We start from the raw sequence: 135,164 nt of genomic DNA on the forward strand, positions 1-135,164 counted from the left end.
GGCTGCCTCCCACTCCACCTTGAATAACAATGTCCAAAGTGATGGTCTCTCATGAAGCCTCAGGGCTCTGTATCCATGCCTGGCCTGTGTTGTATAGCTGTCTGTGACTCAGATGAGGAACTGAGGATGCACAGAGGACAGGAAGCTGAAGGATCCAGAAAGAACACAGCATGATGCTTCATGGAGCCTAGCCACTCTGGGGACGAGTAGTCATGCTAAAACCAAACTCTAACTCTCCTTCCAAAACTGCTGCAAGTCCAGGCTGAGGGTGACGGAATTGCCTCTGCCACTGAGGGAAAAGGACCTGGGGGCTGAGTGAGCTGCAGGATGATCTGCCATCAGGCTCCAGGCTAAGGCTGATGTCTTTACAGGAATATGTTGACCAAAGAAAGGAGAAGAGGACGTGAAAAGGAGGGAGGGAGGCAGCAAGCAAAAAGCCTTCTCCAGGGCCTTCAGTATAACTGGATCTTTGGGGTTTTATCCCAGAAGAATACAAAGTTTATAAACTGAGTACAATGCACTTTCCAAACTGTAAATGACTTTTGGGACTGAAAGTGAAGTGAAGTGGCTCAGTCATGTCCGACTCTTTGAGACCCCATGGACAGTAGCCTGCACCAGGCTCCTGCGTCCATGGGATTTTCCAGGCAAGACTACTGGAGTGGGTTGCCATTTCCTTCTCCAGGGGATCTTCCGAACCCAGGGATCAAACCCGGGTCTTTACAGACAGTAAAGCGTCTGCCTCCAATGCGGGAGACCCAGGTTCGATCCCTGGGTCGGGAAGATCCCCTGGAGAAGGAAATGGCAACCCACTCCAGTAGTCTTGCCTGGAAAATCCCATGGATGCAGGAGCATGGGGCAGGCTACTGTCCATGGGGTCTCAAAGAGTCAGACACAACTGAGCCACTTCACTTTCACTTTCTTCCAGCAACTGCTCCCTGACAAATAAGCCTGGACACAGTGAAATAATGTTATCTGGATTCTGTAGTCATCCCCCTGGGGCACACATTTGCATTTGAAATGAGTCCTTTAATTCTCAGATCCAAAAGAGAGGAGGTGGTAGTGGAGTGGTTGGGAGTTTCAAGTCCTCAGAAACCTTGTCCTGGGATAAACTAGAAAGTTCAGTTCAGTGGCTCAGTCATGTCAGACTCTTTGCCGCCCCATGGACTGCAGCACCCCAGGCTTCCTGTCCTTCACCAACTCCCAGAGCTCGCTCAAATTCATGTCCGTTGAGTCGGTAATGCCATCCAACCATTTCATCCTCTGTTGTCCCCTTCTCCTCCTGCCTTCGGGACTAAACTGGTTCCCAAAAGGAAACTGAGACTCAATTTCCTTTCTATAGGCAATGGCCAGTTCTTTGGAGATTGTTCCTGGAGCACCAAGGCAGGAAGAGTGGGGAAGCCTGGACCTTCACCAACTGCAGGGCCTGACACACCCCCACTCTTCCTGCACTGGGTGCCTTAGATCCAGTGTGGCTATTTCTGACAACTGGCCTGTCCCCAGCCCTTAGGAGAAAGATCACTCTTTCACTCCACATTTCTGATAAAGGTAAGTGAAGGTTTTGATAAAAGGACTCTGAGATTCTCATTAGCACAAGCTCATTTCTAAGAACAGATTTGTTTTTAAAAAAACTTTAGGGATTGTTTTTTCTCCTTGTACCTTTAAAAAATATTTTATGTATAATTTTTTTTCTGTCCTGGGTCTTCGTTGCTGCATGGGCTTTTCTCTAGTCGCAGCAAGTAGGGGCTACTCTCTAGGCGCAGTGCACAGACTTCTCGTTGTTGTGGCCTCTCTTGTTGCGGAACATGGGCTCTAGGGAGAGCGGGCTTAAGTAACTGCAGCGTGTAGTAGGCTCAGCAGTTGTGGCTCCCAAGCCCTAGATCACAGGCTCGATAGTTGTGGAGCATGAGATTAGTTGCTTCGTGGCATGTGGGATCTTCCCAGATCAACCTGTGTGTCCTGCATTGGCAGGCGGATTCTTTATCACTGAGCTACTAGGGAAACCCTAAGAACAGATTTGATTGTTCAGTGGAATAGGTCTCAAAATGGGGGGGGGGGGGGGGGGATGATTTCAGTAGTATGGCAGGTGCTGGATCCTGCACAATCCATCCTGGTGGGACATAATATCCAGAAAGATATCTCACAATTATACAGGAACTGGGGACAATTCCTCTAAAACTATTTGACATTTTTTTTGGATGCTATAAGAGTAACAGGGTTGATTCTCTATCATCTTATTGCCAAAACCAACTTATTTCTAAATATTTGGAGGGCATGGGGAAAGAACCAACTTTGTTTGAAGGCTGCAAAAGGTAGAGCAGGATGGAATTTGTAGGGAGGCAGAATTGTCTGTCTATGGGAACTACTTTAAAATGAAATAAGCCTCAGCAAGCGGAGAGCCTGCTTCACTCAAGTATTCCAGCTGAGGCCAGAGTGCCATAATCAAGGGAGTAGTGGACCTGCATTCTTTGAGAGCAGGATGGGGAGTTTGGTCTAGTCAGACCCTTAGGACCCTGCCACACCTGGGTCTACAGTTGTCTGTCAGAATAATGAAAGCCAGAATTGAAGGATGGCCAGTATGGTATGTTTTAGGAAGCCCTGAATAAGCAGGTAGCTTCCACCCCATAGCTGTTTCTATGACTATTTTTGTGCATCTATTTAAAAGACGTTTACCCCTTGGAAGAAAAGTTATGACCAACCTAGACAGCATATTAAAAACCAGAGACATTACTTTGCCAACAAAGATCCATCTAGTCAAAGCTATGGTTTTTCCAGTAGTTGTGTATGGATTTGAGAGTTGAACTATAAAGAAAGCTGAGCGCCGAAGAATTGATGCTTTTGAATTGTGGTGTTGGAGAAGACTCCTGTAAGTCCCTTGGACTGCAAGGAGATCCAACCAGTCCATCCTGAAGGAAATCAGTCCTGGATATTCATTGGAAGGACTGATGTTGAAGCTGAAACTTCAATACTCTGGCCACCTGATGCGAAAAACTGACTCATTTGAAAAGACCCTGATGCTGGGAAAGATTGAAGGCAGGAGGAGAAAGGGACAACAGAGGATGAGATGGTTGGATGCCATCACCGACTCAATGGACATGAATTTGAGTAAACTCTGGGAGTTGGTGATGGGCAGGGAGGCCTGACGTGCTGCAGTCCATGGGGTCACAAAGAGTCAGACACGACTGAGCAACTGAACTGAACTGAACTGAACTGGAAGAAAGTATTTTGGAAAAATCTTTCCAAACATGAATTACTTCCAAATCAAATTCATCGGGCTTAAGTGATGCCAAAGGGAAACATTCCTCAGTTTTATTCTTATGACAGGAAGGAGGAGGTTGGAACCATGATTCCACTCATGAATAAGCCATGTCTTCCTTCCTCCAGTGGAAGAGGAGCTGTTCAAGGGGATTCATAACATCTAACCCCTGGGTCAGAGAGGGACTCTGACCTCAGAGGTACGGGACCCTGACAGAGTTCCTACAGACCCCACCTGTGTGGAGAAGAGGTCAGGGGAGACAGGCAGTCAGTCATTTACGTCATTTAAGTCATTCTGACCTTTGCATTTAGGGGCAGAGGGTATAATATGACTGGTAATAGGGCCTCAGAAAAGCCCAAGGAAGGTGAAGATGGCTTGCCTTCAAAACCTGTCACTAGATATTGCTTATTCCAGGAAAGTCTTTTGATCAAGCACATGTCTAGGAAGAAATCACAGAAGTCTCTAAAGACTTTGATTTGCTTGTTTGTTGGTGTCTGTTTGTTTTTAAAAAGTCCTAACCGCAGAATGGAATACCTGGGATACAAAGTTAGGATAGTGTTCTCAACTTTGGCTGAACATTGAAGCCATCTGGGGAGCTTTAACAAGACCTGATGCCTGGATTCTATCATAGACATTTGGATTTGCCTGGCGCAGGGTGTGACACAGGAAGAGAGGAGAATTAAGAGAATCATCTTTATCTTTAGATCTCTGATGAGCTATTATGGGGCAGAAAGGGGTGACATGCTATATGTGTCCCCAGAGAGCAGAACTAGAACTAGGAAGATATTAAGAGATTTGACCCAAGAGACAAACTTTTCAGATGATACAAGATTTATAAAGCTAGAATGGGCTTCCTAAAAAGGTAATAAGATCTTCATTGGTGGACAGGAATATTGCTTAATAATCCTGTTGGATTATTGGATGTAGCTTGGAAGTACAAAGAAAAATTCAGTTAGACTAAATGTTTGGAATTCCCTTTTCTAAGATTGAGGTCTTCGGAGTCAGGGAAGAGGCATTAGCCTGACTTCAGTGGCAATGGAATGAGAAATCAATCAGGAAACCGGGGCTCTCCAGAGGCTGAGATGGTGGCTGTTAAATGCAGCCTGGTTTCCCGGAGCATCAGTTCAAACTGGCCAGGATGGCACTGCAGCCAGGGGGATGATTAACACCTTAGAATGCAACCCTACTCCACAACACAGCTGCCCAAGTCCAGCCTCACCCTCTCCGTACCCTCCCCAGGTGGCCTTCCTGTCCAGCCTGCCCTTTCAAAGTGACCCATTAGTACCCTCTCCCTGGAACTGCTGTCTCTTTTGGAGCCAGGGCATCATTCCTGAAAGGCTGTGGGATTTCAGAGTCATGTGTGAGTGAGTCATGTTGGCTGATGAATGGAGACAGGAAGACAGGATAGGGTGATGGGACAGATGAGAGGATGGCCTGGGGCCTGGTTGTCTATTACAGGAGGAAAGGGGAAGGTAAAAAGATGTTTCTATGAGGATACCATGAAGCAAAGAAAGCCTGCCAAGAGCTGTGGCTTCAGGGCTCATCATTTCACCAGCCCTGGACACCAAGGGAGAAAAGCATGAAGTGAACCTGGTGTCACTTTTCTAACAACAATTTTTATTTATTTATTTATTTTTAACTGGAGAATAATTGCTTTACAATGTAGTGTTGGTTTCTGCCATACATCAACATGAGTCAGCCATAGGTATACATATGTCCCCTTCCTCTTGAAACTCCCCTCCAACTCCCACCTCCCACCCATCCTACCCCTCTAGGTTGTCACAGAGCACCAGACTGAGCTCCCTGCATCATACAGCAGATTCCCACTGGCTGTCTATTTTACATGTGGTAATGTACACGTGGAAACAAACTGTGGAAAGCTCTTAAAGAGGTGGAAATACAGACCATCTTACCTGTCTCCTGAGAAACCTGTATGTGGGTCAAGAAGCCACAGTTAGAACCCTGTATGGAACAACTGATTGGTTCGGGTATGACAGGGCTGTCTGTTGTCACCCTGTTTATTTAAACTATATGCTGAGCATCTCATGAGAAATGTCAGCCTGGATGAGTTAAAAGCTGGAATCAAGATAGGTGGGAGAAACGTCCACAACCTCAGATATGCGGATGATACCACCTTAATGGCAGAAAGCAAAGAGGAACTAAAGAACCTCTTGATGAGAGTGAACGAAGAGAGTGAAAAAGCCAGCTTAAAACTAAACATTAAAAAAAAAAACTAAGATCATGGCATCCAGCCCCATTACTTCATAGCAAATAGAAGGGGGAAATATGGAAGTAGTGACAGATTTCCTTTTCTTGGGTTCTATTGCTACTGCTAAGTCACTTTAGTCGTGTCCGACTCTGTGCGACCCCATCCCTGGGATTCTCCAGGCAAGAACACTGGAGTGGGTTGCCATTTCCTTCTCCAATGCAAAAAAGTGAAAAGTGAAAGGGAAGTCGCTCAGTCATGTCCGACTCTTCACGACCCCATGGACTACAGCCTACCAGGCTCCTCCATCCATGGGATTTTCCAGGCAAGGGTACTGGAGTGGGGTGCCATTGCCTTCCCCGTTTTGAGCTCTAAAATCACTTCAAATGATGACTGCAGCCATGAAGTCAGAAGACGATTGCTTTTTGGCAGGAAAGCTATGGCAAACCTAGACAGTGTGTTGAAAAGCAGAGACATTACTCTGCCAACAAAGGTCCATATACTCAAGGCTATGGTCTTCCCAGTGGTCACATATGGTTGTGAGAGTTGGTAGAGCACCAAAGAATTGATGCCCCTTTGAACTGTGGTGCTGGAGAAGACTCTTGACAGTCCCTTGGACAGCAAGGAAATCAAGCCAGTCAATCTTTAGGGAAATCAATCCTGAATACTCATTGGAAGGACTGATGCTGAAACTGAAGTTCCAGTATTTTGGTCTCCTAATATGACTCATTGCAAAAGTCCCCGATTCTGGGAATGATGGAGGGCAGAAGGAGAAGAAGGTATCAGAGCATGAGATGGCTGGATGGCATCACCACTGCAATGAACATGAACTTGGGCAAACTTCAGGAGATGGTGAGGGATAGGGAGGCCTATCATACTGCAGTCCATGGGGTCGCAAAGAGTCAGACTCGACTGGGCGACTGAACAACAACAATGTATGTTTCAATGCCACTCTCTCTGACCAAGATTTAACAAGAGAAGTCCACCATCTAGGATATTTCAGTAGAAATGAGTATGTCTGGTCAGGTAAATTAAATCACCACAGGGGCATCTCAGGTGTCTCTTGCATATAGGGTGGCGTAAGATGACAAACTAGATTCTTTTCTAGTCCCCAGAATCTTACCGAGAACCACAGAGAAACCATCATTGTTAAAGTTGTTTTCCCCTTGCTCAGCAGAGAGGGCATTCCTCACTAGCAAGCCAGCACTTCAGTCAGAGAGTGCTGAGGTTGAGCTTCTGAGTTCTTGCAGGTGATGGAGCATAGGCACTATGGACAGGTCCAATCAGGCCTCCCCCGTGGTGGGGTTCATTCTCCTGGGCCTCTCAGCCCACCCAAAGCTGGAGAAAACACTCTTTGTACTCATCTTGCTCACGTACCTGGTGATCCTGCTGGGCAACAGGCTCCTCATCCTGGTGAGCATCCTGACTCCCGCCTGCACACGCCCATGTACTTCTTCCTGGGGAACCTCTCCTTCCTGGACATCTGCTACACAAGCTCCTCAGTACCCCTCATCCATGACAGCTTCCTTACCCCCCCAGGAAAACCGTCTCCTTCTCAGCCTGTGCTGTGCAGATGTTCCTTTCCTTCACCATGGCAGGAACAGTGTAAGTGCTCCTGAGCATGATGGCACTTTACCGCTATGTAGCCATCTGCCCCTCCCTAAGGTACTCCGTCGTCTTGAGTAAGGCTGCCTACGTGCCCATGGCTGTTGGCTCCTGAGCAGCTGGTATCACCAACTCTGTAGTTCAGACAACCCAGGCTGTGAGGCTGCCCTTCTGCGGGGACGACGTCATCAACCACTTCCCCTGTGAGATCCTGGCTGTGCTGAAGTGCCATGGCCTGTGCTGACATCTCCGTCAATGTGATCAGCATGGGGATAAAAACTGTTATTTTCATGAGCATCTCAGTTCTGTTCATCTTTTTCTGCCATGTGTTCATCACTGCTACTGTCCTGAGGACCCCTTCAGCAGTAGGGAAGAAAAAGGTCTTCTCCACCTGCTCTGCCCACCTCACAGTGGTGTTCGTCTTCTACAGGACCATCCTCTTCACGTATGGGAAGCCCAAATCCAAGGACCCCCTGGGGGCAGACAAACAGGACTTTGCAGACAAGCTCACCCCCCTCTTCTATGGGGTGGTGACCCCCATGCTCAACCCCACCATCTGCAGCCTGAGGAACAAGGACGTGAAGGCTGCTGTGAGGAACCTGGTGAGTCAGAAACACCTAACTGAGCGACTGTCATAGAATTTCAGCCTCCAGAACACACGGTCTCCAAACTCCCCATTGTCCTGGTCGAGAAGTGAGAACCCAGCAAACAGAAGGGAGTCTCCCAAGATTCACATTGTGGACCACGTGACTAAAACTAAAAAGTATACTGACCATCACGCCTTTGTTTCATAGGCAATGGAAGCTTCTATCTAAGAACCTAGAAGAAAAGAGCTTCGAATTTCTAGAAGTGCTGGCTAGAAATTGTTGACTTTGTGGATAACCACGGTGACATCACAGCAGAGCTGCTTTATGCCAATGAACCTGGGTGTCCAGTGGTGTCTCTGGATACCTGTGCCTGCTGCAAACCTGCCCTCTGGTGGACATTTCTGCAAGCTCCTGAGGTCAGTGCTTGTGAAGCCTGACAAGGTTCCTGAGTCACCTGGGGAGGTTGTGAAAATACCGATTCAGATTCACTGAGTCGCAAGTGAAGCTGGTGATTCTGGATCTCTGCCAAGTTCCTAGGTGCCGCTACACCTCTGAGTAGTAGGTCCTGCAAGACTTGGGACGAGGGACAAGGGACAGAGCAGAGAGGCAAGGAAGCAACTCCTGCAAGGTACCAAGTCCTCCAGCATCAGCAACCCAGGCTGTTCTCTCCAATTTGGGGGTAGCAGTCTGCCCTGTGACCTCGCTTCTCTTACAGGTCTAAGAAGAATTGTTGGTTTATCAATAAGTCTGTTCAGATTTTTGCTTGTTAGTATAAGCTACTAACTTGTTAGCTTGTTAGTACAAGCTACTTGGGAGTTGGCATCTCCCAAGCTTCTTCCATGCTAGACCAGAAACCAGTCATTTCCATTTCAAACAGCACTAAAGTGCAGTCAAGTGCTGCTGCTGCTAAGTCACTTCAGTCATGTCTGACTCTGTGTGACCCCATAGACGGCAGCCCACCAGGCTCCCCCGTCCCTGGGATTCTCCAGGCAAGAACGCTGGAGTGGGTTGCCATTTCCTTCTCCAATGTGTGAAAGTGAAAAGTGAAAGTGAAGTCGCTCAGTCGTGTCTAACTCTTAGCGACTCCATGGACCGCAGCCTACCAGGCTCCTGCATCCATGGGGTTTTCCAGGCAAAAGTACTGGAGTGGGGTGCCATTGCCTTCTCCAGTCAAGTGCAGATAGATATAAAAACGTTGTCAAGTACAAAATAAGAAGCATTAACATAGCAGAGGAAGAAGCATGCCAATTTCTACAGAAAACATAATGATTGTATTTCTAAGTATTAACTAGAAAAATATTACCAGTACTAAGAGTTCAGGAAAGTTAAGGATATAGAAATAAGTTCTCAAATGTCAATTGTATTCCTACATTCCATCAATATAGAGCAAAAATAAAAACAGAGATAATATCTTATTTACAGTAGTAAAAGTACCAAATAATTGAGAACAAACATAATTCTAGACATGACAGGCTGTGTCAAGGAAAAAATGATGAGTGTTTTGGGAGTGTAAAGGAAGGCAGAGTGATGGACCAGGGGCTTGAGAGTATAAATATAAGACAATAACCTTAATTTTTAAGGTGGAAGCTCTCAAATTGTAGCAATTGGAGGAATTTCTTTAACATTCATATTCCTGGTCTCTAACCTACAACAATTCAAATTTCACTGTGTCTGTGGTAAGGCCAATAGGAAAACTGGGCTTAGAAACAAAGTTGTTTAGTATTTTTAATTCCCCAGAAGACTCTACTGAGCTTGTAAAGTATAATTGAACAAGGATCTTTTGAAGGTAATGATGTTGGAGTCTTCCTGCCAGATTTGAACTTACTAAAATGTAACAATTACTGAACAACAGACCATTGGCTTTTTTTTTTTTAAGTGTTGATATTTTTTGTGTGTGTAAAATCAATGTTTATGAGATACCAGAAAATTAATTCCAACTATAAGAATTTAATACATATACACATCAGGTCAAAATTAATAGCATGAAAAGGAACCAGTTTTTAATAAACAGTGGGACAACAGTGACATTCAGCTGAGGGAAGGTTTGCCTTTGATCCGTACATCACACCACATGCTGCCAGAAACAGGATGGGTTAGAATTAAACGTAAACACCATCGTGATTACACAAAGCAAAAAAGACAACAGAATGACATATTTATTCCAGCTGTGGAAGAGAGCATGATTCATTATTTTGGAAGAGAAAGAGGGTATCAGAATTAAAACAGACATGTTCCAACATACAAAACTCTTGCACAAAACTCTTGAATAATATAGTCTAATCAAGCAAGAATCAAGCTGCTCCCAAATGGAAGTTTGTTGGGCTCTACAAATATTTGATTTGAGTTTCTTTAATGTATAAACTAAATAACTAAATAACTTTTAAGTAAGACCATGGACACACACAAACTTGAATTTTAATTTTTGACACACAAGAAACCACTATCACAATAGTATGTGTGTGGTGAGTTGATTCCTTTTCATAGACCTCAGAATAAATCTTTTCCTACCATCTCTGCATATTTCTTTCTTTTTTTTTTTTTTTTTGCATATTTCTTTTTGTCTTCTTTGAATGTGTCCTTGATTAGAAAAAGTGTAAATCTGCACTGATCATTTCTCGAATCCAAGCCTACGCTCAACTGCTTGCGTATAATAGTACCAAGGAATACAAATGTGCACTGTTTCCAATTAAGTGTTGGGCAAAGCTCAGAATCATCTGCCTGGTGCATGTTCTCATCACAGTGTCATAGCCAATTGCACAATGACAAAGGAACATGTAAGTGGTCACACAGTAATAATGTCACATTATATATAGTATTGGAGTTAACCAGACATTTGGGGGTGTTACTTCTCTGACTACATTTATGATCAGGAATTTGAGCAATTATCCAAACTTTATTAGTGAATCAATATTTTTTTTATTTTTAATGTCGAACTGGCATTTAAAAAATCAATACAGTTTGTTTTTTAGAGCAATTTTAGGTTCACAGCAAAACTGGGCAGGAAGTACTGAGACTTCTCATATGCCAGGTGCCCCTCTGCCCACATCGTCTCCTACTGTCAACACCCATCAGCAGAACAGTATCTTTGCTACAGTCAGTGAATCTACATTGACACATCATCATCACCCAGAGTTCATAGTTTGGAGTTCACTCCTAGTGTGTAGGTTTGGACAAATGTTTAATAACATGTATCCAGCTTTATAGTTTCAAACAGAACACTTTAACTGACCTGAAAATCCTCTGTGCTCTGCCTCTTCACCCATCCCTCCCCCTTAGCCCCAGGCAATCCCTAATCTTTTTATTGTCTCCACAATTTTGCCTTTTCCAGAATGTTATCGAGTTGGAATCTGAAGGTATGTAAACTTTTCACATTGGCTTCTTTCACTCAGAAATATGCCTTTTAAGTTTCATCCCTTTTTGTGGGTGTTTTTATTTTTTTTGCTGTTGGTATTGGTTTTCTTTCTTTTTTTTTATTTCTAACATCGTGATTATTATTCTGTTTTGTTCAGTTGCTAGGTCGTGCCTGACTTTTTGCGACCCCATGGACTGCAACATGCCAAGCTTCCCTGTCCTTCACTGTCTCCCGGAGTTTGCTCAGACTCATGTCCGTTGAGTTGGTGATGCCATCCAACCATCTCATCCTCTGCCGCCACCAGCGCCTTTTAAAAATAGTGGTTAGATGCCACAAAGTAGGTATCAATGCCTTAACCGTCTGTGTGTTGTCAGGCAAAAGGGCCTCTTCCATCCTTGTCAAGGTGGGTGCTAACCTTCTCTCCTTCCATACAACACTCTTTGTGGTTTGATTAGCTCATTTCTTCTTATCGCTCAACAATCTTCCATTGTATGGAGGTACAACAGTTAATTTAACCACTTACCTACTAAAAGACATCCTGGTTGCTTCCAAGTTTTAGCAGTTATGAACAAAGCTGCTACAAATATCCATGTGCAGGTTTTGGTATGGACATAAGTGTTCCTGAGTCAGTACTGAAATAAAAATCTCTCAATATTTCTTTTTCAAAGTACCATGTTAATTTGAACAAAGAGTAGTCAGAGAATGCAAGGTGGGCTAATTCAAAAACCAAGATCCTTTGCAAACTACTCATCTGTATGAAGCAGGATTTTCTCTACAACAGGCAACCAAAACAAAGTACAGAAATGGAAGCCAAAACTGGTGTGACTACAATTATCATGCTGCGCTGTGCTTAGTCATTCAGTCGTGTCCAGCTCTTTGGGACCCCATGGACTATAATAGAGCCCGCCAGGCTCCTCTGTCCATGGGGATTCTCCAGGCAAGAATACTGGAGTGGGTTGCCATGCCCTCCTCCAGGGGATCTTCCCAACCCAGGGATTTAACCCAGGTGGCCCACATCACAGGCGGATTCTTTACAATTTGAGCCACTAGGGAAGCCCAAGAATACTGGAGTGGGTGGCCTATTCCTTCTCCAGGAAATCTTCCTGACCCAGGACTTGAACCAGGGTCTCCTGCACTGCAGGCAGATTCTTTACCAGCTGAGCTACCAGGGAAGCCCACATTATCAAACATAATTCCCAATTGTAAGTTTTTGTGTTTATCGAAATTTCATTTATTATCTGAATTCTCATTTATTGTCTTTGAACCAATTAATTATTATTAATTATATATTTGAACTGAGAAAATAAATGTAGCACTGAAATGCAGCTTTTTTAATTCTATTTTATATGGTAGGACTCTGTAAGATTTTGTTGGGAAAAGGGTTCCATTGCTAAAAAATAAAAATAATATTTTTTAAGTTTGAAAATTGCTGAAGTAAGCAGGAAAGTAGAGAATGGGGACAATTTCATACTCACAGGCTCATATGTTTAGAGGGCTTACTGGACGTTGGCAGGATATTGTACCAGCATCACAGGCTGAGGTCACAATGTTAAGTTTTATAATGTGTTCTTATTGAATGACTTGGCGTTAGGGCTTCTCTCTGTCCCGTGAGATCTCAATATAGGGGCAATGGGACTGTCAAATACACCGATTCTGCTCCAAGGCATGGGATCCTTTGTTCTCCAAGGTTATAGTCACAGTCAGTAAACGAACAGAGAACGTGATAACACTCAGAAAATGTTTGCTCTGGCTGGGCAGTTGCTTCTAAGTGACAGTTTCTAGCAGGGCTGCACAAATCTCTGATGGACAGTTACTTGTCTCTGCAAGTCCCCTTCCTGCCAAACGACTGCAACTTAATCTTAGTCAATTCAGTAGGATCTCAGCTGAGTCAAGGCCTCTCCCCAACCCCCTCCATAGTTTTGAGAGGAAAATATATAGAGTCAAACCCACCAGCTGGGACTGGGGAAGAAGGCAGGACATCTGGTCCTCGGTTGTCATAATCAATCCCCATTGATACCTGCATTCTCATCTGGCATCCAGTTGTACAGACCATGCAGACACCAGTTACAGCCTCCTTGTTCTGATCTTGAGGCCTCTTTGGGCTCTCAGCTCTCTCAGCTCCTGGGTTAGTCACTCAGTCGTGTCCAGCTCTTTGCAACCCTATGGACTGTAGCCCGCCAGGCTCCTCTGACCATGGAATTCTCCAGGCAAGGATACTGGAGTGGGTTGCCGTTCTCTTCTCCAGGGGGTCTTCCTGGCCCAGGTATTGAATGTGAGTCTCCTGCCTTGCTGGGCAGATTTTTCACCATCTGAGCCAGCAGAGACAGAAAACCCTAAGCTCCTCTTCTGTGGCATTCTCGGCGGGGGGCGGGGAACAGGACACATTTGCAGCCATATCTCCTCTACATGCCCATCATGCTAAGTGCAGGGGAACTTTATGAGATGTGTCACTTCTCTGAGCTCCACGGGAGACAAGGCTCAGATCCCCTCTTATCTCATATTTTCAAGCCCCTCTTTGGTTCCGTGTCCCAGCCCACTACAGCCTCCCTTTTCCAGGGGCTTGCCTCCTTCCCCATCCCAGTGAGTCACGTTGCTGGGGACTGATGCGAGTGGAGGGACTGTCTCTGATCGACAAGAAAATGTGTTTAAGCTAAATAAAGCGAGAAAAATCATTTCCATTAAAAATTAACTTCAGGAATGTATTAATAGTATGCATAAACTCCCAAAACCAATGTATGGGGTCCTAGTTAATTGAAATCAGCAAAACCTGCCATGTTCTTAATCAAAATATTTCCCTTCCTCTAGATACCAAAAAGAAATCTGGAGTTACATAAAGGAATGAAGAGCATCAGAAATGCTTGACATATGGGTAAACATAAAACACAGTTTCTCGTTTTATAAGCTCTTGAATAATTGACTATTTAAAGCAAAATAATAACAGTGCATGGAAGCAAAATGTATGATAACGTTAGCACAAAAGATGGGAGGAGAAAATGGAAGTATACTGGCGTCACGTCTTACATTTGACATGAAGTGATGATTATTATTTGAAGGTCGACTGTAATAAGTTAAACTGTATATGATAAACTGTAGCGCATCTACTAAAAAGTAAAACAAAGAAGTAGAGCTGATAAGCCAATAGAAGAGATATAATGAAATAATAAAAACAGCCCTCCAAACACTTTATTATTCTGAGAGAAGGTAAGAAAAGTAGGAAAAAGGAAAAAAGAACTGGAGTAAATAGAAAACAAATTGCAAGACAGATTTAAACTCAACCATATATCAATAATTACATTAAATCCAAACACTCGCATTAAAAGGCAAATATTATCATATTAAATTTTTTTTAAAAGCAACCACCTATTTGATTTCTACAGGAAGATTACTTGAAATACTTTACAAAGAAACAAAAGTAAAGTGATGGGGAAATTATAGTGCACCAAGATGAATCAAAAGATTTGATGGGTTTTATTCATCTGAAATGTAGAAAGATGTTTTCAGCTCAGGACAAAATCATTGATGAGTAACATTTTTTAAAAGTGCCACTTTAAAGATGATCTCTGAACATTAATCTTTGTTTAGAATGAAAAGTAATTACACCAGCACTGTACAATAGAACTATATGAACCCCAAAGTGAACCATATACATAATTTTAAGTTTTCTAATAGTCACATTAAAAAAAGTAAAAAGAATAACGGTGGCTACATGTCATTTATTTGTCAAAACCCACAGAATGTGTAAAGCCAAGAATGAACTCTAAGGTAAACTGGGGACTTTGGGTGATAATGATGTGTCAGTGCAGCTTCATCAGTTGTAACAAATGCACCAATGTGGTGTGGGATGTTGATAGCGGAGGGGTCTGTGAGTATATTGTATGTTGAAGCAGGGGGTATATGGGAAATCTCTGTAACTTCTGCTTAGTTTTTCTGTGAGCCTAAAACCACTCTAAAAAATAAAGTCATTTTAAACAAAAACAAATTTTTTTAAAAAGGTGAAATTAGTTTTAATAACATTTTCAGTTCAGTCGCTCAGTCGTGTCTGACTCTTTGCGACCCCATGGAGTGCAACACGCCAGGCCTCCCTGTCCATCACCAACTCCCAGAGCTTGCTCAAACTCATGTCCATCGAGTCGGTGATGCCATCCAACCATCTCATCCTCTGTCGTCCCTTTCTCCTCCTGCCTTCAATCTTTTCCAGCATCAGGGTCTTTTCCAGTGAGTCAGTTCTTCGCATCAGGTGGCCAAAGTGTTGGAGTTTCAGCATCAGCATCAGTCCTTCCAATGAATATTCAGGACTGATTTCCTTTAGGATGGACTGGTTGGATCTCCTTGCAGTCAAAAGGAACTCTCAAGAGTCTTCTTCAACACCACAGCTTAAAAGCATCAATTCTTCGGCACTCAGCTTTCTTTATGGTCCAACTCTAATATCCATACATGACTACTGGAAAAACCATAGCTTTGACTAGATGGACCTTTGTCAGTAAAGTAATATCTCTGCTTTTTAATATGCTAGGTTTGTCATAGCTTTTCTTCCAAGGAGCAAGCATCTTTTAATTTCATTGCTGCAGTCACCATCTGCAGTGATTTTTTTTTTTTTTTTCCAGTGGGTTTTGTCATACATTGATATGAATCAGCAGTGATTTTGGAACCCAAGAAAATAATCTGTCACTGTTTCCATTGTTTCCCCATCTATTTGCCATGAATTGATGGGATCAGATGCCATGATCTTTGTTTTTTGAATGTTGAGTTTTAAGTCAGCTTTTTCACTCTCCTCTTTCACTTTCATCAAGAGGCTCTTTAATTCCTCTTCGCTTTCTGCCATAAGGGTGATGTCATGTGCATATCTGAGGTTATTGATATTTCTCCATGCAATCTTGATTCCAGCTTGTGCTTTGTACAGTCAGGCATTTCGCATGATGTACTCTGCATATAAGTTAAATAAGCAAGGTTCTTGTTTTCATATTAAGTCTTCCAAATCCGGTTCCAGCATATTTCAGTTTGGAATTGCTATGTTTCAAGTACTCAACAGCCACATGTGGCTAGTGGCTACCATATCAGCGCAACTCTAGGTTTTTTGACTCTTCTCTCCTAGGGAGGAATGGGATATAAGGTGAGAGGAAACTGGTAAAGGTGATTTGGTCTAAATGCTGAAAGCCTCTGATACCATGTTGAATAACCATACATCATTCCATCCTGTAAGTAAAGAGGTGGTCTCTCAGAGAAGCAAGAGGGTTGTTGCCAGAACAAACGTTTTAGAAAGATTCTTATTCACATTTTCCTAAAGGAGACAATAGATAGAGACCTAAAGGACATACAAACGAACTTCTATATGTGGACTTTGGTTTGGCGCTGGAAAACTGTAAAAGGAAATTATGAGACAATAAGGAAAATGTAAAAACACTGGATATTTAATGATATTCCATATTTTAAAACGCAACTGTGGTTATGTTTGTTTTTTGTCTTTTTAAGGAAGAGGAAAGGAAAAAAGGTATTACATAATTGACAAAAGGAAAAGAGGGGGAGAAGAGAGACATAGGAACGGGGTGGAGGTTGGAGAACGCTTTGATAATAAGCGGACACACCTCCAAATCGTTTCTTAAAGTCTAAACCCAGCCTGGCCTTCAAGGCTCTCCATATTTAGATACATAAGCATTCCCCTCTCCACATTCTCCTGATGGGAACATCAGGTGTCCTTAGAACATCAAAGACACAGTGAGGCTACACGTGCAGAAGAGATTTGGTGGCGAACTCCTGCCTGGGCTCTTGTCAGGAGACTGTCAGAGGCAGAGCCCCTCCGATTTCAGGGGAGGGGGAGTTGTCCCGGATGACACTCCCTCTTGGGGTGTGAGACAGCGTCCGGCAAAAAGGATATTAAGATGACTGAAGTACGTGAAAGGGACAATTCCCTTTGGTTCAGCCTTGGCCTGTGCCCCAGTTCTCAGAACTTGCGGTGACCTTGGGCTGATGGTCTCTTCGCTGAGCCTCAGTGACCGCATCCGCAAACCTCGGGAGGTCGAGGCGTTCTTAGGACCCTGGCAACCCTGACATCCTCTGACTCGCCTCTTGGAGAACGCCGGCTGCCAGATTCCGCCGCAGAAGCGGACAGATAGCTCGCTGGGCCTTAACAAAGAGCGGGGTCTCGGGCAGGTTCCCGCCCCCAGCAGGTTTTGGAAAATCCTTGCGGCCGAGGGGCGGGGTTTCGCGCCGCAGCCAATCACCGGGGGTCCGGGCCACCAGGGCGGGGCCTCCGCGAGTTGCCGCGGCGGGCAGGCTGGGTCCGAGCATCTAGCGGCCCTGGAGCCCCAGGCCTGGACATGGCGACCGTCAGGGCCTCCCCGCGAGGCGCGCTGCTGCTTCTCCTGACGGTGGCTGGGGTCGCGGAGGTGGCAGGGGGCCTGGCCCCGGGCAGTGCGGGTGAGTAACTGCTGGAGCAGCGGTTCGGGGAGGTCCAGAGCGGTCTCCTCAGCGCTCCAAGATGGCGCGGAGCAGGGGGCGGGGGTGCCGGCGACCCCCAGACCCGGTCCAAGTCTGCTGACCCAGGGTCGGGAGGTCCCAGCAGGCGGCGGGAGGGACTGAGGCGGGGCGAGCAGGACCCCTCTCCACCCTCCCTCTTTCCGCCCAGATCCCCTGAACTGGAAGCGGTGACCTGGGTTCGAGGCCTTCCTCTGTCACCCACCGAGCAGGAACCCTCAGCTCAGCCCGTATCCCCTCATCCGGCTCGTGTCTCTGTCCGGAGAGCGTGGAGTGCCTTCGCCCAGGACCGTCGCGAGGGTGGGACGCGATTTTGGAGGGGCCGCCGCCTTACCGCCACCCTGGCCAGTTACTGTTGCTTGTTACTTGACCCTCGGTTCAGAAAGGCCAACCTCGGGCAGCGAGCACTTATGTGCCTTACAGCCTGACTGACTTCTGAAGTCTCAGGCAGAGACTAGGTCCAAGTCTTCTAAATCCGATTCTGCTGCTCTTCGCTGTAGGTACGCAGTGTTTCCAAGACAGCGCTGGACTCTGGCAGGAGAGAGATTAGATTTCAGGGAACTCTCTTTGTGGGGGCTGACTTGAGGAGAGTTTTGTTCTTGCTCTGGAGGAATTAGACCACGAGTGAATAGGAAGCTGTTCAGTGCTTACTGAGTGTCTCCCACGTGCAGGGTTTTAGGAGTTGTTGCCAAGTCTGCTCTCCAGGAGCTTTAGCGAGCGGGTGGGGTGCCACAAGACAGGAGCGGCCCCGATTCCAAGCAGAAGTATCCAGATGAAGCGATGAGGGCTGTGGCTGCACACAGGAGAGAGAGGATGATAATCCACTCAGGTTGGGAAGAAAATTGAGTGATGCCCCAGCTTCACTCGATATTAAAAGATGGCTGGGATTTATACATGCCAAAGTGGAGGAGAAGTGCATTGCTCACAAGGAGACACACCTGGAAAGAGCAAAATCAGCCTCAACAGGTTTCGAGATAGCTTACAGAGTTAAAGGATTTTGTTTAAGTGAAGCATATTTAAAGAAGGGAGAGAATTGTCAGGAGCCTGGGGTTAATTATAATTGAGTTCTAACAAAGCTGTCAATTAGACAACTCAAAGGAGAAAGAAAGAATGCTGTATATTTGGGGCTAAATCAGCTTACTTTCCTGGACCCTATATTTCTCTTTAAGTTAAAGAAATTGAATTAAAGCACTTTCAAAGTTTTGAGTCATTAGAAAACTAGTTGCCTGTTATCCCACAGCTGGTCAGTTCTGTGGGAAATAGTAGAGTAGAATATGGTTAAGAGTATTTGAACAAATTTAGTTAGCTTTATTCTTTGTGCTTTAATATCTACATTTATTGTATATAAAGATTCTCATAGATTTTTATTGTGATAATTGAGATAATACATGCATATTAGCTATTAAATAAGTTTGGGAAACACTGTACACTGTACCCCTCTCTTATAAATTCACAAACAGGTTAGGTTCACAATAATTTGCAAAGATTCCTGTGGTTAAACTTGGTGCTGGGAGAATGGAGAAATGGGGAAATGACTGCTAATGAGCATGAGGTTTCTTTTCAGGGTGATGAAAATGTTTGAAATTGAAAAATAGTGAGCACAAGTCTGTGAATATACTAAAAACAACTGAATGGTACACTTTAAAAGGATGAATTTTATAATGTGTTACTGTTAAAAGATAGACAGGGTCATATTAAAATTGCAAGTTTATTTGAGCAAAAATCTATTTGAATTTGGACAGTGCCAAATGGGAAGTAACAGGAGCTCAGGAAGGACTTTTATAGAAAAGGTGGAGATGAAGCAAGGAAATATTTGATTGGCTATGGTTTGAGCAGGTGTCTTATTTGGGAAAGCCCAGGTGACTGTTCCTGATTGATTGTCCTTAGGATTCTGATCTCTTAACCTTGGGGCATTATAGGCTTAAGTTTTGGTTTACTTAGGTAGGCTACTAAGGAATTGACCACCTCAGTCTAGTGGTATCCTTGTTTGATTAATTTAACGTGACTTTTTTCTCAGTAAAATTGTTATGCAAAGAAAGAAACTTGTTTGCTTAAAGAACTGTTTTTTTCTTCATAGCACCTCAATCCCAATTTAGGAAATTCTGGGCTAGCAGATTTCTAAAGGCCCTACCAGTTCAAAACGTCCATGACAACACAGAATTTGCATTGTTTGGTAAAAAAGGAAAACCCCCAAGTTTGATGTAAAAGTGAGAATTGTCTCTTGTACTAAATTCTTAGGCATATGTTGCCTGCTTCCTTACATAAAGGACACTGAGTAATATAATGAACAAAGGCTTCCACTGTGGATTTGTATAAAGTGTGGAAAATGTTCCTCAATCCTAGACAAAAAATTAAGAAAACAATATTAAATTGTGTTTCAATGAAGGCCTGACTTGTATTCCCACTCAGTCTTCGTTCTCATCTCCTTACCCAATCCAAGGTTGGGTAATCCTGTCTCCTCTGGTATAAAACATTTTACAAGTCTTATTTGTTCTGACTTGGAGATTTCATTCCTGTTGGAGGAGAGGGAAGGAATGATTTGACTTGCTAGTTATTATCTCTTGTGAAGTTTGGCCACACCCTGTACGTTGGAGTAATGCCACACTTCCACAGTGTACTTTCTGGTCTCCTTGACCCCCAACTCTCCTCCCCAGCACCTCTAGTGTTTCCTTTGAAGGATGGGCTGGAACCCTGTGTTACAGTCTGAGAATCTGTGTGTCATGGCACCTGATAGTAGCTCTGTTTCTATCTAAGATATTTTCTAATAGTACTAAAGAGAGAAAAATGTAACATTAAGGTCTAGGTTTCAATAAGTTGACATTTAAGAAATTATGTAATAGCCTAGGATCCTGAAAAAGAGTGTAATGAATTTTAAGTTAGAAAAAGTGACCGCCTATCTGGAGGAATGTAATAAGAAACAGATCCTCTTTCCTTTCAAACAGAACTATCTTGGCCCACACTGTAAAAGGAGCTAAAATTGGTGAGAAACCAGATATAACAGTTTATTCTGGTATGCTACTAAAAGTTCCTGTCTTATAGTCATAGATTTAAAGTCTTTCATTAATCATACCTTTCACCCTTTGCCACTTTTTGAAGAAAGTGGAATGATGTCAAACAGGTGGTTTTTATATATTATAAATGTGGTTTTTTAAAAGAGCAAAATAGATACTGCAACAGTTTATTCAAAAAAATGTGCATGCTTACTATATGTCAGGCACTGTTTTAGGTTCAGGGTTACTGCTTTCAAGGGGCTTAGATTTCTAGTAGAGGGGGAATAGACTGTTGTTCAGTAACTAAGTCATGTCCAACTCTTTTCGACCCCTTGGACTGGAGCTTCCCTGTCTTTCACTGTCTCCTGGAGATTGCTCAGATTCATGTTGATTGAGTTGGCGATAGACAATAAACAGATAAATAAAATTATTTCTAGTAGTTATAAATATGCTGTGAAGGAAGCTAGAGGGTAGCATAAAGAATTGTGTGAGTAGTGAGGAGTGGTTCTTTACATAATGATGTCAAAAAAAGTTTCTTTGAGAGGGTACAGTTCTGAACTGAAATCTAAAGACCAAAGGTGCTGTCCTTAGGGAAAGATCAGGGTGGGGACCAGAAAGTGCACAGGCCCTGAAGCAAGAAGAAATTGAAGGTCAGTATGGTTTCATCATAGTGAGCAGGTGAATCAGCCAGGGCTAGGAGAGTCAGAAAACAACAGAATGGGAAAGACCAGAGATCTCTTCAAGAAAATTAGAGATGCCAAGGGAACATTTCATGCAAAGATGGGCACAATAAAGGACAGAAGTGGTATGGACCTAACAGAAGCAGAAGATATTAAGAAGAGGTAGCAAGAATACACAGAATAACTATACAGAAAGATCTTCATGACCCAGATAACCATGATGGTGTGATCACTGGATTAGAGCCAGACATCCTGGAATGTGAAGTCAAGTGGGCCTTAGGAAGCATTACTTCAAAAAAAAAACTAGTAGAGGTGACGGAATTCTAGTTGAGCTATTTCAAATCCTAAAAGATGATGCTGTGAAAGTGCTGCACTCAATATGCCAGCAAATTTGGAAAACTCAGCAGTGGCCACAGGACTGGAAAAGGTCAATTTTCATTCCAACCCCAAAGAAAGGCAATGCCAAAGAATGTTCAAACTACCGCACAATTGAACTCATCTCACACGCTTGCAAAGTAATGTTCAAAATTCTCCAAGCCAGCCTTCAATAGTACAAAAACCATGAACTTCCAGATGTTCAAGCTGGTTTTAGAAAAGGCAGAGGAACCAGAGATCAAATTGCCAACATCCATTGAATCATCGAAAAAGTGAGAGAGTTCCAGAAAAACATCTACTTCTACTTTATTGACCATGCCAAAGACTTTGGCTGTGTGGATCACAACAAACTGTGGAAAATTCTTAAAGAGATGGGAATACCAGACCAACTGACCTGCCTCCTGAGAAATCTGTATGCAGGTCAAGAAGAAACAGGTAGAACTGGACATGGAACAGCAGACTGATTCCAAATCAGGAAAGGAGTACGTCAAGGCTGTATACTGTCACCCTGTTTATTTAACTTATATGCAGAGTACATCATGCAAAATGCTGGGCTGGATGAAGTACAAGCTGGAATCAAGATTACTGGGAAAAATCTCAATAATCTTAGATATGCAGATGACACCACCCTTATGGCAGAAAGCAAAGAAGAACTAAATAGCCTCTTGATGAAAGTGAAAGAGGAGAGTGAAAAAGTTGGCTTAAAACTCAACATTCAGAAAACTAAGATCATGGCATCTGATCCCATCAATTCATGGCAAATAGATGGGGAAACAATGGAAACAGTGACAGACTTTATTTTGGGGGGCTCCAAAATCACTGCAATGGTGACTGCAGCCATGAAATTAAAAGATGCTTGCTCCTTGGCAGAAAAGCTATGACCCACCTAGACAGCACATTAAAAAGCAGAGATGTTACTTTGCTGACAAAGGTCCGTCTAGTCAAAGCTATGGTTCTTCCAGTAGTCATGTGTGGATTTGAGAATTGGACTATAAAGAAAGCTGAGCACTGAAGAATTGATGCTTTTGAACTGTGGTGTTGGAGAAGACTCTTGAGAGTCCCTTGGACTGCAAGGAGATCCAACCAGTCCGTCCTAAAGGAAATCAGTCCTTAATATTCATTGGAAGGACTGATGCTGAAGCTGAAACTCCAGTACTTTGGCCACCTGATGGAAAGAACTGACTCATTTGAAAAGACCCTGATGCTGGAAAAGATTGAAGGCAGGAGGAGAAGGGGACGACAGAGTATGAGATGGTTAGATGGCATCACTGACTTGATGGACATAAGTCTGAGCAAGCTCTGGGAGTTGGTGATGGACAGGGAGGCCTGGCGTGCTGCATTCCATGGGGTCGCAAAGAGTCGGACACAACTGAGCAGCAACAGAACTGAACTGAACTCAGGAGAGTCGGACACAGCTGAAGCGATTTAGCACACACGCATGCAGGTAGTACTGAGCCTTGCAAAAAGCCACATAAGGACTGTGGATATTATTGTTGTGCAAATAGAAACCAGTGGACCTTTAAGAGATGTATGCTTTCATTTCTGTTTTAGATCACACGGACTGCTGAATAAAAAAAGTTATTTTAAGAGGGTAGGAATAAAAGCAGAGCTATTAGGCCACTGTAGTAGTCGAAGCAGGAGATAATAATTAGAGTGATGGTGGAGATTAAAGAGGACAAATTCAGAATATATTACTAATAGATTGGATGTGGAAAGTGAGGGAAGCAGGAATTAAAGATTATTTCTAGATTTTCACCTTGAGCAACTTAGTGGAAAGTGTTGCTATTTACTGAGGTCAAGATGATGGGGAGAAGTAAGTTGGAGGTTTGGCAGGTGAGTCAGGAAGAGAATCAAAATTTCTGTTTTCTTACATGTTTAAGGTGGATATTAGGAATAATTCCACTTGGTCCATTGCTTACTAAATTAAATGTCATACCTGTAAGTATTCCATTGAGCAAATATTCGTTGAGGGGTTAATAGTGCCAGACACCGTGACAAGCATTAGGTACATAGTGTGGTAAACGAAAACAGATGTGGTCTCTGCTTTTATGGGGTTTATGGTTTAGTGAGAATATCAGACATTAAATATCACCAAAAAGTGTGTAATATCTGCATTACTAGTATTGTGTAGTTATATTAGTACATTTCCATTTATATTCTAAATCTGAATATATTTGAGGAAAAATCATACGATTTAGTCAAATAGGTAGTACATGATGTAGAGCACATAACTTACATGAAGAAGACTTAAAGAAAAGTGTAACAAGTATTAGGAGAAACATTTTGACCATGGAATATATTATTGGGAGCCAGACAGAAATACTTTGAGATCCCTCGTTTTATTGGTGGGAATAGATGGCATAGAATGGAGAAAATTATCCAAGAATACTGGCTATTAGCGTCTGTGGGGTAGGGGTGGATCTGAGGAGTCATTTGCTTAGTTGTTTCATAATGATGTATGATAATGTTTTTAGGGTCTTTTGGCCCCCAAAAGAACAGAAACCAAGGTAGCTCAGGAGTAGGGAGCTAGCTAGATAGCATCTGACAGGGAACATGGAAATCCAAGGATAGGAAATTGAGCACAACCTCAGGGACTGCTGTGGGAACTGGAAAGCTGCCAGGAGCCAAGACTACTTTTAGAGACAGTCTCCCTCTGTCTCTCATAGCTTGTCTCTGTACATCTCTTGCCTTTCCCATTCTCCACCACCAGCTTCCTCTTCTTACTCATGGTTTCTCTACACCATAAAACTTCCTTAGCTCCAGCTCATCTTGACCTGGTGTCTGTAAAGCCCACCACCCTCTGGGTACATACCTCTGTGCCTGTGCATATGTTTGGGTCCAGCCTATCTTTTGACCTGGGTCAATGACTCTTACGATGTGTGCTAAATTATGGCTTGGTCACCATGGGAAATGTGGTATGACAGTGGTACAGTGGGAGAAATAAACTTCTCATACATTTTTTTCTGATTAAAAATACTTTGCATAAGTAGGAAATTATTACTTATTAACCAGTGATTAAGAAAATTTTTTGAGCTGAGCACTGTGCTAAATTGTGTACAAGAAGTTCCCATTCAGTCTGGAAATACCGTTAGTACACACATGAAATTATTAGAGTTAAGTGTTAAAGTTTTCAGTTTTGACTGGAATAGTAGGACATTAACCAAAAAAACAACATGGCCCGGAGTTGTTAGAGAAGAAAGGCTTACTTAGAGTTGAGATGGGGCTTAATTTTAAGCCTTGAAAGATGTTTGGGATTTATGTCAGCTGGAAAGCGGGCACTAAGCATTACAAGCAGAAGGCTGTGTTCAAGGTATTATTATATAAATAATAGGCTTTCCTTGTTAAAAAATAATAGAAGATCAGGGGAGGGGAGGTAAGAAGAAGACTTAAGAAAATTTAGAACTGAAATAGCAGGAAGCCATTGTGGACCCTTGATTAAAAGAGTGACATCATGAAAAGTAATTTAAAAAATTAATCTGGCAGTCATATTGATAACAGAAGAGAATGAACCTAATTGGCAGTTGTAGCATTATAGTTTGAGGCAAGCAGTGGAGGATATCTGTAACTTGTAAATGAGTCAAGAAAAAGGTACAGTGTTTATATATATATACACAGGCACATATCCATCTTCCAAGGGATAAATGTGACAATTGTAAGAATGCATTTATAAGTTAAAGTGGCAGTTGTCATTTCAATGTTTTTAAGGGATGGTCAATTTCCAGGCTGTTTTGGAAATACAGATTTTAAAATAAGATAAGATTTTTAAAATTAACATACTTTTTTTATTTGGAATGACCTTTTTGCAGTATCAGCTCAGATTTAGTTCATTCCCTTTCAGTAGTGCAGGATATATATATTCTGTTTTAGTAATTCTCTAAAAATACATTAATTAGAAGGAATCTTTATTTTCTTTAGAAAAGAAAACAATACTGGCTTTTCATTAACCAAATTGAGGTTTGGGGAGGCTTCTGTAGCAAAATCTCTTTTAACTTCAAATATCCTATAATTCTATGAATATTTTAGTTTTAGATGAGGGTGTGTAATTGTTTTTTTTAAATGCTAGTTGGTCTCAGAAGTTGCATTTTTCCCTTGTGGCTGGAGCATGTGCTTCCCGCTTACTTGCCTGTCTTTAGTAGGCGCGTGGCCCAAACCAGCAGCCAACCCTTGATGTTTCTAATTAATCCTGGGTAATTCTGGGTAATTCTGCTAGAATATTTCTAGGTTACACTAATACCCTCTTAAACCCCAAATACGTGGCTTTTAGTAATCACTTTTGGGTTTTTATTAATTTTATATTTTCAGAGTTTTGAAATAAGAATGCAAAATATGACACTCATCCTTACGTCTTTAATAAGGATGATATCTGTGCTATTTATTTTCATCCTGTCAATATCAATTGTTATTTTGAACTAATTTACCTTTATCTGTTCAATTCCATTTTTTTAAAAATAACCAGAGTTTTAAACTATTCTTGAAGAACCAGAAATTAGGTTAGAATCAAATTATAAAAACAAAGCATTTCTAGAATTCACTGTCTTTTTTTGTATAAAAATTAGGCCTTCGAGAGTTTTTTGTACTATAATAGTTGAATGACCCAATTAATCCATTTTAAAAGCTCTGAAAAGACAAAGACCTTTAATTGCCACATTAATTGCATTTGAATCCTTTGCCCTCATTCTTAATGAAGGCATATGAGTTAACGTCTGTTTATAGACATTTCTTTAAAAGTATACAGTGTTTAAGAGTCTAGTAAGTTTTTGTTGTTTCAAAGAAAGAAAAATGTGTACAAATATAATGATGACTGTGGTTAAAAATAAAATGTGGAAAACGTGATGTAGTATAGGTCCCCTAGCCTGTTCTAGGAGAGTGGCAGTTCCTCTCAAGAGAGGAAATGTATTATTACAGAGGAATGCTTGGTTAGGAGGGGGAAGGGCATTACTACTAGAAGAATTCAGGCTGCTCTCTAATCTCATTCTGTCAGAAATTTCAGAAGGCTTTTGGAAAGACTAGAAAGAAATATGTAAATACACGTTCTGACAGGACAGTGGGAATATTAGATCATTTTTCTTCTTTTCCAGATTTTGGGATTTCTTAATGAAAAAGTGAATCATTTTAAAAATTTAACTTTGGGGGTCACCCCACTATAAATTTGACTTTCACCATTAAATAGGAAAAAATAAACCTTTATATTTTTAACAAATCTTTCATTGTTATTGGAGTTTTAATTGTGACATATTTCATACTTCTGCTCTAAATAGACCTTTGCTCCAAGAAACTTTTTTTCCAAAAATTCCTAGGCCCAAGTCAGACTCTTGCCTGCCTGTTTACTTTTTGCTAAGCCTGTGCTTATGGGGATCGTGTATTATTCTGAGTTATCTTTGCTCTCCTTCAGCTGGATTTTCTGCCCTCATGTGACCTTTGTGTTGGAAGATAGTAAAAAGTGGCAACAACTTGAGCACTTCAAAAGATCCCATGATATCACACAGAAGATCCCCCGCCCCCACCTTTCAATTCTTGCCTGTCTTCATTCTAATGAGGCTGGGGACATAACAGAATCTTAGAAGGGAGGGGATTCAGCATGGTGTGGCATGGCAGAGAAGAGAGGGGTGTTGTGAGAAAGTCTTATTGGGCCCATCCTTGAATTCAACGCTTCTAAGAAGGTAGCTACAGCCTATAAACAAGGAATTTTTTTAATTTCTGAAACTTAATGGAATTTCTATATGCTGAAAATGGCAACTCACTCCAGTATTCTTGCCTGGAAAATCCCATGGATGGAGGAGCCTGATGGGCTATAGTCCATAGGGTTGCAAAGAGTCAGATACGACTGAGCGACTTCACTTTCACTTTTTCAGAATTTTTTTTTCCCCATTTATTTTTATTAGTTGGAGGCTAATTACTTTACAATATTGTAGTGGGTTTTGCCATACATTGACATGAATCAGCCATGGATTTACATGTGCTCCCCTTCCTGATCTCCCCTCCCGCCTCCCTCTCCATCCCATCCCTCTGGGTCTTCCCAGTGCACCAGCCCTGAGCACTTGTCTCATGCATCCAACCTGGGCTGGTGATCTGTTTCACTCTTGATAGTATACTTGTTTCAATGCTATTTTTCAGAATTTTTAAGTAAAATGTTAAAACTTTAAGACACCCTTTTCCATATAGCATTAGAAAGCCTGCCCCACGATAGTGTTTTATGAAACTAAACTGTAGCAATATGTTAGTAATATCATATGCCCTGTTACTGTTTTATGGATTAACAATATCAGTTTTGAGCTTAAAAGGATGTTGGTAAGAGCTAAAGACAACCTTTTTTATTCATTCATTTCTTCCCAATACCAATCTTACCTTCAATCAAAAAAGCTCTGCTGTCATCTATTTTATATACTGAAATTATATAGATTTCATTTAAAGAGACTGATATATATGTAGGCATTGTTTCTTGGATCTAGCTGCCTGAAATGCAATCTTTTCATGTCCCTGTCACTTTTGATTTAGCACTCTCTAAACAGCGCTTGATCAATTCAGCTTTATCTTTTTTCCCAGTTAGCTTCAGTGTAGAATAATGACATGCCCCTGCTGATTATCTATATCACTAATTTATTAATTTTTCTGGGCCCATAATGCTGCTTGGCAACATTTTTCCTTTTCTGTGATGTTTCTCAAATTGGCATGCTGAGATGTAAAATAAGTGGCCTGAGAAAAATATCTTGTGCTCTGAGAAACTTAGATCCCTTTTAGGAGTTAATGATGCATATTAATATATTAAAGGTTTCATAAAGTCCAGTAAAGAATTCTCTTTAAAGGGAACCCTCTTGCTACTGTTGGTGGGAATGTAAGTTGGTACAGCCACTTGTTGTGGAGAACAGTATGGGGGTTCCTTAAAAAACTAAAACTAGAGCTATCATATCACTCTGCAATCCCACTCAGGGGCATATATCCAGAGAAAAACATGGCCTGAAAAGATACATGCACCCCAGTGTTCAAGGCAGCACTGTTTACAAGACATGGGAAGAGCTTAAATGTCCATTGACAGAGGAATGGATGAAGAAGATGTGGGGTATATATATATATATATATACATATATATATACACACACACACGCATGCATGCGCATATATGTCTACAAAGGAATTTTATTCAGCTATTAAAAAGAATGAAATAAGGCCATTTGCAGCAACACGGGTAGACCTAGAGAGTGTCGTACGAGTGAAATAAGTCAGAGAAGGAGAAATATATGACATCCCTTATATGTGGAATCTAAAAAGAAATGATACAAATGAATTTACTTACAAAACAGAGACTCACAGACTTAGAAAACGAACTTGTGGTTGGGGGTTGTGTGAAGGAATAGTTAAGGACTTGGGGAAGTTATGTACACCCTGCTATATTTAAAATGGATAACCAACAAAAACCAATTGTATAGCACATGAAAATCTGCCCAGTGTTCTGTGCCAGCGTGGATGGGAGCGGGTTTGGGAGAGAATGGATACGTGTACGTATATGACTGAGTCCCTTCACTATTCACCTGAAACTGTCACATTATTGATTGGCTGTTCAGTTCAGGTCAGTCGCTCAGTCAGGTCCAACTCTTTGTGACTCCATGGACTGCAGCACGCCAGGCTCCCCTGTCCATCACCAACTCCCAGAGCTTACTCAGACTCATGTTCATTGAGTCGGTGATGCCATCCAACCATCTCGTCCTCTGTTGTCCCCTTCTCCTCCTGCCCTCAATCTTTCCCAGCATAAGGGTCTTTTTCAGTGAGTCAGTTCTTCGCATCAGGTGGCCAGAGTATAGGAGTTTCAGCTTCAGCATCAGTCCTTCCAATGAATGTTCAGGGTTGATTTCATTTAGGATTGACTGATTTGATCTCCTTGCAGTCCAAGGGACTCTCAGTCTTTTCCAACACCACAGTTCAAAAGCATCAATTCTTTGGTGCTCAGCTTTCTTTAAAGTCCAACTGTCAAATCCATACATGACCGCTGGAAGAACCATAGCTTTGACTAGACGGACCTTTGTTGGCAAAGTAACGTCTCTGCTTTTTAATGTGCTGTCTAGGTGGGTCATAGCTTTTCTTGCAAGGAGTAAGTGTCTTAATTTCATGGCTGCAGTCACCATTGCAGTGATTTTGGAGCCCCCCAAAATAAAGTCTGTCACTGTTTCCATTGTTTCCCCATCTATTTGCCATGAATTGATGGGATCAGATGCCATGATCTTAGTTTTCTGAATGTTGAGTTTTAAGCCAACTTTTTCACTCTCCTCTTTCACTTTCATCAAGAGGCTATTTAGTTCTTCTTTGCTTTCTGCCATAAGGGTGGTGTCATCTGCATATCTAAGATTGTTGAGATTTTTCCCAGCAATCTTGATTCCAGCTTGTACTTCATCCAGCCCAGCATTTTGCACAATGTACTCTGCATATAAGTTAAATAAACAGGGTGACAATATACAGTCTTGACATACTCCTTTCCCGATTTGGAAGCAGTATGTTGTTCCATGTCCAGTTCTACCTGTTGCTTCTTGACCTGCATACAAATTTCTCAGGAGTCAGGTCAGGTATTCCCATGTCTTTAAGAATTTTCTCAGATTTGAGAAAGAAATTTCTCAAAATCTTAAGAATTTAAGATCAGCTATACCCCAATGCAAAATGTTTTTGGTGTTAAAAAAATAAATTAAAAACGATATTAAAGTGTAGTTGCTCAGTCCTCTCTGACTCTTTGTGACCCCATAGACTGTAGCCCTGCCAAGCTCCTCTGTCCGTGGGATTCTCCAGACAAGAATACTGGAGTGAGTTACCATTCCCTTCTCCAGAGGATAAAAATAAAATATAATAATTTTTAAAAAAATTCTTTTTAATCCTTTGTTTCCTAATTTATTTGAACATGAAACATTTTCTCTTGAGGAATAGATATTAACACATCATGAAACAGTGTTTCATAGAAAAAAGTTTGAGAAACATTTATAGTTGCTTCCTTTGTTCTCCACAGTGGCTATTCAGAGACATATACAACCTCACCTCAAGCCCTCAACTCTTTTTGTTTTCAAACCTAATCTCTATTTATTTCACTGAGATAATGGAGACTTACATTTAACATGTCCAAAACAAAATTCACTATCTTTTTATCATTTAACCTTCCTTTATAGGTATAATAATAGAATATAGTCCATAGGATAATTGTTGAGGGTTGAATGAGATAATCATAAAGCAAGTAGTAAAATTCTGGCACATGAAAAGTACACAGTACATAGTAGCAATTGTTATTAAATGACAGTCTTCCCTGTTAGATCACAAGCTTCTTAAAGGCAAAAACCGTGTCCTCAAATAGCACCATCTCTGACTTGAAATAGGTACACAACAAAGGTTTGTTGAGTTAAAATGGATAAGAATAGTAATAATCTGTCGAATAAGTGGTTTGTGTAACCATCTGACTTAGCTTAATCATTGTTTTAACAATAGGCAATATTAGGTGTTTATTTTTTCTCCCTAGGTGCACTGTGTTGTAATCATTCAAAGGATAACCAGATGTGCCGTGATGTTTGTGAACAGGTAAGCTTGCTTGATAATTATAGAGGATATTATTTAGTGTAATTGTTTTAGAGAAATCTGTTGGACAGCACTTAAACGGTCAGTTCACATCAGCAGTAATGGAACAAGTTAACATGAGTCTGCGAACATGGTGGAGCACAGTATCTGAAGTGGGATTCCTACCCAAAGTACATAACCTAGATCCTGAGGAAACAATATGGCAAACCCAGATTGAGGGATATTCCTCAAAACAACCACCTGTACCCTTTAGAGATATCAGTGTTATAAAAACAAAGGTCAAGAAACGTCCCAGGAATTCCTAGGTGGTGCTAGTGGTAAAGAACCCGCCTCCTAATACAGGAGACACAAGAGAGATGGGTTTGGTTTGATTCCTGGGTTGGGAAGATCCCCTGGAGTAGGAAAAGGCAGTGCACTCCAGTATTCTTGCCTGGAAAATCCCGTGGACAGAGGAGCCTGGCAGGCTGCAGTTTCTGAGGCCTCAAAGAACACACAAGAAACTTCCAGATTAAAGGAAACTAAAGAGACATGACAACTAAATGCAGTGCATAATTCTGTATTGGGTCCTGGAATTAAAAAAAAAAAAAAGACTGCTATATAGCATGTGATTGAGATAAATTGGTGACATTTAAATATGAGCTATAATAATATTATACCTACCAGTGCTGCTAACTGAATCTGATGATTGTATTGTGGTTAGTTAGAATGGTGTCCTTATTCTTAGAAGATACATGCTGGAATTTAGAAATGAATGATCATGTCTATAATGAATTCTAAATGTTTCATCAAAGTAATAAAAATAACGTGCATATGTAGAAAAAGTTAAAGCAAATGTTAATAATGGGTGAATTTAGATGAAGGCTTATGTGGGTGCTCATTGTACTCAGTTCAGTTCAATTCAGTCGCTCAGTTGTGTCCAACTCTTTGCGACCCCATGGACTGCAGCACACCAGGCCTCTCTGTCCATCACCAACTCCAGGAGTTTACTCAAAATCATGTCCATTGAGTCGGTGATGCCATCCAACCATCTCATCCTCTGTTGTCCCCTTCTCCGCCTGCCATCAGTCTTTCCCAGCATCAGGATCTTTTAGATGAGTCAGTTCTTTGCATCAGGTGGTCAAAGTATTGGGAGTTTCAGCATCAGTCCTTCCAATGAATATTCAGGACTGATTTCCTACCTTTGAAACTTTACTGTAGTTCTGCTTGAACCTTTTTAAGGCAAGTTCCACTGAGACAATAGTTCATAATGTCTTACTTTTCTTTCATCATCTTGATTGTGTAGTTGTAGCCTTACCAGTTGAGAATTAATGATCTCAATCATCTTTTGAGGAGTTTTCAAGTAATAACCTGGATTTTGTTACTTCCTAAAAATGAGAGCACTACCTAACAGGGATTGAAAAGGTTTTTCAAGATAGTCTAAGTATAACAAGATGTCTTACCTAAATAGCTGCTAGAGAATTCATGTCAAAACACTATAGTAGATTAAGTTTTCTGCAAATTTACTGCCAGAGCAATAGCCTTTTAGAAGCAAAAATGGCCTCTTGATAGTGTCACCATAAGAGAGCTTTTAAAGTAACTCTCCTACTTTTGGAAGCACTCCTTTTCTGACTTTTTGCCTTGTTTTCTCATGTTTTTTCCACTAATGTTCCATAGGGTAAATTATTTTTATGAGGTACTCGCAACAGACGAGGACTAATTTCTTAAAATCTAAAGTGATTAAAATTCTATAATGTAGCAAAGTAAGTGAATACTATAGTCATCCTAATAAAAAAAAATTCTTCCCTGACCAAGTTCTTCCCTGACCAAATTACTTTATTTCTAGTTACACAAATGCAGAATGTAGATAGCATTTATCTCCAGGTATGCATTAAACTCCAGATGGACTTACTTGCAGAGGAAGAGAGGTAAAAATAGGATTCACTTTCCCTGGTCAGACTCAGTAGTCAGGTAAGTCAGTCATCCCAATCACCAGAGGAGTGAGAGGCTAGGATGCTGAAACCGGCAGAGCTCACTGACAGTGAGAAGGGCAGGAATAAGGAATCTTTAATTCTTCAACCAGTGAGGAATGAAGAGAGGGTATTCTACTGATAGTTAGGTTTTGATTTGGAGTGAATACGAATGCACTTGATGGCTGTAGGAAGTTAGGAAGTTAGTGGGGTAAGTTGCTGAATTATCAGTGAAAACCACTGTGTGAAGGTAGTTGGAGATTTGAAATTAAAACTTTTAGAATTTGAATTTATATAAGAAGTCAGGACTGATGTTTTATAATAAAGCACATTTATGAAGGGAAATTGGAAAATATTCTAGACAACTGATAAACCTAGAGGATAAAAAAATTTACCTCTTCCATTTTCTTATTGAAAAAATGCCTTAATGGAGAAGGAAATGGCAACCCACTCCAGTATTCTTGCCTGGAAAATCCCATATCTTGTAGTAACCTATAAAGGAAAAGAAGTCTGAAAAAGAATATATATATACATATACGAAAGTATACCTGAAACTAACATAACACTGTAAATCAACTATACATCAATAAAAATTTAAAAAAATAAATAAATAAAAGCTGAAAAAAACAAAAAAACAAAAAAAAAAAAAAAAGAAAAAATGCCTTAAAACTTTTTTTTGTTTTTGTCAAGTAGATATTTTCCTCAAAAAGTGAATCGCGACTAAAACATCTGTTGCAGCGAGCCCCAGATTATTGCCCTGAAACAATGGTAGGTATTGTTTAACTTAACTATGGAAGTTTTTGTCTAATGAAGCACTCTATTGAGTTACTTTTGATTTAGCAAATTTTTCAGAGTGATTGGGGTTTGTGGTCAAAGTAAAATGTTAGATTTAACTGGATACTTTAAAAAGATCTTCATACAAATTGCTAGATGGAATATTGTCTTTTATCTTTTGTTGTTTATGATGTAGGTATAAAAACAGTATTATATAAAAGTATGTTCTAGTCTTTAAATTTCATAATAATAGTTTATCTGAAATTGAGAATTTTACTTATTATATTTTGACAATTTTATGAAAACCATAGCTAAATCTTATATTTATTTTAATGTTTAAAAAGTCAGATTTAGGGTAAGGGAAAATGTGTAATTTCTCATTACTTCTGTCTTCTCATTTCCTGGTGTACTATAGATACATTGCATGCCTGTCTGAATCATGTAACTTAAAATGTCTCTAATGCATGGACCATCCCTTGTTTGGGATGCTCATGGCTAAGCTAAGAAAGTCTGAACTGGCATGAGAAAGCCTGTTTAGATAAGGTAGGTTGGGTTAAATGGGAAAGTTTATGATCAAACAGTTCTGACTGACATATTTTACTTTAGTCACTCAACAGGCACTTTTATCTCTGTGCTTAGAAACAGTTATTCCAGTAAACATCCTGAGTAACCATACTTGTCTTTAGTATCCCAGATGGGAAGTTGAGAAAACAGCAAGCAGTATTTTTACATCTCATTTCTGTTTTTTCTTCCCCAAATAGCTGGTTGATGCTTCTAGATCATTGATTGTATAGAGACAGACATAATCAAATTAGCTGTATGTAATTTCTGTAGAAATTGTATTTTGAAACTGGGTTTCTACATAAAGGTCTTTTGATGATTACGATTTTAGGTTGACATTTGGAGTTGTATGAATTCATCTTTGCCAGGTAAGTAATAGTGTAACATTAAAACTTATTTTGTGATTGTAAAATCTGTGTCATAGTCCTGTAACCTAATATATACCCTTGGATTTCTATCCTGTCCCTCCTGGAGGCATCCAAATTTTCAAATGTATAATTTATTCTCATTCACTCAGTCATTTATGGTACTCTTGTTTCCGCTTCAGCTGTTCTGTTGAAACTGGGCTTTGAAAGATCAAGACCTCTTGGTTCCTAGATCCTACAGCTGCTTCTCAGCACTCGTTCTTTCTGACTCCCATGTGACAGTTGATACATTGACCACTACCTCCTTGTGACCTCACCTTGACCTTGTGACTTTGTCCTCTCTTATCCCCACCCCACCCCCCCCACACACACACACACCATCACCCCTGTAACTACCATGGCTGTTCCTGTGTGTGGTCCTCTTCCCTTCTTTCTCCACACTCACCCTGGTAACCACATTCCTTCCCAGAACTGTTATCTAATCAGCTCTGAGAAGATAATTTTCAAATCCAAGTTATTATTCATGACTTCTAGTCGTCTCTGCTTGGATCTCTGCATCCAGGTAGCATGACTCAAAACCAAGCTCATCTGATAATTGCTTTTTGTTATGAATGACACTAGACTGGAAACCCTCAAGTCATTATCTCTGAATGTTTTTTCTTTTTAGCTTCATTCACCCCGTTGTAAAATCTTGCATCCATCCTTGCTATTCCTAGTTCAAGCATTTATTGTTAGACTTTTGGGGTAGATTATTGCAGTAACCTCATAACTCATGTTTCAACACACCATAGCTGTCTTTCCCACCGTCTTAAAAAAAACTCCCTCAGGGGCTATCCACTTAAATCAGAATAAAGCCCAAACTCCCCATCTGGCATTCCCAATCTCCTAGGATTAGAGCTCATTTTCCAGTCCTGGTTAAACCCAGTGCCTTGAAAAAAGGGAGTATAGCTTACATTTCTCTGAATTCTAAAGGTTTTCATACTGTTGAAAGTTTTCATTTCAAACAAATTGAACTATTTCCCTCCTGGAATTGCTCACATCCTTGCTTGTTCTCCTAATTATCCCTCTACCTAGTGTCTGTAATTATATATGTGTGTACTGTTCCTACCAAACTGTAATCTCCATAAAAGGATAAATCATATATTTTTATCTATTAGCCCACAAAATACCTGATAAAGGACTTTGTATACAGTAAGGGTTCAGTGAATGTAGTTGCTTGTTGAATAATTTAATATGTTCTAAGAGGCAAGAGCTCCTTTTGTGGCTCAGTCGGTAAAGAATCTGCCTGCAATATGGGAGACCCAGGGTCGATCTCTGGATTTGGAAGATCCCCTGGAGAAGGGAATGGCAACCCACTCCAGTATCCGTGCCTGGAGAATTCCATGGACAGAGGAGCCTGGTGGACTTCAATCCATGGAATTGCAAAGAGTCAGACATAACTAAGTGACTAACACAGAAAAGGTACTGGCTATGTGAAAATAGCAGTATGTTGCATTATGGTACAAAAGTCCACAGAGTGTATGACCCACATTGATTCCATCCAAAACTCTGTATAGAATATGCAGGATTCTGAGTAGCAAGCAGCAGAGATCAAGAGGAAACTACACTAGGCAGTGGGACTAGATGGGAGTCTGCTGCCCTTTAATACCATTCAAACATATAGAGATATAGACTCTTACGATATGCGGTTTTCTTAGCCAGTTTTAACAGTTGGCATGGTTTATGATTATATTTTGAGAGCTTTGTCTGTCCATGGGCCATTTGTGTGCTTTTGTTTGTTTTTTTAGTGGAATGCTTCTGTTTTTTATATTAGGTCTTAGTTTCGTATAGAGAACTATGTTACCTATTGCCTTGAATCCCTGACATTTTTTTCGAATGGAAATAATTTAATGTACATGGGAATTTGCAGATCTGTGTATTACATGGAAGCAGCATAAAGCATTTCTCAAAAGAGATAAGGAATTTACAGCATTCCTACAAGTAAATCTTTTCTTTAATCATAATCATTACTTATATCTCCTAATTTTATCTAGGAGTTATTCATTGGCATTTATGATTGCAAAAAGGGATCTTAAAATTGCATTAGAACTCTTTTTATAATTTTACCACCTTTTGGTGTCACTGTAATTTGCTTGGAGAAATAGCTACTGTGCGTAAATTGCATCAGTATAGTCATTTTGCCCCACACTAAAGTGTACCTACCAAGATCAGTCATGGCTCCCAGGAGATGTTCCTGTCTGTTTCCTGAGTATCAGTTGTTAAACAGCATCGTAAACAGCCTCGTGGGTTTTATGCTCTTCTAGGTATTTTGATACAATAATACTCATGCCCTATTTTGTTTGCTTGCTTATTAAGTTATTAATAGGAGTCCTGCCTCTGGTTCACAGTCCAGAGGTGAAAGAAGTCATTGCTTTCCTTAACCGTATGTCTTCTAGAGATTCTGTCTACCTTAGAGTGAGAATGAGCTAAAGAGAATTCCAGGTGAGCAGGGAGAAGAGGGAAAAGACAAAGGACCTGGTAATTAGGTTGCAGAGACCCTGACAAGACTGCCAGCGTTGAGAGTCCGGCTGGGAGGAGGGGCTTCATGCTTCGGAGCCCCTGCTCTCTGAGCTAGTTTTCTTACGGAAACTTGCTTTGACTTCAGTGGTGTCCTTGAACCAGTTTGCTTTGTCACTTCTTATGACCAAAACATCTGAACATTTTGTTTTTAAGGTGTGTTTAAGAAGTCTGATGGCTGGGTTGGCTTAGGCTGCTGTGAACTGGCTATTACCTTGGAATGTCGACAGGCATGCAAGCAGGTAACACTTGGCAATGAGGCTCTTAAGCAGAGTGGAGTCTAGTTTGAGTTTTAGCTGTGTCTTGGATCTTGCCTATTACTGGAGAGGTGACCCATAGCAGCTGCAAATTTAGCATTCCTTGCGTAGACCACTTCCTTTTAGACATGCTGCTTTTTCAGTCATGTCTGCTGCATGTAAGACTCTCAGCCTTCTCTTGTGCTTTAACTTCTCCCTGCCGCACAAAGAAAAAATGTTACTGCAATCAAGGACTTTTGTACTCTGCCTATGGTCATGCTTAATCAGTGCTAAACGACTCCAAATAGTGGTGTAAATTTCAGGCATGCTTGGATGGAAGCAGTTGACACAGTTGGCTTATTTTGCTTTTATCTTCCCTCTGCCTTTCATCATGGATTTACTGTGACTGTGTTCTTTATTCCTTCTCTGCTCCTCAGGTGAGCATGACTCCTGCGGTGAGTTATGACTTCTGTCTGACTTGATGTATCTCAGGTCTGAATCAAGTTAGACCCTGAACTCTTCCTCACTGAATGCTCATAGTGATGCGTTGGAGTGCTGTGGTAAAACTGGTCTCCGGGCTCCTCTTACTCCAAGTGGTGGGAGCACTCTTAACTGGAAACTTGAGTGGCCCTGAATCTGCAGCTGCAAAGCCTTGTCTTATTTTCTCCTAGTGACTGGTCTTTGAGCAGGAGTATATGAGACACCTTCACTTTTGTACAGACCACTGAACCACACTCTTTGGGCACCACACAGCCTAACTATCGGCTGTTCTCCTGCAAGCATTGAGGTGAAACTGAGTTGTAGAGGATTAGAACTGTAGTGTACTCGTGGGACACAGAATAGTTGCCAGTCCATTCTGCTTCTTGCTTTCCCTGTCCTCGTCAGCTGATCTATTAAGAATTGAGTAAGCCTAGGTAATAGAAGAGGAGGAAATAGAAAAAGGAACCATAGAGCCCATGCCTCTGGGACTGTATTTCTAAGTGGGACTGTTATCATATGGAAGAACAGCCAACCCTCAGCAGATGTGTTTTGGCTTGTTTTTTATGGAAAGTATATACTTTAGTAAATCACGTTGTTTCTCTGTGTGTCCGTTTCCTCATCTGTAGAAGGGTTAATTTCTTCTTCATAAACTTGTTAAGAAAATTACATAAAAGTAACTTTTATTAATTAATTGCCTGGCATTGCCTTTCCCTCTTTAGTTGGCTCCTCTGCTAGGTATGGATTTTTTCTGAGAATATTGGTTAATACGGGAACTTAGAATATGAAGGGTTAAAGAAAAAGCAAACTATAAATGCCCTGGCAGAACTTCATAAGAAAATTCACTGCAGCAGAGCTTCACAAGAAAATTTGCTACAGAATGGAATTTAGATTTTTTTTAAAAAGTCCTCTGATTTACATTTCCTTCAAACTTATCTGGTTTCTGAAATAATAAAAGGACTGTGTCATTATGTGAGATTAAAGCCATAGAAGAGTGAAATTCTAGCATATCTGGAGCTAATGCTTGTTTTTAAAAATTATATAAGATTTGTTTGCATAATATTTGAGCATGAGATTTTCCTTGATGAAGTAAAGACGGCTGTGCCAGCAATTACATATACTTATGTTTGTATTCTTTTTGGTTTCATACTGAAGAGCATGTGTAATAAATTAATTGAGAAATTTGTTATCTTTTAGGCATCGTCAAAAAATGATATTTCCAGAGTTTGCAGAAAAGAATATGAGGTATGCATTTTAACAAATTTGGATAAACGAATCAGATGTTATCAGAATTGATAGAATCACTCAAATTTTAAACATAAATTCATTGTTAAATCAATTACCTTTTACTTTACAGAAAAGATAGTCTTGAGGAAAATGTCATTTACTTTGTTTAGAAATGTTATGACTTTAACTTGTTGCAGTTAAGCATTAATTTGAAAGAAATGCCTAAATCGCACATACAGAAGCTTTAACCTATGTTTTCATAATACAGCTACTGGTTGTATCCTAGGTTGTAAAATAGTTTTTCTTAGGTTCCATATCCTCTTTTGCCCCTTCTCCTATACCTTGATTCATCCAGGTATCCACCTTTATGAACTACTTCTAATTGGAAGAAACAATCACGTTGCTAGCGTGAGTAACTTCATAATTTCCTAGCATTGTACATTGGAGGGGAGAGGTACATACTAAATTTCAATTATTAAATCTCGAGGGACTCTTCCTAGCAGTGGTGTTTCAAGCACTGTAGTACTTATTGATAGATTGGGTGGGGCATGGGGACACAGGTTGAGGACGGGCAGAGGTATAGAAAGTATTTCACATCAAGTAAGGATGTACAAAAGATTGTCCCTGATGTGAAATAAAAGCTCCTCACTGATACTAAAATTTGGTCAGTTTCTAGAACTTCATTGTTAAATGTGACAGTATGTTTTTTTAATAGTACAAAGCCGTATATAATTAAGCATACAAGTCCATATTACTCATTCATCGTTTTTATTTATAAACATTGGGATTCCTATTGCTTTTAATAGTCTGTATTCTCTTGGAGAAGAAAAATAGAACAACCTCTTCACTGCTTCTAGATTATAGTTCTGATTTTTTTTTTATTTTCTCAAAGCCTATAAATAATCTCAATATTTTTGAATCAAAAAAAATCTTATTTATCTTTCATTCCTTTATACTATTGCTAAGTTTTATCTGTTTCTCTGAAGACGAATTTCCAAATTAACTGCAGTTCTTCTCTGTTCTTATTGAAAAGAGCCTTTCTACAAAGAAGTAAAAGATCTTTCTTTTTTTTTCTTTTCTCTCTGCCATTGAAGTAACTGTTTTAGTTTCTCTTGAACAAAGTGACTAACTGTGACGATTCCTTCTTTTCTCCCACATGATGTCCATGACACTGACACTGTCCATCTCCTGTAGCCTGTCCTCCACTATTTTAGTGTGCTTCCTTCTCTTGTCTGGATTTCTGCATTGACCTAGGAAGTCTGCCAGTATGTGTTGATGAAGGACGGGACAGGAAAGGTAAGAAAGAGAGATAATCACTGTCCTATGAGAGAAATACTAAGAGTAGTTTCTCTTTTTCAGTCTCTCCTCCCTTATTTGGCCTAGAATTAAGCAACTGTTAATATCTTCCAAAAATTTACATGTCAAGATGGTTCTTTCACATATATATAAAAATAAAATATATATGTAATATATATATGTAAAGTATATATATTTTATATATATATATAATATTTGTTATGTTTACATATGTAAAAAACTGTATGGATTATCAAGATAATTTGAGATTCAATTTTATATTTTATATGTTATTTAGAAATAAAAAGAGAGGCAAGAGCACTTAAACATGGAAAGAAGGTTCTGTATTATAACCCCAAATAACAGTCACTCTCATTAGATTGTTAAACTCTAGTGTAGACCTAGTGGCTATTTGTTAGAAAGTGAAGTAGGTAACTTTGGTGTAGTGCAACCTATTTTAACTGGATCAGTTGTTTATCAACATGACAATAGTTTATAAAACATAAAACTAGGTTTTTTAGTACCTTTTCCTTAACACTGGAGTGGCCCCTGGAAGTGAACTTCCAATATGTAAGCTGTTACTTTAGGTTTACAATTTTAGGGGTTAACATTTACTGTAAACAATGGAGTTGTGTAATTTGACTAGAGAGTCAGAGAATGAGTGGTCATTTTCAAAGGAGCTAATGTTTATCTTTACTGATAAACTGCTGCAGAATCCCCTTTGAGGAGATTTCCTGGGAAATTTATTAAATGATAAAGTTTAAAAATTTTAATGCCATTTAAGATTACTTTGTTCCAGCTAAGCAAAGATAAGCTAGTTAAATGTAAAGCATTTTCATATGTCATTTTGCAACATCTGGTTTCTTTTTTACACAAGTCAACAAATATAATAAATATATTAGAAAGAAAGCAAACTTTGGGGAATTCCCTGGCCATCCAGTGATTAGGACTCCACTGCTTCCCCTGCAGGGAACATGGGTTTCATCCCTGGTTGGGAAACTAAGATCCCACATAGCCACATGGCTTGGCCAAAAATAAGTAAAATTATATAAAAACTTTGGATCAGATCTAGGTTAGAATTATGGTTAAGCTATATATAGCTCAACTTCAAATACTAAAGAATTATATCTAATTGAGTCAAGATAATTAAAATATGTACTGAACACACAAGGGCTTAAGGAAATGAGAAAGCAGACTGAGCATGCTGGGAGTTATCAGGAGAAACTGCAAAAGAGAGGCCTGAAAGGATTTATATAATTTGGGTTAGGAGACTGTATCAAAAGCGTGTTAGCAAACGTGCACATGGCTTGTACAGGGGGGTAAAAAGAAAGTAGGCCTATTTAGGGCTGAGAATCTGCTTGGATAGGTAAAGTGGGGCCAAATCCTGGAAAAATTATATTTTGGGGGCTCAGTCATTATTAAGTAGAAGGAGATGATAAAGATTCTGTGATAAGAGATCAACATAACAAGTAAGTCCAATATTTTAGAAAGCTTTAAGTCTTAGATATGTGCAAGCTAAGTTTTAGATCCCCCAAATTTCTCTAACTTAGCTAAAAACAAATATGGCCCACAACTAGGATGATAGCAATAGAGTTGAATATTTGGGAATAAATCAAAGGTTTGAAGGTAAGAGTCCATCATTCAGGATTTGTTATGATGAACTGAGTATAGGAGATGATGTTCAGGGAAGTATAAAAAACAATTAATGAATTGGAAGATAGGACTAAAGAAGCTATGTGAAAAAGCAGCACAGTGGGATAGGCTAAAAGAGATTTAAGGGATATAGAGGATGTGAGTGTTCCAATTGGAATAGTAGAGGAAAGAGAAAAAACACAGGCCCAAGAAGGATCTGGCAGGATTTTTTTTTTTTTAATCCATACATTGCAGACGTATTTCATAGCCAAAGATCTTAAAAACAGTCAGAAAAAAAAAAAAAAAAAAACGACATTGTCTTCAAAGGAGTTCAGCAGCTGACTTTTCAAAGCAGCAGAGGAAGCCAGGGACAGTAGAAGGATACCTAAGATATTCTGAGAGAAAATAACTATCATACCCAGCAAAAATATTTTTCAAGAAAGAAGGCACAATTAAGGTGTTTCTAGACAACAAAGAGAATTGCTGTTACTGGACCGTTTCTAAAAGTCCTTCTCTAAAGGAAGTTCTAAAATATCTATAATTATTTGAGATGCAAAGGAAAATGAGAACAATAAAAATACAAAGGGACTAAATTAAAACACAAATTATATGAAAACAATAATAATATTGAGTTTTTAAAAAAGAGAGAAAATACACAGCAAAGATAGCATGGGAAGGGATTTTAAAGAAATTGAAGTATATTGAGTGTTAGGTCTTTTTTAAATGTAAAAATTGCATATCTTAGAGGTTAAGTTGGACTTCCCAGGTGGCTCCGTGGTAAAGAATCTGCCAGCAATGCAAGAGATGTGGGTTTGAGCCCTGAGTCGGAAAGATTCCCTGGAGAAAGAAATGGCAACCCATTCCAGTATTCTTGCCTGGGAGATCCCGTGGACAGAGGAGCCTGGTGGACTGCAGTCCATAGGGTCTCAAAGAGTTGGACACAACTTAGTGACTGAGCACGCACACACACAGAGGTGGTTAGGAATACCAGATGAAAAATGAGGAGAAATCATGCCCAAGGTCAACTGTAAAGTAACTCTTGAATCTCAAGAGTGAAGGAAAGCTCTGTGAAAGAGGAAGTGTAGAAAAAAGTGAGAGCTGATTTTGAAAATTGCGTTTTTAGGGAATAGAAAGAGGAGGAGCCATATACTGATCTATCATTTCAGTAGGAGGATCTTTCTATGTTCATTGAAAATAGTGGATTGAGATATTCCGAGAAAAAGAGAAATTCTTATTACTGTAAGTGTTCAAGCAAAGATTTACTGGATAAACATACTGTGGAGGAGATTTCTGCAACGAACAGAAAACTTGGCTAGAGAGTCTGCAGAGACTTGTCTCTGCAGTTCTTTTATTCTGAGTAATATCTGAGAAAGAATACTTCCTTCAGTATTTGAGACCACTTCTTTTAGAATCACACATATTTGGTTAGAGTTGCCAGAATCAACCAGTAACTTGATAACTCTGTCATGGACATGTTCAAGTGTTACAGGCACGCTCAGTTCTAGGTTCACCATATGTTTTCACAAACTTGGTCTTAACCACACCTAGAAGCATTGATCAGGCCACGTCTATTCATGTGTGATATTAGACGAGGGATGACATTTAAAATGTTCAAAGACTAGAATGAAGGCACCAGTAATCAGAACAGATGCTGGATATAAAGTAGAACCATACTAGTTTAGCCACACTAGGGCAAATTGGCTGATTAGAACTAAAGTGAAAACGTAGTCATATCTTCCTCGAGGTGTGAAACTTTTTGCATAGTCTTTGTCTACAAGCTGGCTGAAAACATTTTCTTCTAGCCACCAAGATGGTGATTAAAAACAAAAATTGATTGTTGGTAGTTATTTTCTTGAATGTCAGAATAAACATCAAGATGATGTGAGGCTGATATATTTCCAGAGACTTGGCAATGTCTCTAACATGATGAGACAAATTTTAGTTTTAGGTTCTTAAACCTGTGTCATGCCTTTATGTCAGACCTTACCTGCCATTCTCTTATCATAATGGCCATAAATATATATACCTTTCAATTTGCTGCATGAACCACTGAAATACAGTGTTGCAAATTTATCATCAGACTTTTATGTTTTTACTTGTTTATTCCTTCTTTCACAGATCCTTCTCTATGCTTTTCTTTATATTCTTTTCAGAAATAAAATTTTCAGTTCTCTATTTTCTTTCTAGCTTCCTTCACTCATTATTTGATGTTATTTCATTAAGGAAAGTGAGAAACTATGAAAGAAAGCCAGAAGAAGATATTTTTGTGAGGGTTTTTTTTTTAAGTTAAGCCATTTAAAGTTTTAAACTAAATTGTTGCTTAAAGAAAACTAAAAGAATGCTGTATCCTGGGACTCTGGTTCTGTGGGAATACTGAGGTAAAATTAAGACTCTGAGGATGTTAAAAAGAGGCTCTAAGAACCACTAGAACAAAGATGGTCAGCCTTGTGAGTTCCAAGCTCAGTTCTGTTAGCAATGTCCTATGAACACACAGCTAAATACATAAGAGAAGCGTGCAGGTACATGTTAAATTTTATTTTACTTTTTTAGTATGCACATGTTCAGAATTCAAAATGGTATACAATGAAGTCTCTTTCCTACCTCTTACACCACAGCCACCCAGTTCCTAAAGTCACCAGAGACACTTTCTGCACATGAAAGTAAATATGTAGACGCAGTTCTTTTCCACCCTTCTCTACACAAACGGTAGCTTACCACATACTCCGGTACCCCTGGATGCCACTGTTTGGTGCATATTTACGTGTGTCTGTATGGTATACAGTGTATCCTCAGGAAATGTCACAACAAATATTCTGCTTTAAAGATTTCTATGTTTTAATTTTATTTTGTTCCTTTTCTCTCAAATTAACTTTGATTCTAGATTTACTACCTGAAGCATAAAGGAAAAGGGATGAAAAAATAGCTCCCCAAATTAAAAGCTGGGAGGGCAGGGACCATCAGTATTCTCTGGACAGCTTGAGGCCTTCTGTGCCTCGGTGGGATTGGATCTGTGCTGCAGTTAGTTCCAAGAATACAGTGGGCCTTCTTGAATGGCAGATGACAGCCTAGGCTGTGGACCATTGTCTTTGGGGAATTTTAACAATAAGAGTCATGTGATTACTTTGCCTCAGCAGAGCCTTCAGCACCTAAATGTAAAGCTTCTTTTAGTTAGTACCAAGGAAATTCCAAGGACTGTCAGAATATAATAAATAGAAGATGGTGGATGGGAGGCTTTGTAATGGTAAAATGCTCTACAGGTATGCTGTACTGGACTAGATTTGAGCCGTTACCTGCAGCTGATGAGCTCCAAAAAGAGCGAAACCTATTAGGTCCTGCAGTACTGGCTTAAGATAGTATAAAATCTTGATTATTCTCCATTTGTATGCTTTTTGGTTTTGTCATATTTTGTATTGGGGAAGGGAATAGCTCCTACTTAGTCTGTTGAGCTTGTGTATTTCCTCTCTAGTCCATTCTTCTCAAAAGTGAACTGAATGAGATCATCCCCAGAGGGAAATCTGATCAAGTCTGATTAGATTATGACCCTGTCTAATCCAAATGGCCAGGTTTTTCTATCTAGGCAATCTCATCTACTGCTGTAAAAGTGCTGCACTCAATATGCCAGCAAATTTGGAAAACTCAGCAATGGCCACAAGACTGGGAAAAGGTCAGTTTTCATTCCAGTCCCAAAGAAAGGCAATGCCAAAGAATGCTCAAACTACTGTACAGTTGCACTCATCTCACATGCTAGTAAAGTAATGCTCAAAATTCTCCAAGCCAGACTTCAACAGTTTGTGAACCGTGGACTTCCAGGTGTTCAAGCTGTATTTAGAAAAGGCAGGGGAACCAGAGATCAAATTGCCAACATCCGCTGGATTATCAAAAGAGCAAGAGAGTTGCAGAAAAAACATCTGTTTCTGGTTTGTTGACTATGCCAAAACCTTTGACTGTGTGGATCACCACAAACTGGAAAATTCTGAAAGAGATGGGAATACCAGACCATCTTACCTGCCTCTTGAGAAATCTATATGCAGGTCAGGAAGCAACAGTTAGAACTGGACATGGAACAACAGACTGCTTCCAAATCAGGAAAGGAGTACGTCAAAGCTGTATACTGTCACCCTGCTTATTTAATTTATATGCAGAGTACATCACGAGAAATGCTGGGCTAGATGAAGCACAAGTTGGAATCAAGATTGCCGGGAGAAATATCAATAACCTCAGATATGCAGATGACACCACCCTTATGGCAGAAAGTGAAGAAGAACTAAAGAGCCTCTTGAAAGTGAAAGAGGAAAGTGAAAAAGCTGGCTTAAAACTCAACATTCAGAAAACTAAGACCATGGCATCTAGTCCCATCACTTCATGGCAAATAGATGGGGAAACAGTGGGAACAGTGCAAACTTTATTTTGGGGGGCTCCAAAATCACTGCAGATGGTGACTGCAGCCATGAAATTAAAAGAGACTCCTTGGGAGAAAAGTTATGACCAACCTAAATAGCATATTAAAAAGCAGAGACATTACTTTGCCAACAAAGGTCCGTCTGGTCAAGGCTATGGTTTTTCCAGTGGTCATGTATGGATGTGAGAGTTGGACTGTGAAGAAAGCTGAGCACCGAAAAATTGATGCTTTTGAACTGTGGTGTTGGAGAAGACTCTTGAGAGTCCCTTGGATGGCAAGGAGATCCAACCAGTCCATCCTAAAGGAGATCAGTCCTGAATATTCATTGGAAGGACTGATGCTGAAGCTGAAACTCCAGTATTTTGGCCACCTGATGTGAAGAATTGACTCATTGGAAAAGACCCTGATGCTGGGAAAGATTGAAGGCAGGAGGAGAAGGGGATGACAGAGGATGAGATGGTTGGATGGAATCACCAACTCAAAGGACACGAGTCTGAGTAAAGTCCAGGAGTTGGTGATGGACAGGGAGGCCTGGTGTGCTCCAGTCCATGGGGTTGCAAAGAGTCGGACACAACTGAACTGAACTGAATCTCATCTACCCTGATTGCTTTGATTGCTGCAATAAATCAGCCAAACTAACTTATCTTCCCTACCTCTCCTTCCCTCCACCCTACATGCTACACAACACCACACATACACTCATTCCCAGACAAAAACTTATCATCTTTCTTATATTCCTCGCTTGGTTGTTCAAGTACAGCCCTCCCAGATAGACAAACCAAAAACCTAAGAGGTATTATCTACTATTTCTTCTTTCTCACCACCTCCCACAAAAACAAAGAACAACTAGCCATAAAACCCTAAAAATTTGCCTGTGGAATATGTCTGTCTTAAATGGGCCTCCTTTCCAGACCCTCAGTCACAGCCTGTCTCAGGCCTTTATACCACTTTGGGGAACTACTACAATAGCTGCTCAGGTAGCTTCCCTGTCTCTACTTTCTCTTTTTTTTTTTTTACTATCTCCACTTCTAGGGTGACCTCTTCAAAGACCAAATATGGTCATATCACTCCCTTCCTTGAAACTCTTCGGTGGCTCACCTGTGAGATACAGTTCATGTTCCTCAGCCTGGTGTACTGAAGCTTTTCTTAGTCCTAACTCTTCCCTCCTTGACAGTTCTGCAAGTTACTGCTTATACTTCCCAGATTGGCTCTGTGTTTTGTTAGTTAGTTGTGGTTGTACCACCCATCATCCTCCTGGAATTCCTGCTCCCTGAATCCATCCTATCGTTCCCATCCATTAGTAGGCTAGAGCCAACTCCTACCTGCTAGGGAGAACTGGTCAGTTGTTAAATATTCAGGAATTTTGCAAGCCAGTTAACTTGAAAAGCAGCCGTGTTGGGGGTATTTATGCCATACATATCAGCAAATATTACAAATCAGAACTCCCTTTTACCCACACGCCTGTGAAATCCCACCCCACCGCAGCATACCACAAGCCCATCCAAATTCTGGCTTAGATGGTACCTCTTTAAAATCTTGTCTGCTCAACCCTCTTCCCTCCACACACAAAAATATTAGTTGCTATTTATAAACACTTTGCATACTTTATTGTAGCATTTTGTCACCTTATGAAGGTGTAACTCTGTGTTTGCTTGTCACTTTTTAATGCTAATCACCTGAGTTCCTATGGGCAGAGTCCATGTCTCACTTTTCTTTGCATCTGTCATTCATTCATTCCTCCAGCATTCATTGAGTTGATACACTTAATATGCACCAGACACTGTTCTCAGAGTACAAAGATGGAAGGATCTTTGTACTCTGAGAACAGTAAGAAGTCCATAGCCTAGTCCATGGGAGGAGGGAAATTCAAATAGTCCATTATAATACAAATCCAAGTACATTGCCAGAAGTCTGTATAAGACACCTTGAAGCCTGGAGGGAAAAAACCCTATTCAGGGTAATGAGGAAGTCTTCACAGCGCAGGTAAGACTTAAAGGATGAACAGAAATTTGTTGCCTGTAAATAGGTGCTACAGTTAGTATTTTTATAGATAGAATTTTTAATAGAAAATTTTCCCACTCTGGACAGTACACAAGGTTCTTTGTTTCAGAGTAAATAGCAGTTTTATGTGAAAACCCTGTGTAAATGTCTATGAATTAGTCATTCTTTGAATGAGCGGAGAAAGCACTGAATACTGTGTCTGTAATCTCAGTAATGTTGTGTGGCAAGCCATCCCTAAACCCCATAGCCTAGAGCCATAACAATTTATTATTTCTCACTCATTTAGGCAGTTCTGATTTGAGCAAGCTGGGCCCATGTATGCATCTGCAGTCGCCTGGCAAATCAGCCAGGGTCTGGCTGGTTTAGGATGCCCTTGACTAAGTCAGCTCAGCTCTCTTCCACACGTCTCTCCCAGCGCTTTCACAGCGTGGCTCAAACAAGTTCCCATGGTGGTGGCCCGAGCCCAAGAGAGAAATGAAACCTGCAAGTGTTGATGTATGTGCCGGGCTCTATTTTCCTCACACTTACTGCTGTCCCCTTAACTGAAGCAAATCACACGATCAAGTCCAGAGTTAGCATGAGAGAAATAGGCACAGGGAAGTGTGAAAAATTGAGGCCACTGCAGCAGGCAGTCTGCCGCAGACACATACTCTGTGTAAGCTCTGTTCTAGACCTTGTGTTACCCTGCAGGTGTTAATAGTACTTGCCAATGAATTTGCTTCCAGTTGGTTGGATGCTCTGTGGTAATCATGAACAAACTTCTCTGAGCAGTCTAGACCCATTCATCTTACTTCAGTTTAGGGTCTCATTTTTGTCCCACTATTGAAATGACATTTATTACTTGGGATGCTGAAGAAATCAAAGAATGTCCGTGTCGCATTAAGGGGCTTCCCTGGTGGCCCAGCAGTAGAGAGTCCACCCGCCAGTGCAGGAGAGACAGGTTCAGTCTCTGGGTCAGCAAGATCCCCTGCCGGAGGAGATGGCGCCCACTCCAGTATTGCCTGGGAAATCCCATGGACAGGAGCCTGATGGGTGACAGTCCATAAGGTCACAGAAGCGCCAGCCACGACTTAGTGACCGAACAGCAACAGTGTCATGTTAAACTCCTTTGCATGTTCTGGTCACTTAGATTTTTTTCACTACAAAGCCATGGTGTCCACAACAAGGAGAAAACATCTTGCAAAGGTTTAAAAAAACATGTGTTTCAAGTTCCATTGTTGGGGAATTCCCGCCATCCGGTGGTTAGGACTCGGTGCTTTCACTGCCGTGGCCCAGGTTCAATCCCTGGTCAGGGAACTAAGATCCCACAAGCTGTGTGACGTGACCCAAAAAAAAGGTCAACTATTAATCTCTGATTTAACATTTTAATAAGCTAGATTTTTCATGCAAAACTTCAAACTGGGAGAAATCAGTCCATCTGTGCAAAGCAAACTGATTTTATTTATTGAGGCCTTAGGAACAAAACAGCCCCTTTTTACTTTTAACTAGTAGCCTTGGGAATAGGAAACATTAACATTTCATAGAATGTGTTCTTTTGGGTCTTTCTGCAGAAGTGACTAAAACATCCAAGATTCAAACTTGATTTTGTTTGTTTTTAATAAGATTCATATGATCCTTGTTTTTTTTTTCATCATCATCATTGGTGAGAATGGGAAAGGGAGCTGGAGGGGCCAGTTATAGTAGAAGGGCAGTGGACAGAGACAGGATTGAGACAAGTGGACAAATGGAGAAATGTTAGAAGGGGTCACTGAAGTGGAAAAGCAGGTGACCAGGTCAAAAATAAACCTACAGAGCTAACTTATGGACAAGAAGTTGGAGCTGCAGAATGTGCCTCCTACTTGGACCCCAAAAGGAAGGTCAGTGTGACATGAAAGATCACATAGGGTTCTTGTTGATTTCACTCTGTATCTTAGTTTTTCTGCTAGGTTTGCACACAGGTTACCTGCTCCTAGCACTAGGTGGAAGGGCTTATTGCAGTTGTCAAAAACCACTGAAGGTAGGGCAGGGAACTGGTTAATGAAAGCAGCTGCCTGAAGAAAGACTTCATGTTCAAAATTTTTTAAAGGAAATAATAACTAAGAAAATTATTTTTTTCACAATTTAAGACGTTGATTTTAAAAACAAGAGACTGTTAAAATAGATCACTGTATGGACATAAATTCAGCTTTGCATTGGCTACTTTCAAAATAATCCAAAGTCTTCTCACAGGAGGGTGTCATAGGAGGGCAGGAGCAGAGCGCTCTGGGTTCTGGCCCCGGCTCCGCCCTTTGCTTACTGCCTACCTCTGTCTCTCCTGTGAAGAGCTGTATCGTGAAGGCTTTGGGACTTGAAGATCTTTGGGGACACTGTCAACTCCCACATGCTGGCTTGTTCTTTGGGTCTCTGAGGTTGTGGTAGGTCCTCACCTCAGTTACCCTGTTATTTTGATCTCTTCTAGAGTAAAATGAGTGGGGTGGGGGAGGTGTTTATACGGGTATAGTATTGGTGGCAGGAGGTCAAAAGAGGCTCTGTATAGACCCAAGTACAGACCTTCAGTTACTGCCTGCGTTTGCCACTAGATGGCGATCAGATATTTGATCCGAGATCGCCAGACTTAAGACTTGACTTTAGCCAAGACTCCCAAAATTGACGGTTTAAAGAAATGAAGAAACTGTAAGCCAGTGCTGTAACTCATGCGTGTCCTAAGCCCTGTCAAACTAACCAGCAGTAGTTTAAGCAGTGAAGGGCTTCCCTGGTAGCTCAGCGTTAAAGAATCCACCTGCTACTGCTGCAGACCTGAATTCAATCCCTGAGTTGGGAAGATCCCCTGGAGAAGGAAAGGCAACCCTCTCCAGTATTCTTGCCTGGGAAATCTCATGGACAAAGAAGCCTGGCAGGCTACAGTCCATGGGGTTGCAAAGAGTCAGACACGACTTAGCAACTAAACAACAATAAGCAGTAAAAAGGTAGAGTTACTGGAACTTCTCTGGCAGTCCAGTGGTTAAGACTCTATGCTTACAATGCAGGAAACAGATATGATCCCAGATCAAGGAACTAAGATCCCACATGCTGTGTGCCCCCTCACCAAAAAAAGTTACCCATCGTTTATACTTTAGGTGTAGTTACATAAGGTTAGGGATCTTACCAAGGAGAAGGATGTGATAAAATCATGATGCATATAAAGTGAGCAACAGAGAATTGATGAATTTATCAAATACCAGTATACTTGAGTGAAGGACCATTCTTTTGTTTTTTAATTTGTTTGAAATTTAATTTTATATTTTTATTGAAGTATAGTTGAATTACAGTTTTGTGTTACCGCTATACAGCAAAAGTGACTCAGTTATACATGTATCTACATTCTTTTTCCCATTATGGTTTATCACTGAATATTGAATATAGTTTCCTGTGCTATACAGTTGGACCTTGTTTATCATTTCTGTATATACCAATTTGCATCTGTCTGCTAATCTCAAACTCCCAATCCAGCCCTCTCCCACACTCTCCCTCTTGGCAGCCACCAGTCTATTCTCTACAAGGACCATTCTTTGAAACCTTAAAATTGATAAAGATAAAGAAAGAGATGTAAACATGTTATTAACACTAGAGGAGCTGCCTTGTAGAAATATGAAAGTTCATATTTCTTTAGTTCAGTAAGTTAGAGTAACTGTATGCATGAAAGGTCTTATCAGTGAACATAATGAGAAATGCTTAGGGAATATCTCTGAGCTCTGGATGTGACATCAAGAGAGACATCTGAGTCCTTCTATGTCAGGGGTTAGCAAACTTTTTGTGAAGAGTCGGCAAATATTTTAGGCTTGTAGACCATTTTAGGCTTACTGTCCATTCAACTGCCATTATTGTGTGAGGTAGCCATATACAATATGTAAATGACGGGTGTGGCTGTGTTCTAATAAAACTATTTACAAAAACAAGCAGTGATCAAGATGTGGCCCAGGTGCCATAGTTTGTGGTGAAAGCTAGGGTTCATAAGTATTTCTCCTTTCTAGACTTCAGTCGTTGGCTTCTGTCAAATAAGGAGTTGGATTAGATGATCTCTGCTGTTTTTCAGATTTTATGTCCTTTAGTACCTCTCGCTGAAGCTAAATGATTCACAAGAGTGACCCAGAGTGGTATTTCTTTTATTTTTAAGATCGAGGTTTTTAAAGATCAAGCTTGAACAAGTTTGTAAGTTTCTCGAGCAGGGTTTCTCAGCCTTGGCACAGTTGACGTCTGGGCTGGACAGTCCTTTGTCCTGGGGGAGCTGCCCTGCATGTTGTTGGATGTTCCGCAGCATCTCCAGACTCCTCTACCTGCTAGATGCCAGTTCAGTAGCACACCCCAACCCCGTGAGTTATGACAACCAAAAATGTCTCTAGACATTGCCAGATGTTCCCTGGGAAACACAGTCACCTCCACTTGAGAACTACAGCTCTAGAGAATTTAAGAATAACTGGAAAAAGAACAGAAATGGAAATCAGGCTGTGCAACCCAGGATGGCCACCAAGATAATAATCATACTTCTTTAGGAACAGGACCAAAAAAGCTAAAACCTAGAGGAACAACCAGCATATTAGAAGGAGAAAGACAATGAGAATTTTATTGACCCAATCAAGAGTGGCTGGAAAGTTGGTAACAGATAACTTTTTAATATTGATTTAGGTCATTTTCTTGAAGGTGTTCCTAAAACCATTGAACCAAAATAGAGGGCTACCTGTAATAGGTGGCTGAAAAGGTAAACTAGAACACAGAAACATGGATGAAGAGAAATATAAAAAAGACCACTACTAAGGAATACCAAGAATACTTACTTTTCACTATTTTATATTGTTTGATGAGGCCTCTCGCAGAAAGAAGTCATACTGAGTGAATTTATTGGCCCTTATCTATGGGTCCTGGTATTTTGTTTTGCTTTGGATAAGTCAAAGTGTGGTTTATTCCTACAGTAGAATATTATTTAGTAGAGAAAATGCATCACAGCTTCACACAACTGCATAGATGGATCCTTGAAGCTAAGTTTTAAATGTCAGTAAAGCTGGTCCTTTAATAAGTCCAGATCACATAGCCAGCTTGGAAGTTAGTTACAATTAAAAGCCAAAATCATCTCTATTCATTAGTAAGGGTGCCCTTGATTTCTGTCTACCTTTTGTTTATACCCATGTGTTTTTGAACTGTGGTGCTGTAGAAGACTCTTAAGAGTCTCTTGGACAGCAAAGAGATCAAACCAGTCAATCCTAAATGAAATCAACCCTGAATATTCATTGGAAGGACTGATGCAGAAGCTCCAATGCTTGGGCCACCTGATGCAAAGAGTCAAATCATTGGAAAAGACCCTGATTCTAGGAAGGATTGAGGGCAGGAAAAGGGGCAACAGAGGATGAGATGGTTGGATGGCATCACCAACTCAATGCACGTTGAGTCTGAGCAAACTTGAGGAGATAGAGAAGGACAGGGAATCCTTGTGTGCTGCAGTCCGTGGGATCACAAAGAGTCAAGACACGACTTAGGGACTGAACAATAACAATATGTTCTTTTAGGAATTCATCCTCTTCCAAGTGTGAGTGATATTAATCGTAGCCAACAAGCCCTGATCATCCAACTCACTTTGTACAAGAAATTTTTTTGTCTTGTTTCTTATATTCCTTACAATGACTTTAAGCCAGGGTGATGTTTTCTAAGCAGTGATCTAAGAGATCTAGAAATGTTAATTCTAGTCTCAGGTTCTAGTTTTGACTTGCTTTGTGACTTGGGGCTGTCTCTTCCTTGCTGAGGAAAAGTAGTAGGGAGATCACCCAACTCTAGTCCTTAGAATGGCTATACAGGAATCATCTCCGAGGGCTTGTTTAAAATTTAGATTTCTGTGCTTCATTCCTGTTACCAGTTCTGTAGTCTAGGGTAAAGCCTAGGAAGCCCAGTGAGTCTAGTGTATGGCCATGTTTGAGTACAATTAGAAGTGACCTCTACGGTCCTTTCAGCTCTTAAAATACTGTGGTTATGTGAAACATTAATATATTTCCTTAAATGCCCTTTATTATATTATTTTCTAAAAGCTTTTTTATATTCTGCAAGAAGTAATTGAGATTACTACATGGTAGCATACCCTTCATATGCTCGTTGGTACAGCTTTACATAAACTCGGTTTGCTATAATGTGGTCAACTTATGGCTTGCGTGATAATCTTGATCCACAAAATGTATTTGAAGATGGTTTCTCTTTTTCACCAGGATGCTATATCGTAGTCTCTTTGTTCTCAATCTTGGATTTTGAGAAAGATTAAGTAGTTTGATATCCTGATTTCTGTGTAACTATAAAGTGGAATAAAATTAGAAATTCTGTGTGGTTGTTAATTTTTTTGTTTTTCTTTAATTTACAGAATGCTCTTTTCAGTTGCATTAGCAGAAATGAAAGTAAGTATATTAAAAGTGGTTATACAAGCAATCCAAAGAGCAAAACACAGCTTACAGAATATGATTTAGCTATTGTAAATACTGCCAACACTTTGCTGCTATAACAGACTGTTGCTAAACCATCTGAAGGAATGTGCACACAGCAGGATTCTGATAGGCTGCTTCCTCTGGAGCATTCGAGCCATTCATGAATTCTAACAATTCCAACATGTCTTAGTTGGAGATTTACAAAGCAGATAATAGTGCTGGGTGTTTTAGAGGAAGATCATGCCCCACTTGGATAACTTTCAGAAGTTGAGCACACATAATATGATGTAAAATAATGCAGCAGTTGCTGAGGGCTACCTCAGTTCCTTCCAGATATTCACTGACTGCTTGCTTTGTGCAAGGAAGATACACATCTTGAGGGCATAATCTGTACACAAAGAACCCTGGGACGTGGTAGGTATGGGCTGGAGTTACTGAGAACGTGCTGTGGGAGTTCAGAGGAAGGAGAGATCACCTCCTGCAGGGTACTTAGAAGTAACTTTGTGGAGTTGGTACCTGAGCTGGGCCTAGAAGGACAGACATGACGTGAACAGTAGAGATTGGAAGAAGGGCATTCTAGGTGAAGGAAATAATGAGAGCAGTGGAGATGGGGAAACACATCTGAGGAGCAAAGAGTTGTTGAGATGGGCTTGGTAGTAGGTATATTAAAATATCAGAAACATTAGCTGTCTGTACTTTATTTGCTACCCTTTCTTATTGGGATTTAGTTCAAGATTTCCCAGATAGTCTTTGACACATAATTTTATGCTCTCCCACACTGCAGGGAAGCCAGCCTCATGGGGCAATCCTTCTCCCATTCTCACTTGTCTCTCTGTCCTCAGCATCCATCACCTCTACCCTCAGTTTTAGCCTCATTGAGGTTGACAGTGATACATGTAGCCGTGAATGGAAACAGGCTTGTCTTGCTGTTAGTTTGGTATTAGTTGAGTTCATTTGTATATAATTTTATCATTATTTCTGGAAGCCGCCTGAATTCTCTGTTCTATAGAAGTCGCAGAAACCTGAGTCTGGTTCCTCCGTGCTGCTGCCATAACCATCCCTAATAATTATCAGAGATTTCCCGCCTGCCTTTTTCTTAACCTTTTATGTCATGCCTCTACCTTTTTGGCTCCCTTCGGCCTCCCACAGACCCCTTAGCCTTTCCTGTGAGAGCCTCTTGCTCCTCTTCATTATAAATCCCACATCTTCACCCTTAGCCATTCATCCTGCTCTTCCCAGATAAATTAAATGGTCTACTTTGACTTTTAAAAATATGTAAATCAAGAATGACTTATTTTAAATGTGGGTTTTACTTTTCAGTACTGAAGCAGGTCATAACAGTTATGAGTTGAGAACTTTCAATTAGTCCCAGTCTTGGAGATTTTTAAATAGCATAAAACTTTTGGGATTTTGTTTCCAGATAGACACATATAATTTGCCAATTTATGAAATGATCCTGATATCTCTTAGTTTTTATTGGTCCTATTTTATAAAGGAGATATTTGGAGTTTTGTTATCTTGGTATGTTCAAATTTTTTTTTTTTCTTTGCTTTGCTTTGTTTTTGAATCTTTACTAATCTGACATGGAAAGAAGCTGTCCGATGGGTCTCACCATGGGTGCTATTAGCTTTTGGGAGACAGTTTGATTGTATGAGACTGTCCTGTATATTTCAGAGCATTTAACAGCCCAGACCCCCTTGTGTTAAATGCCAGCAGATATCCTCAAGTTATTATGAAAACCAGAAATACTTCCACATGCATTCAAGTTTTCCCATGGGCTGATACTGCTGAGGATCACTGCTTTGTAGACTATAAGTTGACAAAATATGACTTTCTCAGACCATTGACCACCTGAATATCCCCATGGCTATGCTTACAGTAGTTCTGACTTTAAGTACATGTCTTCTATGGCATGGTTTTATTTCTCAAATTCAAAAAGACACAAATTGTTTCATCATTATTAATGATGATTGAATGTTGGTGAATGGCTGATTTCATTTCACTGTCATCTTTTTTCCCTCTAGTGGGCTCAGTTTGTTGCAGTTATGCAGGCCATCACACAAACTGCCGAGAATACTGTCAAGCCATTTTTCGAACAGATTCTTCTCCCGGTCCTTCTCAGATCAAAGCAGTGGAAAATTATTGTGCCTCTATTAGTCCACGATTAATACACTGTGTGAACAATTACACCCAGTCTTATCCAATGAGGAACCCAACAGATAGTAAGTAAAAGCCATATGTATTCCTCTCATTTCAATCTTTGGTAAAATAATTTGTAAAAAGGAAATAAATTCTTGAAGATATCTATAGTCTGGGTCATTTGGGAAACACCAGACCTCCTTTGGTCTTTAGATTTGGCAGATTGGTCATGTTTGTCATAGCTAAAAGATGCCAAGAAAGACAGAACTGTTGAGGGTATGAAGAAACAGGCCGTCTCTATCCTGAGGGGGAGAATTCATTGGTGTGGGTATTTTGGGGGGGGGGGCAGAATTTGGGCTATGGCCATGAGCATTTCAAATAACCATACCTTTTAGTCTAGTTATTCCATTTCTCAGAATTTCTCCCTTAAGAAAACTTACAAATTTGTAAAAACACATCAATTCATATAAAGGATATTTGCTACAACATTGCTAGTAATAAAGAAAAACTAGAAATAACCTAACATCCACTGATAGGGTATTGATTAAAATTGATTAAATAAACTACGTATCTCTATAATAACAACATTATACAACCTGCATAAAGGGAGATGTATGTTATGTAGATCCATGAAGTTAGAATACTGCCTCCCACCATACACAAAAATAAACTCAAAATGGCTTAAAGATTTAATTATAAGACATGATGACATAAAACTAAAAGAGAGTATAGGCAAAATATTCTTTGACATAAATCATAGCAATATTTTCTTAGATAAGTTTCCCAAGGCAAAAGAAATAAAAGCAAAATAAACAAATGGGACCTAATGAAACTTATAAGCGTTTGCACAGCAAAGAAAACCATAAGCAAAATAAAAAGACAACTTACAGACTGGAAGAAAAATATTTGCAAAAGAATGTGACCAACGAGGGTTTAATTTCTAAAATATATAGACAGCTCATACAGCTCAATATCAAAAAATATAAACTAATCAAAAAATATACAGAAGGCCTAAATAGAGATATTTTTCTAAAGAAAACATACAGATGGCCAACAGGCACATGAAAAAATGCTCAACATTGCTAATTAGTAGAGAAAAAAAAAATCACAACTACAATGAGAGAAAAAAAACCTAGAGTGAGGTATCACTTCACACCAGTCAGAATAGCCATCATCAAAAAGTTTACAAATAATATAATACATGCTGAAGACGGTGTGAAAAAAGGGAACCCACCTACACTGTTGGTGGGAATTTAAATTGGTACAGCCACTATGCAGAACAGTATGGAGTTTCCTTAAAAAACTAAAAATATGATCAGCAATTCCACTCCTGGATATATATGTGGAAAAGATGAAAGCTCTAATTTGAAAAGAACCATACTAGCACTTGTGTTTGTTTTTGTTTCATTTGTAGACAAAGACTTACGTAGATAGGTACAAAAATAAATCCTCTTTTGCAACCCGGAACTCATTGTTCTGTATGAGATTTGTTACAGATAAGAAGGAACATGTTACACAGAACAGATATTATGGGTGTCTATTGGTGAATGTAAAGATTTTTTCCAGGGCTATAGAGCTGATACTTTTCTCTCATATATTAAGCTTTTAAATTATTAGCTGTATTGATCTAGTTGTTAGTTTTAATATTGACATAAAACAAGAAAAGAAAAGAAACATGCCTGCTAGTGTCCAAAGCAGCATTATTTAGAATAACCAACACATGGAAAAAACCCAGATGTTCACCAACAGATGAATGGATAAAGAAAATGTGATAACATACAATGTAATATTAGCCATAAAAAGAGAATGAAATAATGCCATTTTCAGCAACATGCACGGAGCTAGAGATTTTCATACTAAGTGAAGTAAGTCAAAGAGAAATAGTATATCACTTATATCTGGAATCTAATAAAAAATAATACAGATCAACATTTTACAAAACAGACTCACAGACAGATAACGAAATTGTGGTTATCAAAGGAAAAGTGTGTGTGTGGAAGGATAAATTAGGAGTATGAGATTAACAGATATACACTACCATATGTGAAATAGATAAGCAACAAAGATTTACTATATAGCACAGGGAGCTATATTGAATACCTTGTACTAACATGGAAGAGAATTTAATAATATATGTATAACCAAATCACTCTGCTGTATACCCAGACCTAACACAATTCTATAAATCTACTACAATACCAAAAAAAATGTATATTCATTATAGAAGTCCAAGATGTAATAAGCAAGGAAAGGAAGTTGCAGAACTAAATGTATACAGTAAGATTCATTTTTAGTTGTATACCTGATTGTTCCACCTGGTATGGATGTGTAATATTTGAATTTGTTACTTTTATAATAAAAATGTCAATATAAATGAGATTCTGATACTTTTTAAAAGTCAGGGCCTCCTGATGAACTTGCACTTTATGGGATCTTCAAAATCTCAGCTTTGTAAAGCCTATAAATCATTTTTTTTCATTTAGAGGTGATCAGACTTAAAGTAACTGACTAATTAAGCAAAACTGGCAAAAGGCTTGTAAGCCAGATGCCAGTGTTTTGACTTACCCTGGGATATTCAAAGACTTGTTTTTGTAAACTCAAAAGCAGTGCTCTGCCTCGTTTGGCCAGATTCTAACTAAGGCTTATGACATTCTGTGTTTGTGTGAGGAAAATCAGAGGGCGAAGCACTTGCTGCAAATAACATTCATTTATTTTAAAGAGAGATCTGTCTTCACTGACATTTAGGCTGTGAAGAGGTGCTGCTGAAGCAAAGTTGATAGATCGCAGCCCAAAAAAAAACAAAAAGGGCAGAAAATGTTTTAAGGGTAAAAGAACAACCATCTCAAATGTCTGTGCTAATATATAGGAAAACTGGAAAAGAAAGCTACAAACAGATATGCCTTAATAGGCTTCTTAAGAAGTCAAACTCCTAAGAAAACTACTTCAAAGAAGCCCTTTGAATTCTATAGTCTGGTTGAAAGTGTTCACTTGCTTTCTAGTTTTTTATAGAAAAGTATAACAAACTGAAACCTTGTCAGAGTTTGTTGTTGTATTGTTTAAATTACTACTTAGATTAATTTGTACAGATTTATAAATCTTTTTATCCCAGAATGTGATGAAATACAGTATTTGTGATTATTGCTATTAAAATTAGTCATATTTCTCATTATGTCAAGAACATGATCCTTTCAGGTATTTGTTTTTAACATGAAATAATTCCAATTTGATCTACTGTATCCTTTCCAGGAACATAAAATACCTTGCATGTAAGGACCTCTTCGATGTAAGAGGATCTTTCATTTATCTAGGAATGATGCTGGAGAGCCCATGAATGAGCACAGTGGAAAACCTGGTAATAGATACCTAGTCCACCTTTAGCTTTTCACTTGTTTGCTATACTGCAAAGCAATGGAAAGAGAATTTGGTAGGCTCAACATCCTGGAGATATTGACGTGACTCAGAGTAGTAATGGATTCCATATACCGCTTGATTCTTCTGCCTGAACAATGCAGGCTATATAACCAGCTAATTAATCCACTTCTGTTCTGAAACTGTAGGTTTGTATTGCTGTGACAGAGCAGAAGATCATGCTTGCCAAAGTGCCTGCAAGAGAATTCTGATGTCTAAGAAAACAGAAATGGAGATTGTCGATGGCCTCATCGAGGGTTGTAAGACCCAGCCTTTGCCTCAGGATCCACTTTGGCAGTGTTTTCTTGAAAGCTCACAGTCTGTTCACCCTGGAGTCACTCTGCATCCTCCTCCCTCCACAGGCCTTGATGGTGCTAAATTGCATTGTTGTTCTAAAGCAAACACTTCAACCTGTAGGTCAGTATCTCATTTTCCTTTATTAAAACCAGTAGAAAATAGGATTTTAATGAATGAATTTAAGGACATGTGTGTTATATTCTTGCACTCTGTAGTGTTAAGAGTTCAGAAGATATAAAATCCCTCATTCTTTCATCCAGCAGGTGTTTATTGTGCATCATGTATATGTAGAACATTGTTTTTGTACATTCAGCTAAAAGTACTGTGCTTTGGAGTGAGAGGATTAACATTGGCAGGGCATTAAATATTTAAAGATGATGCAATATGAATTCCACCCTTGAGGTTATCCTCAAGTAAGCCTACAATGTAGATGTTTTGACCTGACATCTAAGAGATATTCTTTTTGTTAAACTATAAAACTTTGAATTTAATCAACTTTTTGTGTATATTGGTGAATAACCTGAGTTGACACTTGTATCTGGAATTAGACAGCAGTGTATTAGCATTTATTTAGGTGGTACACTTAGGGATAAAAAACTAACAATACTATTTGTGTAGGCTCGAGGAAACACAATCTAGAGACAAGAATAAATGGAGATAAAGTAATGGTAGAACATAGATGAAACAGAAGTTTGCTTTATTAGAGATATTTTGGGTGAAAATGTACCACATGTTACTATAATATCCTGAAATAAATACGACATACAAAGAGTGAAGCAGTCTCTTCTTGGGGTGGGGGCGGGGGTGGTGTTTGTTTTGGCCTCACTACACAGCTTGCAAGATCTTAGTTTCCTGACCAGAGATCAAACCCAGGCCCCCTGCAGTGGAAGCGTGGAGTCCTAAACACTGGACCAACAGGAAATTCCTCTGTGTTTCCTAAATTGGATAGACTTTACCAAATAGCTCATTGAACTTTACCAACGATATGAAAAACTTTGAAAACATCCAAAGAAAATTAACAGAAGGACTAAAAGAGAAGTTAAGTTGGTCCTATAATTGGAAATTGGGTTACTGATAGGAATTATAAATGTATACATTTGGGAAGGATCCTGAATAATTCTTTGAGTGTCTGCTAAAGAGTTGTGCCCTGTAGTCAACTGGAGATTGGAATGGCTGTGTCATCCAAGAAGAATTTCAGTAAGAAACACTACATCTCTTATCTTGATGTAAGATTTTATGGTTTACTGAATGCTTTCACTTTCATCTTGTTCATCTTCATGAAATCTGACAAGGCTGGTATCATCTTATGACTGATGTCAATTTGTGCAATTCTTGTTTATATATAGAAAACTAACTTGAGATATTAAACAAGGTCCAAGGTCATACAGAAAGTTAGGACTAGAGAAAGGACTGATTTTCCAGATCAAGGTGCCTGTTGGACCTTGGTACCTCAAGGTACCTCAACTTTCTCATCCCCATGATGTGTAAGCTCCACGGAGAGTAGGGACTTTGTTTCTTTTGTTCACTGCTGCATAGCCAGTGCCTTGAACAGGACCTCACATGAAATAGGCACTCAATAACTGTTGGTAAAGTGAATGAGCAAACTTATAAAAGTAAAGATACCCTCCTCATAGACGTAATTGTGAGAGTCAAAATGTGGCAGAGGTGGAGAATTTTTACTTGTGACTTTGCACATTCTGGTAGTATTAAAATTTTATATTCTGTATTACTTTTTTTATACTTTTATTACATTTATCAATATTAAAAATTAATGAGTATAATATGTGAAATCACTTTGGAAATGATCCTGATTTTATTTCAACTATATATATAATGCACCGAAGTTGCTTTGTAATCATCGAGTACTGAAATAAGAATACATACATACTACAATAATATATGTATAGTATATATTGCTATATATAATAGTTTATAGCAGCTTTGAAATTCTTAAAGTGTTTATATATAGGCTGTCTTGGTATACCTTAAGGACTATAAGTTGCTTGGGATACTTTTTCAGGGAGAAACTAGTGAGCCCTAAGTCTATAACGCTTCTTAAAAGGAGTCTGAGGATCAGGTTACAGTTCTGCCTCATGTGACCGGAACGTGAATAGAGTGACTGTGTCTTGGTAGAAGCAGAACCATGTGCTTTACATCTGCTGCTGCTGCTGCGAAGCAGCTTCAGTCACGTCCAACTTTTTGCAACCCTATGGTCCATAGCCCGCCAGGCTCCTCTGTCCATGGGATTCTCCAGGCAAGAATACTGGAGTGGGTTGCCATGCCTTTCTCCGGGGGATCTTCCTGACCCAGGGATCAAACCTGCATCTCTTATGTCTCCTGCATTTGCAGGCAGGTTCTTTAAAGGTAAAAGAGAGATCAGAAATATAGAGGGGAATACTTGTGCCAAGAATAAGGATGTACAAATACTATGATTAAACATTAAATTGAGCACCAAGCTTTCTAGCAACCATGGCAAAGAAAAGAGATCAATGATAAAAGAAAGCTAACTTTTTCATGTAAAAGATTACTTTTGGGGGCTCTAAATTCTAGAAGATAGGTCTTAGTCTTTTGATCTTGGTATTTTTTTTTTTCATTTATGTTCTGAAGCACAGTTCATGGAGTTTAAGCTTTATGCAAATCAAATATTCATTTGGCTCATCTGTATGTTTCTGTATTGTGCTTTTGTTTCAGAGAACTATGTACTAAACTTTATAGCATGAGCTGGGGCAATACACAGAGTTGGCAAGAGTTTGATCGCTTTTGTGAATATAATCCAGTGGAAGTGTCCATGTTGACCTGTTTAGCTGATGTCCGGGAACCTTGCCAGTTGGGCTGTAGAAACCTTACTTACTGCACTAATTTTAACAACAGGTAAGAGCAAATTACTATACATGGAATGGAAGTATTTTATCATTAATTGTCTTATTTTAAATAAGTGAAAAAATATCATTTTAGCAGGAACTCTGCTAAAGTGTTCCTTAGCAGGAGTTCCTTAAGAACTCTGATTTTGTTCCTGCTAGGTTAAAAGGAAGTAGTATATCTTTATCATTTCATCTTTAAAGGCTATATTCTATCTGGTAAATCACCACTGGGAAAGGAAGCACTATAACAAAGCCACTTCTAATCTAAAGATGCTTCAAACTTCTAGAATGCAGAGTCCCTCTGCCTTCAATCTCCCATTCTTCCCCTCTCCCTTCCTCTGCACCACCAGTGAAAAAACAATTCATTGCAGAATAAAGCAGTGTGAACAATTTGCTCATCCAAATACCCTCTTATGACAACTTGCTGTGAAGGACCTTCAGATTGGTTGGCGTTCACACTGTGAGTCCCCTATGTCATACAAAAGCTTTCTTTACAGAAGCAATTGAATAGGTGTTTTCGTGAGATATCCATTATGGTAAGAAAAATAAGAGCCAAGAACTGAATTAATGGCTGAAGAAGGAATGAAGAAAACCAGGAAAGGGGCATCAGAAGCATAGGGAATGCTGTATCAGAGAAGCCACAGAGGGAGAATTCCTAAAGAAAAGGGGGCTAGTTGATTTGTGAGGCACAGCCCAGAGATCAGAGGGCAAAAAGGAAGAGAATCAGTCAGTTGATCCAGAAGGAAGTTCATAGGATGTTTACCTCAAGCTAACACACCTTTGAGGTCTGTTACCTTAGTCCCTTGAGGTAAACACATAGGATGTTTACCTCAAGCTAACACACCTTGAGGAGTTTACCTCAAGCTAGTACCTCAAGCCTCTTAAAAGTCTTCAGATTATTATTTTAAGAAAGAAAATTGAGATATCTTTACAACTAATATTAGCCAATAAGGACCCGGCTTAGAGGTTGAGCAAATTTGAAATCTATCAAATGTTTAAAGTTAAATTTGGACATATTACTAACTTGTGGTAATGTTGGAGCAGTTTGTATCAGACTAACACTCCTGTCAATACCAATTATGGCTATCATGGCAGGCTTGCTGAAGACCACTGACCTTGTGGGATTAGCTGTATGTAAGACTCCATATGAGAGGCTAAAAATATTGTATACAAGGATTCTTGATGTTCTTGGACAGATCCCTAAAAAATGCAGCATATAGAAAGTATACAGAAAGATTACCAGTGAGAAGCTGAGTATGGTTAAAGCGGAAGTGAAGTGAAGTCGCTCAGTCGTGTCCGACTCCTTGCAACACCATGGACTATAGCCTTCCAGGCTCCTCCATCCATAAGATTTTCCAGGGAAGAGTACTGGAGTGGGTTGCCATTTCCTCCTCCAGGGATCTTCCCGACCCAGGGATCAAACCCAGGTCTCCCGCATTGTAGGCAGAGGCTTTACCATCTGAGCCATCAGGGAAGCCCGGTTAAAGCGGAACCAGATGTTAAAAATCTAGGAGAGCAACTTCAGGGTGGCCAAATAGAAAAGGTGATTCTTCAAGCCGAAAAGGAACTAAGGCTGACAAGAAAACTGGTTCAGTGGAAACCATGGGATCCTTTAGTGAAAGAGCCTCCTGCCAACCAATGGAAATGGCCAGTATAAACAGCCTTCAGTGACCTGTGTGTTGATAGGAAACTGATATAATTAAATATTTTTTATATTAAAAAAATACCAATTATTAGCTCTACAACGTACAAAAACACAATTGTTTTGAAGGCCTTTGAGAGTGACCTAAAGCAGGAAGAACTACATCTCATGAAAGATAGAGACCACACTGAGTGAGGGCCACTTTTATCCAGCTTTTCCTTCATAGGCACTCTTAGTCCCCTGGCATGGCATATAGATTTCAAGCAAAAAGCAGCAGTATTGGACTGAGGAGTTAAGAGGTCAGAGTTTGGGGCTGCCAGAGTAGCTGGATGTGGAGACAGAAAATCCCAGAAAGGAGGGAACTGCAAAAGGAGATGACATAAAATCTGCATACAAACTCTCCTTAAATCCTTGAATTTGACAGAGTCATAGGGTACAAGGTTAACATAAAAAAGCAAATTGTATTTCTGTTTATTAGCAACAAACAATTAGAAAATGAAATTTATAAAAAAAATTATACAACTGCATAAAAAATATGAAATACTTAGAGATAAATTCAACAAAAGATGTACAATAACTCTACACTAGAAACCAGAAAACTTTGCAAAAAGAAATTAAAGACAGAAAATACATGGAGAGAAGTGCTATGTTATAGATTAGAACATCTTAATATTGTTAAGATGTTAATTCTCCTGAAACCAATTTGAACTCTAGTCAGTGCAATTTCAATCAAAATCCCAAATGACTTTTTAAAATAGAAAGTGGCAGTCTAATTCTAAAATTCATATGAAAATACAAAGAACCTAGAATACCTAAAACAGTATTTTTAAAGACTAAATTTGGAGACCTTACAGTACATGATTTCAAGACTTATCATAAAGCAATAGAAATTAAATCAGTATGATATTGGCATAAGTTTAGACAAACAGATCAATGACAAATTAGAGAAGCAAGAGTAGAACCACACAGTGCTGAAACTTGATTTTCAACAAAGCAAAGCAACTCAGTGCAAAAGTAACATCTTTTCCACAAATAATGCAGGAACAATTGAATATCTGTGTGAAAAGAGAAAAGAACCTAAACCTCTATCTCGCACCATAAACATTAATTCAAGATGGGTCATAGAAATAAAAACAAAAGCTAAAAATAAAAGCTTCTAGAAAAAAAAATAGGAGAATCTCTTGACAACCATGATATAGACAAAGATTTTGTAGACAGGACCCGATATATTAATTATAATAGAAAAAAAAATAATGAACTGGAGTTCAACAGCAAACATTTTTGTTATCTAAAAGACACCATTTTAAATTTGAAAAGATAAGCCACAGTCTGAGAAAAAATATTTCCTACATCACACATGCACACACACACACACACACACACACAATCACACAGGTGCATTTGACAAAGGTATTATATCTAGGATGTATAAATAATTCCTATAATGGCATAGTAAAAGTCAAACAGTCAAATTGAAAAATGGGCAAAAAAACTTCCAAGGACACTTCATCAAAAAAGACATCAAAACAAACACTTAGTATAGAAGAAGTTCATTACTATTAGTCATGCAAAAATGCAAATTAAAACCCCAATGAGATGCTTCCTGATACCAAATAGCTAAAATCAGAAGACTGCCAAGCATGTGCATGAAATGGAATTTTCATAATTTGCTACTGGGAGTATAAGATGAGTTTAAGTACTTTGGAAAGTTTTCTTGCAATTTCTTAAAAAGTTAAATCTGTGCCCTAGCAATTTCATTCTGAGGCATTTACCCAAGAGACATGAAAATATATGTTCCCCCAAAAGGCTTACATAGCAGCCTTATTCATAAGAACTCCAAAATGGGGAGCGGGAGCAGATAAATAAAACATCTATGAAGAAGAGAATGAAAGAACATATTGTGGTATTTAAACAATAGACTAGCTAGTACCTTGCCTGGAGAATCCCAGGGACGGCGGAGCCTGGTGGGCTGCCGTCTATGGGGTCGCGCAGAGTCAGACACGACTGAAGCGACTTAGCAGCAGCAGCAGGAGAGAAAAAAAAGCCAAACTACTGATAAACCCCAAAACACAAATGAATCTTATGTTGAGTGAAAGAAGCCCAACCCAAAACACATCCACATGTATGAGTTCAAGAATAGAAAAAAGTAATCATTGAGGGTTAAGATCAGAAAGTCCTTGCCTCTGGCAGAAGGGGAAATTGCCTGGAAGAATGTATAAGGGAACTTTATGGAGTGATAGAAATGTTCTATATTTTATTTGGAGGTTTGATTATATGGGTGAATATAATTTTCAAAACGTACTGAGCTCTTAAGATCTTCACATTATGTTGTATGTAAGTTAAACCCCAATAATATAGTATCTCAAATAAATTTTTAAAGTTAAAAAAATTTGTTCATTGAAAGACACCATTGAGAAAAAAATGAAAAGGCAAACCACAAGCTGACAGAAAATATTTGTAATAATGTGTATCTGACAAAGAACTTAACGTCCAGAATATATAAAGAGTTCTTACAACTCAATAGTAAAAAGACAACTTTAAAAAAAAGTCAAAAGGCGAGAAAGATGCTTCACAAATGGAGATATCAAAATGGTCAATAAGTGCATGAAAAGGTGCTCAGTGCAATTAGTCGTCAGCAAAATGCAAATTAAAACCAGTGATGTACCTCTGCACAGAAGTGAGTGACTAACTACAAAGCCTGACAAGCATGTAAATCAGCTAGAGTTTTCATACTTTGCTGGCGAGAGCAGAAGATGATATGACTGCTTTGGAAAACAGTTTGACAGTTTCTTAGGAAGTTATAGCCCAACAGTGCCATCCACAGCAGGGGAAAGAGACATGAAGACCAGAAGCTACCTGAGTGTCACTAAACCGGTGAACGCATAAACCAGCATTTCTCAAGGTGTGTTCTGTTTCCCCAAAACCCTGTGAGATTAAAACTATTTTTATAATAATACTAAGACATTGTTTGCCTTTTTCACTCACAAGAGTGAATAGTGAAGTTTACCAGCTGCTTTAGGGTGTGATAGAGCAACAGGTTGAATGCAGGGGCAGATATGAAAGTGCAGCTGTCTTCTATAAAGCCAGACATTAAAAGAGATTTTCAAAACTGGGAAGCAGACCTACCCTTCTCTTCCTTTTGTTAGTGTGTAGTGGGTTTATCATTTTAAATGGATTAATAAGTAGTTTAAAAATCTCTCAGTTTTGATTTATAATATGATGATGGGGTATTGGTATATATAGTCTACATAAACAGAAGCTTTTTGAGAACTCAGGAGTTTCAAAAGTGTAAATGGGTCCTGAGATCAAAAAGTTTGGGAACCACTGGGATAAACAAATTGTGATACATTTATTAATAAAATATGACTGAACAATAAAAAGAGCAAGCAATTTATATGCACAGCATGAGTAAATCTCAAGATTCTTTAGCTCAAGATATTAGACCCAGAAAACTACATACAGTGTGATTCCATTTGAGAATTAATCTCTGGTGATCTGAATATGAATGGTGGTGGCCTCTGGGGTACAGTAGCAGGGAAGGGCATTGACTAGATGGGGACACAAGGGAACTTTTTAACAGGATAGAAATGTTCCTCATTGATTTGGATATGCCCGTGTGAATGTATATGTTTGTCAAGTTGAACTAACCATAAGATCTATAAATTTTATTTTTATAAATTATACCTCAGTTTTTAAAACTTGAACTTACTTATTTTATGAGATGAAAGAAGTGGTATGGTCTGAGATGATAGTCTACAGTGTTTTGAGGTTTTTAACTGCCTCACAAAAACCTGTATTATAAAGAAAAATTTCAATCAGAGTCTTAGTGCTGAGGTCTACTTTGAATCTTCATACATTCAAAGCTGACATTCTTTGGTGGGTTGTATGCACTTTCTTCTTTAAAAAAAAAATTTTCCTGATATATTGGCATGTCAAGATTTTACACATGGCTTCTTTCTAGAAAATAATTGCCTCTTGATTCCTTGTGGCCTTTTTTCTCTTCAGGCCAACAGAACTTTTCAGAAGTTGCAATGCTCAGTCAGATCAAGGAGCCATGAATGACATGAAGCTGTGGGAAAAAGGAAGCATAAAGATGCCATTTATCAACATACCTGTTCTTGACATTAAAAAGTGCCAACCAGAAATGTGGAAAGCAATAGCTTGTTCGCTGCAGATTAAGCCTTGTCATAGTAAATCACGGGGCAGTATTATTTGCAAGTAAGTTTCTTTCATCATAATGACTCTCCAGTTTTGGTTTGGACCCTCTATGATCTCTACCCACAGCCTCTCTAGAGTCACCACCCCCACATGTCAAATGTTCTCCCACTTTTCCTTCTCTGCCTAAAATACCCTTCCTCCTACCCTGCATCTTTACTCGCCCACTGCCTATCCTTCTTAGCCCCTCTTAAATTCCAGTCACTGCTGTGGAATCTTCCCAGATTTCTCCAGCTGATAAGTAGTTTATCCAAACTACAAATTTCTGTAGACCTTCATTTGTACTTTTCTCATGGAACTTAGTTCAAGAAACAGTGAGTACCTTCGATGCACAATTCTATTCGTTTATTTTAATTTGTGTATTTGTCTTATATCCTGTTAGCTTTGCTCTCCTTGAGGATAAACATTCTTCTTTGAACCTTTTTTTCTTATCTTTTCTCTCTTCTTTTTCTCCTCTTCAGGAAATGAGCATAATCCTAAAGTGCAATAGGTATTCCAGAAATGTTTGATGAGTGAAAGACTTAGTAAATATAGTCAATAGGGTCTGTTCCTAATAAACATTTCTGAATGATTTACTTATTAAGATCTATTGTAGGATAAAGTTTTAAGGACCTATTGTATAGCACAGGGAACTATACTCAATATTTTGAAATAACCTATAAGGGAGAAGAATCTGAAAAAGAGTATATATATATATATATATACACATAGATATACACACACATATATATATATAACTAAACCAGTTTGTTGTACATCTGAAACCAACACAGCATTATAAATCAACTATACTTCAATTAAAAATTAAATTAAAAAATTTTTAAGTAAATAGGAAGATAAAAAGAGGGGATCTGGATAAAATAAAGATGAAAGTTGCTGTGATGTGTGAAACCAGAAGCATTAACTACATAGTAATCTCTGTCAGCTTCTTTTCAAGCATCTATTTTTTGCCAAAAACCTTTTCCAAAACCAAGTTAATATCCCGCCCCTAAGTTTCTGGGCACTTGATGACTGATTGCAGATTATTTCAATCTTGAATAGGGTCCAGATCCATTCTCTGACATGACTTGGGGGTGGCCTGAGTAGGGGAGAGTTGAGAAATAACTACTGTGTGAAAGGCAAGAGGCAACAAGTGGGAAATTTATAGACTCTTAGCACAGAAACTATAGAGTGGTCAAGTTTCTATTGAAGACAGAAAATTTTAAAGTAGTGAATTTCCCAGTTGTTATAGGCCAAACACTTTAATGTTGATATAAACAGATATTTAAAAAGAGAAAGGCAGGAAGGGGAGTGAGGGGAGAAGAAAGGAAGAAGCAAGCATGCATGGGCCCTGAGAGGAATATGATTTCACAAAGAGCACATCAGACTAGCCTAGGTTATTTTCCTTCCAATGACAGTGGAAAACCACATTGATAGTAGTGACAGTAGGTATGAGTGTAAAATTTGAGCAAGGCTTTTGATCTCAGGTCAGAGAAAGTTAGGGGTGCTTTGATAGTGTAGTACATTACTTACTCTTCAACCTAAGGTCTGCTGTCACTCCTATTCTCTTTTATCATGCACCTAACAAAGTTGTTAAAAAAAAAAAAACATTGTTGAGTTGTAAAAACTCACTTCCTGAAAAGCTTCTGAAACAGAATTGATATTGGCTAGGCAACCTGAGGAGTGAGGAGGTTCCTCAAATCCTAAATTTGTATGTATTTTCCTTTTCAAGATCAGATTGTGTAGAGATTCTGAAGAAATGTGGGGACCAGAACAAATTCCCCGAAGACCACACAGCTGAAAGTATTTGTGAGCTTCTGTCACCCACAGATGACCTGGAGAATTGCATACCTTTGGATACATACCTCAGTAAGTACTTTTTTTTTAATTTAAAGGCTTCTCCCTTCTATCTCTGCCCTGATGTTTGCTTTCATGAGCATCTATCTGTTGAGAACATGTGGTTTGATGATAATATCTCATCTGCGGACTCTTATCTTATTTGCTTGCCCTTTTCAGCCCAGGAAAGAATTGTCATCTTAAAATATGTACACAGAAGCAACTATCATTATCAGTCTGAGTGGGTAGTGAACTGTTGTCAGTCAGAAATTTTTAGTGATGAGTCATGTGTCAGCATTCTCAAATAACCAGGTCTTTATCATTGCTGTCTCCTTGCCATGATCTGATCAAGTAGAATTTCCCCTAGGGAGTCTTCAGCTTCAGCTTCTTGTCATCTAAATATCAGTGGAAGTTGAGCCAGGCATTGGCTTGGACTTACCCACCAAATAGGGAGTAAGGAATGATGGTCTGGTTTAGTACATGAAAATGGAGTTTTCCTCTGTACCAAATACTCCTACCAAGAGGTAGAAGAATAAGTTTCTATCTCCTCGAGGGATTCTGGAGCTAAGCTTCCTAGCAGAAGGTGACTGTGTGGTGGAAACCAGGGAATAAAATTCATAGACACTATGTAGTTAAGGGGCTTCTCTGGTGGCTCAGTAAAAAGTCTACCTGCAATGCTGGATACCTGGGTTCAATCCCTGGGTTGGGATGATCTCCTGGAGAAGGGCCTGGCAACCCACTCCAGTATTCTTGCCTGGAGAATCCCTGTGGGCTGGTGGGCTATACAGTCCATGGGGTCGCAGAGTCAGACATGACTGAGAGATTAAGTACATATAGTTAAGAGAAGCGTTTAGGCTACCACTAAGGGGCTTAGTGCTGTGAGCTGGCTCAAACTAGCTTTATTTCCCTGTGTTAAGATAGGATTAAGTTCAACTGCAAATAATAGAACAGATGGAAGCAAAAGAAAGCCCAGAAATAAATAGTCTAGGGCTGTTAACAGTGGAATCCCGGTTCCCTTTTCTTTCTCCACTATTCTTAGTGCTTGGCTTCTATCATCAAGGTTACTTCATGTACTTTACCATCACAACATGACTATTTTAATTCTAGCTACCTCATGTAAGGGAAAACCACCCTTCATTGTATGGGAAGCTGGGAAAGATTTTTTATCTGTGGGCCCATTGCCAACCTGGTAGTAAGTAAAAAGAAAAGAGTGGGTGCTACATTTGCAGCTCACAATATCCACTATATTTTAATCAAGACAAACAGACTGTGTCCCTTAACCTTAGTGACAAGTGTAGAAAAAAAGAGAGCATTAGACTGACTAGAATCATAGGCCTCTGTGATTTTAAGCAGATGACTTCTGTGAGCCTCAGCTTCCCTATTTATAAAATGATAGGGCTGGATGAGATAAATTCCATAAGTCCTATACTCTATTAGCCTTAGAGTCTGAGTCTGGCCTAAAATCAAGTAAGCAAAATGAATGTATTCATAATCCTGAATGCCAATAGTGTAGTCAAATATATGTGTAGACAGAGACTATTTCAGTGGGAGGAAACTTAAAGAAATGCTTTTGTTTACATTTCAGTACTCTTAAAATGTCACACAGAGTTTGCCTTCCATATCCACAGGTTCTGCATTTGCAAATTGAAAATATTCAGAAAAAAAAACTCCAGAAAGTTCCAAAAAGCAAAATTTGAATGTTGTATACCTGGAAACTACTTACATAACATTTACATTTTATTTATAACTATTTACATCATATTTACATTGTATTAGGTATTATAAATAATCTGGAGATAATTTAAAGTACGCCGGAGAGTGTGCTTAGGTTATGTGCAAATTCTACACCATTTTATATAAAGGACTTGAGCATTCTCAGAATTTGATATCCATGGGAGTGTTGGAATCAACCCCCCACAGATACTGAGGGATGACTGTATATTAAGTGAGATTTTTTCTTGGTCATTATTTAATAAGTTAACCAATATGATCATGGTATATGGTCCATCTTACCATAATAAATTATCATTATTTATGGTGAACGTGCTAAATTTTCCCTCTTAGACATAAGCATCTATTTGACCACCTTATTCAAAATATATGTTACATTCCATCCCTTTATACTGCTTATAGTTATCTGACTTTTTACTTACATTCATACACACACACATGCAGAGTCTATTTATTGTCTATTTCCTGACCAAAATGTAAACTCTATAGAGATTTGCCTTTTTTGTTCACTTCTGTGTCTCCAGAACCTAGAACCTTGCCAGGCATTATCATAGGCACCCAATAAATAAACAAATAAATGAATGTTTGTTTATGCTAAATGCACAGTTGATCAGGAAATCTATTTCAATAACTCACTTGAATCAGACCTCATGTTGTTGTTCAGTCCCTCAGTTGTGTCCAGTTCTTTGCCACCCCATGGACTGCAGCACGCCAGGCTTCCCTGTCGTTCACTATCTCCCCGAGTTTGCTTAAACTCATGTTTATTGAGTGGATGATGCAAACCAACCATCTCATCCTCTGACACCCCCTTCTGCTCCTGCCTTCAATCTTTCCCAGCATCAGGGTCTTTTCTGTTGAGTCAACTCTTCACATCAGGTGGCCAAAGTATTGGAGCTACAGCTTCAGCATCAGTCTTTCCAATGAATATTCAGGGTTGATTTCCTTTAGGATTGACTGATTGGATTTCCTTGTTGACCAAGGGACCCTCAAGAGTCTCGTCCAGCACCACAGTTTGAAAGCATCAGTTCTTTGGTGCTCAGCCTTCTTCATGGTCCAACTCTCACATCAATACATGAATACTAGAAAAACCATAGCTTTTACTATACAGACCTCATGAGCTGTCCATTAGTTCCAGATGTCATTAATTCAGACAATTTACAGACCTCTTCTACTCTTTTGGGTGTTTAAAAACTGATCTGTTTTTGTTTTCTCAGGGCCAAGTTCTTTAGGTAACATTGTTGAAGAGGTGACTCATCCTTGTAACCCAAACCCATGCCCTGCTAACGAGCTCTGTGAGGTAAACCGGAAAGGTTGTCCATCTGGTGATCCCTGCCTTCCATACTCTTGTGTTCAGGGTAAGAGGTGGGGTGGGGTGTGGGATGGGCAAGGGTATGTGCTGCTGTTGTTTCTTTATAGGAGTTATCTTCGGAATGAGATTATTTTCTAAATTATGTTTTTCAAATAAACATGTATTATTTATGTAAGCAGAGGAAGACAAAAAAATAATTTTCAGTAGTCATTTAGATTGTAAACTTATTTCACTTTCAAAACCAGATTCTCATAATGAGTCATAAGGTTCTTGACAACCAAAGGAAAAAAGAACCTTGGGCTAGTTTTTGTACTTGGTCTTCTATGTTGTAAAGTTTAAGAAAATGTACTGCACATTATTCATGTTTTTTTCTTTTCTTTTCCTTTAATACATAGAGAAATAGTGTTCTCAGTTGGGTGTGTAATTATCTTCATAAATTTAATGTTGTGCTGGAATGCAAAATGTTTTAAGGCTGAAAAATTTTTATCCCATAGAATATATATGATCTTTATCTCTGTGTGGGCCCCTTTAGAATATGTGTGCTTTCTTTTACATATTTTCCAATTGAAAATATTTCTTTGTCATGTTAGAATCAACATTTTTAAACATGTGAAGTAAAAAGGAACAAAATATTAAATAAGCATATCTCAAAGGGCCCTTTATAATATTTGTGTAATACTTAGAAGAAATGGAGTAGCCATCATAGTTAACAAAAGAGTCCAAAATGCAGTACTTGGGTGCAATCTCAAAAACGACAGAATGATCTCTGTTCGTTTTCAAGGCAAACCATTCAATATCATGGTAATCCAAGCCTATGCCCCAACCAGTAACACTGAAGAACCTGAAGTTGAATGGTTCTATGAAGACCTACAAGACCTTTTAGAACTAACACCCAAAAAAGATGTCCTTTTCATTATAGGGAACTGGAATGCAAAAGTAGGAAGTCAAGAAACACCTGGAGTAACAGGCAAATTTGGCCTTGGAGTACGGAATGAAGCAGGGCAAAGGCTAATAGAGTTTTGCCAAGAGAACACACTGGTCATAGCAAACACCTTCTTCCAACAACACAAGAGAAGACTCTACACATGGACATCACCAGATGGTCAACACCGAAATCAGATTGATTATATTCTTTGCAGCCAAAGATGGAGAAGCTCTATATAGTCAGCAAAAACAGGACCAGGAGTTGACTGTGGCTCAGATCATGAGCTCCTTATTGCAAAATTCAGACTTAAATGGAAGAAAATAGGGAAAACCACTAGACTATTCAGGTATGACCTAAATCAAATCCCTTATGACTATACAGTGGAAGTGAGAAATAGATTTAAGGGGCTAGATCTGATCCTGATGACCTATGGATGGAGGTTCATGATATTGTATAGGAGACAGGGATCAAGACCATCCCCATGGAAAAGAAATGCAAAAAGGCAAAATGGTTGTCTGAGGAGCCCTTACAAATAGCTGTGAAAAGAAGAGAAGTGAAAACCAAAGGAGAAAAGGAAAGATATTCCCATTTGAATTCAGAGTTCCAAAGAATAGCAAGAAGAGATAAGAAAGCCTTCCTCAGCGATCAATACAAAGAAATAGAGGAAAACAACAGAATGGGAAAGACTAGAGATCTCTTCAAGAAAGTTAGAGATACCAAGGGAACATTTCATGCAAAGACGGGTTCAATAAAGGACAGAAATGGTATGGACCTAACAGAAGCAGAAGATATTAAGAAGAGGTGGCAAGAATACACAGAAGAACTGTACAAAAAAGATCTTCACGAGCCAGATAATCACAATGGTGTGATCACTCACCTAGAGCCAGACATCCTGGAATGTGAAGTCAAGTGGGCCTTAGAAAGCATCGCTATGAACAAAGCTAGTGGAGGTGATGGAATTCCAATTGAGCTATTTCAAATCCTGAAAGATGATGCTGTGAAAGTGCTGCACTCAATATGTCAGCAAATTTGGAAAACTCAGCAGTGGCCACAGGACTGGAAAAGGTCAGTTTTCATTCCAATACCAAAGAAAGGCAATCCCAAAGAATGCTCAAACTACCACACAATTGCACTCATCCCACACACTAGTAAAGTAATGCTCAAAATTCTCCAAGCCAGGTTTCAGCAATATGTGAACTGTGAACTTCCAGATGTTCAAGCTGGTTTTAGAAAAGGCAGAGGAACCAGAGATCAAATTGCCAACATTCGCTGGATCATCAAAAAAGCAAGAGTTCCAGAAAAACATCTATTTCTGCTTTATTGACTATGCCAAAGCCTTTGACTGTGTGGATCACAATAAACTTTGGGAAATTCTGAAAGAGATGGGAATACCAGACCACCTGACCTGTCTCTTGAGAAACCTATATGCAGGTCAGGAAGCAAAAGTTAGAAACTGGACATGGAACAGCAGACAGGTTCCAAATAGGAAAAGGAGTACATCAAGGCTGTATATTATCACCCTGCTTATTTAACTTATATGCAGAGTACATCATGAGAAATGCTAGGCTGGAAGAAACACAAGCTGGAATCAAGATTGCCAGGAGAAATATCAATAACCTCAGATATGCAGATGACACCACTCTTATGACAGAAAGTGAAGAACTAAGAAGCCTCTTGATGAAAGTGAAAGAGGAGAGTGAAAAAGTCGGCTTAAAGCTCAACATTCAGAAAACTAAGATCATGGCATCCAGTCCTATCACTTCATGGGAAATAGATGGGGAAACAGTGGAAACAGTGTCAGACTTTATTTTTTTGGGCTCCAAAATCACTGCAGCTGGTGATTGCAGCCATGAAATTAAAAGACGCTTACTCCTTGGAAGGAAAGTTATGACCAACCTAGACAGCATATTAAAAAGCAAAGACATTACTTTGCCAACAAAAGTCAATCTAGTCAAGGCTATGGTTTTTCCAGTAGTCATGTATGGATGTGAGAGTTGGACTGTGAAGAAAGCTGAGCACTGAAAAATTGATGTTTTTGAACTGCGGTGTTGGAGAAGACTCCTGAGAGTCCCTTGGACTGCAAGGAGATCCAACCAGTCCATTGTAAAGGAGATCAGTCCTGGGTGTTCATTGGAGGGACTGATGCTGAAGCTGAAACTCCAATAATTTGGCCACCTGATGCGAAGAGTTGACTCATTGGAAAAGACCCTGATGCTGGGAGGGATTGGGGGCAGGAGGAGAAGGGGACAACAGAGGATGAGATGGTTGGATGGCATCACCAACTCAATGGACATGAGTTTGGGTAAACTCCGGGAGTTGGTGATGGACCAGGAGGTCTGGCGTGCTGCGATTCATGGGGTTGCAAAGAGTCAGACATGACTGAGCGACTGAACTGAACTGAACTGATATCAGCTATAGCATCATAATAAATCTTGTTAAAATTGAAAATAAATTGATTTTCCTTAAGTCCAATCAAGTATTCACTTTTCTTTGAATTTAAGATGTGTCTTTATTCCATCTCTAAAAGTTTTCTGACCAGATTATTCTAAAATTACTCTCAGTTGCCGTGTTACATTTTTTAAAAATCTGTGATTTTAAAATATATTTGATAAGCCTTAAAAATTTTTAAGAACTACTTATCTTACAACTTTTTTGTAAGAACTATCGCTAACTTTGGGGTATGTGTCCTTTAATCACCACCACTTCACAGACAGAACATGGAATTTTTGTTTGTGGCCAGTGAACCAAAGCAATTCCCTAGTTTAGTGAAAGTTCTATTAATATAATAATAGATAATCTTTAGTGGCCACACAATATCGACAAAACTTACGTGAAGTATATCTGATATCACAAAACAATATCAGGGAACAGTACCAGCTCTCTCAGCTCATTTTTGTCCCTACAGGCTGCAAATTGGGAGAAGCATCTGATTTTATTGTCCGTCAAGGGACACTAATCCAGGTGCCATCATCTTCAGGGGAAGTTGGTTGTTACAAAATTTGCTCATGTGGGCAAAGTGGACTCTTAGAAAACTGTATAGAGATGCACTGTATAGACCTTCAGAAGTCTTGTATTGTTGGAGGAAAAAGAAAAAGTGAGTCTTGAACTGTTTTTATTTTTTTTGTTTTATTTTGTTTTTAACACAAGATTAGTTGTATTAACTTGGTAGGGAGAACATTGGATGGCTTCCTCACCAGGGAGTAAAAGTCTACAAATCAGATATTCTAGGAAAGTATTTTTCAAACTCTATGGAACACAAGGACTTCTAAGGAACTCTCTTAGAAGCCTCATCAAGAACGGACTACTAACAGCTGATAGTAACTAACACTTACTGAACTCTTAACTGTGTGCCAATACTGTACTAAGTCTTGGCCTGTGTTATCTCATTAAATCCTCCCAGGTGTTTAATACAGGTACTATGTAAGGAAGCTGATGCTTAGAGAGGTCACCCAACTAGTAAATGATCAAAGCAGAATTCAGTCCTAGGCCTATTTGACAACAACGCCCTTACCCTCCATAGGCAAGGGCACAGGTCTGCTCCTTCCCACCCATTTCTCAACAGTCTGTCTCTGCTTTGCCCCTTTCCCAGAAGTAAAACCCAGAGGTTGACATCATGGAAAGCAAAGGGATGGGACCTGCACTGTTGGTTAGGGGTTGGGAGAGAGCACATTAAGAGTGCCTCCCCATTTGATCACCTTCTCTAAAAGTCTGAGGGTCTTGCTTTCTCATTGCTTCCTTAAACCATCTTTTGCTTATAGCCCATAGTAACTCTTCATATCAATATATAACCTCAAAAACTGTGGAAAAAAAAATACCACTTTTGAGAATGTGTTCCCCACCCCACCTGCTCATTCTGCTACCTCTACATCCATCCCCTTACCCATCAACTAGAGTAGTTCAGCTTTTATATGCCTCTTGTTCTACTCTTCTGTGTGAGATCTTACTTTAAGAAGAGTACTTTTGACTAAAAAGAGCTTTCAAATTTCTGCTTATACCAGTGAGTCAGGTATTCATTGCTTAGTCCATATTCTAATTAGCTAAAATGTAACATAGGTACCTTGAATCACAGAAAACATCAGAAGATAAACTCATTCTTTCCATAAACTTTCACTGAGTAAATACCTTTTCTGTACAAAAGAACCTGGGATGAGGAATTGAAGTCACGCTTTACATGATAAGATAGGCGAGAATTTGTAGCAGTCTAGTGAGATGAGCATATTAGGGGTTTGGAGGGGATATGGTGGGAGGTCAATATGAAAATACCAATATTACAAGTTTAATTCCCTAGTTTATATATTCAGAAGTCATCTTTCAAGAATTTCTATTTTAAAACTTTTTAAACTATGTAATTTTTTATTTGTGATATATTTATAAATTCATGACACAGATCAGCATTTTATTTCCCTTTTTCTCAGGTCATGGAACTTCCTTTAATGTCGACTGCAATATCTGTTCTTGTTTTGCTGGCAATTTGGTGTGTTCTACCCGCTTGTGTCTCAGTGAGCACAGCTCAGAAGATGACCGTCGTACCTTCACAGGTAACCGTGGTCATCTAGCAGCTTTCCTCATCCTCTGTACCCATTCTCCTTTGAAGGCAGCATCTCGTTAACTGCAAATGTGCACAGTAAAGTAAATACATAATCTGAGAGCAGGGTACTTTGCTCTCTGGATTGCTTCCTCCTCTATAAATTGAAGGCATTAAAGTAAGTGGTTTCTTAAGGTCCTTTTGAAATTCCATAAGTCAAAAAGAGCAGGGCCAGTGATTGGTATAGTTTTAGTTAAATGGAATTTTTCTACCTGCTGAAATACCCATTTCCCCTACCATTATAGTTTAAAGTATCCATGTATTTTGTAAATTTGCTTCTGTGTTTGTTTTTTTTAAACCATGTTCTTCCTTGTCCTACCTTGGCTTACTGGATTCATATAGGCAGGGACCCCTATAAACAAAGCTACTGGAAGAAAAAGTAAAGAATATTTCTCCCAATCTAGATATAAAATCTATAATTTAGATATGTCAAGTCTGGGAGTTTTCTGGAATGTTGAAGAGTGATAACAATAGCAAGACAAAGACAGAGGTTGTAAACACCTTACATAGAGTCCTTCCATTCATATCTCCTTAGAGAGGGGGAAAAACAGGGAAATAACTTGGGAAATTATTGTAATTTTGAAACTTAATTTTTATGAACAGTCAATCAAGAATACTACTTTCTTGACTTTCCTAGGCTTTATGCTGCTGGTATTACGCTCACATCAACCACAGTAAGTAACAAGGTTAGTGAGATGAGATGCTCTTTTCTTGAGAAGAAACTCCAATTGTCAACAGCAACAGCATAGTTGCCAGTATTCACTGGTATCTACTTTTTCCCCAAATCTGGTTCTGGGCAAAAAAGAGTTAGGTAGTTGCCCTTAAACCATTTCTTGCTGCTGCAGCAGCAGCTTGACTCTGAGTTGGTATTACACATGGAATAGGGTAGGAAGAGAACAGAATAGGGTTTACCAACCTTGTATCTCCAGCACATTGGAAATAAAAGGGAGATCAGAAACAAGAAGTGAACGCAGACTGATGGGGAAGTAGAGGCAGGACCAGCTCCAACCCATCCTCTATCCACCCTAATGAGCACCAGGGTTTGCTGCGTTCTTGTCTTGTTGTTGTTGTCCTTTATTTTTATCCTTTATCTGCTGTGCTGTGGTGAGGACAATTCATTCTGCCTAGAGAAACCGAAAAATGATGTGGGATGAGAAATGAACTAAAGATTTACAAGGCAGACTTTTCCTTATTGACTTACATCACAGTGTTTTTAGAAGTTGAAGTTTACGACTAGCAGGACCCTTTCTCCCTGTAGCCCCTCATGTCCTGGGATGAGTTACATTAATGACTATTTAATGGGAGTTCCCTGGTTGTCCAGTGGTTAGTACTCCACACTTTCACTGTCGAGGGCCTGGGTTCTATCCCTGGTCGAGGAACTAAAATCCCATAAAGCATGCGGCACAGACCAAAAAAAAAAAAAAAAAGACAATTTAGCTAGCAGACTCTAAGGAGATTTTACTGGCCACAAAGTATACACAACTGGGGGGACTCAGATAGGGCCCCAGTCCACACAGGACTCAGAAGGAGATGTTCATAAAAATTCTTAAGCTTTAAGTTACAATAACTTCCCAAGTTACTAACTTCTTGTTCTTCCCCCTCCCTAAGGAGGGGGAAAGAATCTATGTGAGGCATTTACAACCTTCATTCTTTGTCTTGTTTTTTGGTATTATCCTTGAACATTCTGGAAATCCCCTAAACCAGAATCAAACCTCTAAATTCCAGATTTTATATATCAGATTGGGAGAAACATTCTTTACCTTTCCTACCCGTAGTTTAGTTTGCAAGGATCTCTATCCCTGGGATCAAGATCTGGAAGCCCTCAGTTAGCAGGCAATAAATGGAACAAACAAAAGTTGTGCAAACAAATGGCTTTTCAGAACCTTGCCACCTTTAAAAACACTGAGATGGGAGGATTTCCCCCCCGCTCCATACAGCCCCTCCCCTCTCCCCACCCCCCAACCTAGTGTTAAATTCTGTGTTAACCTGAGACCTCTGGCTGCTTGTCAGTGGTTTAACCTTAATTAGGAAACAGAGGAAGGGGCCATACAAGAGCAATCGCTGAGGTGCTCTTCCCCTCCAGGTCTGCCCTGCAACTGTGCAGATCAATTTGTACCCGTTTGTGGGCAGAATGGACGCACTTACCCCAGCGCCTGCATTGCTCGCTGTGTGGGCCTCCAGGACCATCAGTTTGAGTTTGGATCATGCATCTCAAAGGATCCATGTACTCCTAATCCCTGCCCAAAAAACCAAAGGTAAGTCAAATGCCTCCTTGTCTTTTTCAACTGAAGGTCGCCACTTACTCTATACCAGACAGTAAAAATTCAAAGATGAATTAAGATTCTCTCTCCCCTGAGAAGTTAGAGTCTCGAGGGAAAGATCCAGGTAAAGCTGCTTGGTAATATGCTGTGATTGGGGGCCCAGAGGTCAAGCAGTTGACACAGCTCAGAGGAACCTGGGAAAGCCTCTGGGGCATGTGGTAGTTAGCTGGGAAAACGAGGAGACTGCCAGCAAGGTTTACGGTGGAGGAAAAGTGGTGTTCATGAAGGCGGAGTGACTAACCAGAGCAAAGCTCGTGGCAGCTAATGAGAGACCATGGTGTATGCCGGAAGCTAGACCAGTTCTGTAAGACAGAAACAAAGTGTGAGGCAAGGAGAAACAGCAGCTAAGACAAGAGAAGTGGATGCATTCTTATTATTAGCTACTGATGCCTGGTAGTAATAGAAAATAGTCTACTTAAAACCCACCTCCACTGTAGGGATCGAACGTGAGAAATCTCTGAAAGTGCACTTGCAGTATTTTATGAAGTTATTTGTTTAGGGACTCCTCTCTCTGTGGTTTCCTCAGGAGCTCAGAGTGCAGTTGACGTCACCTTAATGATGGATTTCTGCTTGTGGTGGTCGCAGGTTAAGGGTACTGCTGATTCTCTTAGGTTTCAAGCTTCTGGAATTGAAGTTTTCACGGACTGCCTCAGAGAGCTGAGTAAGACACGTCCCAGCACCACAGTCCTTGCCTTTTGAAGGTTTTGTGGAGAATAAGCAATTGCTTCTCTATCCCAAAAACCTTTGTGCAGTATGAAGGGAGGGAAGGAAAAGTTTTTTCTTGTGTTGAATTTATTTTAACAAATTTAAATTCTCTTTTAGCAAAGAGAACTGGTCCCTGTCTAGCAAAGTTTACATCATGAAAACTAAGCCCAAAGGGTTGTTCTGCAAAGAAGATAGGGTGTTATGCGTAAGAAAACATGATAAAGAAATAAGTCAAAAGGATAATACAGTTGTGTTGGGACATAGAATTGAGGGTTGTTTTGGTATCTGTTTATCTGTTTGCTTCCTTCTATTTGGTAACCTTTCTGAATAAGATTGACTTGCTTTTATAATAAAACCACAAATCTCAAAAATGGGAAGGCCTGGCTGGGTATAATACAAAATCAATATTAAAGAACAGTTTGAAAAATACGACTACATGAAAATGAAGTTTTTCTGCATGGTAACAAATGACAAACTAAGAGAAATCTTAAGAAAAAGGGGTTTCAGTACAATCTCTGATAATATAAAGAATCCCTACAAGTCAATATGAAAAAGATGAACAACTTAATATATTAATAAAAATAGGCAAAGATCTATAACCAGTGGAAAATGGACCAAGGACATAAACATAGAAAAAGAAATACAAATGCTTCTTAAACACTTAAAAAGATGCTCTTATTAGTTGGGGGGACTAACTCTAGCTACTGTATACAAACCCCCAAATATACATAGTGGAAGTTCAAATACAGTCCATTTGGGTGGTCAGCAGGTGGCCTTCCACATGTGATTCAGAAACTTAGGATCTTTCCATCTAGCAACTCAGCCAGCTCCTACAGCCTCTAGTCCTCCTCTGTCAGGCAAATAAGAGAAGGGAGATGATGGAGGTTGCTCCTGAAAAGCTTTTATAGGCCAAGTTAAAATTCATCTCTACTTCTAGCCACATTCCATTGTCTAGAACTTATTCATTTGGCCGACACTTCCAGGGAGGCTGGGAAATGTAATCTAGATTGTATGCCCAGGAAGAAAATTAAATGAATTTGATGAATGCGCTCTAGCCAATCTACCACAAAGCTTCACCTCTCTCATATTAAGAGAAATATAAATTAAAACTACAGTTGTGTACCATTTTCCATCTACCAGATTGGTAAAGATAAAAAAGTTTGATAACGAAATATAGGGAAATAGGCACTCCCATACAAGAGAGGATTGGGGCAAAGATTGGTACCTGCTCTATGGAGGGCAGTTTGGTCAAGCATATCAAAATTTTAAGTGCACATGCTTTTTGAGTCAGCATGTATAAATGCTTGTTCTTATATAAAATATCTCTGGAAGAATAAATAAGAAGTTGGTAATAAGTGATTACCTCCAGGGAAGGTGGCTGGGATACAGAGAATAGGCAGGAGACTTACTTTTCAGTATATACAATTTTGTCTTTTCATTTTCTCCATGGGCTTGTATTATCTGTTCAAACAATAGTTGTTTAAAAAATAGAAATTTGAAAATAAATGAAGTCGTATTCATTCATCAAGTATCTACTATTGTACTGATCTTTCTAAACACTAAGACAGTAGTCAACAAGACCAAGTCCCTGCCCCGATAGTGTTTATTTTAATTTGTCGCCCCCTCCCTGATTCTCAGCCTTTCCTGTTGATCCTCTTATTTCTGTGTATTCAAATTAGTAATGTTTTTCGTTCCAAAATTACCAAATTTCTCGTGATATTCTTTGTCCTCATTCCTTCATGTTAGTAGATAGTGAAGTTCTAAATAGTCTTCTTTTTCATTTTTCTTCAAATGTCTTAAATTTCTATAAAATTATGACTTAATGCATTCCAGTTTCTTTCTTCTAGTTTTTTTGAGATAGACTTGACATGTAGCCCTGTATAAGTTTAAGGTGTACAGCACAATGATTTGATTTACATGCATCATGAAATAACTACCACAGTAAGTTAGGTGAGCATCTGTCATCTTGAAGAAATTGAAAAAAAATTTCTTCTTTGTGCTAAGAGCTCTTGGGATTTAGTCTCTTAATAACTTCCATATATAACTCTCAGCAGTGTTAATCATATTTATCATGTTGTACATTACATCACTATGTTATAACTAGAAGTTTGTTATCTTTTGACTCAGTTCAGTTCAGTTCAGTCACTCAGTCGTGTCCAACCCTTTGCCACCCCATGGACTGCCAGCACACCAGGCTTCCCTGTCCATTTGTCACCAACTCCCGGAGCTTGCTCAAACTCACGTCCATTGAGTCAGTGATGCCATGCAACCGTCTCATCCTCTATTGTCCCCTTCTCCTCCTCTCTTCAATCTTTCCCAGCATCAGGGTCTTTTCCAATGAGTCATTTCATCACATCAGTTCTTTCAATGAATTTTAAGGACTGATTTCCTTTAGGATTGACTGGTTGGATCTCCTCTCAGTCCAAGGGACTCTCAAGAGTCTTCTCCAACACCACAGTTCAAAAGCATCAATTCTTCAGCACTTAGCTTTCTTTATGGTCCAAATCCCACATCCATACATGACTACTGGGAAAACCATAGCTTTGACTAGATGGACTTTTGATGGCAAAGTAATGTCTCTGCTTAATATGCTGTGGTTGGTCATAGCTTTTCTTCCAAGGAGTAAGTGTCTTTTAATTTCATGGCTGCAGTCACCATCTGCAGTAATTTTGGAGCCAAAAAATAAACTCTCTCACTGTTTCCACTGTTTCCCCATCTATTTTCCATGAAGTGATGGGGCTAGTTGCCATGATCTTTGTTTTTTGAATGTTGAGTTTTAAGCCAACTTTTTCCACTCCTCTTTCACTTTCATCAAGAGGCTCTTTAGTTCCTCTTTACTTTCTGCTCTAAGGGTGATTTCATCTGTATACCTGAGGTTATTGGTATTTCTCCCAGCTGTCTTGATTCCAGCTTGTGATTTGTACAGTCCAGCATTTCACATGATGTACTCTGCATTGACTGACTGACTGACTCTGCATTTAAGTTAAATACGCAGGGTGACAATATACAGCCTTGACGTACTCCTTTCCCAATTTGGAACCAGTCTGTTGTTCCATGTCTGGTTCTGACTACGTTCATCTAAGTCTCCCTCCCCTCACCTTTTGCCTCTGGTAACCACATATCTGATCTTTTCCTATGAGTTTGTCTGTTTTAAAGTATAATTGACCTACAACTCTGTGTTAGTTCCTGGTATAAACATAGTGATTCAATATTTCTGTACATTTTGAAGTAAGTTCAGTTACTACCTTTCACTGTAGAAGGATATTACATAATTACCAACTCTGTTCTCCATGCTGTACACTTCATACCCATGATTCATTTATTGTGCAACTGGAATTTTGTACCTCTTGGTCTTCCACAACAATTTCTCTCCTCTCCCCACTCTCCTCCCCTCTGGCAATCACCTTTTTGATCTCTGTATCTATGACTGTGTTTCTTTTACTATGTTTGTTCATTTGTTTCACTTTTTATAGTCCACATATAACTGAAATCTGTCTTTCTCTTTTTGTCTTATTTCATCTTAGCATAGCACTCTCTAGGTCCATCCATGTTGTAACCAGATTCATTCTTTTCTACAACTGAGCAATATTCCGTCCTGTGTGTGCACATGGGTGGCATACATCACATGCACACAGAAGGGTTTCCTTTTCTCCACATCTTCATCAAGACTTATTTGTTGTCTTTTGGGTAATAGTCATTCTGACAGGTGTGAGGTGATGTCTCATTGTGATTCTGATTTGCATTTCCCTGGTTACTAATAATATTGAGCATCTTTCCCTGTTCCTATTAGCCATCTGTTTGTCTTCTTTGGGAAAATGTCTCTTCACATCCTCCGCCCATTGTTTGATTGGGTTGTTTAGGGTTAGGGGTTTTTTTGTTTGTTTGTTTTGATGTTGAGTTCTTTGCATATTTAGGATATTAACCCCTTATCACATATATCTTTTGCAAATATGTTCTCCCATTCAGTAGGCAGCCTTTTCATTTTGTTGATGGTTTTCTCTGCTATGCAAAAGCTTTTTAGTTTGATGTAGTCAACAAGACTAATGTCAGGGAGCATACTGCCTGTGTTTTCTCTAGAAGTGTTATGGTTTCAGGTTTTACATTTAAGTCATCAATGCATTTTGAATTTATATTTGTGTATGGTGTGAGAAAGTGGTCCAGTGTGGTTCTTTTACATGTAGTTGTCCAGTTTTCCCAACACGATTTATTGAACAGACTATCTCTTCTCCATCATGTATTCTTGCCTCCTTTGTCATAGATTAATTGCCTGTATAAATGTGGGGTTATTTCTGGACTCTCTGTTTTGTTCATTGATCTATGTGTATGTTTTTGTGCTGGTACCATATAGTTTGATGACTATAGCTTTGTAGTATAGTTTGAAATCAGGGAGGGCTCTGTTCTTTCTCAAGATTGTTTTGGCTATTCAGGGACTTTTGTGTTTCCATACAAGTTTTATAATTACTTGTTCTAGTTCTATGAAAAATGCTATTTGTATTTGATAGGGAGTGCATTGGATCTATAGCTTACCTCGGGTAACTGTCATTTTTAACAATAGTTCTTCTAATCCATGAGCATAGTATATCCTTCCATCTGTTTGTGTTGTCTTCAGTTTATTTTATCAGTGTCTTATAGTTTTCCTTAGTTAAATTTATTCCTGGATATTTTATTCTTTGTAAATGTGCTTGTAAATTGGGATGTTTTCTTAATTTGTCTTTACATACATCCTAATTTTAAATCTCATCAAAAAAGGTAGCCATAGGTAGTAGTAGTGATGGTGGTGGTAATTTCATGTAAAAAGAAGTAATTTCCTTTGAAATTATATGATGTTAGCTAATATATTCTTCTCCTTTTATGTTATAGATGAATATTTGTGTGTCCTATTATTTTAAATACCCAGTAAAAGTTAAACATTTTCTTAGGTCCTATCTTCTTATAGAAAATTATAAATACCCTTTATAGAAATGAGAGAGGCAAAAAAGTCTAAAGAAGAAAAGAACCATCCTCCCTAACCCCTCTGCAGAAGTTCAGAGATTGAGGATGAAGCCAGGTCCGGGTATTACTAGGAAAACCCAGCTTCATGGGGTGGCATTCTCTCAGTGATTCACAACCAGCCAGCATCAGGTCCTCAGCCTTATAAACACAGAAGCTTGAAATTTTCAGCATATGCTGTGGAGTTTTCTCTTAAGATAGACTCATATTAGTCAAGCTGATAATTAAGTCCCTGAAAAATGCTTCATCTATTATTGATAGGAACGCCTCCAACACCGGACCCTGACCTGTCTGGTGGTCTCGTGTCAGGCCTCTTCCACCCCGAGCACCCTTCGCGTCTGCCCTCAGGGCCCTGCTCTCTCCCCCAGCACCACACGGTCTGGGGCATCACGCGCTTGTCTGCTACTCCCTCTGACTGGCAGGCCTTCATCCTCCTGGCTCCACCTCCTCCGTGTGCTTTCTCCAGGCTCCCCAGTCAGAATGACTCATTCTCATGAGCATTTGGCGTGTGGTTTTCCACCCGGTGGCCTGCTTTACATGCATGCTCGACTCCCCAGCCTCCATAAGCTCTCAGGCACAGGGACTGTTTCTGGTTGCTCTCTCACTTTCTCTTCAGCCTGCCGTGCCCCACCACTGCCTGCCAGCCCCACTGCAGTCTCTTACAACATGGACTCATGGTGCTGCATTTGTGTTTTTCAGATGCATACCCAAACCGCAAGTCTGCCTGACGACATTTGATAAATTTGGGTGTAGCCAATATGAGTGTTTGCCAAGACAGCTCACCTGTGACCAGGTCCGAGATCCTGTTTGTGACACAAACCACATGGAGCACAGCAATCTCTGCACTTTGTACCAGAGAGGGAAGAGCCTCTTATACAAAGGCCCGTGCCAGGTACCACTGTAGGCCTGACAAGCCCAAGTACACCGAGCATGAAATCAGCTTATGATCTTTCACATGGGAATCAGCAGTGAGACCCCCACTGAGGGTCTTCTGTGAATCCTGTCAAATCTAGAGCACTCAGTCCTCTATCAAAAATGAACATCCGAGGCTGGCTTTTCCTCCTGACACTGGAGGGCCCCCTTGCTCATGAGCCTGTGCACCTCTAGTGTACAGAGCAAAAAGAGAGGCTTCTTGACACCAACCACTAGAAAAGAATTTAAAGCCTTGCACCCCCGGCATGAGTCAGCAGCATCTTCACTTCCCCTAGTTCTGTGGGCCCAGAACTGTTTCGTTAGAAAACCGCACAAACAAAAATAATAAAAAAGAAAGAAAATAGCCCAGGAAGAATGTGAGGGAAGACAACCCAGAGAAGAGCTTTCCCCCTACTCTTTCCACTGAAGTTCCACCCAAGGTCCTGAAAACTGACTGAGAACTTCTCTAAAACTTAATGTCTTACATCAGTTTACTTTAGCCTTTGAGGGTTGTGAAATTGGTATTCATGTCAAAAAATAACCCTGAGGACAACCCCACTGAGACATTCCATACACACCAGTGATCTGTATGCTGGGCCGTCTGCCTGGAAGAAGCCCAGCTTTGGACCAGCAATCCCTGCCCACAGCCGGCTGACACCGACATGCTGGCTTCTCATTTCCTGGTTTTCACTGAAGGAAAGTCCCTTCAGCTCATCTCCCTGGGCTTGTTTTCCCTCAGAGCTTATGTTCTAAGTGCACTGATACCTTTACTCTGAATTCCCTCTTGTTGGACCCTCTTCCTGGCTGCAGGGTCTCTTACATGTTCTTCATGATGCAGAGTCCGCCTGCTCCCCTCATCTCTCCTCTCTTCCCTCTCTATCCTATTGTTGTTCAGTCGCTAAGTCATGTCTGACTCTGCAACCCCATGAACCAGTGTGAAATGATAAGGCCTCTGAATTTGCATCGAGATTGGTCTTGTTTTCTTCTAACAGGCTCTTCTGGAATAATGGAAGTCGGGAGGAAGGGAGGCTTTTTATCTCATATCAGTTCTCAGAGAATGAGCACCCAGGTCCCTGAGAGGCTGAGAAAAGTGGTCTCTTCATTCAGTCTTGGGACGGTCCTGTTGCCCCTAACCCCACGCCCTGTTTAGCAGCCTTTTCAGAGTGTCCAAGAATTTATACTGTCTTTTCTGCTTCTTAAAAGTAGGGAGACCTATTCTTGGTTAGGAAAAGTGCCCATAGAAGTTTACCGCCAAGTGTGCTTTCTTGTGCTCAGCCTTTCTGCAGGGCCCCGGAGCTCGTATGTGGGCACAATGGGGAGACCTACAGCAGCGTGTGTGCGGCCTACTCGGACCGGGTGGCAGTCGATTACCACGGGCCCTGCCAGGCTGTCGGGGTCCTCTCCGAGTACAGTTCTGTGGCTGAGTGTGCCGCCGTGAAGTGTCCTTCACTCTCAGCGGCCGAGTGCAAACCCATCATCCCACCTGGTAGGCTGGCGGTGCTGGGGGTGGGGCAGGGGCGGGGTTGGGAAGGTTTGCTTATCTGTCTTCAGAGAGTGAGTCACTAAGAATAAGGCTGACTTAAGTGTGTTTAAACTTCTCAGGAAATCTTGACTCCACCCAATGCTGATTGATGCATTTCTCTGGGCCTACCTTAAAAAGTGGTGGATCTGTCTTAGACATCATCTGGTCTCGTGGTTTTAAAACAATGTGGAAAACTTATTTCAGTCTTACCTCAAGCACCAATAGATAAACAGCAATATTTAGCTGCTGGAATTATGGTTATTAGTTCAAAGGCATGATGTTTGCCTATTATAACGTTAATGAATAAAGAATTGGACATTAATGAACAATTGAAGTATTTTTGATGAACACAAACATTTTAAATTGAGAAAAACAAGATAGTTGTTGTCTCAGACTGGCCTTCGTGTCTAATTTTTTTTTTCTTTCTTTTTTTTTTTTTTCGTGTCTAATTTAATTGTTTCAGTTGCATATAATCAAGAAGTCTTGTTTCACACAGGCTCTTATAAGCAGTTAACGGTTTTCAAACAGCTTACCTTTCAGTCTCATACTGTGGTTAAGCAGAGGTAGCAGAAGAGGCTTTATCCCAAGTCTGCACAGAACAGATCACCTGGAGTCTGACAAGTTCACTCCTCTGTCCAGGAACTCAGCAAATGTTTCTTGAGCATCCACTATGTCCTAGATAGGTGTCTAGGTGCTGGGGGCACAGCCGTGAGCGAACAAAGCCTCCTTCCTCCTGGAGACCATGGTCTGACATGTTATTATTGTTTTTTAACAGTTTCAATAACTTTTAAAATTCAGTTTGAATCAAACACCCATGGAATCTCTGAAACACTTGCTCCTGTGTTTTGCCGACAGGAGACACTTGCCTGGGATCACACAGTGAGTTCTGGGTAGGGCAGGGTCTAGGCCCCGTGTCTCTGGAAAGGCCAGCTCGCCCTGTGCTGTATAAAGCCACAGCTGCCCCACCTGAGAAGTGGTACAGGAGGAAAGCAGGAATGGAGGAAGGCTTTTGGTAAATGTATAGATCATTAGACTCTAGGTTGATCAGGGAACATACCTGAAAGCGCAGTCATCAGGAAGGACTTCGGTAACTTTCCCAGCACAAAATGAGGGGCTGGTAATTTCACCAACTATTTTGAATTTTCTTTATTTCTAATTCTGAACACAAACAGAATGGTTTCTGTTATACAGGTGCCTGTTGTCCATTGTGTGCCGGCATGTTAAGAGTTTTGTTTGACAAAGAAAAACTGGATACTATTGCTAAGGTAGGTTGCTTTCTGTGCCCTGTGCTCTTGAAAGCTTGTTAATAAACTTGTCAGTAATCATACAGACAGATGTGTCATCCCGTTCGCAGATGAAGAATCTAGTTTGCACAGGGACATCTTGCCCAAGGCCGTGCGGTAGCCCCCAACCAGGAGGACTGGGCTTTGAGCTCAGGCCGTCTGCCCCCCGCCCCGTGCCCCTTCCCTGTATAGCCTGGCTGTGCAGTGACCTTGCTCTGCCACCCGGGAGCCTGCGCTTGCTTAAAAACGGTCTCCTGCCGGCACAGTGAGCCACGTGAGGGCTGGAGCCAGAGCCAGGCAGCCAGCAGCTGGTAGACCCCTAGATAGTTTCAGGGTCGCCCACCCTCAGGTGGTCCCCATTCCTCTGGGGGTATGTCCAGAATTGACCATCTTCCCATGATGGTTTTGCCCCTTTTCCTTTTTTGTACCATTACTTTTGCTGCTCACTCTTGTGAAGACGAGATTGCAGAAGTGTAGCAACCAATACCCTACCACTACCTTAAAAAAATTGCACCCATTTCAATGAAAAACAGCTATATTTTTACAGGAAGGCTTTAATTATTTTCCCATGGCATCCAACTCAGAACTGTCCCTTAAAATGTGCTCCTGGTGAGAGTGTTCATGTCAGCCAGAAAACTCAGCAGCAGAAAAAACCTACTGGAATGGGTTCTGTGAATATTTAGAATTCATCCAGCAAGGCCCTGCCCCGCTCTTAGGATTAAAAGAGCCTTCTTGTTTTAGGCAAGGTAACAAGACAGCTTAGGCAGTAGTAGGGAATTCTTTGTTCAGGTAATAGAATAGTTTTCTCTTTCTAGGTTACAAACAAAAAGCCAATCACAGTTCTGGAAATACTTCAGAAGATCCGCATGCATGTGTCTGTCCCACAGTGTGATGTGTTTGGGTACTTCAGCATTGAGTCAGAAATTGTGATCCTCATCGTTCCTGTGGACCATTATCCAAAAGCTTTACAGGTGCGGTCAGCGCGATTGTGCAGCCATCCTGTCGCTTTGAATCGGGGAGTGGGGGAGGGCGGAAGGGAGGCGAGCACAGGCTCTGAGGACGGGGCTGCTCCCAGGGAGTGGCTTCTGACAGAATGCAGGGGCGGGGGGTGGAGATGCTGTGACTCAGAAGGCATCTGCTCATCTTCCAGATGAGGCGGTTGAGGCCCAGGGAGGGCAGGGACAGACACCAGCCACGCAGTGACAAGGCCAGGCGGACTCCTGTCTCCCAAGGGCTGTGCTCCTCCTGGGGAGGAGGAGCCCACCAGAACGGATCTGATCTGGGCCCCGAGTTTTCTTCCTCATAATCTAGAGGTGAACCTCACTTAGGAGGTGAAAGTTTCAGCATCAACCTAGGGAGGGTCCCAGTGATGGGAGTGAATACAGTGGTTTCTCAGCTGCCACAGTGAGGAAGCTCATTCTGTCTCAGTGCTTTCCTCTCCTCCTGATGTGTAGGTGGCCGTGGAGAGGCCAATCCCTGTGACTGTGTTTAAGCATGAAAAGATAATGTCTAAGCGTGAATTAAGAGGTGAACAGGATTGTGGGGAAAGAAAGGGCAGTGGCTGTGTGGGTCATGGCTTTTTATTTAATTTGGTTTCCATTGATGCTGTTATTATGTGTGTAATAAATTAAGACTTTATTAGAATACTACTTTGCTAAAAAAAGGATAAAGAGAAGACGTATTCCGTGTGTTGGGATTTATGTGGAATTTGTCTGACTTGACCTTTGTCGTGGGTTCTGTGACTTATATTAAAAGGATCTGATTATCCTCTCCCAGATTGAGGCCTGCAATAAGGAAGCGGAGAAGATCGAATCTCTTATCAACTCTGACAGCCCCACTCTGGCAGCCCACGTCCCTCTGTCTGCCCTGGTCATCTCCCAGGCACAGGTCTCCAGCAGCATGCCCTCAGCCGCCCCCAGGGCCCTGCCTCCGCATCACCCCCGCCTCTTCCTCCTCAGCCTGGGCCTCACCATCCACAGAGTCTGGAGACACAACTGACTGCCCGTGAAAACTGAAAAATATTCCTTGATCTAATTTTCTTACTTTGGCAAAAACATATAGGACTGCTGGTTTGTAGTTGAATAGTGGCCAAGGCAAAGCACTTGTCACCTCTAACCTCTGTTCACCATACAGTGTTTTCTTAATTACCAGTATTAGTAAGGGTTTTGCCTTATTTCTACAAGTGTTACAATATGTTCTTCCAAATACTAAGGAAAAGAGGATGTTTCCTTCTGGTGGATCACTGACTGCCTTACAATTTACGTTTTGCTCATTAGATGGGTCCCCCACCCCAAAACAAATTCTATATCATTGATAAATGAGATGATCACTTTTTAGAAAGACAGCTCACTTTTACTATGGACTTCGTATCACAGAAACTTCATTTCAGAGTTCTTTCAGGATTAAGGTGCCCGTAGTGCATGTGTGTTTGTTTACAGATAATTCCCTACTCTGTCTAGAAGTGAGGAGTCACAGTGAAGAGCCACTGTTATTAGAGTATGAGAAAAAGATAAGGCATCTTTGGAATTATCATGTAAGTCATCAGGCAGATTTAATTTATAGAAATCTAATTCAGAATCCATTTAATGTGTTAAGCAAAAGCAGGCTAAGTAAATGGCACTCACATGATATATTGTACCTAAGTGATAGTCTCAGTGGTTCTTAAAGTGTGTCTGTGACTTCTGTGAAAGGGAGAAGTTATATTGCATCAAAGCATCTTGTATTATGCATTTTTATATTAACAGATGTATATCCTTTGGTATCATCCAAGTTAAATGTAGAGTTTTTAAACATTAACCTTTAAACCAATTGCTGCTACTTATGTAATTGCCAAAAAGTGAAATAATTAGTAGTTCATGTAAATAGTACATGATTTTTCTATTTTATTATGAAGAAGGTGAATAGCCATATTTGTAAAATGACAATCATGTGTGTTAACCCAGTACTTTCCGTTCATGAAGACACATTTGTTTTTTGTGATATGCACAATGTAGGTAAGTGTTCTGATTTTCTCTTTTGATACAGATTTATAAAGAAGTGTGGTTTATATATTTAAAAGTGTCAATCTAAGTATTAAAATGTTTGCATGTTGTCTAAGAAAACTTTGAATGTGTTTCACAGTTTTAAATAAGCTATTCAGTGTAATACTTCTTGTTTATATGCACCTAAACTTAGGATTTACATGAAGTGTTTTTCTCAGTGTTAAATATATGTACCCTCTGAAAGATATAGGGTTATGCTTATTATACCAAAATGTTGTTTAAAAGTGGGCACTTAAAGCTTTCAGAATTTCTCAGTGTTGATGTAGCATGTTTGTTGCAATTGCTTTTTCTATATAAATCTCTTCAATGCAATGTACTGGAAAGCTTTTCTATTTTAATAAAATAATTTTATATGATTATGTGTATTTCTAAGCAAAGTGCACATTTAGAATGAAACCACTGGTCACTCTTTGGTGAGCCTTCTCCTTTGCTCTGAATAAGAAGTTATGGGAGTGTGATTACTCCAAAAGTGGGAAAACAGAGCAGCGGGGACAGAGCTGGTCAGAACAGACCCTGGCATGTTCTTGGCAGAAGGGTCAAGGACAAAGACCCCGGCTTCTTCAGGACTGAGAGCTTCAGGCACTCCAAGACCAGGAGTAGATTAGGCAGTTCTTTTCCCCACTGGTTCAGCCCCGGCTTCTTCAGGACTGAGAGCTTCAGGCACTCCAAGAGCAGGAGTAGGTTAGGCAGTTCTTCTCCCCACTGGTTCATTCCTATATTTCAGCCCTGTGGTATATCCTAGAACAGAGAGAACTGCACTGTGGAGGCAGCGGGCCCGCTGATCAGGGCCCGAGAAGTTCTCGGTCAGCTGAGGCTAAGGCCCCAAACCTCCATCTTGCTCCCATCACAGGTCTGCTGTGCTTCTTCTCACTGTTGTCTTCACTCCAGTGTCCTCACAAAGGGAAGAAGGAGATGAGGAAAACCACAACTGGTGGGTAGGTCTCTGCTCAGAAGTGACACTGTCATTTCTGCCCACGGCTAACATCCAAGCAAGTCACGTGGCCGCCCCAACTCCAAAAGGTAGGGAGGAACATACCATCCTCTTGTGTATGTGTGTGTATTTGTGTGTTGGGGGGAAGAAGGGAAGAAGCTGGGGCAGACCATGAGTATTTTGAACAATGAACAAAGGGCCTACTGCAGAGGCCCTTCCTCATCAGGATAGGGCAATAGCCAGGAAGGACTAAATTTCTTATTTAAAAAGCGGTAGAAGTTTTTGGTCTGGGAAGGAAATGAGAAATGAGAGAGGTGCTTGGTTTTGAGGGAGGGGGGAATATCAAGGGAGGAAAAGATCTAAAGGTTGGTCCTGCCCCAAGGACAGAATCACACAGTCTTGAGAACTCTGACCATAGGTAGTCACAGGCGAAACAAGCCCAGGTCCACTCAGTTTGAGAGATGGTGCTTCCCACTAGCCAGTGGCTGCGGTGAGCACAGCCAGGCTGCCTTGGGGACTGGCTGTCAGTGGCTTCCCGGCCTCAGAGCAGCACAGAGCCCCTGCTGGTTGGCTGTGCCCAAGTGTATCAGGCTAGTAGAGGCTCTGCGGGAGACAGGGGGCACAGGCAAAAGAGAGAAATGAGGGCCCTGCCCTTCTGTAATTCTGTCCGGTGCTAGAGGCAGGAGGACCTGTAAGTCTGGAGAAAGCGGTTCTACGGGACGTGGACAACTTAGCAGATGAGGTAACTGCGTGAAAAGTGGACTCCAGAGAAAGGTTCAGAGGCTCCCATAAAGCCATGAGTAGTGAAACCAAGACACTAGGAAAACAGATGAAATAACCTGCTATCTAGCCCACAGGAAGTAATTGGGCAGGAGTGGACCCTAAGAGAGTCATAGGCCTGGCTTGGGTCACATGCCCACCTCTGGCAGAGAAGGAAAGTCAGGGGAGCTTCAGCCCTACTTAAACTAGACAGAATGGATTTCTCACAGGAAATGACTCAGTTCCTAGAAGAGGCTGCTGCTAGTTGTGTCCTCTGGGGAGTATGTGTCTCTCTAACCGGCCGTTAGTCCCCAGACTGTTTCAGTCTGGGAGCACACAACAGTGCCTCACCCTCAGGCCAGGTGCACCCCTGGAGCTGTCAAACCATCAGCCTCCAGAGCCCAGGGACAGCCAACAGGGTGCTTTGTAAGAGAGACCTGTCAAACAAGGGAGTTATCCAAAGTGACTGGTAATAAAGTAAATTATCTTCAGAGCAAACATGGCAATGAAGAGGAGCGAGTGTGATGAATGTAAACATTTTTAATCAGGGCAAAAAGAAGCAGGCGAACTTGGGAAAGATTCTTCTTATCTCCTGGAATCCTCACTCCACAACCAGCTCTGTCAGGGGTCTTCCCAAGGGCTCCAGGACCGAGGACCCGGGCTCAAGGCTCGATTGTCGCTGGGCGACACTAAATTGTGGGTCTCTCTGAGTCATCATTTACTGTAAGCCAGGGACAGCAAATGTCTGTCATCATGCCACCAAATCCTCGTTGGGTGTCCCTGGTAAAGAGATCACAGTTCCATCATGGTCTCCTGCTGGTGGCGACAAGCCCAGCTTCAAGCACAGCATTCTGAGGAAGAAGAAAGGGCACTAGTCATGGTACCTTCTTTGCTGCCATCGTATCTTATGAATAAAAAATATGTTTCTCAGAAATCCCTCAACGGTTGTCCCGTGTATCTCCTTGCCCGGGACTGGGTAGTACTGGCCAACACTAGACAGTTGACCAAGGGGAGCAGGATGGCCGTAGCTGGTTGGCTAGTCAGGGGCAACACACTGCTGCCCCAACCAATTTAAGGTACAGGAGGGCAAGAGTAAGTCAGCCAAGGCCGCCAACAGCATTCACCTTAAGATAAAGTCAGTTTTTGGCAGTCTCAACTGTTAAGAGCATAGATACGAAAAGTTTTGTTTGACTACCTGCAGCTGTGATAGGGGTTTCTAACTAGCTGATTGTTCAGTTGCTAAGTCATATCTGATTTATAGTGATCCCATGAACTGCAGCTAGTTCACTAACAAGGTAGTGAAACCCAATAACAGCAACTGTCTGATTTCATAACTTCAGTGCTTTCCTCCAGTTACTCAAACAGCCCTACTTCATTCCTCAGGCCTCTGACCTGCTTATTTTAAAACTTCCCTCCCATATCCAATGCAAAGGCCTCTTCACCTACTCCAGCCTAGACTAGTTGTTTGCTCAAGAATAGGGTGGTTGGAAGGGATGGTCTTTTTGCCACAAACACATGCAAGGCTCACATCTCAGAGTCTGTGAGCTTGTCATGATGTCACTAGTGGCATTAGTCACAGACATTAGGGTGTCTTCAGTACAAACTCTGGGACATTCATTTCTAGTAAGAAAGTTTGTCAACCAAGAGGTGAGTGGTCTTGCCCTCAGCTATGGTTAGCCTGTACAAAACGGACGTAGGTCACCTCATTGTACAAGGCAGTGTACCGTGAGAAGTGTGAGGAATGGGAGAGAAAATCTAATAAGGAGCAGACAGAAGGCTGGGCAGGGCTTCATTAGCACTGGGTCTGTCCCAGTGGTAGTTCAGTGGAGATAATGACTTGGGAAGGGGTGATGAGGGGGAGCATGAGGCAATTCAGGTTTGGAGCCAGGCCGGAATGGCACCCAGAGCTGTTGGCCTTGCCCTCCCAGCTATACTGCCTGGGATAGTTCCCAGACATAGAACCGTGGCCACCCAACTTCAGTGACTGGAGAGACCGTCAAGGTCTGTGAAGACGCTGTGAACAAGTCCTGTGAACATGCTGGACTCTACTGAGGAAACATTAATCGAGCCAGGCTGGGTGCCAGACTTTCCCTGGAACTTGCCCCCTCCTGAAGGAGGGGTTCAGCCTGGGTCTGTTTCAGCTGCACCTTGGGAAGAAAGTTAAACCCGCCAGCAACACTGATGGCCTTGACACAAAATCCACAGAAGACATTTTATTTTCTTTCATTTGATTGAATAGCTTTCCTTTATCCCTGGCTGGTGGGAGTCAAACCCACACATTCCCACAGAGGGCACTGTATTTCTCAAGGGGACCAGGTCTCTCCCTTTCTCCCAGCTGCGTTGTGAGCTTTGCCGGGAGAGGGAAAGGGAAAGCTGCAGAATCATTCCTAGGGAAATTCCTTTCCCCAGTCCAGCAGACTTTCATTTTGTACATGGAGGGCAGTGGGCCCGGAAAGCAATATAAGCCCGGGGTCACACGGCAAGTGAGGTCAGAGCCAAGCCAGAGGCCAGGTCTGGGCTTCCCCTGGCACAAGGCAGCTGGGCAGGACTTGTGCTCCTCGGGGACGGAGCCAGCCATGCAGGAGCGCTCCGTGAAGGTGGACACTGTGGGTGGCCCGAGTGAACTAGGTTCAGCGTCAGATCAGACTGACAAGGCAGGCAGCTGGGTGGGGTCTGACAGGTCCAAGGAGCAACAGGGATCATAAAAGTAGTGTACACAGTCCTCCTGCCCTTTGCAGAACAGTCTGCATGGCCCTCTCCTCCTGCTTCTCTCGCTGGCCCACAGCAAAAGGGTGCTCAGAGAGGGCATATGCCGAGTCCAAGGTCAGGCTAGGTTCCCAGGAAGTGAGGCTGGTCAGGGTAAGGCAGGAGCCTTCACAGGGGGAAGCTTCCTAACACCCCTGCCCCCAGCTCCACCCACTTTTTCAGTTTTCCTACATGAAATTTATTGTTTTCTTATTGTGAAAGATAACTTTGTGCATTCCCCCCAAGCCTGGAAATATACACAGGAAAAAGTCAGCCTCAGTGCACCGTCTGCCCCCTGCCCCTACTAGTGAGGGTGGAATCTTTCTAGAGCCGTCTCTGTACCCAACTGGGTCAGGGTCCTTTCTTCCTGTGCTTGGGGGCACAGGTGGTTACCTCAAGACCTTGGTTTCATATTGGGGATGTTGCTTGCTGATGGACACTTCCCCACCTGATGGTTCACAGGTGGAAGCCTCTTCTCGGCCAGAACCTCTCCGGGTCCCCTTCCTGAGGGCTGTCTTTCCTGGACAATCTCCCGCTGACCTCGACTGGAGATGTGACCGCAGTTTTAGGGAGGAATCATGGAGGCATTCATCTTGGTCAAGACCCAGCAGGAAAACAGGTGGCCCACCCAAATCAGGATAATTTGAGGAAGGCTTCATAAAGGAACTGTTTACTAAGGTGTGAGCAGTATGTCAGAAACCACAGGAAGAGTTCAGGGCACGAGCTGTAACACAGGGCTGTTAACACCCCTTGGCAGAAAGTGGTGAGGTGGTTTCCAGAACCCAAGGGCACTGCTGCATGGAGCCAGCATTTCCTCCCCCTCCCTCGGGTGTCCGCCCATCGCTGAACCCCATCAGAAGCCAGAAGACAACAGATCCTGTCGCAACTATGCAAGTCAGCCTTCCCCGCAGGGCACAGAGTGACTTAGGGAAGGAAGTGGGGCAGAAGAGGACACCAGCACGGCAGATCAGAGCGTACCTCGTAAGAGGAGGGGAGATGTGACAGCATCTGCCCCCCCATTCCAGCACACCCCAAGATGGCAAGGCCTCTTGGTTTAAACGTTTGGAAGGGCCCCACTGAGTGCAGCCTCCACAGTTCCTCTCCATCCTCCTCTCGTGGCCGTTCTTCATGCCCCATGTCCCAGTCTCTTCCCAACTCCCCAAGAATGACCTGGAAAGATCATCTGGCTCGGGATCCAGCTCACCTTCCCTGTCAGCATGGAGCTGCCCAAGAGCAAGCACCCTCCTCAGCGTATTCATTTTCTTCCTAAAGCAGACAGCCTGTCACGTGTAAAGAAGCAATGTAATCCTCGTAATAAGATGAATTTGATCATGTGTCTAGTGAAATAAGTCCATACCTGGGTACTTTTAAAATGGGTTGATGTCAGGACTTCCTCGACAGCCCAGTGGTTAAGACTTCGCCTTCCAGCTCAGGGAGTGCAGGTTCAGTTCCTGATTAGGAAGCTAAGATCCCACATACCTCGAGGCCAAGAAACCAAAATATTAAACAGAAGCAATATGGTAACAGGGCTTCCCTGGTAGCTTGGATGGTAAAGTGTCTGCCTACAATGCGGGAGACCCGGGTTCAATCCCTGGGTCAGGAAGATCCCCTGGAGAAAGAAATGGCAACCCACTCCAGTATTCATGCCTGGAACATCCAATGGACCGAGGAACCTGGTGGACTACAGTCCGTGAAGTCGCAAAGAGTGGGACACAACTGAGCGACTTCTCTTCACTTCAGTATGGTAACAAATTCAATAAAGACTTTAAAAACTAGTCCACATCAAAAAAAAAAAAAAAATCTTTAAAAAAAGTAGGTTGCTATTACTGCTGTTAATCAAGGTTTCTCCCATGATATATTCTAGTAAGGTTACACTCAAAATCTTCAAGCTAGGCTTCAGCAGTACATGAACAAGAGAATTTCCAGATGCATAAGCTAGTTTTAGAAAAGGCAGAGAAACCAGAAATCAAATTGCCAACATTTGTTGGATCACAGAGAAAGCAAGAGAATTCCAGAAGAACATCTGCTTCTGCTTCACTGACTATGCAAAAGCCTTTGACTGTGCGGATCACAGCAAACTGTGGGAAATTCTTAAAAGGATGAGAATATCAGACCACCTTGCCTGTCTCCTGTGAAACCTGTATGTGGGTCAGAAGCAACAATTAGAACCTTGCATGGAACAACTGGTTCAGAATTGGGAAAGGAGTACAACAAGGTTGTATGTATCACCCTATTTATTTAACTTCTATGGAGAGTACATCATGTGAAATACGGCACTGGATGATTCACAAGCTGGAATCAAGATTGCCAGGAAAAATAGCAGCAGCTTCAGATATGTAGACAATACCACTCTAATGGCAGAAAGTGAAGAGGAGCTAGTAAAAAGCCTCTTAAGGGTGAAAGAGGAGAGTGAAAAAGTTGGCTTTTTTGAATTCAACATTCAAATAATGAATATCATGGCATCTGGTCCCATCACTTCATGACAAATAGATGGGGAAAGAGTGGAAGCAGTGACAGATTTTCTTTCTTCTTGGGCTCCAAAATCACTGTGAATGGTGACTGCAGCCGTAAAATTAAGAGACTCTTACTCCTTGGAAGGAAAACTATGAAAAACCTAGACAGCATATTATAAAGCAGAGACATCACATGGTCAACAAAGGTCCATCTAGTCAAAGCTATGGTTTTTCTAGTAGTCATGTATTGATGTGAGATTTGGACCATAAAGAAGGCTGAGCCCCAAAGAATTGACACTTTCAAATTGTGGTGCTGGAGAAGACTCTTGAGAGTCCTTTGGACTGCAAAGAGATCAAACCAGTCAATCCCAAAGGAAATCAACCCTGAATATTCATTGGAAGGACTGGTGCTAAAGCTGAAGCTTCAATACTTTGGCCACCTGATGCGAAGAGCCATCTCATTGAAAAAGACCCTGATGCTGGGAAAGATTGAAGGCAAAAGGAGAAGAGGGCGACAGAGGATGAGGTGGTTAGATAACATCACCAACTCAATGGACATAAATTTGAGCAACTCTGGGAGATAAAGGACGGGGAATCCTGGTGTGCCGCAGTCCATAGGGTCGCAAAGAATCGGACACAACTTAGTGACTCAGCAACAACATTCTAACTAGGTATTGATGCCATGTGATAAAGCTGATTCTTAAAAATATTACTCTTGGACCTGGCTATCATTTGAAGGTTTCTATATTAATTTAATGAATTTTCTTAGGTTTTTCTAGGGAGAAGCCATAATTAAAACTTCACTCTTCCTTTACCAGTATTTATACCTCTTACATCATTTTGTTGCCCAAGTATGGGCTAGAACTCCCCAAACAGTGTTGAATAGCAGTGGTGATAGCAAGAAACCTTATGTTCTTTATTTTAATGGCGATGCCCCATTGTTTTACTGTTAAGCATCATGTTTTAAGTATGATGTTTTACTCTTTGTTCTGGAGGTTTCTCTTGATTCTGCTAGGGAAAACAGATTTTTTAAAACTCATTAGTAGATGTTGAATTGTATCAAAGGTATTTTCTGCGTCCATTTAAATGACGTTTTTCCTTTGACTTATAAATTATGAATATATTTCTTAATATCCTTGAAATAAATTTTACTCTAATAATATGCTTCTAGATTCAGTTTGCTGACATTTGATTTAGGACATTGATATTTATATTCATAATTTTTTTTTGTATTTGCTATATTTTTCAGATTGTGGACTCAGGATCATTTTAGCTTCATTAAATGAGAGGGGAAGGTTGTCTATGCTTTAGAACATGTAAATAGTACCAGAATCATCTGTCTCTCAAAGCTTTGATAGAATTTACCTGCAGGCTTATCTGGGTCCAGCTCTTATTTAGGTAAGCAGTCATATTTTCATTTTTTTGACCATTTTTTTTACCATATTGGTTCATTTTGATTTTTTTCTCTTCTTAAATACTTATATATTTTTTTTCCCTAGAAAATTGCCCAATTCAGAAAATCTACTAGTGGAGAGTCAATACTATTTTTCTAAAAAGAGGTTACCTCCTCTTTGAATTTGAATTTTCTCTTTTTAGACTTTTTTTTATTGATTTGATTTTGTAGAAATTTATCTATTTGATATCTTCCAGCTCTGGGATATATTTTTTCACTTCTACTTTTCTGTTTTATCTATATTAATTTCTTTATTCAGTTAATTTGAACACTTTATTATGGAAAATTTCAAACTGGCAGACAATTTGAAAGTGAAAATCCATAACCACTGTCCAGATTCTATAATGAACATTTTGCTAATTGCTTTGTCACTATTTATCCATCTCTTCTTCTATCTATCCATCCATCTTATACTTTATGCATTTCAAAGTAAGTTGCAAACATTAATATATTTCACCCCTAAACACTCCAGCATTTATTCATTAATTAGAATTCAATATTTTTTTGTGATTCTTTGTTTTCTATAACTTGTCTAACTCCTTTGGCCCAGCATTATTTATTTTCTCTTTTTAAACAATTGGCAATCCCATATATTTCCTTTTTTCTAATCTTCTATTTTTTTTATGTGAACCATTTTTAAAATCTTTATTGAATTTGTTACAATATTGCTTCTGTCCTATGTTTTGGGGGTTTTCTTTTTTGACCCCAAGGCACGTGAGGTCCTAGCTCCCCAACCAGGAATCGAACCCATACCCCTTGCATTGGAAGGCAAAGTCTTGACCACTGGAGCAACAGGGGAGTCCCCCCCCATATATTTTCTATCAACAGTAATAAAGAGAGCATAACTCAATAAAATGAGACTTTCTGCCAAGGTTTTTCTTTCCTCCACTTTTCTAGTTGCCATGATCTCTACCCATCAAACTATTACAATGAATTTTTTATTCCCCAGAACTGCAGATCAAGACCCAAAGGCTGAAGGGCTTAAAACATTATATGTATCTTAAACCATAGTTTAGGGAAGAATTTATAATAATATAAGACTTTAGACACTAAGGAGGACTGAATCATGGAGTGCAGCACATTCTGGGGAAACATTTAGGGCAGAAACAAAATTTCCTTTTCTTGAAGGGAAGATAAGGCAGATAGCTTCTGGGTTCTGGCTGCTCAGCATGTGGCGAAGTCTCTGTCTGAGTGTACAAGATCCTGTATCTAACTATGGAAGCTGAAGGGGGGCAGACATTCCTCTGTTCTCTTTCTGAAAGCTTGTGGGAAGTCATGTGACCCCAGTTCAGCCAAACAGGGGCTCCGGCCCAAGAACCTGAGTCTAGAAGAGTGACCCAGAGACGTAGCGAGGGACCAAGAAAGATTCTGGATTGCTTGAATATTTATCCCCAAGAGACTAAAGTAGATGTGACAGTTTCCGTCAATTTGCAAGTTTAAGTTTTCTGCCATCAGCAAAATTTGGACTAGATCTACAGTGACCTTTTTACATATCTAAATTGTGACTGTGAAATATTACCCACACACAAATAAGTGATGTTTAAAGGATGCTTTAATTATCATCTTATTTAATTAAAAAAAAAAAAAACCCTCTGGGTTATGTATTACTGTCATTTCAAGCACCTGGATGAGAATCCCAGTCAGTGGGCAGCAGCGCTGGCACATGGACGTGGGCCACATGACTTCAAGGCCATGCCCCAGGCTTTTAACCAAGTATTCTTAATTGCCATTCATCTCTGAACACTTGTTTTGACTTCGCCTTTCAGTCCTCTGGGAGGGACTTTTTTCATTTCAAAAATTATCAGTTAATCTTTTGTTAAATTTTAGTTTTATTACATTGTGTTCAGAAAATTTAACTGAATAGTTTCTACTTTCGGGAATTTATTGTGGTTTACTTTAGGGCCTAATATTTGGTCAACCTTTGTATTTGTTCCATAGAAATTTGAAAATAATGTTATCAAATATAAATAGTCTTATTTGCCTGGCACAGGGGAGGAAGTAAAGGGGACAGTGCCCAGCCTTACTTAAAAATCTACCCTTATAATCAACAAGTCAGTCCACTGCAGTGCCCACTTATTGAAAGATCTTAAAATTAGCTTCTTTCAGTTAGGGTTTACTGAATCCTTTCCCCCATAAGGAGTTGCTCTGGGGAATCTCACCCAGGCGGCATCTTTATTTCCCTGCTTGTCTCACACAGGGGTGGGGCCATGAGTGAGACCAAGTCTCTTTAGTGCCAGATGTGTACTGACCACTGCCCCAAGGCCAGAAGTGGTCAAGACCTCTGGAAGTTGAAGGAACCCATACACCCTAAGGGAAGAGTAGGATTTGAATGGGCAGAGATGGGCCAGCAGACCAGACTGAACAAATAGCCCAAGGAAGGCAAGGAGGTGAGGAATCTCTGAACATGTTTGGGGAATATCAGAAAGTCTGTTGCTCAGCCTCCAAGTTATGTCCGACTCTTTGCGACCCCATGGACTGCAGCACGCCAGGCCTCCCTGTCCATCACCAACTCCCGGAGTTTACCCAAACTCATGTCCATTGAGTCATGAGGCCATCCAACAATCTCATCCTGTCATTCCCTTCTTCTCTCACCTTCAATCTTTCCCAGCATCAGGGTCTTTTCAAATGAGTCAGCTCTTCTCATCAGGTGGCCAAAGTATTGGAGTTTCAGCTTCAACATCAGTCCTTCCAATGAACACTCAAGACTGATTACCTTTAGGATGGACTGGTTGGATCTCCTTGCAGTCCAAGGGACTCTCAAGAGTTTTCTCCAACAGCACAGTTCAAAGGCATCAATTCTTCGGCACTCAGCTTTCTTTATAGTCCAACTCTCACATCCATACAGGACTACTAGAAAAACCATAGCTTTGGCTACACGGACCTTTGTCAGTAAAATAATGTCTCTGCTTTTTAACATGCTGTCTAGGTTTGTTATAGCTTTTCTTCCAAGGAGCAAGCGTCTTTTAATTTCATGGCTGCAGTCACCATCTGCAGTGACTTTGGAGCCCAAGAAAATAAAATCTGCCAGTATTTCCACTTTTCCCCCATCTATTTGCCATGAAGTAATAGGACCGGATGCCATGATCTTAGGTTTTTTTAGTTTGAGTAACTCCCTGGCAGTCCATTGGTTGGGAATCTGCGGTTCGGACCCTGCCATGGGCGGGGTTTGATCCCTGGTCTGGGAACCAAGACTCTGAGAATCCGCAAGCCACTCGGCGTGGGCCCCCAACCCCCCACCTCTGGAGCATGGGATGAAGTTAGGAAGCTGAGGAGGAGGTCTCCCGCCAGAATTCAGGGGTGGGGGATTTGGCTTGGTCTGACAGGGACAACGAGGGACAAGAGGACAGGGGACAGACGGGACTGCAGAAGCCTCCCTGGGACGGCCACGCGGGGAAGGGGAGCGTTGGGAAATGCCCAGCTCCAGCCCAGACCCACACCAGAGGGTGTGTGCTGCGGAGAGTACGAGACGTGCATCGGAGCCCGGAGCCCGGGGTTTGTGGGGGTCGGGCCGCTCCAGGGAGAGCACCAAGCCCTGGGCACGCGGGTTCGCGACGCGGGTCGGAGCCGTCCCTCACTCCCCGACGACGAGCCCTGCGGTCCCCTTAGCGTATCAGCCTCTGAGCATCTACCAAGAACTGTGTAGGAGGCGCGGGCTTCCCTCTGCACCCCCATTCGGGGTCCGGAGAGGGGCAGCTCCGGGGCCAGTAGCCAGGGCTCCCGTCCGCACTTGGAGAGCTCTGAGCGGCCCCAGGCGGGCAAAATTGTCCTGGGGCGCGCGCGGCGCCGGGGCGCGGTGCCTCCTCCAGGCAGTCGGCGGGATGGCCCCAGGCAGCTCCTCCTGCAGCTGCCACTGCCTTATAAGGCGGGGGCCGGGCGGCGCCGGGGGAGGGGCTGTAGCCGCCCGGCCTCCTCGGCTCTGAACCGCGCCGGGCCAGGAGGGAGCGCAGCGCAGCGGGAGCGGAGCAGCGCGCAGAGCCTGCCATGGGCAAATCAGGTGAGCCCGCCGGGCCAGCAGGACCCGGGTGCGGTGATGGCTCGGGGCTCCGAGGTCCTCGCTGTCACTCTTCCCGAAGCTGGCTGGATCCCCAGGGGGAGTGGGTCGACCACCTCCGCCTGGGCGACGCGGCTCCGGCCGCTGTGGGACCGCAGGGTGCGGGATGGAGGGGCTCGTGGAGAGGGCAGTTTCCGGGGCAGCCAGGAAGCCGAGGTGGCCGTCGGGCCACCGGGAGAGGGGGAGCGAAGGCGAGACAGAGGGAGGGTCCTCCCGTCTGCGGGCCAGAGATGGCGTCAGGGAGGGCTTCCAGGCGCTGATGGGATTAGCGCTGAGTCCGGCCAAGGCGTGGCTTTTGCTTTGTTTCAGGACAGGGTTAGAGTTGGAAAAAGCCACAGAACTGTGACACGATCTCTTGATGCAAAGCAGCTTGCCCGACCAACCCTGCGAAAGACAGCTCTGAGCATCCTTTTCTTCTATCCTTGTGCCTACTCCTCTAGGCACCCCACTCCCACCCCGTGCCAGAGTCAGGCTACACAGGAGTACACACAAAGGCTTCCCCCTTCTCTGACCTGTCTGCTGTCCATCCTCACCACAGTGGCTGCCATGGTGAACTTTCTAAAACCCAGATCTCCTCTTGTTATTCCCGAACAACTTCCATCCCATAGTACACACTTCAGCTCCACTGTGGGGCTCTCAGGGAGCTGGCCATCACCCCTTTCTTGCCTCTGCACTCAGCAATGGCCCTGGACCCTTCCCCTGGGTTCCCCTTCCCAGCGCTCACCACCACCACCACTTCACCTCTCCCACTTCGGTGAAATTGAAAATCCTCCCCATCCTTCTAGGCTCAACACCTAGACTAGTACCGCACCCCACTTCCTGACCTGGTGTCTTCTTTCTTGCAGCCCTCCCAGCTATCAGGTTGGGACTCTACCCAGCCAAAGATCTGCTTCCCACCAACTCCTCACTGACAGCCAGGACCCCTGTCTATCTCAGTATGGTTCATGCCTCACAGGAGGCTTTCGAATGAACAGATTTTGAAGAGTTCAAAAGCCCCACTTCATGGAAAGTTGAAGTTGTCAGCCTCAGATGGTTTAAAGTTGGGTCTCTTCCTGAATCCGTCCTCAAGATCTGGACTTCTGAGGTACCAGTGTTGGAGGAAGTGACTTTCTCTGGCATTGGGCCTAGCCTGCCTTATCTGCAGTGGCAGGTCTGGCTTTCAGCCTGGCTCTGCTAATCACTTGCTGTGTGATCTTGAGCGAAGTCCTTTCCTTCTCTGTGCCTGTTTCCTTGTTTATACAAAGAAGATGGCCGGTATCATCCACAGGGTCTTTTGCAGTCTGGAAAGGTGGCATAGTTATTATGCAGTTAAAGAACAGGCTAGTGGTGGGGGTGGGGGAGAGCATGGCAGATGTGAGAGGGCCCTTTGAAATCCCTATTTGGGAAATTAGCCCCTTTCTCTACAGATTAGGAGGAAGTCCACAAATTATCTAAAGCTACATTCTAATCAGTTGTTTCTGGCTTTTTTCCTAAGAAACAGTTTTCCAGAACTGCTGGGTGCCCATTTTTCTCTGCTCATCCATCCCTCTCTCCCTCCCTCCATCTTCCCTTCCCTCCCTCGTTCTTCCCTTCCATCATCTGTCAGCTCTGTATCAACCTGTGGACCTAGTGCTACAGAGGGCATGGCCCCTGCCCTTAGGAGTGTTTGTGTGGTTTATAAAATGCATCAGAAAGCTGGTTGTAGAAGAGACTGGCAGTACATGGCTCTAGCAAGAGGTGGAGAGCAATCCAAGCCACAAGACAGGTGCAGGTGAAGAGCAGTGGGAGCTTGTGGTGGTCTGGGGGTGGAGGGTGGATCTCTTTCCCAAGCATCCAGTGAAGGTTCTTGGAAGAGGTGGTCAGACTCTCGAGTGTCTTGGAACTTTGGACTTTCTCTGTGAGACCTGGGGGGCCACTGAAAGGCATTGATCTAAAAGCTTCGGGACCAGAATTGTTCCAAGGTGGATCAGCTGGAGAGGGAGTAGAGGTAGGGGTCAGGGAGAAACTGTTGCAGTTACTCAAGCAAGAGATAACAGAAACATCTAAGGGACTGGAGAAGAAGCGGGGATGGATTTTCAAGATGGTAGCCTCAAGCAGACTTGGTAACTAACTTGTGAATAAGAAGGAAAGGTCAAGTGGTGTGAGTCTAGGTGCAGGAAGGTGATGACACCTTCTAGGACTGGAGATGCAGAGTCTCCAGGATGGTGGCAGAAAGCAAGTTAGAGCCGGTTCAGGCAGTTTCCGCCCCCTTCCCATGGTTAACCTCCACAGACCTGGGGACCTTCCAGAATACTGGCCCTTAGCCACATGCATTCTACTCATCTCCCCCAAAGACTCTGAGCCCCCTGGATAGTAAACAGCTCCCCTAAGGGTCCCCAAGAGAAAATTACTTTTCTGGGTTACACAGGCCCAAACTTGACGTTCCAGGCCACCAGCCCAAGACTGTCTGTGCCCAGAGGACAGGCAACATCACAGGCGTGCATCCACAGAGGGGGGTCTCTGTGGTTCTGTAAAGACCTTCGTAAGGAGCTTGCCCCTTCTGGGCCTCAGTTTCCTCATCACTGCAAAGGGGCCCATCTCTTTTTAGTCTTTAACCTCAGATATACAGCAGAGCTACTGGGGTAGTGGGCATTGCTGGAAAAGGGTCTCATAACCAACACAGCTTAAAGTCTGGAAGCCCAGTGTTCAGAGACTCCTAGGTCCAGCCCCTGGCCCACATCTTCCTGCTGGGCTTCAGTTTGCAGCTGAGCAGAGAAAGGCAACAGCCTGGGGCTCAGTGGAAGCCTCTAATATGGTCCCTAATAATAGCGATTGCCAATCATTCAGCCCCTACTGTGTGCCAGGCTTGAAGCTGGGTGTTTCATATGTGTTACCAATTTTTGTAACAGCCTGTGAGGCCCTTATTATCAGCTGAATGGATTTACAGAGCTTGAGTACTTTGCCCAAGCTCATACAGTGGACAAACAGATTTGCATCCTGCTGTCTGACTTCCCAGCTGGGTGCTGACCTGACCTGTCTGCCTGATCATTTGTCACCCTGCTTCTCAGCCTGGTCTCCAGCCCTGAAGGACAACCACACACTCTCTATCGCTAAGAATCTTATTGTCCCTCGATCCACATCTCCTAGCCCCAGAGGTCATCAGGGCAGAAAGACCTCCAGGGACCAAATTATCCAGGAATTTTCTACAGAGCAGGGCCTCACGCCTCTGCAGGGGAAGGCCGCATGGGCCGGTTAGTCCCCACAGTTCTGTTTTCATCTGTTGATTCTAAAGAAAGGTTCAAAACAGGGTTTCCCTGCTGTAAGCTATTTTGAAAACCACAGATGTCATCCTTCCTTCTCACACAGATGAGGAAACAGGGCAGCATGCTGGCAGGCAGGCCTGGGTGGCGGCAGGCAGGGCTGGAGAGAGACCGCCTCTCGGCTGGCGAAGCAAGCACTCGCCCTGCCCCGCCTCCTTCGGTTCTTCCGTGACCATCATCCGCCCACACAGGGGCAGCCTAAGGCATACCCTGGGACATCCTTGTCATTCTTGCTTAGGGTCTGGAAGAAGCATGTAAGGTGGAAAGTGTGTGAGATACAGGGCAAGGGAGGGATGTTCTTGGATCTGACTCCAGTGTGGACTTACCGTGTGACCTCGGGCAAGTCACATGTCCTCCCAAAGACCAAAGTTTCCTTGTCTATAATGAGAAGCACCATGTCCTCAGTGCTGGTGTGAGAGTCTCATTCATCTGGTTTTTTTTTTACAATGTACTGGGATAGAATGAGCCACCTCGGTAGCATCCGAGGCTAATACATTTCTATCACCACAATTACTTTAGCAAATCATTCATCTGTTCTTGTGCTCACTTTTTCACTCAGCAAGTACATGAGCTCAGAGGTACTGAAAAAGGTCATCAAAGACCCGGTTAAATACCAGCAGCCCTGCTCCCAGTAAAATCAGGGAGGGGAGTTCCCCCCAAAGCCAGGCTAATGGGTCTCTGCCCCACAGTAATGACAAAACTTTTAGGTGACATTTAGTTGAATTATAGTTGGTTCACTTTGTTCCAGATCTGATCTAAAGCATTTACAAAGATTTATTTAATTCTCACAACAACCCTGTGAGGTAGATACTGTTATCCCCATGTTGTGTATGGAAGAAATGAGGCACAGAGTGATTTAGCAACTTTACCAAGATCACACAGCTAATAAAAGGCAGAGCTGGGATTTGCCTCTTGAATTTCCTGGAACCCAGGCTGAAAAAGCTACCCATCTGGAACTCATTCTTTTTATTTTTTTTAATCAAGTTTTTATTCTTTCCTTCCTGATAAACTAGCAAAACCAGCTTTGCCCCAAAGGTTTTCTAGCCTCTTGCCAGGGGACAGAAGGGGCCTGTTCATAATTCCTGCTCTGGCCCTGCAGGTCCTGGGCCTCTTGGATGGGGAGTCGGGAGAGGGCTGAGAAATGAGTCAGCTGGGCTCTGGGAGGCCAGAAGAGGACGAATGCTGAGGGAGGGGTCTGTTCCAGCCAACAGTTGTGAGGGAGGAGGGGCACGGCCCTCCTCAGAGTCTTTATTCCACAGTTAGGAGCTCTGCCCTAAGGACCTTTGAGAGCCCCTAGTCCAGCCCCACCCAAGACGCCTTTGTCTTCCACCTAACCCTGGCCTGCCCCCTCCCCTTGGCCGCGGGAGCCAATCTCAGGCAGCCCCTTCCAGCCGCTCTGACCTTAAGCCCCAGTTGAGGACCATGGAGCCCTTGGCTTTCCTCTGGGACGACTCGGGCAGGTCTGTCTACAAAGGGCTTAGCACAGAGGAGGTGCTTGAGAAATCTTAGTTCTTTTCTTCTCTCTTCCTTCTTCCTCCTCTTTCCCCTCAAAGATTTGAAGGCAGCTGTCAGCCTCACTGGGCCTGATCCTCCTCCTAGGTCTACTGGCCCCCTTTTCTCAGTGATTTCCTCTGTCTGGTGACCCTTGAAGTGGGCTGGGGTTCAGGCATGGTTCCCCTCCTTGGGGGCCTACCCCTAGACCATCTGTGGGAACGTGGACAGATTATCTTCTTGAGCCTGTTTCCTCATCCAAAAAATGGGTACAGTGGTGAAAGCTCCCGCAAAGGTGGTGAAAAGTAAATCAGATGATACACAGGCCTGGCACCCAGAAATGCTTGGCCAACAAGCAGAAGGAAGGCCCTCCCTCATTCCAGGCTGGTACCCTGAGGCTGTATGACCTCTCTGAGCCTCAGTCTGCCAGCCTGTGTGCAGTCACATCTGACTCTTTGTGACCGCCTGGACTGTAGCCTGCCAGGCTCTTCTGTCCATGGGATTCTCCAGGCAGGAATACTGGAGTGGCTTGCCATGCCCTCCTCCAGGGGATCTTCCCAACCCAGGAATCGAACCCACATCTCCTATGGTTCCTGCATGGGCACATGGACTTTTTTTTTTTTTACTGCTAAGCCACCTGGGAATGCTCTTTTGCCCTCCTACAAAATGAAGCCATAACCCTCCCTCCCCCATCGTGGGGTGGCTCTGAGGTCTCCCCCTGCCTAATGCAGGGATGGGTGGGTTCTGTTTTTCTTCTGTTTATCTGTCCTCAGGTCTTTTTACAGAAGTGGGTGTGTCTCTTGCTGGGTGTGGTCCCTGGGAGGTCTCTTGCCTCCCTGGGGCTGGGTTCTGCTCAGAGGAGCCACTTGGGCTGGGACTGGCTGCTGAGGTGGGAGGGAACCCCTGCATCAGCCAGGGGTGTGGTTATGGGGCCCCCAGGCTTTCCAGTCAGTGACAGGCAGAGAGGGCGACCCTGCTGACTCCTTCCTAGAAACCCTGGTGCTGGAACTTTCACTTTTTGTTTCAGTACTTCCCACATTCTGGGACTGCAGTGACCTAGTTTTCAGCAGCCTTATATGTCCCTTCTCTGGGTTGGGAAGACTCCCTGGAGAAGGAAATGGCAACCCACTCCAGTACACTTGCCTGGAAAATCCCATGGACAGAGGGGCCTGGTAGGCTACAGTCCATGGGGTCACAAAGAGTCAGACACGACTGAGAGACTTCACTTTCACTGCCCAGGAGACTTCAGGGCCTGAGCAGTCCAGGGTCCATTGTATCACACAGGGCTATCTTTAAACTGGCTTTGCCTTAGTGACCCACCCATTCCCCGTAACTCCACCTCTTTCTCTCTCACAGCACCACGTACACCAGACCCCTTCTACCCTGGCCCTTCCCGCGCCTTTGCCCCCTCATCATCTCCTCCAGGGGGCCTTCCCTGATACATCCGTGGTCACCATTGCCCACACCACTCAGACCCATGCGTCTTTCATGGTGTCCCACCGGGGCTGGAAGGGACATTAGGGTGGGCCTAGCCAGGCCTGTCACTCAGATAGAGACCCTCTACCACTTTGTGGGTGCCCACACTCGCCCATGCATGTACACACACACTGACTCCTGGAAGTCTGGGGTCAGTCGGTCATCTTGCCTCCTCTCACCCTCACCCTCAGGATTGGAAGTGACTTAAAAGTCATCTGACTGGGCCTCCATTGCCTGCATTCCTCTGAGAGGCATCATGGGAGGTAGCACTTTCAGTCTTCAGAAAGCTTTGATGGAGACGGAGATCTTTCTCAGGCTGAGCTGAAATCCGTCATCCTGCCTTTCCACCCACTGTTCCCAACTTTGCCCTGTGGGGCTCCAGAATTCAGCAGAGCCCTGTGCTGCATCTTCCAAAGTCTGATCTTCTGCAGTTCTTGCTACCATCCCTGATGAGACCACATACCCAGCCCCTTCTTCACCTCATCACCACCTCTGTACACACTTCAGACTGTCACTGACTCTAATGCAAGCTGGGGGCTGGGCTGGGTGAAGAGCTGCAGCTGGACACGGGCTTGTGTAGGGCAAGCAGCACATCGCCCAGGAGCCACGGGTTTCTGGCCACCGCGCCACCCTACTGACTCCTTAGTGTCCTATTGGTGAGGCTCCAGTGTGGGTCCCATGAGTTGCTGTGATTCCTGCCGCTTCCACCTGAGATATTCTTTAAAAGCCTCTGTGACTCCATTATCCACAGTAATATGTGAAACCCCAATTTTTTCTCTAATATTTATTACTTGGCTGTGCTGGGTCTTAGTTGTGACACGTGAGATCTTTAGCTGTGGCGTGTGGGTTCTAGTTCCCTGACCTGCACATTGGGAGTGCCAAGTCTTAGCCACTGGAGCCCTAGGGAAGTCCCCCAAAATCTTTTTTTTTTTTAATTCTGGTAAAAATCGCATGACATAGAATTCACCATCTTAACCACTTTTTAGTAAAGTGCGTTCAGAGTGCTGTAAAGCAGATCTCCAGGACTTTTTCGTCTTGCAGATCTGAAACTCTGTACTCATTCAACAGCACCTTCGCTCTCCGTGGGCCTCTCGGCCACACAGGCCTGAGGACTTCAGGTGGTAGCTCCGCCCTCTGCCATATGACCTGTTACCTTGGCCACGGTTTTCACCTCCACGCCTTTGTCATAGCGTCTCCCCATCTCTGCCTGTCAATCCAGACCTCCCACATCCTGGCGTTTGGCACCTCTTTCCCGTCCCTGTCACACTTCCCATCACTATGACTGGACCCCACCAGACTGCCCCACCAGCCCCCAGAGTGTTGGAGGTTGTGACCACTGGCCACCACTGGCCTGGCCTGCAGTTTCCTTCCCTCTCCTGGTCACTGTCTAGCCCAAAGCTCCAGAGGGCAAGCCTTCTTCCCTCAAGTCTCCTAGTGACCTGAGGGGATTCAATCTGAAGCCCCAGGAGACCTGAGGGACCTGGTTGAGGGAGGGGAAGAGGACCCCTGCTGGTTCATCTCCATGGCCTCTGGGGGAAAAGACCGCAGAGGAGGAGAAAGGTGGCTGGTGACGGTGACTCAGGCCAGTGGGTGGAGGGCTGCTTCTCTCATCCTCTGGTTTATACCCTCTGCCCACAGCAGGCTTCAGAGACAGGCTCGTGCCAGAGGACACTAGCTCGGTTCTGTGGGCCCCCTGTGGCCCTCACACGTAACTCAACCATTTCTGTGGTGATGGCAGGGGGTCCGCCCATCCTCCCAGATTCCTAAGGCTGAGGTCAGCACCTTCAGAGTCTTAGCCTGGCCAGCTCCTATTCAGACATCTGTGGGGCCTCAAATCAGGGGTCACCTTCCTGACCCCCAGACCATGGTAGGCTGCTTTGCTCCAGGTTCCTCTTGCACTGTGCTCACCCGCACCTCGAGCCTGCCACACTGCTGGCTGCTGTTCTCAAGACTCTCTCCCTCCTGGGCGTGAGCTCTTTGAGGGAAGGACGTAGGTACCTTGTCCGAACCCCTGGCATATGGTAATGGGACTTGGCACAGAGGACACACTCGGAGAGCAGATGAACAGATAGATGAGCTGGGGTTGGATGGGTGATAGATGGGTAGTTGGACCCTGCTGCTTACATCATGAGTCAGTAGGTGGGTGGATGAGTGATGGAGAGATGGATGGAGGGCGTGGGATAGATGAAGTTCCATTTCAGATCCGAATTGATATGACCTCTGTCCCCTGCTGACCTGGCCTACCTTTGACTTCAGCACTTCTCCTCTCCCAACTCCAGCCCCCTTGGCCTTGCCCCTTCTGAGGTTGGGACCCAGTTGGGCATACCTTCCTTCACCTGCTGAGGCCAGCTGGTCACACCCCCCCACCACAGCATTCTTTCCCACACTCTCCCCCTCTCGCCACTTCCTGATGCTGTCCTGCCCTGGTCGGTCCTCCTGTCTCCATCTGCCCCTCTGTCTTGGGGCAGTGCGGGTAGCCCTGCTCCCCGGCCAGGCCTGTTCTCTCTGAGCTCCCATCTGCAGCCCTTCCCAGCCCTCCCGTAGCATGTACCATAGGTCCCACCTGAGATATCCAGTCTCCTTCACACATTTTCTTTTGGATGTCCTGCTCTTCCCTGTCCAGCACCATCCAGCATCCCGCCCCGCTCCATCTGCTCTGCCCATCCTCCACTCAGCAGCCAGCAGGGTCTTCTAGAAACAGAGATCTCCTTGGCTCACCCCCCTTCCCCCAGTCAGTCACTTCCCATCGCCATGAATAAAGACCCAGATTCCTTACATGATCCATGGGGCCCTACATCGTCCTGGGGGTGTTGGTGTGCAGAGACTGGGGCAGCAAGCCTGGCCATGTGGCCTCAGGTTTGAGTTGGGCCATGCTCTGAAGCCCGCAGGGTACTTTCCTACTTCCCGTGGCTCTCTTCTCCTCACTGAGATGGTCTCCATCTTGAACTCGTTGCAGCCTCCAAGCAGTTTAACGACGAGGTCCTGAAGGCCCACAATGAGTACCGGAGGCAGCATGGTGTCCCCCCACTGAAGCTCTGCAAGAAGCTCAACCGGGAGGCTCAGCAGTGAGTGCCCCCAGCGCCCACGGCCCTTCATGGCGCTGCCGCTGCGGCAGTCACGGACGGGCTCCAGGATTCAGGAGAGATGCGGGCTTGCGGGGCAAACATGGTCATACTTGAATAGCCCCTCTGCCATTTACCCGGGCAGGTCCCATTGTTCCTCTGAGCCCGAGTTTGCTCCTCTGTAAAGTGGGACTGGAGCAGGGGCTTAGAAGTGATGCAGGTGTGATGCTCCTGATTGCCTCCCCGAGCCCAGGGCAGGGACGGAAGCTCAGCCGTACTAGGTTAGGGCTCCTACTTTGGAGGCTTCCCCAGGCTGTACACGCTCTAAGGGAGCACCGTGGACTCCTGCAGGTATTCAGAGGCCCTGGCCAGCACGAGGATCCTCAAGCACAGCCCAGAGTCCAGTCGTGGCCAGTGTGGAGAGAACCTGGCATGGGCATCCTACGATCAGACAGGTGGGTCCTTTCTCAGCTTCCCACCCACTGCCTGAGCCGGGCCTGGGACATCCAGTGTTCAGGCTCCTCCTGAAGTCCTCCTCAGGGTCCTCATAGTGTCTGCGTGATGCGCTACCTGCCCGGAAGGGAACAGAAGCCCAGAGCTCTCTGTCTGCCCCCAGGGGCTGACTGCAGTTCACTACAAGGGCTCCAGTGGCCAGCTCAGGGCCAGGCCTGTGCCGGGTGCCAGGGACACAGAGATGAGTCAGACTTCCCGCCCCCGCACCCCCTGCAGAAGAACTCCCAGCTGAGAGTGGGGGCGGGGGAGAGACCGTTTCTGTGCCGAGTCTCGGCCTGACCCTGTGGGCACTGCAGCATCCCCAGTTACAGAAGAATTTTACTTTCCTCACATTCTTCGAAAAGTCTTTTCAGTGCTTGTGTATTAACTGTTTTCATGAGAAAAGTGCAATAGAGCTTTTTTCCATGTTGGACAAAGTAATAATAATGGGAAAGGCAATTCCTCACCCAAAGTCACAACCTGGATGGTGATCCCACCACACTGACCAAACATTGTGGACTTCCTGGCTCTGACAGTGCTGGCGTGGCTTTTTAGGAAAAATGCTGGAGAGAGCCACCTCGAGCTCTGACTGCCTCCCTCCCCTGCAGGAGAATGACTGTTCCCTCCCTGGCCTCACATTCCTGGGGCTTCCCCAGGGAGGCCCTGGAGTCCTCTATGTTTCCAGGCAGAGCTCCACGAGAAGCATGGGCCTGCCCCTGAGGAAGGTAGAGCCCGAGGCCCGCAGCCCCTCCCCAGGCTCAGGCTGTGGGCCTCGATGGGGAGAAGGGAGGGGGGCGGGAAAGAGCCAGCAGGAGATGAGGCTCCCTCCCAGCCCTCTCGCTGGCTCCCTGTGGAGCCTTGAGCAAGTCTGCTGCCCTCCATGGCCCCAGTGTCCCCATCCCTACTGAGAGGGGTTGGGTGGGTGGCCTCTAGGGCAGCAGTTCCCCACCCTCGCTGCGCCCTAGGATCTTCCGTGGTGCTTTTAAAAAGTATAGTGCCTGATCTCTCCTCCAGAGACACTGATAACAGTATCAGGCATCAGTAATTTTGAAAAGCTTCCCACTGCTCTCAGAGGCCCTGCCACTCCAGGTGTGGTCCATGGATCAGCCACAGCACCTGGAAATGTGTTAGCAATGCAGGCTCCACCTAGATCTGGCGGAGTCAGAAGCTGCATTTTAACAAGAGCCTCAGGTGATTCATGCACTTGTTAAAGTTCAAGACTTACTGCCCTGAGGCCCAAGGCTCCTAGCCCTCTGGCCCTGAGCTCAACTGCTCCCAGGGGAATGCTGTGACCAGTGGATGCTCCAGGAGAGGGCCCTTCTGCCTGCAGCAGAGACCCTGACCCACCAGCCCAACTACACTTCCTCCTGTGGATGTGTCAGGAGCAAGTATTGCGGTGGGATGAGAGCAGAGTCTCCGGAAAGCTCGCAGCATTGTTAGAAGCCCTTGGAGTATGTTGCATTCAGTCCTGTTGTAGAGAGGCCCAGAACTGGGCAGGCCTTGCCCAGGATTGCACAGCCAATTAGTGGCAGGGCAAGGACACAGACACAGGCCCCCCGACCTCAGGTCAGGGCTCTTCCCAACCCCCAAGAAGGCCCTCCCTTCAGCCTGGATGTGCTCCAGGGCAAGAGTCCCCATGTCAGCCCGTCGGCGCTTCATGAAATGTCTAAATTGAGGGGTGGGTGCTTTGGGGCTTATGGGAGATGGAAGGAACAGGGAGTCGGTTCATTTTGCTGCTGAGTTGTCAGCAGTGTCTTTGCCTTACAGGAAAGGAGGTGGCTGATAGATGGTACAGTGAGATCAAGAACTACAACTTTCAGCAGCCTGGCTTCACCTCTGGGACCGGTGAGTGATGTGGACGCAGCAGTGACCTGGCCCGGGGCGGGGCTGTAGTCTGGGTCTGACTTCAGAGGAACTAACCCCCTGAAAATCAGTCCCTTTCCTTCTGTTTTACTTCTTCCATATTTCTCTGGTTTGACTTTGCCCAGAGGGCAAAAGCATCCCCACCTCTTCAAACACACACACACACACACACGTACGTACACACACCCCTCCATCCAAGAGTACCCCAGCTGTCGGCTCCTGCCGCAGCAGCTCGGCGCTCTCCAGATGCCTGGAGTGTGGCGTGCAGAGGCTGTGGGCTGAAAAGCTGCTGAGTGTGTCTTTTCAGGAGTGGTACCTCAGCGCTTGTCATCCATCATCCTACTCCTGGGCCTGCTCTCCAGGAGCCAGAGTATTCTGAGACCTTCCCTGTCCATGCTGCTCTTCTGATTAAAGTGCCAGTGGCTTCCTGGGGCCATCAGGAAAGCTGCGGAGCCACTGACTCTTCCCCTGGTCTTCACACCCTCCTCCCTCCTGCCCCCACACCCCCTCCTCCCAACCTCCCAAGTAGTCTCCCTGCTCCCTTGCACACCAGTGTGTGGTTCAGGTCAGCTTGGAATGCAGAGACTTTTGGATCCAGTCTCAGCTCTGGCACTGTGAGCTCCATGAACCTGGGTCAGCGCCCTGTCCTTCCCTGTCCCTGAGGGAGAGGCACAGGGCCGTGGCCTCCATGGGACGCTCTGAGAGCCAGGATTTAGATGCAGGGAGCCGGCCATGGGACCATCCAGACTTTCCCATGGACCGCCCATGTGAGCAGTGAATGGTTAGCCTACCAAAGCCCTGGGCAGCTGCTCTGGGTCCCCCCTGCCCCTCACAGGCCTCACCAGGCTCGTTTTTCCTCAGAACTGACTCACGTCCACCCGGGGCCCAGGATGGTTTCAAAGCAGCTGGGAGTTCCTCTGACCAGAAGGCACCAGAGGAAGTGAACAGAGGATTCTCTATCCGTCCCGCTATTCCTCTTCCCCACCCTTGGGTGGGGACACTGACAGCCTCCCACCCTCTGGAGGACGCTTCAGAAGCAGGAAGTGACATGTTCTGAGAGCCAGTCACCGTTTCCTGTGGTTTGCGCTCACCCTTTGGGGCAGGGGTTCTTGCAATCGTGTGGCAGAGGTAGCAGCCTCTGAACCAAGGCGTTTCCTCTCAGTCCCGTGGGGCAGGACCAGGAGGCTGCAGCCAGGCCCTGGGAGAGAACTGCTGGTTCTGCCGTAATTAGATCTGAGAGGTGAAGCAGCAACAGTGACCGCCTCCTACCAGTGACCAACGATGTGTAGGCAGAACTTGACCTTCTTTTCATAAAGGTCACTGTCCAGAAGATGTTTTATTTCATCCTGTGAGCAAGATTCACGAGCAGTCACACATGTGTCAAAGCAAGTTATTGGTGTTGCTCGTGTGGACACACCGCTTGATAGTAAAAAGCGTCTCCACCTCCACAACCTGCAGTACCTTTTGAAGGTGGGGCTTTATTCCACCCATTGTGCAGAGGAGGAAACTGAGGCCCAGAGAGGGGGAAAGACTTCTCTTTACCTTCTATCTTCAATCTGATGCTTCTTCCATGGTCCCTGCTCCAAGGTAGGAATCTCTCAAGTGTCAGAGCTGGGGATTGGTCTCAACTTCCCGTGATCCCTAACCCTCTGTCTTGTCTGTAATCCTACATCTCCCACCCCTCAAGAGGAAAAGCTTAGAGCCAACAGCCCCTACTCCATCCCAGGCACCAGGGGGCAATGGCTGAGGTCACACAGAGCCTGACCCTTGGACAGGAGCACAGCTTTGGGTGGTGGTAGAAGCAGGGGTTTTGCAAGACTCTTAAAGATGCTCAGGCCTGTCCCCGCTGCATCAGCCACCCCTAGAGCTGCTTCTCACTGCACCATGGTTCAACCTGACCCGGGCCCATGCTGTAAGTGAAAGAGCCTTCAAAATACCCCTGACTCCACCCCACCCCTACCCAGGTCAGAGTCTTGTGAGGAAGGACACAATTCTGTTTGTGCTGAGAGAAATAGCTTCTTGCAGGTCCTTTATTTTGGGTTTTGGGTTTTTTTTAATGCATGGGCTTGTTGACTTATTCTGAATAAGTAGTATGTTTATATGACATGAGGTCTGCAAGCTGTATAAGGTGGACAGTCTTCCTTCCATCCCTGACTTCCAGCGCTTTGCCTCCCAACCAGCAATACCAGTTTCTGTGTATCCTTTAGAGTCATTCGAACCAAAAGTTGTGGTTTTTCCTTTCTTTATACTCTGGTGTCAGGTAGGTGATCTGTTTTACACTTGCTTTCTTCACAGGGCAGGTTAGCAGAGATTGTATCATATCAATAGGGAAAGAGCGTTCTCTTTTATTCTCTTGCAAGGATATACTGTAACTTATTTAATGTGTTTTTCAGATGTATATTCTGGAAAGTTTGGGTCCATAGCAGGAAAGAGGATGTGATCCTTTTGGGAAAAAAAAAGAAAAAGAAGGAAGCTCTTAGTAGTTTAGAGTTAGAAACCAGTGTGTATCTGATGGTTGCTAAGGAAGTTGTGTCCTGTAATTCATCTCTAAATACCCAGACTTTAATTATCTGTGTGCAGACAGAAACCTCTCCAGTCAGAGGAAAGATGACTTAGTTTTATCTGTTTGGAAAAGGCTTCCACAGACATTCATTCTGTTGGTGTGCATGTGGCGTCTGTAATCATTTTCTTGGCAACCAGTGGATAAATGGCAGCTCTTCCTTCTCTGGGTGATGGAGACAGTGGGTAGGTCAGTGGCCAAAGCATGTGGTCTCTTGGAGAAAAGGCTTGTGGGCAAAAGGGTGTGAGCCTTCATGAAAAGACAGTCCATAGAAGCAGTGACACCTGGCAACGCTGCTGAAGAGCTGGAGATGAAAGAAATGTGATTAAAAGTTTAAGGACCAAGGATGAATTGGAAAATAGTGCTTCCTCTTTTCTGAGGTGAGACTCAGGGTGTACTGAGCAATAGTTAACATGAGCTTAAGGGTAAATGGTCAGGATGCATAACCGTAGTTAACGTTTGTTTCCTTTTAATTCTTGCTTTGATTATATCACACCAGTCCTGCAGGTTAGTGTTTATGTTTTGTTTTTTTTTCATAAAGAATTTAGTAATCACAAATCTTTTAGAGATGTAGACAAAGAAATAATGCCTACATTTAAAAATTATAAAAATGAGGACTTCCCTGCTGGTCCAGTGGCTAAGATTCTGAGCTCCCAATGCAAAGGGCCCAGGTTCCCTGTTCAGAGAACTACATCCCACATGTTCTGACTAAGACCCAGTGCAGCCAAATAAAAATAATAAATAAATTTTTATAAATTATAGAGTTCATCTATAGGGGAAAAACAGTTTAATCAATGAATGATTATTTAGTCCTTACCAAATACGAGACACAGTGGGAAACTTTGTCTCTTTCCTGACTGGAAGAGTGTGGATACCAGCCCTGTCTCCTTCCTACCTTTGTTTATTTCCTTTTGTGGTGAAATACACTTAACATAAATTTACCATTTTAACCATTTTTTATAATTTTTTAAACTGTTATGTGTTTTGTTTTTGGCTGTGCTGGGTCTTCCTTGCTGCCTGGGCTCTTCGCTAGTTGCCGAGAGCGGGGGCTGCTCTCCAGCGGTGATGCACAGGCTTCTCTTGTTGTGGAGCGCAGGCTCAATAGTTGTGGTACACAGGCTTGGTTGCTCCAAGGCACGTGGGATCTTTCCTGACCAGGGATCAAACCCACGTCTCCTGCATTGGCAGGCGGATTCTTTACCACCGAGCTGCCAGGGAAGCCCCATGTTAGCCACCTTTAAGCATACAGCTCACTGGGGTTAAGTCACGCACATTTCTGTGCACCCGTCACCACCGTCCATCTCCTGAACGCTGGCATCATTCCAAACTGAAACTCTGAACCCACTAAACAATAACACCAGTCCCTTCCTGCCAGCCCCTGGCCAAGCCTTGGCAACTACTATTCTACTTTTCTCCATGGATTTGACTCTTCTCCTTATACAACATTTTGTTTATCCCTGGGCAGTTGTTTTCTCTCCCCCTTTTAGCTATTGTGAATAATATGTACATTGGTGTGCAAATATTTGAGTCCCTGCTTTTTGTTCTTTTGGGTATATGCCTAGCAGTGGAATTACCGGGTCACATGATAATTCTATATTTAATTATTTTAGGAACTGCCATACTGTCTCCCACAGTGGCTGCACCCTTTTACATTCTCATCAGCAAAGCAAAAGGGTTCCAATTTCTCCCCATCATCCCCATTAACAAATAACATTTGTTATTTAAAAAAAAAAAAATCCATCTTAATGAATATAAAGTGGTTACCCTCTTTCTTAACCACCCAGTGGGAAGCTTAGCTACTCTGATCACAATTTTCCTCCTTCCTCCTTCCCTCTGTCTCTTCCTTTCTTCATCAGATATTAATTAAGCATCTACTGTGTACCAAGAACACAAATATGGTGCCTGCTCTCAAAGAGGAAACATAATCTCTTCAGGGTTGTTTTTAGAAAATGAATGCCATACTATGACATGGAAGTAAATATCCCACTGACCTGTCAAAGGATCTCTCTGAATCTTCAGCGGTAAAGGTGGAAAGGATGAACTCCTGATCTCTGCTCCCAGGAGACGAGAATTTATGGTCATTGAGCAAAGAGTATGTTACAGCATCAGTTCTTTGACCCCAAAACAAGAGCAGAGTTAGAAGCTAAGCTATGTTAGCAGCTGGAAAAGACCCGTGAGTGCTGGGCAGGCAGCCTGAGCAGTGGGAGAATGATACTGGGAAGCTTCAGCAGCCACAGAAGCGTCTGCAGGGGCCAGCAATATCTTAAGAAGGAACTTAGCTATGTGGCTCAGAGCAGAGGGAACTGAAGGAGGCTCTAACTTGTCTGGGTCTCAAAGAGCTCAAAACATACAAGGCCTGCACTTCCAGTGACGGCAGAACTTAGTCCAGGTTGGTTCTTCCATATGCCTTTCATTCATTCACTCATTCATCCCATTTATTCATTCCACAAAGTTTTATTTCACACTCCATGTGTCAGGCTGTGCCAGGTACTGCACATACTTTGATAAATAAATCAGTTTGGTTCCTGCCCATATGGGGCTCATATCCTAGTGAAGGGGCGAAGTGCTTAGCAAGTAATCAAACAAGTATATCACTGCAAATGGTAAGAATGTTGTGAGGGCGGGAAACAGTACAGTAAGGCCATCTTGAGAGGGAGGTGTTCAGGAAATAAGAGTGATTGCGAAAGGCCTCTCTAAACAAGTGACATCTGGGCCAAGACCTAAGGGACAAGAAAACGCTGGTCATCAGACGAGCATTGCATACAGTGGCCAGTGCGTGCAAGGGCTCCATAGTAAGAAATAACCAGATGTGTTCAAGGGATGGAAAGGAGGCCACTGGACCAAAGCATTCACTTTCATTTTAGGTGCAACTAGACGCAATGAAGGGATTTTTAAGTAGAGAAGTAAACAGATATGATCTGTGTCTCAAAATGATCACTCTGGTTACATCAGTGGAATGTAAATTGAGGAAGCAAGGGTGGATGCTGGAGAGTCAGGCGAAGGCTATTGCAGTGATCCAAGTGAGAAAAGTTCATGCTTGAGACCATGGTTTTGGGAATGAAAGGACTAGAGATGTATTTTGAAGTTAGACTCTTCAGGATTGAATGAGGGTTTGTGGGGAAATGAAGGCGGAGGAGGAATGCAGAGCAACCCTGAGGATTACTGGTCATGGAAACGGGAGAGACCAAGATCAAGAGTGAGGTTTGGGCAGGTTACATGTGAGATGCCTGTGAGTCATCCCAGTGGAAATGTCAAGTAAGTAGTTGTGTTTGGAACACAGAGGAGAGATTTGGGCTGGAGAAAGATATTTGGGAGCCAAGGAAAGATGAAATAGTCTGAAGAGGGCAACAGGAAAAAAAAAAAAAAGCCCAGGATTGAACCTTGGGAAATGCAGGTCTTCCAGTATTCACAAGTGAGACGGAAGAGGAGGAGGAAGAGTGAGTGATGCGGGGTGAATGCCAAGAGAGGAAACCAAAAGAGGACAGTCCTTTGAAAGGGACAGGAATCTATTCTGTTAATGTTCCTGAGATGTCAAGCAAGATAAGGACAATAAGTGACCATTGGGAAGGAACACAGAGATCGTTGGTGACCTTGAAAGTGTGGTTTGGAGCAAGGGGTGGAAGTAGGAAGCAAGGTAGGGTGACCTCCTAATTGTTGGGGTCACTGGGCTTTGCCATAATCTCTAGGAGACCATGAAACTTTTGAGCATTGGATAGTGAGATGAGTAGGGTCTATATGGCTAATTGAGAGGACCCAATGTGTTAGAAAATTGGTCAGTGTCTTGTGTCTCCTTCTTCTGACTGGCAATTGAAGATCAAGCTTCCCCCCACATGGCAGGATGGTGCAGGAGTTCAAGAGTCCCTTGAAACACCATTCTCCAGGCTTTGCTAACTAGCCCGTTTCCCTCTCCCCATGCCTGTTCCTACAGGACACTTCACAGCCATGGTATGGAAGAATACAAAGAAGATGGGAGTGGGGAAGGCGTCTGCAAGTGACGGGTCCTCTTTTGTCGTGGCCAGATACTTCCCAGCAGGGAATGTCGTCAACCAGGGCTTCTTTGAGGAAAATGTCCTGCCTCCAAAGAAGTAATATTTGTCCAGTGGAATGGGAAGGTGGCAGACTCAAGAACTTGGATATGAAGTGCCTAGAACAATGAAATTCAGCTGTGTGTCTGTCCCCGTGGGTGTGTGTGCTTGTGAGTGTGATGCTGAGTCTCTTGCACACACACTCGGTTAGACAGTTGTGCGTGAAATCATTCTCATCAAAGAAATGAGCATACAAAGCCTGTATCTCAATGATTCCCTAGGCTACAGTTATTTGGACTTTGAGAGGAAAAATTCAACTTTTAAACTTTTTAAAAATTTTTTAAAGCAAACTTTTTTTGTACCTTCTTACTTATATCCACCCCCGACCCCTGGACTTTCTGTATTCCAACTGTTTGTGATGCTGAGAAAGTGAAGTTCATCTTATGGGACCTTCATGCATTGTAATCTACTTTTGGTAGATATTTAAGAATATTAAACCCTCATTTAAATGTAACAAAAAATACAGCTTTAAACGTGTAAATACAAAGCAGTTTCCATCAGAGATACAGGGTAGGCAGAGACTCCATTTCACGGAATTACTGAGATTTCTCAGTTGTAAGACATGATGTCATCTGCACACCTCCTGGAATTCTCTAGTGGGATTGCCAAAAAACAAATGGAGAAAAAAGCTTGACTTGCTTGCACTTTTCTATCTTCCACCACCCTCGGCCCACCCTCTTTTTCTAAAGATCCTCTGGCATTTCAGAGCTCATGATGCTGCCCCTCCACCACCACCTCGGTTTCCAGGGAGCAGGGCCAGGCCTGCGACTCACCCATCCCCCACTCTGCCTGGTGGCCCGGGGCCTGTTCTGGAAGAAAGCCCCTCACTCCGCCTGGGCTCTTGGCCAAGCAGCCTTGGATGATGAAGTCAGTGAGCGCAGGGGTGAGGGTGAGCTCACTCAGAGTCCCCAGAGGAAGCCCTCCAGCCTGTGCCGTCCCCCCACGCAGGGGGGGAGCCCCAGCCTGCTCCTGGCAGCTGTGACTGCAGCTGTGAGGCCGCTCCCTCCAGGAATGTGTCACAGGCCCGAGTGTTCCAAAGAGACATCCCATGCGGGGGCTTAGAGGCGCTGACTTAGTCCTGCGTTTTGCCTCAGACTATACAAAGTCCTCTTAAATCAGGACTCCACATGGTCCAGGTGGGAGGGGCCGAGCTGTGTGTCCCTGAAACCACGGCATCTCCAGGCAGTGAGACAGCAGGGCCGGGAGTCTGCGGGCCAGTCTTTTGAGATGTGCTTCCTGAAGGTCTCTGTTGTGAACACAGGCTTCTGCTGTGCCCTTCATGTCACCCAGGGATAGCAATAAAGTCTTTAGTGTAATATCTTACTCCCATGTGATTCATGCCTGATTCTCAAGGTTTTCTTTGGTATGAACCATTTAAAAAATCTTTTTATCAAGTTTGTTATAATATTGCTTCTGGGTTTTTTGTTTTATGTTTTTGGCCCCAAGGCATATGGAATGTTAGTTCCCTGACCAGGGATCAAACCCACATCCCCTGCATTGGAAGGTGAAGTCTTAACCTCTGCACCACCAGGGAAGTCGCTTGTGCCTGATTCTTAACCAGTAACTAAGGTAATCAATAACTCTGAGTTCCCATCTTAGGTAACTCAAGATGGGATACCTCTTGATGGGAGGTATCGCCCATCTTGATGGGAGAATCCCTCAAGATGGGATTCTGAATACCTCCAACCCCTCTCCTGTAGACTTGTTTTGAATCACGTGACCTACCGTCACATAGCTGACGGGACTAGAGTGGACATGTGATTCATGGCAGCCAATCCCTAGCCTGGCCATGGACCAGGAATTTGAGCTAAGAAATACAGAGAGAATTGACCAGTGGAACTGAAAAAATAAGGATGCCATGAGTTTGAATTAAGACCATGGCCAGTCAAAGCAATGTGTAAGCCCAGTTATGAGTTGGAAATATATGGAAGTGAGAAAGCCAGTTGTTAGAGGTATAAAACAGGTGGCAAGACAGGAAGACTGTTCTTGTCCTTTCCAGTTCCAGGCCAAATCTATGTTTAAAACATACCCTTCATTTTCTTCAGGGCTTCCCAACAAACTGATATATTAATTGGTGGTCCCCAGAAGGATAGAATATTAGATAGAGGCCTCCCCAACTCCCACCCTCCAGGCAGTTTCCAGCAACAGAAAATGCTGACCTGTGCAAGAAGCTGAGGGCCTTGGCCATACCTGGGCAGCTACTACGAACAAGACAAACTCAACGACCAGTCATTGAACATCCCGTAGCTCCTAGGGACATACTGTACCCAATACACACGTACACCTAACTGACTGATGGGCCCTGGCAGGGAGCCAAGCCCGTTAGGTTGGAGTTTGTTTCTTCATTTGGCTGGAGTAAGGAACAAGTAGACCAGGGGAGATTTCTAAGCTGAAGACAAGCCAGACACCAAAGCTGGCTGAGTGAGTGGGCACAAATCTAATTTCTTACAATGGGTTTTGTAAAGATGGCAACTCCTACAAGTTCAAGGGCTTCCCTGATGACTCAGTCAGTAAAGAATCTGCCTGCAATGCAGGAGACTGCCTGCAATATGCAGGAGATGTGGGTTCGATTCCTGGGTCACACAGATCCTCTGAAGAAGGAAATGGCAATCCACTCCAGAATTCTTGCCTGGGAAATCCCATGGACAGAGGAGCTGGTAGGCTGCAGTCCATGGGGTCGCAAGAGTTGGACATGACTTAGGAACTAAATCACCACCACCACAAATTCCACGTGAGCAGAAGACAAGCCAGACTGCCACCTCTTCTTTGCAGCCAGAGGGCAGAGGAAGGAGTCAGGCACCCTGGCTTCCAGTCCTAGCTCTGTGAACTGAGTTGAATGAGCCCCTTCCCTCTCTGGGCCACAATCTGTCTAGCTGTACAAGGTCTGGCACATGGAAATAAGTCTACTGGATCCTCTAAGGTCTCCAGGACACCCTGTAAACCTAACTTTCTTAAAACAGAAGGAAGCATCTGATGAGAGATCTTCCGGCCATGGTTTCTGGGACCTGAAACGAAAACAGAGGGGCATGGCCACCTCTGCCATCAACATGGGGGTGGGGGCAAAGGAGTGATGGATGACCCACTCATCCCCTACCCCTGGGTGGGCAGGCCTAGAAGCCAAAGAAAGTGATAAGTGTCTGGCCTCGGCACCAAGAGGCCTCATCCTTCTCCACCTGAATCACAGCGGCCTCTCCTCTCCAGAGATCAGAGCTGGAGAAGCAATTAGAGCTTAATTATCTTCATAGGGAGAGAAGGGACCAGGTGGAACTCACCTAAGCCACAGAGCTAGTCCGTGGAAGGGCAGAAAGCCAAACCTTCCCTTGGGGAAAACAGAAGGTTCTAGCCTTGTGCAGACACGTATCTCAAGAGACTGTTTCTCACCCTGGAGACGTCAAGGTGAACAAATATAGCATTAAAAGGTAAGTACTCTAAAATAAATTTTCAAATTAAGAAAAAGCCAGATCTGGAATGAAGGGAGGAGGGAGAGACCGGCAGTTAATAACGAGAACTTGACTACGCCGGGAGGGAAAGAGCTGGCAGGCTCACATTCCCAAGGCTGCAGCGACAGTTTTCCTAGGAAGGACGCTAAAGACGGCCTGACGGTCAGGAGCGGGGCTCAGGGCCCAGGTTGGAGGGATCAAGGGTGCGGTCCGAGCCCAAGTCCTCTCCGTTCCTCTGCCGTTGCCGCCAGGGCCTACGCTGTTGAGCCGGGTGCTGGGAGCCCTCGAAGGCTGGTCCGGGTGGGACCCGCAGGAGCCGGCCCTCCTCCGTGGGAGGCTCCGGCTGGTCCTTATCCCCTCCTGGGCACAGCAGCGCCCAAGAGGGAACTCGGGGAGCCCCACGCCGGCTCGAGGCGGGGTGGGCCGTGGACGTGGCACCCGGCGGGGCACCAAGGGGGCCGCCTAGAGTTCTGGACGTGTCCTCTCTCGCCGCCCGGCCGTGCGCCCGCTATCTGAGGCTTTACCTCTGTCTGGAAAATGGGCACAGGGTGTTTGGCGGAGATCGGGTCGGCGGAGGGGGCGGCGCCGGGGGGCGGTGAGGAGCGCGCCGTTCCCAGGCGGGAGATGACTCTCCAGCGCCACCGCGCGGCTGAGCCGGCGCACGGAGCCCACCCCGAGGCGATGGGGATTGCCAGACTTGCCAGCGATCCCAGAGAACCACACGTGTTTACCAAAGGAGCAGCCAGCCAGGCGAACTAGTGAAATGGCAGCTAGCATCTGTTGAACGATTGTTGCGAACCAAACACTGGGCTTAACATTTTCCGGTCCTTTTCTCCTGTAAACCCTTAACCATTTTTTAAGCGGATGCAGCTATTATTTCCATCTCACAGCGGAGGAAACTGAGGTTTAGAGAGAATGAGAAACTTGTCCAAGTCCCCAGCTGGCGGGGAGAGCTGACCTATCCCAGCCCCCCACATTTTACAAGCTAGAGACTTGGAAGTGTGGACAGAATGGCCCGGTTTTCCGTGAAACTGAAATAATCAGGGCTTCGAGGGCCCTCCCATCCCCCGGTCCGAGAGTAACTCCTGCGTCCTTGCTCTCTGAGGGGCTGCTACCTCTCCGTTTTATTGGGTCGGCGAAAAAGTTCGTTTGATTTTTCCGAAAGCTGTTAGGGGAAAACCCGAAGGACCTTTTTGGCCAACCCAATGTGAAGAATGATTTCTGTAGCCTCAAAGGTCAGAAGCCAAAGGACAGAGCTTTTTCTTCTCTAATATCCAGGAGCCTTGGCAGTGAAAGGTGCTTTGGGGCTTGAGAATCACAGACAGAGGAAAGCTGAGTAGTTAGGAGCATCCCGGAAGGGTGGGTTCCAGAAGGACTGGGTTTCAGGCCCTGCTCTGCTTCCAACTGGCTACGTGATCTTGGGCAAGTTCATGCTCTTCTGTGGGCCTCGGTTTCCCCCCTGTGCAATGTACATTCCTCTAGATGATGTAAACATCCTTACCCCAGCTTTCGTAATAGCCCTCCCCATACGAGCCCCGCCCAGACATTCCAGAAGCAGCCCTGAAGTGAGGTTGAAGGTCCCAGGTGGGAGCTGTGACCCATCTCTAAGTTTCCTCCTGAGTTCTGGGCCCTGGACCAGGTCCTGGCAGGGCATCTGGCCTTGGCAGATCAGAGCCATCAGAGGGGAGAAAAGCCCTGTGCCTCTGAGAAAGGCCTCAGGGAGGGGGGCCTGCATTGTGATGACCTCATCCATTCTATGACATCATCCTCTCTCTCATTCCCACTCCTCCCTGATCAGCTGCTCTGCAAACATCCATCAATCTGAATCCCAAAGGCCTGAGAAAGTCTGTTCTCCAGTACCTGCTGCTGATCTTCTGTCTCACCCAGCAAGAAGCACCATGAAATTGGAATTCACTGAGAAAAACTACAACAGCTTCGTACTGCAGAACCTGAACAAACAGAGAAAACGCAAAGAATACTGGGACATAGCCCTGACTGTGGACCACCATGTCTTCTTTGCACATCGCAATGTGCTGGCTGCAGTCTCCCCGCTGGTGAAGAACCTCATCTCCAACCATGACATGAAGACCACCGATGAGCTCTTTATCACCATTGACCCCAACTACCTGAGTCCGACCACAGTGGACCAGCTCCTAGACTACTTCTACAGCGGCAAGGTGGTGATCTCAGAACAGAATGTGGAAGAGCTCCTTCGTGGGGCCCAGTATTTCAACACACCCCGCCTTCGAATTCACTGCAACGACTTCCTGATCAAGTCCATCCGCCGTGCCAACTGCTTGCGCTACCTCTTCTTGGCTGAGTTGTTTGAGCTCAAAGAGGTGTCAGACTTGGCCTACTCTGGCATTCGGGACAACTTCCACTACTGGGCCAGTCCTGAGGGCTGCATGCACTTCATGCGCTGTCCACCTGTCATCTTTGGCCGCCTGCTCCGAGATGAAAACTTGCACGTACTCAACGAAGACCAGGCTCTCAACGCACTTATCAATTGGGTATGCTTCCGGAAGGATGAGCGGGAGAAGTATTTCAAGAAGTTCTTCAATTACATCAACCTCAATGCTGTCTCCAACAAGACGCTAATGTATGCCAGCAACAAGCTGCTATGCATGGAGAACAGCTCAGCCCACTCAACCCTGATTGAAAGCGTCCTTGTGGACCGCAAGCAGGAGAGGCCGACCAGCCTGCTGAGCTACCAGCGCAAAGGGGCCCTGCTTGATTCAGTGGTCATCCTAGGGGGCCAGAAGGCCCATGGCAAGTTCAACGACGGCGTGTTTGCTTACATCATCCAGGAGAACCTGTGGTTGAAGCTCTCAGAGATGCCCTACCGAGCAGCAGCACTGAGCGCCACCTCTGCCGGCCGCTACATCTACATCTCTGGTGGGACCACGGAGCAGATCTCAGGGCTGAAGACGGCTTGGCGGTATGACATGGATGACAACTCCTGGACCAAGCTGCCCGACCTGCCAATTGGGCTTGTCTTCCACACCATGGTGACCTGCGGGGGAACAGTGTACTCGGTGGGGGGCAGCATCGCCCCGAGGCGCTATGTCTCTAACATCTACCGCTATGATGAGCGCAAGGAGGCCTGGTGCCTGGCAGGGAAGTTGAGCATTCCTATGGACGGCACAGCCGTGATCACCAAGGGTGACCGGAACCTGTATATTGTCACTGGGCGCTGCTTGGTGAAGGGTTACATCTCCCGGGTCGGGGTGGTGGACTGCTTTGACACCAACACTGGGGAGGTGGTCCAGTGTATCACCTTTCCCATTGAGTTCAACCACCGGCCCCTGCTCTCTTTCCATCAGGACAACATCCTCTGCGTGTACAGCCACCGGCAGAGTGTGGAGATCAACCTGCAGAAGGTGAAGGCCAACAAGACAACCAGCTCCGTGCCTCTTTTGCCCAACAACTGCCCCTTGGATGTGTCCCACGCTATATGCTCTGTGGGAGACAATAGAGTGTTTGTGTGCGGAGGTGTCACCACAACCAGCGACATCCAGACAAAGGACTATACCATCAACCCAAATGCCTACCTGCTGGACCAAAAGGCAGGCGAGTGGAAGACCCTGGCCCCCCCACCGGAGGCATTGGACTGTCCTGCCTGCTGTCTAGCCAAGCTACCTTGCAAGATTCTTCAAAGGATTTAAACAACTTTTTAAGTGGGAGAATAAGTAAATGCATTATTATTCACAATTTAATGAGAGAAAAAGCGAGGAAGGTGTTGGTTCCTTTTTAGTCTCTGTTCGGCCCTGAAGGTGGAGATCCTGGGCTCTGGCTACTCCCAGTGGGGGGAGATTCAGGGATGCCCTGTTACTGGAGGCTGAAAGAGTTCCTGGTGGGTGGGATTGAGGCATATCTTGGGCACTGGCTCCCGGTAGGTGAAGATTCAGGGCTACTCCATCATTGAAGGGATCCAAGCAGAGGCTGGAAGGGGATCCTGGGTGGGTGAGATCGAGGCATCTCCCAGGCACTGGCCAAGGTGATGTCTGAAAGGCCCCCTGACCTGTACCCCTGTAGTCACCTTGAAGACGCGTGCTAGACTGACAGATAAAGCACTGCTTAGAGTTGTGAAGCCTCAGGCTCCTCCAACACTCATTTCTGAGTCTGCCCAGGAAGGCAGGGGGTGGCCCATCCCAGGTCCGGGAGAGGAGCCTCCTGGGTTAGGGAGGCAGAAGGTGGTTTGAGCCAGGCTTGGGGATGCGGGCAGAGGGTTGGGACAGGAGAGGAGGCAGGGTTGCTTGGCTGTTGGGCTGGACCTTGCAGCTATGGTGTGTCTCATTTGTGGGCAAGTTGGAGGGTTGGTTACACGTTTCCAGTAAGCAAGGTTCATTGGGAACTTTCTCCAGGAATACAAGGTCTGAGGGACTGGGGGTGGAAGAGAGGCGAGTAAAGAGAAAAAAGAAACCTACCTCTCTCGGAGAGAGAGGGGAGATGATGGGATGAGAGTCAGGATGGTTTAGTAGTTAGGGGCCTGGACACTGGGGACAGATGGCCTGGTTCAAATGCCAGTTCCACCACCCACGGGGTGATCCTGAGAAAGTTATTAACATCTCTGTGCCTCAGTTCCCTTGTCTGTAAAGGGGGGACAATGAGAGCATCTGCCTCACTCGGTGATGTGATGTGCAAAGTGCCTAGGACAGTCCCTGGCATATATTCAAGTGCTGCAGGAGCGCTTTTATAAAAGAGAAAAACGGGAAAGAGGGACGAGGCAAGGGGCTAGGTTCCTGGACCCTGAGAATCAAGCTAGGTTCCATAAAATGTTCTTTGGGATTCCCTACATCAAAGCCTAGTGAGCGCTCCTCAATTCCAGCTACCTCTGCTTCCCTTTCATTCGTGTGTTTCCATATAATCCTGAACAATTGAGAAGAAACTGACCCAGTCGCTGAACACCATATGTAATCCTCATCCATCCATTCACTTGTCCCTTCATGAATTCACTTGCTCAGCTGCTCAGCAGGTCACACACACAGACACACACACTCCCTGGGGCCTCTCTGCGCGGGCCCCTGTGCTGGCTGCTCGGGCCATTGGGATGACACAGACAGCGCCTGTCCCTGGGAGAGAAAGTCCACCAGTGCCATGCAGCAGGAGTAGGACGCAAGCCACATATGGAATTTCAATTTTTCTAGTAGCCATATTAACAAGGTAAAAAGAAATGAGTGAAATTAATAATGTATTTCACTTAAGGCACTATACCTAAAAATTAACATGTAAACAAATAATCAATGGAAACATTTATTAATGAGGTATTTAACATTTTTTTTTTTTTTTTTTTTGCATATTGAGTCTTTAGAACCCAGTGTGTTTTACACTTACAGCATGGCTCATTTTGGACTGACTACATACCTCAAGGCCCACGAAGCTAGTGGCTCCTGTATTATACACGTGGGATGCTTTACATAGCCTCCTGGTTCACATCTGCTCCATCCCCTTGATTTTCCCACTCAATCCTGCTTCACCCACTCAGCTGCAGCTTCCTCCCTGAAGGGTGGCCTCTGTCTTCAAAGCCTACCCCTCTGCCCAGGTCTTACTTTGCTCCTTCCAGTTCAGGACCTTGGACTTCACAGCTGACACTCTCTCCCCTGGGAACTTACCCCACCTTTCTCTCTTCTCCAATTCTGGGCAGCCCCCGCCTCTGCTCACCTCATTGCATCTCCCAGCTGGAAGAAGACGGTCCTACAGACCCACACAGCGAAGCCCAGCTGCCCCACCTCTACCCCACCAGGCTTGGCTGACCCAGTCACCTCTTCTGACACCAGCTGGCCATTCCCTACTGCTGATTCTCCAAACTTCCTGGTGTCCTGGGGCCCTGCCCTCCTTTCTGTTTCTTCTCGGCCACTTACTTCTCATTTTGCCACCAGAACTCCAGAGAAATAGAGGTCAGACGACCTAGCACCATAAGTAATCTGCTATCCCCCCAAAAAAACCTCTCCAGGGCTTCCACTGCTTTTCTGCACCTCGGAGGAAGAGGTGTCCTTCCTTGATTCAAAGCAATCTCCTGTCTTCTTGTTCTGTTTCCTTACAACTTTCCAGGCTCCCCAGTTCCCTCCCTCTCCACATTTCCTTCCCGATGTCTTCTCTTCATTCCAGAAATATTCTCAAGGTTCTGCTAGCCTGAAGACAAACCCTCCTCAGTTTTGAGGCCCAGCTCTTGCGATCTGCCCATCGCTTTCCTCAGCTGGGCTTCCTAAATGTCTCTTCTGCTCTCTGGTTCCAGACCAAACTCTAACCCACTCAATCTGGCTTCTGTTCCCACCATACCACCAAACTGTCTCCTAACGACACTGTTGTCTTTTTCTCTGCATTCTTTCTTTTCCTCGCAGTGGGGTTTCCTTCCTTCCTTTCCTTTTAGAATAGTGAGATTA

General features: G+C 42.9%; 4 protein-coding genes, 3 non-coding genes and 1 pseudogene across 8 annotated transcripts; 6 read left to right on the forward strand and 2 right to left on the reverse strand.

Annotated features, from left to right (window-relative positions):
* The first annotated feature begins 6,728 nt into the window (after positions 1-6,728).
* LOC133048780 (olfactory receptor 13C7-like) lies at positions 6,729-7,702 on the forward strand (annotated as a pseudogene).
* A 3,612-nt stretch (positions 7,703-11,314) lies between these two features.
* On the reverse strand, positions 11,315-11,440 carry LOC133049014 (U6atac minor spliceosomal RNA). The gene has a single exon (XR_009691179.1). It is a non-coding gene; the product is annotated as a U6atac minor spliceosomal RNA (small nuclear RNA).
* A 5,818-nt stretch (positions 11,441-17,258) lies between these two features.
* Positions 17,259-94,998, forward strand: RECK (reversion inducing cysteine rich protein with kazal motifs). 2 transcript variants are annotated; one of them, XM_061132233.1, is made up of 21 exons: positions 17,259-17,417; positions 31,004-31,062; positions 33,699-33,773; positions 34,672-34,708; positions 37,418-37,503; positions 39,172-39,219; positions 54,882-54,915; positions 56,967-57,164; positions 60,639-60,906; positions 63,478-63,657; positions 69,295-69,507; positions 71,216-71,352; positions 74,265-74,405; positions 78,190-78,378; positions 79,700-79,822; positions 81,953-82,124; positions 88,584-88,776; positions 90,072-90,282; positions 91,510-91,583; positions 92,417-92,572; positions 93,378-94,998. In XM_061132233.1, the coding sequence occupies exons 1-21, from the start codon at positions 17,318-17,320 to the stop codon at positions 93,597-93,599; spliced, it is 2,916 nt and encodes a 971-aa protein (XP_060988216.1). In that variant the 5' UTR covers positions 17,259-17,317; the 3' UTR covers positions 93,600-94,998. The 2 variants fall into 2 exon arrangements, with proteins under 2 accessions (XP_060988216.1, XP_060988217.1); XM_061132234.1 differs by lacking the exons at positions 17,259-17,417; positions 31,004-31,062; positions 33,699-33,773; positions 37,418-37,503 and having other exon boundaries at positions 34,690-34,708.
* LOC133049011 (small nucleolar RNA SNORA40) lies at positions 58,464-58,592 on the forward strand. The gene has a single exon (XR_009691176.1). It is a non-coding gene; the product is annotated as a small nucleolar RNA SNORA40 (small nucleolar RNA).
* Positions 64,736-65,528, forward strand: LOC133048880 (NADH dehydrogenase [ubiquinone] 1 alpha subcomplex subunit 5-like). The gene is made up of 2 exons (XM_061132756.1): positions 64,736-64,812; positions 65,124-65,528. The coding sequence occupies exons 1-2, from the start codon at positions 64,736-64,738 to the stop codon at positions 65,302-65,304; spliced, it is 258 nt and encodes an 85-aa protein (XP_060988739.1). The 3' UTR covers positions 65,305-65,528.
* Positions 94,999-106,850: 11,852 nt separating the features above from the next.
* GLIPR2 (GLI pathogenesis related 2) lies at positions 106,851-126,664 on the forward strand. The gene is made up of 5 exons (XM_061132186.1): positions 106,851-106,977; positions 116,236-116,344; positions 116,693-116,796; positions 118,601-118,678; positions 125,185-126,664. Exons 1-5 carry the CDS (start codon positions 106,965-106,967, stop codon positions 125,343-125,345), a joined length of 465 nt encoding a protein of 154 aa, XP_060988169.1. The 5' UTR covers positions 106,851-106,964; the 3' UTR covers positions 125,346-126,664.
* On the reverse strand, positions 110,757-110,867 carry LOC133049001 (small nucleolar RNA SNORA66). The gene has a single exon (XR_009691168.1). It is a non-coding gene; the product is annotated as a small nucleolar RNA SNORA66 (small nucleolar RNA).
* A 3,937-nt stretch (positions 126,665-130,601) lies between the features above and the next one.
* Positions 130,602-132,455, forward strand: CCIN (calicin). Its single transcript, XM_061132185.1, has one exon. The coding sequence runs from the start codon at positions 130,680-130,682 to the stop codon at positions 132,444-132,446; it is 1,767 nt and encodes a 588-aa protein (XP_060988168.1). The 5' UTR covers positions 130,602-130,679; the 3' UTR covers positions 132,447-132,455.
* The last annotated feature ends 2,709 nt before the right edge of the window (positions 132,456-135,164 follow it).

The sequence above is a fragment of the Dama dama genome, chromosome 29, assembly GCF_033118175.1.
Source record: "Dama dama isolate Ldn47 chromosome 29, ASM3311817v1, whole genome shotgun sequence".
Lineage (NCBI taxonomy): Eukaryota > Metazoa > Chordata > Mammalia > Artiodactyla > Cervidae > Dama > Dama dama.

Excerpts from the sequence above, each read along its gene's own strand:
- LOC133048880 (XM_061132756.1), top strand. The coding sequence starts at position 64,736 with ATGGCAGGCTTGCTGAAGACCACTGACCTTGTGGGATTAGCTGTATGT. Across the intron at positions 64,813-65,123 it reads TATGAGAGGCTAAAAATATT|CCCGGTTAAAGCGGAACCAG; the intron begins GTATACAAGGAT and ends CCATCAGGGAAG.
- GLIPR2 (XM_061132186.1), top strand. Across the intron at positions 116,797-118,600 it reads GGCATCCTACGATCAGACAG|GAAAGGAGGTGGCTGATAGA; the intron begins GTGGGTCCTTTC and ends TTTGCCTTACAG. Across the intron at positions 118,679-125,184 it reads TGGCTTCACCTCTGGGACCG|GACACTTCACAGCCATGGTA; the intron begins GTGAGTGATGTG and ends CTGTTCCTACAG.
- CCIN (XM_061132185.1), top strand. The coding sequence starts at position 130,680 with ATGAAATTGGAATTCACTGAGAAAAACTACAACAGCTTCGTACTGCAG.
- RECK (XM_061132233.1), top strand. The coding sequence starts at position 17,318 with ATGGCGACCGTCAGGGCCTCCCCGCGAGGCGCGCTGCTGCTTCTCCTG. Across the intron at positions 91,584-92,416 it reads AACTGGATACTATTGCTAAG|GTTACAAACAAAAAGCCAAT; the intron begins GTAGGTTGCTTT and ends TTCTCTTTCTAG. Across the intron at positions 92,573-93,377 it reads ATTATCCAAAAGCTTTACAG|ATTGAGGCCTGCAATAAGGA; the intron begins GTGCGGTCAGCG and ends ATCCTCTCCCAG.